The sequence below is a fragment of the Canis lupus genome, chromosome 12 (genome assembly GCF_048164855.1).
Source record: "Canis lupus baileyi chromosome 12, mCanLup2.hap1, whole genome shotgun sequence".
NCBI lineage: Eukaryota > Metazoa > Chordata > Mammalia > Carnivora > Canidae > Canis > Canis lupus.
The window spans coordinates 29,800,448-29,944,626 of NC_132849.1; the positions used below are offsets into that span (position 1 = coordinate 29,800,448).

A 144,179-nucleotide genomic window follows, 5' to 3' on the forward strand; every position below is an offset into this window, starting at 1 on the left:
GTCAACTGGTCAAGGCATGTTTAACTATTACAAAAGATTGGTAAACTGTTCTCAGACACTATACCATTGTGCATTCCCACTAGCAATGTATAAGAGTTTTAGTTTCTCAGAACGCCTATCAACATGCTTGGAACTGTCATCTGAAAAATGTTTTAGCTGTTTTAATAGGTGTGTAGTGCTACTCATCACAGTTTTATTTTTATTTTTTTAAAGATTTGTTTATTTATTCATGAGAGACACAGAGAGAAACAGAGAGGCAGAGACACAGGCAGAGGGAGAAGCAGGCTCCACCCAGGGAGCCTGACGTGGGACTCCATCCTGGGTCTCCAGGATCATGCCCTGGGCTGAAGGCAGACACTGAACTGCTGAGCCACCCAGGGATCCCTCATCACGGTTTTAATTTGCATGTCCCTAATGACTAATAACATTGCACATTATTTCATGTGCCTATCTTCTGTATATCTTCCTGGTAAAGTGTCTGTTTAAATATTTCCCAATTTTATATGGCTGTTTGTTTTCTAGTGTTGAGCTTTGAGAGTTCATTACATATTCTGCATATAGTTTTTGTTAGGTATGTGATTTTAAAATATTTTCCCCAGCCTTTGGCTTGCCTTTTATTTTTTTAATAGTATCTTTGGCAGAGAAAAGTTATGTAATCTTGATCAAGTTCAATTAATAATTGTGCTTTCGATATCATAATAAGAATTCTTTGCCTAACCCAAGTTCATGAAGGTTCTCTGTTATGTTTTCTTCTAAAAGTCTACAACTTTATGTTTTATATTTAGACCTATGATACATTTTGAATTAACTTTATATACAGTATGAGGTGAGGTTCGAGACTCATATTTTATTTATGGATGTCCAATGATCTAACACCATATGTTGAAGACTAATCTATGCCTGCTGAACTGTCATCCTTGTCAAAAATCAATTCACCAGAGGTACCTGGGTGGCTCAGTCAGTTAAGCATCTGCCTTCAGCTCAAGTCAGGATCTCTGGGTCCTGGGATGGAGCCCCCGCATTGGGCTCCCTGCTCAGTAGGGAGTCTACTTCTCCCCGCCCTCCATCACTGCTGTGCTTTCTCTTTGTCTCTCTCAAATAAATAAATAAATAAATAAATAAATAAATAAATAAATAAATAAATAAGTAAGTAAATAAGTAAATAAAATGTTTAAAAAAAAATCAATTCGGGGCACCCGGGTGGCTCAGTGGTTGAGTGTCTGCCTTAGGCTCAGGTCATGATCCTGGGATCCTGGGATCGAGTCCTGCATCAGGCTCCCTGCAGGGAGCCTGCTTCTCCCTCTGCCTATGTCTCTGCCTCTCTCTCTCTGTGTCTCTCATGAATAAATAAATAAAATCTTTTTAAAAAATCGACTCACCATATTTAGGTGGATCTATTTCTGGAATTTATCCTGCTCTATGTTAGTATCTTCTAAAAGTTGAAGCAGAGAAAGATCTTATGCCAATAGTACATATGAGGAAAAGGTTAACAGAAATCCTCTGTACAGGCAAAATTGACATTGGATTAACTATCTAGCCCCTTTCCCCTAGAAACTTCACAGAACTGGAATGTTTACACTCTATGTTAAAAATGAGCCCTGATTGGTAAAATGCCTCTGGAGTACAAGGACCCATGAATGGTGTATTAATGCCTGGTAGGAAGCCATGGCTCTGGGCCTCCCTGGGTATGGGGACTTGTAACTGGGATTTGTGGCCCTGGAAGCTCTGTCTGCAGGACTATGTGCAGAACTATGTGCAGGATGTCACAATACCTAGTTGGGACATGAGCTTGGCTCTCACTCCCACCTCTATTATCTCATTCTCTCACATTTAAGCACCCCTGTGGACTGCTCTGTGCCATCTATGAGACTACTGCTTAAGAAACATACCTGACTGCCATGTCAGAACACCATATCCCAACGTCTATTCTTGGTGAACCCAATGCCAAGCATGGACTATTACAGTCATTGAATATGATTGCCTAGTTAAACCTAAGACCAGCTGCTGGTTAGCATAACAGTAACCAACTAATTCTGCCTTGTACCACTTCATGTAATACATCTGTTTCACTGTTAAAATACCTATGGTCAAGAATAGATTTGTTTGAGGTCTGTGTGTAATTAGAAAAATAGTTATACTTCACCTCCTAGTAATGCCTAACCTAAACACCATCCTCTCCTCACTGTAATACATTTATACTTGCTTTTGTTCAGTGTCCCAGTAGATAAAAATAGTCAACATTACTTGCTTTCACCTGGGAAAATTAATGGTTCACTTGGACCCAGTAATTCACTAAAGCCTCATCATGGTTAAACCAATACTCTTAAGGGGGCCACCTGGGTGGCTCAGGTGGTTAAGCATCTGCCTTCAGCTTAGATCATGATCCCTGGGTCCTAAGATCCAGCCCCGTGTCAGTGTCAGGCTCCCTGCTTGGCTCTGCCCCTTCTCACCCTACCCTCCCACTCACTCACTCATGCTCTCTCTCTCAAGTCAATAAAAAAAATCTTAACACACACACACACACACACACACACACACACACACACACAAAACAACCCAAGACTCTAAGGATATGCTATTCCTATAGGTGACCACTCTGATTGTATATATAAATGACTTCCTCTGAGGTTCTCCTGAGGTAGATGATTCTAAGAGTTGCTATAAGTATTTGCTCACTACAGGAAGACATGTCAGCTAAAGAAAAGACAGTATTTAAGAGATTACAAAGACATGTCAGCTGAAGGAAAGACAGTCAGCTGAAGGAAAGACAGTATCTAAGGAGAGATTACAAATTATCAAAATTACCCAAAACCAACCACTAGAAGACAGTAAAAAAGAATTCTGAGATTAACTGGATATTACGCACAATGGGTACCAAATTTTTCTGAAATAGCAAGGACTTGACACCATTTGACTAAGCCAAACCTTTTAGAACCTCTTTCATGGAATGGAAAAAGTAGCAATGGAAAAGGCTTCCTATGGTCTAACAAGATCTGTCTACAATCTCCTAAACTGTATCTCCCAGACTGTCATAAAGCTTCCTTTTGTATGTACATGAAAGAAAAGGTTAGGTCACGATCTAAAGCTCTTATCACACACTACATATCAGAGATCTATCGCCTATGATTAACCCATCTTTTGACATAGTATTTAAGGTATATCCAATTGTCTTAGAGCAAATGCAGCTTTAGCTAAATTAGTAGACACATCTTCAGATCTTGTACGGGAACTTTTAAATCTGATGGTACCACATGCAGCACAGTTCTTACTTCTAACTGAGATCATCTATCATTTTTCTGCTACTTAACTATGAAATACTGTCACTTTTGCCTTCTCATATACTGTTCTTTGTTGTAATATTCTGAAAGTAGCAACTTTTTTCTGGAGGTATAAATAGTATTTTTGTAAATAGCCTCCTGATGATTATGATTCTGCCTATAAAATTTGCCCTACTTTGGGTGATCATCAACAACTGGAACCTCACTTTGACCAACATAATAAATGAGTCCAGCCCTTGGAGCTCAACAGTGGTTAGTTGTAGATAGAAGAATAACCTTGGAGTTTGCACTATTGCTAATGCCCCATATCTACCTAGATTTTGTTCCACAGGCAAGATAGAACAATCCATAACCAAACTTAAGGGGAGACGCAACCCGGCTACTCAACGTAGACTCAGGAAGTTAGTGGGATTTGTCTTCAAATCTGGGATATACTGGGTCATGATTTCTATGTGCCTTCCAGTCCCATCTTATAATATTCTTATTTATTCTTGTTTGTCTCATAGTCACTTAACATCTGTTGCCCGGAGTCACAAATGTACATCAATCAAAGTCAAAACAAAATGAAAACATGTTGATTGATACTCAATTGTTAATCAGACTTCTAGAAATGAAACTTCATCTTCAGGAAGGATCAGTGAGAGAACTCTGCCTAGTTCCTAGAGTATTTCCTGAAATTCTAATGAATGAAAGATTAAAAAGAGGGACTGAGGAAAAAAAATTTCTATCCCTCTACAAAAAATGATCTGCCCAAAACAATGAATAACTACTATAATTGGTTTTAAATGCATCCTGATTAATCCATGACAAATTCATATCAGTAATCACACTTCTTTTTTTAAAGATTTTATTTATTTATTCATGAGACACACACATACACACACACACACACACACACACACACACACAGAGGCAGAGACACAGGCAGAGGGAGAAGCAGGCTCCATGCAGGGAGCCCAACTTGGGACCCTATTCCGGGTCTCCAGGATCACGCCCTGGCCTGAAGGTGGCACCAAACCACTGAGCTACCCAGGCTACCTAGTAATCATGCTTCTTAAAACTAGCCAATTAGCAAGAGCCTCCTTTCAATGGGAAAATTTCTGTAAGTTAGCCAAACCTTAACAAATCACTTGCTTTCACAGTTAAGTTTTTTTTTTTTAAATCCTTAAACATTCCCACTTTTGAAAATCCACCAATCCCTGAACTCTTGTGTGTCCCAAGACCCTGTATAAGGCCAACAACATTCTGCACTGCTGTTAGAGATTATGCTTTACAAGTATAGTCCTGACTTGCTTACAAAGCAATAAATCCAAATATCTTTGTTTTATTTTATTTTATTTTTTTTCAAATATCTTTGTTTTAGAAAGTAACAAGTGCCCTCTTTCTTAATTATAATTGTAACTTTTTATTTGTCTGGATTTCGTGTTGTTGATGATATCTGTCAATTTAAGTTATGACTTGCAATTTTTATTATAAATAAGTGTTTATTTTTTATCTAAAAATAATTATTTCATTCAACAAGTGTAGATTGTGCACATATTATGAAGAAACAATGGTAAACAGAAACAAAAATGGTCCCCACCAATAGTCTACTATGGAAAGCCAGACATTTACCAAATAAACATACCCAAATACACAAAACATAGAACAATATTCACACCACCCGTGAAAGATTAACAGCTACAGGAACTGCCTTCCTGCTGTAAACAATTAAAAAGTGGATAAAAGACATCAAACAACCAACTTCTGACATGGTACAACAGAAAGAACAGGACTGAGAACCCTGAAAGAAAGGGAACATGAGATCAGTCCTATTCTTGCTCTATAGATCACCTGGAGAGAATTTTGAGGGTTTTTGAGGGCACAGTTAGGGGAGGGCAAAAGCAAACAGAGCTTGGCTGGAGTAGCTACTGGTGGAGCTACTGGTGGAGTAGTTTCCTGACCTATTTCCCTGCTTCCTCCCACAGCACCTTCCAGTCCATTCTCCAACAAGTCAGATTAATTTTTATTAATATGTAAAGAGAACCAAGTAATTCCCCTGCTTACAAAAATGGCTACCTACTTTACTCTAAATAAAATCCAAAGCCCTTGAGATGGTTTGCAAGGCCTATCTACTTTTCCTCCCTCTCCTCTACTCCTGCCACTGAGGTTCTCATGGAGCCAGCTTTTTGCAGTCTCACAACCTTCACAAATGCAAGAGAAGGCCTCTCCCTTCCATTCCTACTTCTGTGTCTCACTTTAGGTCCTAAACGCAAGGTCCATAGGAGGCCTTTCTTGATAACTCCCATCCTCTCAACCATAGTTAGGCTCCACTGTATTCCCTCAAACATGGTACACTGTACTTTTTCATCTAAGCACTCATCAGTGTTTGTAATACTATATTTATTTGTGTGAGGATTTGATTGTCATTCTCTCTCCTAGACAGGAGATCTTTGAGATTGGCTCAGCATGGAATACGTAGCTGTAAACATCGCAAACATAATACTCACTCAGAAAATACTTATTGGAACAATGAGTCAATTATAGATAACCACTTACCTCAGAATTAGGAGGAGACAGGTTGGTGTGTTATTAGGATTTTCCCATTTTTTTCTGAAAGAATTTTGGGAGGCCATTCTTCTGTGCATGTCTCCAGAACTACAGACTGGAGAGGCAGACTTGCAGAAGTACATTACAGCTTCTACCAAAGAGAAGGGTCAAGGCTCACCTTTCCCCATGGTATCACTTCCATTCTTGCCTATGTACCAGGGAGGAAATGATTCTTACTTGGAAGTCATACAACCAGGCACGTTTACTTTGCTTGCCTCTTAGAGTGTGTGCTGGTGGAGGCAGGTGAGTAAGTTCAGCACAACCACACAAGAATTTTTCTTCCCACTTCCAAAAACTCAGGGGAAGAGAACGGAAAACAAAGGGTCTGGCAGTTAAAAACTCCTGGGACACAGGGCTGTGAGCTTGTGGCTGAGGGGAACAGACCCAGCCAGAGTTCTGGGCCAGAATTCAAGGACCTAAGGGAATGAATGCTCCACGTTAATGACGGCAAAGCTTTACCTTTTCTGAAGGCTTTAGAGTATAAAATGACTGCTTTATTGCTTCAGGTCCTGAAGTTGCAGAGGAGAGTTCCATTTATACACTTTAAATGAATTCATAAGCAATAAGGTCTAATACTGTAAATGGCAAAATCTTCCCCTCAGCAAGTCCTTCAAATGGCAAACACAACAATGGCAGTTAATGTATCATTCAGAAGACGCTCATAATCAATTAACTCATTACACTTGACTATTCAGCCTGTTAATCCAAATTTAATCATCACCTCAAAGCTGGTTGACCATTATCAACTACAACTACTAAATGTCCCATTAAGATAATGCACTGTATGCAAAAGTACAGTCTCAAGCCAGGGACACACTGACTTTAAGAGGGATTTAAAATCTTACACCCCTGGGGCACCTGGGTGGCTCAGTTGGTAAGGTCTGCCTTCGGCTCAGGTCTTGATCCCAAGGTCCTGGATGGAGCTCCTGCATCTGACTCTCTGCTCAGTGGGGAGCCTGCTTCTCTCCTTCTCCCTCTGCCTGCTGCTCTGCCTGCTTGTGCGCTCTCTCTCTCTCTCTGTCAAATAATAAATAAATAAAATATTTAAAAAAGATTATACCTCTGCCCCCTTCCCAGAAGCAATGCTCTTCCCCCTGGCCAGAATTTCCTCCTGCTAAAAAAAAGGGCATTTCTATGGTCTCTGCAAGCTCTATTCACCGAAGCTTTTCCCATATTCAAGGCTTGATAGAGTGTACATGTGCACTGGTTTATTTTTAGCCCAAAGGCCTCTAAGGATGAGGTAAGAATTCCAAGCGAGTTTCAAATTTGCAATACCAATGACCCTAATGGACAAGTTCCGGCTGCCAGAACTAGATGTGAAATATCTTGTCGGGGCACCTGGATAACTCAGTCAGTTAAGTGTCTGACTCCTGATATCAACTCAGATCAATATCTCAGAGTCTGGGAACGAGTTCCAGATCGGGTTGCATGCTGGGTGTGGAGCCTACTTAAAAAATAGTAATGAATAAAATAAAACATAATAAAAATGTCTTAGAGCTACTGAATCATACTAAACTTTATTTTACAAATGAGAAAACTGAGATCCAGGGAAATTTCATTTCTTCTGATCATCCTACTTAGCTTTCAAGATTGAGTTCAGCCACATACCCATAAGACTTCCTTGACCACTCCTTGCTGTCATCAACCACAAATTTTACTGACTGTGTGTTATGTGCCAGTCTCAATTACAGGCACTTGGGATCCACCAGTATACAATTGAAACAAAAATCCCTGCCCTTGAGTCACTTACATTGTAGCAGGGGACAAGCAATCAACAATAAGTGTAATAAATACTATAAATCTTAGAGTAGGTGGAAGGCTATAAATACTGTGGAGGAGAATAGAGCAGGGAAAAGATCAGGAGTGCCAGAGAGTGGGGGTTGGTTCATTTGTGATTTTTAAATAGTCATGTAGGCCTTGTTGAGAAGGTGGCAGTTGACAAGAACCTAAAAGGGGCAAGGAAGTTAGTTATATGGGCACCTGGGAGAAGAGTATGCCAGGCAGGGGGACCCCACATGCAATTTTTTTTTAAGATTTATTTATTTATTTATTTGAGACAGAGAGAATCCTTAAGTAGACTCCAAGCTGAGCAGGGAGCCCGATGTGAGGCTTGATTCCAGGACCCTGAGATCATGACTTGAGTTGAAATCAAGAGCCAGACATCCAACCTCCTGAGCCACCCATGCACCCCAGCACATGCAAATGTTCTCAGGTAGCAGCAGGCCTGGTAAGCATAAGAAACAATGAGCACATGGCTGAGAGAGGTAAGGAATAGAGAGGAACACATCATGCAGAACTCTGCAGACCACTGCTGGGGCCATGGCCACTGCATGGTTTGAGCAGAAGAGTGAGATGATCCACAGAAGCCCAGAAACCTGAACGGTTTGCAGTGACTTAGGTAGGAGATGATGGCAGCTTGGAATCAGTGGTAGCAGTCAAGTGAGTAGAGGTGAGAAGTGCTTTAATTCTGGTCATATTTTGAAAATACAACCAAAAGATTTGGTTGATAGATTGGATGGACTATAAAAAAAGAGTGTTTCTGAGGCTTTTATTCTTCTTTTTTTAAGTTTAAGCTACAGACTCAACTAAATACTCCAATTCATCAGAATGTGTCATAATTGTTTTTCCGTCTTTCACTCTGCACCAAGCTGAGGGCAGATATATATTCACTTTTACATTCCCAATGCCTACTGCAGCATTTATTTTTATTTTTACTTTTTTAAATGTTTTATTTATTATTTATGATAGTCACACACACACAGAGAGAGAGAGAGAGAGAGAGAGAGAGAGGCAGAGACATAGGCAGAGGGAGAAGCAGGCTCCATGCACAGGATCGCGCCCTGGGCCAAAGGCAGGCGCTAAACCGCTGCGCCACCTAGGGATCCCCCCTACTGCAGCATTTAATAAATATTTGCCAAATAAATGAGCATAAAGCATAGCAGATGTGAATTCACACTGGACCCAAGACTGTCTTTATCATCTCTTTGCCAGGATGTGTTCTGCCTCAAGTATGAAAATCCATTTGCTTATATCAATAGAAAGATGAGGTCAGTCAGGCCCCAAATAAAAGAGTTCAGGCTCCATATGATGGTTTTCCTTTCCTGACTGTAGCAGTTTTCTATTGCTGTGTTAACAAATTACCACAAATGTAGTGACTTAAAACAATGCACATGTATAATATCAACTTTCTATGGGTTAGGAGTCCAGGCACATGGTCTTCTGTTAGGTTCTTACAAGACTACAATCAAAGCATCAGCCAGGTTGTGTGTGATCTTACTTGGAGGGTGAACTGAGGAAGATTCTTGTTTCCAAGTTTATTCAGGTTGGAGACAGTTAATTTCCTTGGGCTGTAGATCTGAAGGCTCCAGCTTTTTGCTAGCTATTGGCTGGAGGCATCCTGCTGTTTCTAGAGGCCAGCTGCAGTCCTTAACTACATGAGCTCCTTCAACATGTCCATTCACTTCATCAAGCCCACAAGGAGAGTCATCAGTCTGTTGAAAAGAAGTTATATAGCATAAAGGAGGGGCGCCTGAGTGGCTCAGGCGGTTAGGCATCTGCCTCAACTCAGGGCCTGCTCCCAGAGTCCTGGATCAAGCCCTGCATCCCAGCTCAACAGAGAGCCTGCTTCTCCCTTTCCCTCTGCCCCTCCTCTTGCTTGTGCTTGCTTTCTCTCTCTTTCTGTCAAATAAACAAAACTAAGATCTAAAAAAACAAAAACAAAAACAAAAACCATAAAGGAATTCCAGGAGGGACATCCCAGCACCTTTATTGGTTAGAAGCGGGTGGCAGGTGAAGCCCACACTTGATTAGGAGAAATTACACAAAATCATCAACATTGGGAAGTGGAAATCATTGGGGGCCACGTCAGGGTCTGTCCACCATAATGACTTCCATCACTAGAATTTTTCACCAACCCAACCATTCTGACCCAGTGTTAGGTCTGCCCTCTAGACTTCGCTGTCCACTATTGTATCCACAGGCCCCACATGTAACCAGTGTGATGAAGAAGTGAATTTTGAACTTCTTTTAAAACTTTAATGAATTTATACACCAACGTTGGTTTGCAATAAAACCCTGAAAAATATAAAAAATAAAACTGAATGAATTCAAATTTAAAACTGAAACTCGACTCAGCTATTGGAGAGATCTTTATGTGTCTTTGGAACAACCTGGGTATGTGAATCTAATTCTTCAACGGACTTTTATGAAATCTAGTTACCAATCTAGTATCTTCACGGAAAATTAGTGTTCACAGGGCGATATGCTGTCGTTATAAAAATCACCAGATTTCAAAGACTCGGTATTTTAAAAAAAAAAAAGAGAGAGAATTAAAAAAAAAAAATCTCATTTTTATATTGATTACGTGTTGAAATGATAACATCCCGTATCTACTGGGCTGAACAAGATATATCATGGAAAATACTTTTCCTGTTGTTTATTTTTAACTGGGTTACCAGTAAATGGAGAGTCACACACGCGGCTCGCATTCTCCCGCTGAGACAGCACGAAGAGGCGCGGAGCTCACACGGAGCTCGGAAAGGCGCACCATCAAAGCTGGCGAACAAGGCGAGACCAACGCCGAACGCTCATCACATCAGGCCCGCGGCTCCCGCCCAGCAGGTGAGCCGCCCCGAGCCCAGGGCTTGGAGCCGGCGCGCCGCGGGACGAGCTGCGCGCATGCGCGCCGCGCCCCGCTCCGCTCCGCCCGGGAACGCGGGGCGCCTTTTGACCCCGCCGCCGCGCCGTAGGTCGCGCTGCACGCCGCCGGCTGCCATGGCGGACGTGTCCGAGAGGACGCTGCAGCTGTCTGTGCTGGTGGCCTTCGCGTCCGGGGTGCTCGTGGGCTGGCAGGCGAACCGGCTGCGGAGGCGCTACCTGGACTGGAGGAAGCGGAGGCTGCAGGACAAGCTGGCGACGACTCAGAAGAAGCTGGACCTGGCCTGAGACCCCGCGCTGTCGGCCCCCGCGCGCCCGCCTCGCCTCGTCCACGCTGGGGCTCCGGCGGGGCTCGGGCGGGAGCCGGGCGAGCCTCACGCTCGCCGCCGGCAGCGCCTTGCTCGTTTGGGAGAGTCGGTGAGCAGTACTAACGGTGCGGGGACTAAGGGGAGACGTTGGGGGCGGGAGCGCCTGTGGATGCCGCATAGGAGGTAACTTTCCCCCCAAGACACCAGAAAGAGGAGGTTTTGTTTTCCCCAGGACTTGCACTGGTATCCCAGTTTAGTTCAGTGCGTGCCTTTAGCGGGAGTGTCTTACCACGTGCAGCACTGTTGCACCTTGACATTAAACTTCAAAAAGGAAAATAATGGAAAGAAGGAAAGCAAGTAAGGTGGAGGTATTCCTGCCACCCTCCACCCCCTTATCATTCTTTTTGATGATATCCCTGGTAGACAGTGTACATCTTCGCATTCATGTTCTGTGATCTCCAGTCTGAATTCTTTCGTTGTTGACAGCCTGGTTTCGGCGGCCTGGAAGTTAGGGACCTTGCATCTAGTGATAGCTTTTATCATCACAGCTGTGCAAATTTAATTATCTGTTCTTAGTGTAACTATGGATAATAGCTTATGGTTCATAGCTTAACTCCGCAATAGAATAATTTGAAGGTTTTTCTCTTTTCTGTTTCCAACAGTTTGTCGAAGATGGACATAGAGCACTGGACACCTCTAACTTCTTTTGCACTTTATGAATCAATTTTATTTTCAAAATAAAAAAAATTTTTAAACATCTTTGAATCTTTTATTAAAAGGAAAGGAGTATCTTGCCTACCAATAAGTTTACCGCATCAAAAGATCTGGATTCTCAAGACTGATCTATTAGTGTTTTTGAGCAGGTATCTTCTTTCTATGCCAGTTCCTTGGTACAACCGCAAAGCAGATGGCCTAGGGATCGTTATGAATCCTTCTGGCTGTTAGTGAACCTGTTAAGGAAAGCAAGGCGCTGTGTAAAAATAACTGGGTTAAGGTAAACTTAGTTAATATACAAAGCTGTATATGCCCCAAGCATAGAGTGACAACATACTCCAGTGATTACTGGCAAAAATTTCATTTATGTCATTGTAGAATATGTATTAAGGGAAAAACCCACTTGACTAGAACTTAGTGATAAATTCCAATTATTATCTAAAAATCAAGAGTAGGTGGCTAAGTCCTTGGTTATTTTTTATTTGCAAGAGGTGTTTTCTGTAACACTGTCCTTGCTCATTCTTATTAATTTTGTGTCTCAGCACATTTAGCAGCAGTTCCATATTAACATAAAATTCAGGAAAGTTGTTTCCACACAAAGTTTTTAAGTATTTTTTCCTTTTCAGTGGGGCCATTATGCTTCATTACTTCTAACTCCTGTTTTCATTCTGTGAATGCAGGAACTAAAGTGCTAGTTCTTAGAGCTCATCCCATCTGGACTGCAGTTTGCTTACCAACTATATGAGAAGATAAAGGCCATTAGGTGGGAACTCCCACCTAATGGCCTTCCTCTTAATGGCTTTGTTGAGGGAAGTGATTTTCAACAAGGCTGCACAATATATAATCATCGAGAGTTTTAAAAATACTGATCTCTGCATGCCACTGCTCACAGATTTTTTTTTAAGGATTTTATTTATTCATGAGACACAGAGAGAGAGAGGCAGAGATACAGGCAGAGGGAGGAGCAGGCTCCACGCAGGGAGCCTGACGTGGGATCGAGTCCCTGGGTCTCCAGGATCATGCCCTGGACTGAAGGCGGCGCTAAACCACTGAACCACCGGGGCTGCTCTGCTCACAGATTTTATGTAGTTTTGGATGTGCCTGGGCATTGGGATTTTTAAAGCTCTGCAGGTGACTGTATGCCCAGCAGAGGTTGAAAACCACTGGTTTTGAGGCTTTATCTCATTAGCTTTCCTTTCTCAGAAGAGAAGATGCACATTGTCTCTTCCAAGGCTGACTCCTCTGTGGCCTCAGTTTAATTCTGCATCTTACCCCTACCATATCCCCTCCCCACGAGGACCTTGCCTATTCTCTACTACACCATTTCTATCTAGCATCTACAGTCTCTCCCTGCTTTCCCTCTACAAATATGCACAGATCTTGACTAAAACCATCATTTGCTAATTAGAAAAAGTGGTCCACTATTACTTCCTTCTGTTATGCCCACTAACCTGCTGCAGTCTGCTCTCTGCATACCCCCCCCAGCCATTGTTATCTAATGGCCATTTCTGAATACTTAATTTTCACCTCCAGAGTATTTGATGCCAGTTTCTCCTCTGAAATTCTTCCCACACTTCCCTAATAATTTAAAACTTCCCTGTGTTTCCAGACTTTTATCACTGCTTCCTTTTCCAAGTTTCTTAAACTTCAATCTTTGGTCCTCTGCTCTGTCCTTCCCTTTTGATTACTCAGTCAAATCTTGAGATTTCTTCAGTGCAAAAAGTGGTTTTATTAAAGCATCGGGAGAGGACCTGTGGGCCAGAAGAGCTGCACTGGGGTTGTGAAAAGCGGAGGTTATATAATTTCAAGTTGGCAGGGATAGCCTAAGTCTAAGGAATTTTGGAAACAAGGTTTCCACAACCTTGAGGGGGTTAGCTCTTGTTAGGAAAAGATCATTTATTATTGTTTAGTAAAAACTCAGTCATGAGACCCTTCAGATGAGTGATCATGCTTACGGGATGATTGTCAACTTGTATCTTGGAGCAGGTAGAGATAACGGATGATTGTCAAGTTGTATCTTGGAGCAGGTAGAGATAACGGAAGTTTCCAAAGGAATTTTTCTATGTTAGAGTAGACTCAAAGGATCCTGGGGGTCAGGCTAAGATTGCTTTTTGCCCTCAGCAAAGTATTAACATCCAGGTAGCTGAGTTTCTAGAGGAAGGTCACTGCCTGTTTCAAGGACAAAGGGCTGTAGGTGGTAAGGAAATTTAGTTTTCTTTTTTGCCTTTGCCCCATCACTTTGATTCTCAAAATGACATCAAAGGTTAACAAGAAGTAACTGACTACTGTTAAGATGACTATGCTGAGCATTACAAATCAAAAGAAATGTAAATTAATAAAAAAGGCAGTTAGCTGAGGATAATCTCATGCCTTATAGCACACTGAATACTTCCATAGTATTTCTTAGCCTTAAATGTGCACATGAAACACTGGGGTAATATTAAAATACAGGTTCCGATTCTGTAGTTCTGTGGTGGGGTCTGAGGATATGGATTTCTAACAAGCTCTGGGTGATGCTCATGATGCTGATCTAAGACTCAAATGGAATAAATGGTTATAACCAGAATATGGAAAATGTATAAAATTAAAATTATCTTTCCACTTGAGGTGAAGAAGAGTAGTAAGCTTTTTTGCATCCTTCCTCGTTGTTCATATATATATATACACACGTAGGGGTTTTATTTTTACCAACATAGAATTATACTATATTTATGACCCTGCAATTTTTCATATAAATATGGAAATCCTTATAAGTCAGATATAGAATATTTTGTCTAATTTATAGATGTATATTTATAGATGTATATTTAAAATAAATAAGGATTTCATAAAATAGATTTTGCTTGCCTCTTATAACAAGTACTGATTTATTAATCCATTTAAAGATACAGCAGTCCTTTCTCATTTGTTGTTACAAACGTTTTTTAAAAAAATATTGAATACTTCATGAATTTGCATGGCCCCCTTGTGCAGGGACCATGCTAATCTTTATATCATTCCAATTTTAGCATATGTTAGCATATGTGCTGCACAAGTGAGCCCTGTTACAAATCTTTTAAAAAAATTTTTATTAGAGAAAGCGCACGCGTGTGCACACACAAGTGGAGGAGAGAGACAGAGGGAGAGGGAGAAACAGACTCCCTGCTGAGCAGAGACCCAGACATGACTCTGGGCTGTATCTTAGGACTCTGGGATCATGACTTGAGCTACCCAGGCGCCTCTATTACAAATTTTTTTTTAATGAAAATACCATCTGGTTAGTTAAGTGAATTTTTAAGTATCATGAGTCATAATGGACAAGTTAATTCAAAATAGACATGAACTACAAAACAGATAATACCAAGCATCGTCAAGGATATGAAGAACAAAAACCCATATAGGCAGAGTAAATTAGTACAACTTTGGGAAAATAGGCAATATCTACTAAAGCTGAACATAAGACATGCCCTGTAGCCTAGCATTGTGTACATGTTTGTACTAGGTATAGATGTAAGTAATAGCACTGTTTATAACAGCCCTATACTGGAAACTATCCACATGTCCAGCAACAGCGGAATGAATATCACACCCTGAAATACCAGAGAGCAATGACAACTGAACAAATTAGAACTACAACAACGATAGAGGTATGTCTTACAAACATGTTGAGTGAAAAAAGCCCAAGAAGCCAGTACATACTGCATGATTTCATTGTACAGTTTTAAAAGAAGCAAAACAAATTGTTGTTAGAAGTTAGGATAGTGTTTACTTTTGGCCTAAGGGGTGGGTAGGGATTAGGAGGGGAAGATTATTTAGGGTGCTGGTAATGTTCTGTATCCCAGTCTGGGTGATGTGACATGGTGTATTCAATGTGAACATTCAGTTAGGTGGACACTTGGTTGTCACGTTTCTCTATGTATATTTGGAAAAAACAGTATTCAAAATTAAGTAGCATAGTAGTTGGGCCTATAGAATCAACCTGTTTGTTTACTGAAGTGCATTCATTTATATTAGTGTAGTTCATCATTTGAAAAGTGAACTCCCATCACGATCATTTTTATTCGGTGTAGTGCAAAGTTTGGGAATTGGGACTTAAAGGATTCAGTACCATCTGGGAAAATGTTGTTATAATCTCCGGGAGAGGAGATATAAAATGGAGATCATAATTATTTGCTCACATACTTGTTGAACAAAATCACCATCCACAGAACTCAGGATGGACAACGTGACAATGTGCAAAACTAAAGTGAAATGGAACCAGCGGTACCCCAAATGGCAAAGAATTAAAAACTGTCCTTTCAGGGGCACCGGTGGCTCAGTGGTTGAGCATCTGCCTCTGGCTCAGGTCGTGATCCCGGGGTCCTGGTATCCAGTCCCGCATCAGGGTCCCTGCAGGGAGCCTGCTTCTCCCTATGCCCCCCTCTCTCTCTCTCTCTCTCTCTCTCTCTCTCTCTCTCTGTCTCTCATGAGTAAATAAATAAAATCTTTAAAAACACACACACCAGTCCTTTCAAGTGAGAATATGCGACAAAACCATGTATCCCAGGAAGGTCACATAGGAAAGCTATCCTTGCAGTTAACTTAAGAACTTAAGATGCTTAAATTGTACCTTAAGATGAGTTCAGCAACGCTGGCATCAGAAAATAGATGCCATAATACCGAGAACCCCGGCGGTGGTGGCGTGGGACTCCTGAAGTACTGTGGGACATGTAGTTTCCACGCCGTTGAGCCTTCTCTGCCACCTTCACCCCAATCCTGCGGGTTGACCAGTAAGGGAGGACTGATCGGAGAGCCCAGGGCCTGCGGGGTGGCTACTGCGACAGACGACGACCTCCACGTTCCTCTTCCATCCGTCCCCCCCGCCCCCTCACCGCCGGGCTGCGAGGCGGGCGCGCCGTGATTGCGTCACCGTCCCACGCCGCCGCCTGGTTTCCCTGGCGACGGTGAGCGCTGAGCGCGGAGGCGAGGGAGATGCTGGCTAGGCGGCAGAGCAATCGTCTGCAGGCCCTGCAGCGCCGCAGTCAGGAATTGAAGCTACAGGTATCGTCTGACTGCCCAGCCGGGGGCCTGGGCAGCACTAGGTGGCCTGGGTTCTGGCGGCGGGCGAGATCTGGGGTGCACCCTAATCCTGGGAGCCTACCCCAACCCACCCACGTACCTTCCCGAGTTACAGCGCTCCCTCCCCCACCCCAGCATCCCGGCACTAACCCCGATTCTAACCTTCCGGCTCCTAAGCCCATCCCTGGGGAAACTGAGCCTCCGGAAAATCGTGAGCATAGACTAAGCGCCCGCTCCCTCGCTTCTCAGTCTCCATCCTAGCAACTCCTTTAACCCACCTCACCTCCCAAATCTAAAACAATAACCTTTCCAACTTTTTTTTTTTTCTGCGCCTTTTGCCTTCTCCATGCCCCCTAACCTTTGAGCGGTCTTCCAGTGGAGGCTATTTTTGCTTCACATGAACTCAAACGAAAAAGGTATCAAAGAATAGTCCTAATACGTAAGAAAAATATTAGGATCCGATAAATTAGCCAAGGACATGAACCAAAGAAGTACAAAGAAGTCATAAACATGAGAAAAGTTAACTTAAAAAGTAATCAAGTAACTGCCCAGGAAATAAAATATCACAAACATTTAAAAAATCATAATACTCAGTCCTGGGGAGAGTGTGATGAAACACTTATATACACTGCTCCAGAGTATAACGTACAGCATTTCTGGAAAGCAGTTTGACAAGATGTAGCGAATTAGTCATGCTCCTAGGCTGGGTAATTACATTTCTAGGGATTTGCCATACATAATAGTAAAAAAAAAATTATTGGGACAGAATTTAATGTGTAAAAGTGTTCATCACTGTTACTTGGAAAAGGCTGGATATCACTTAAATGATCAATAATAAGGGAATGGATAAATAACTTATGTTGGGATATAATAGTATTAAAATTTTGTGAAAACAAATTTTCATGTATAGGGAAGATATTTTTGATAAAATGTCAAGTTAGAAAAGGAATATAAAACATAAAATTAAATAGACAATATTTCAGTAAAATTATTTTGTATCTAATATACATAGAAAAAAAGATTGAAGGAAACATCCCAGGATGGTAACTGTGTATGCTAGAATGCTGATGATTATTATGTTTCTCTTAATACTTTTTGATGTTTTCATGATTTTGAACACCAAATGTATATGACTTGAAAGAGGAGAAAAAGTAAATCGTAATTAATCGTAATTAATTTATTTTCCAAAATTCTTATTTCGCTTTGCTAATTGTACTTTTTTTTTGTTTGATCTATTACTAAATAAAATTATTTTCTAGTCTTTGATAGACAAGAAATTTATTGAGTGCTTATTTGTTCCTGTTTTGGACTCTGATTTAAAAACTACAACAGTTTGATGGATAAATATTTCATAAGTGACGTTTAGATTTTACGGTGGTGCAATAAAAAGAAAATACTCTTCTGTCAGAAATAAAACTTCTTGAGGTTTTGACTTCAATGAACTTTGTCTAGGTGCTTAATAAGGTTCTGATTCCGATTTTAAATTTAGTGGGATATTAGGAGAACCAGAAAAGTTTCAGAAGTAAACTGCAAAAAACTTACTAAAACAAAAATGAAACAAAACAATCAAAAAGATTAGTCGACCTGAAGAAGACTTGACCCAGGAGTCTTCTGATAGCCTAAGTATCTGGGAGGGACTCTTTGATAGTGTGACACTTGAAGAAAAAAAAAAAAGACTTCCAACTTGGTGTCCATGGACAAGTAATCAAGAACCCATTTGGGTCATACCTGTTATAACTGACTCTATCTCCAGCTGTCAATTTGTAACTAACACTCAGATGCAAAATAGAAAGAGAAGAAGCTAATGAATTTTAGTTTCTCTTCTTTCATCCACTTCTTTTTCACATCATCTTTAGAAAAGAACATATGAGTATGTTGTTATTACTTATGTAAATGTGTATTTACATATTTATTTTGGGGTACATTGGCAAAATTACAGGTAGTGTTTGGAAAATGCTAAGTCAAGGCATAAGATACAAGAATGAAGATAAACAAACTTGTGACATATTCATAGAATACTACTGAGCAGTATGAAGGAATAAACTAATGATTGTATACGGCAGTATCTCAAGAACATGCTATGTGAAAGGATGACACAAAAGAGTTCATCCTTTCTGGGGTATTGGTAATTTTCTGTATGTAGATAGGGGTTAGAGTTATATATGGGTGTATGCATTTGCCAAAATTTAGCAAATTATATTTAAGATATGTGCATTTCATTGTATGTAAATTTTACACTGACATTGAACTCTCATTAGTGATATCTGTGGTGCATCAATTATGAGGATTACAGTTTACTTCGAAATACATAAAAAATAAGGCAAATGGATGAATGGATGGATCAAAAAGGTGTAAGTAAAATATTAATGATAGAATCTAGGTAGTGGTTATATGGAAGTTCACTGTGAAATTTAATTCTTTATATACTTCGTTGTATGTTTAAAAGTGTTCGTTGTGAAATATTGGGAAAAGAGAATTAAAATTTTATTTCCTGAGGTTATATGGTACTTAACAATATATTCTAACAGTCTCTATTTATTGTAGGTTGGTAGCTTGCTTTCTGAGAGTCAATTGAAAGAAGCTCTAGATGCCAGTAAACGGAGAAATATTTACCAAAGGTAAATTACATACTGAATTATATAAGCTATCCAGATATAATACTTACATTTCAGTGGGCAGTATTTATAGCATAGAAATTGTCTGAGATGTTATTTCTTTCCTTTTTTATGGACAATTCCTAAAAAGAATAATAATGGAAATTAATACTAAGATAACAATGAACGAAATTTTCCAAAATTTATTTTAAAGTATTTCTTGCAATTATCTGTATTTCCCAGGTCTAAATAGTGAAATGATTAAATAGAGAATTACAAAAGTTAAAAAGCAGCAATTTACATTTATTCTCTACTCTGCATGTTCCAAGCAGTGTGGTCCACACTCTTAAAACCTCTTTCCTGATTAATTTTCACAATAACACCATGAGATACTTTTTAACATAGTTGAGAAAATTAAGGTTCCCACAGTGGTTTGTTAACATGTCTACCATGACTTTGCTAGAGGACATTAAAGTGGGCCGGCAATAAACATACTTGAAGACTGCTGAGAAATGTGAAATTCAGTCAAGGAAAAGAGAATTTCACTGCAGTCTCATTGGAATTGGAGGCATTGATCCATTTGAATCAAATGGAAAAATTACATCATGATATAACTTGGATCTAAAAAAAACTAAGCTAAACCTGAAGGTTATGGACTTGGCTTTTGTGACAGCAACTATAAAAACTGTTCAGTGTCAACATAGTGGCTGAGGCAGAATTATGGTAGATCTTTGTCCTACTGTAGCCTCAAATCCTGGGATCTGGTCAGAAAACTCTTATTAGCAGTTTTGCCTTACTTGGGATGGTGACCTTAACTCCCTTGACATAGGAAAACTATTCTTTCAGAGGGTGTGTTTTGTTCTGTTTTGACTTCTTTAATCCCTAGGAGAGATCAAAATTAAATCAAGTTTAAAATTACATGGACATGATGAACTAAATCGAATTAGTCTATTCATACTTTCATATTCAATTTAGGACATCATTAAGATAATCTGTATGCTTTGGGTATTTAAAACGAGACATAACATTCAAAGGAACATGAAATTCATTTTATTAGTTTAAATGATTCACTTGAACCATTTGAAAAAAATTTACTTACTTTAGGCATTCGAAGTGCTGAAAAGCAAAATAAAATTTAAATGAATTTTAAAATGTTGACGAGAACTTAATTAGCTGCATTTATTAGGATTGATTAAGAAATTCAGTTCACATTGAGATAATCAAATAAAAAAGAAAAAGTGAAGGTAATTATACTTACTTGACTAGATTTTAAAATAGAATAAGATTTATAGGCTAAATTTGAAGTCCCAGGGGAAACTAGGTTTTAAAATTTTATTTTAATAAATGATAATTATTTTTAAACCCACATAACCATAAATAGTCTTCTTCATGTATAAAAAGATTGCCATCATAGTCATTTAAAAATTCTCATGGACACTTGTATGTTTGAAAACATCAACCCCTATGTTTCATTAATTGGCTTGTTATACAGTAAAAATTATTTCTCTTAAACCTTTGAAGACATTGTCAGGTTTCTTTATAATCAGTAGTGTGAATAAGTTTGATGATTGTTCCTTTATAATTGACCTGTTTGGGGCTTGTCTCTTCAGTCTTGCTGTTTTGAAATTTCATCCTGCTAAATGCTCAGTGGGTCTTTCCAACTAGAAATTCTTGTCCCTCATGAGCTTCTGGGAAATTTCTTTTACCAAAAGATCTTTTTATTTATTTATTTTTTTACTTCTGTTTGTCTATTTCTTCCTGAAACACCTTTGCATCAGGTATTGAACATCCTAGACTCTTCTTTGTAGTCTCCTATCTCCCCATTAAAAGTTTTTGTTTCTCTGTCTTTTTGTTCACACCTGGGAGGTTCTCTTGTCTTCCATTCCTCTGGATTCCAATGATTTATTTATTTAATTTTAGTTAGTCTTAAATTTAACTTCACGTTGCTGGTTTTCTTTATTATATCTGGTGGTCTTTGGGTTATCCATTTTTATTTAAGAATGAGGGAGTAGTTTGATTATTCCAGACAGCAGTCCAGGATTCTTATGCAGTTGTAGGTATAGGTCTTTTTCCTAAATTATTACCCCCTGGGTGAGAATGAAGTTCTTTGTACGTGGGCAGGGTTTTTCGGGGGGGCCTAGAAACTAGCTGTTGGGCCGAGGAGTGCCCAATGCCAAAATAGAGTGGGCCTTAATCCTGGTGTATGGGGAACTTATTTGGCAACTGTAATTCTCCCAGGTCATTCATTAATTGTACTTTTTAGAGACAATCCTCTGGTAAGGTGGGAGAACAGAGGGAGGTAAGATAAGAGAAAGGGGATGCTAGCTGGCTCAGATTTTCTGTGAACAGACTTTTTAAAAAGGCAGACTTCTTATAAAAGGGCGTTAATTAAATCTAAACTTAATCAGTATCTTTACTCTCTCCCTAGATACTATCTATAAAGCTCTTAGGTTGCCTTAAGATTGATTGCTTTTATAGTTTAGATATTATGGATATCATTTAATTAATATAATATAATGTAACATAATATGTAAAGCAAATCCCAGCCATTGTGGACGTCTTCACCTGTAGAACTTCATAATACATTCATTCCCTTAGACACATTTTAATTACCCCTCCCTCCCCAGTCCTTCCTACCTGCTGACCCAAATCATGGTGTTCACTGCCTGGTGGATCTTGTCCCTTTTAGAGACTTCTTACTTTCTTTTTAGAAGAACACATTTCTACCTTTTTGCCATTCGGCAGAAATATTTTGAAATGTCTTTCTGACAGGTGGTCCCTCTTTCACTCTCCTACATTCAGGGTTTATTACCTTTTAAGATGTTTTAATCATTTTTTGTGGGGTCTCAGGAGGTGGTGAAGATGAGCACGTACTTGAGTTTTTATCCTGACCCAGAAATCTTAAAATATCTGAACAGTTTGAGGATTTTAGTAATGTTACAGATACAAAGGAGATCATTTTAATAAACAGTTTGTTTTATAGTTTTCTTCTCTGGCTCGTAAGTGAAATTTTCGAGTCTAAGTTTTAGTTAGGATTCTTTTGGTCTGCGTAACGGGGTACCTATTAAAATTAATGGCTCTACAGTCTCATTCCACAAAAAGTCTGGAAGTAGGCTCTCTCAGGGTGGATAAGTGGCTCGTGATGTCCTCAACGACCAGCCTTTGCTCTCATCATGCTCTGTCATCCTCATCTAGCCAGTGATGGCTTCCCTCACCTTTACAAAGTCCTCAGGTATCTGTATATAAAAGCAGAAAGGGTGAAGGATTCTTTAAGTGCTGCACCAGGGAGGATAAAATGGGAGGCAGTGCCCAACATATTTCTTTCATGTTTTGTTGGCCAGTGGTGGGCTGTACACCCACCCTACCTGCAGTAGATTCTGAGCACTTAAGTGTCAGTGTCAATGAGGGGCTGAGCCTGTCAGCATAGATGCAGATTGTGGAAGGGCTTTTGGGTAAGTAACTGGCAGGGTCAGCTATAGTTTGATATTTTCACTTCTTTTCAGTCTCTTTCACAAAGGACTTTTGTCTCCTTTTTTGCTACTTATTTCATTTCATTAGTTTCTCTAAGAAAAAAAATTAGCAAACAGCATAAAAAAATATTGACTCAGGTTATTTTTTGAGAAAACGTGAATTTTGATAACTGTCATTATTAGATATAGCCCATTTCCAGTCATTTTTATACTTCTTATTTGGGTCTAAGCCTTAAGCTATTATACCCATCTAGATAGGCCGAGCGAACTTAAAAGGGGAATGTGCTGTGGTGGGAAAAGACCAGATGCGGAGTCCTAAACTCTGTCTTTGCATGTTGCACCATTGACCAGTTGTGTCCTCTCCTTTGAATCTCACATCCTTCTACTGCAGCAAGAGTTGGTATGAGGCTCAAATGAGGTGGTGCTTGCGCAATGCCTAGAATTATGCATGATGCACAATGCACTTGGTCGTTATCATCCTTAGGGATATCTTCTAGACCAGGTCCTAGGTTTCTGGAATTTTAGAGCTGGAGAAGCATTTTGAAATCCAATGCTTTCCTTATTTTAGAGATAGGAAGCTGAAGCTCAGAGGCATGCCAGCTTTCTGAGTCTTGACTGTCCTACCTGAGTACTTTAGAGCATGTGAGGATCACCCAAGCTGGTGGGTGGAAAAGCAGTTACAGGTGAATTGTTTAACATCATTCATACAATAGCTAATTGCCTTGACAGCTTAAAGACTTATGTATGATTTTATAAGGTAACTTTCTAGTCTGACAATAGAACAATTAATACTTTTTCTTTCTTTTTGAAAATTTAGATGTATCCAATTAAAACAGGCAATAGATGAAAATAAAAATGCTCTTCAAAAATTAAACAAAGTAAGTATTACAGTTAATGATATTACAAAAAAAACTGGTTTTTATACAGTTGTTCTCATTAAGTGGGAATTCATTAGAGTGGATAAGTCCCTGGATTTGCTTTTATGGTGGTGAAGTCTAACTGTGATCAGTGCCAGTTTGCCCAACTGGCTTACTGAATATGTGCTTTAGAGCAGAAAATCTGGGGCTCTGAACGCTGAGAAAAGTTCAGCTTTGGTGAATTTACCCAGCATAGAGTACCCAGAAAATCCAAGAAGAAGCTATTTTTATTTTTGTATTGTATAAGTTTTATGTTTTATAGTTTGGAGTTGTTTTAATTTTAAATACTCTCTGGGGAGAGTACGTGATCTGGTCATGAGGGTAAGGTGTAGAGAAGCTTCTTGTATCACATGGCAGCTCTAATATCAGTGACTCTGCAGAAATAGGAGAAACTAGGATTAACTCTTGGAAATCCCTTCAGGATCTTCCCTTTTAGTATGAGCCTGAGCTTCAACTAGGTGTCCTGGTCCAGAAACTCACAGAACATTTAAAGTGGAAGGCATCTAAAAGTCATCTCCCTACCTGCATGTGAGTGTCTGTATTTCAGTGATACAAAACTCTTGAATTTAGAAGGCAGGCTGACCCTAAATTTGAAATCTAATTATCCTGTTTCTCGGGTGAGGAAACTTGAGTCTCCCAAAGGTGAAGCAGCTTTCTTAATGTCTCACTGCCAATAAGTGGCAGAACTTGGGATTGACGCCCATCTTTTTAACTCCAAAGCCTATCTTCTGTCTAGAACCTGTCTCTTACTCACTGTAGAGGGTCTGAAATAGCTAGCAAAGAAACTAAACAAAAAACCAACTAGTATAACTTTATTTTTAACTTTGGGTTACATTTCAATATAATAATCTACATTTCTTTTAATCTGATTTCTCTAAGGTAGGCCTACTCTCATGTTGACATTTACTTTGTCTTCTAGAACTTACCGGAGTATTATTTCCCTTCTAAAATAAATATAATAGGAAACCGAAATTAAATTTTTCAGTGAAATAAACTTATATTCTCTCATAGGCTGATGAAACTGCACCCATTGGGAACTATAATCAGAAAAAAGAGGAGGAGCACAGTCTTTTGGATAAGCTTACCCACCAACTGCAAGAACTTGCTGTGTCCATAAGTAGAGAAAATATAACTGAGTATGCTTCTTTCCTTCCTTTCTTTCTCTCAGATATTATGTCACCCACACGTTTAATGTTTGACTCAGAATAAAGACATAGTAAGAGTATAGATACAAAGAAATGGTGATAGCAAGTATAATCAGCTGACATTTTATAGTGTATAGTAGAAAGTCTTAGACTGTATAAAAAATGTAAAGATATAGAAGTCATTACCTCTGTCTTAGGCAATTTATTATCTAGTTGGAGAAACAAAAGAGAGGTCTGAAAAACTAAACAAGTGTTACAAAATAAGGATGCCTTTAATGTCAGTATTGATACATAAAAAGAAATTATTTGGATGGTCTATTTGCTTCCTTTTTCCCTAAATATTCTTTAAAAACTGGAGGCAAAAATATGCATTGTTTTTCTGTTGTGGTATATGTTATTAATAGCCTTTGCAAAGTGGAAAGAAAACTTGATGGTATAAATAAACTCAATTTCTGGAAAGCAAAAAGGAAAAAATTAACTCCTTAGATTCTTCAAGTACTGTTGCCATACTTTCACACTATAGCTTAGGGAACATGCTAAAGGATGTAGATCCAAGGATTCTAGAGTTCCCACTGATATCTAGTACAAAGTAGCTGGTTTTGGACTTAACTATCCTACCATAAAAACTATAAAATCAAAAACAAAACAAAAACTATAAAATCCATACAAAATATACAAAACAGCTGCTCGAAGTCATTGAACATCAGCCAAGCAGGGCTGATGTCCTTAATACAGGAAAACACAGGGACTAAGGTCTACATTCACCCAGACCCTATCTCTGGGGAAAATTTACAGGCTGTGGTACAGGAAGGTGGATCCTAAACAGGAAGCAGCAGTGTCACTGAGCTCAGGAGGCAGAAATCAAATTTTGGGGGTTCCTAAGGCCATTGGAACTTGTGGGGAGAAAGAAGTGTGTTGCTAAAGACAACTAGGAAAATATAAATAGATTGCTGGGCTACACAGAGCATGATTCCAGAAGCACTGGCAGGAAGTACCTGCTAAGAGACTGAGAGCTTAAAAGATTCTGGAAGTCAAGCAATCCTGGAGAAATACTGAAATTTGTACCTAGTTAGAGTAATGAGACCTTGGTGAATGATTCAGGCATTTAGTGGAGATCACAGAAGGCCTTAGTCATGCTGTCATTGTCATTGCTGTATTAGGAGTAATAAAAATACCATAATATTAAGAACTGTGGTCTTAAAGACTGAAGTAGATCTTGTCCAAGCCTAAAACCAGACCTTAACAGAAACATGATGATTTAATGGTGTAACAGAATAAGATTAAACACTCTGTAAAGGAAGATGACATAATCCAAAGTCTCTAAATGTCTCATCCACAGTATCCACTAATAAAAGAACTACTAGAAGTACAAAAGAATAATCAGTAATTAAGTAAGAAGGCAGTAAATAAAAGCAGACTTAGATTTGAACTAGAAAAAAAATAAGTAGCTGACAGGGACTTCTAAATAATGATTAATTTGTTAAAGTAGAAGAAAAGATGGAAAATTATACCATACACAAAGATAAATTCAAAATGGCTGAAAGAACCAAATGTGAGACAAGAATCCATCAAAATCCTAGAGGAGAACACAGGCAACAACCTTTTTGAACTTGGCCACAACTTCTTGCAGGATACATCTATGAAGGCAAGGGAAACAAAAGCAAAAATTAACTGTTGGGACTTAATCAGGATAAAAAGCTTCTGCACAGGAAAAAAAAAAAAAAGCAGTCAACAAAACTAAAAGACAAACGTACAGAATGGGAGAAGATACTTGCAAATGACATATCAGATAAAGGGCTAGTATCCAAGATCAATAAAGAACTTACTAAACTCAACACCCAAGAAACAAACAAGCCAATCATGAAATGGGCAGAAGACATGAACAGAAATTTCACCAAAGACGTACACATGGTCAACAAGCAAATGAGAAAATGTTCTGCATCACTTGCCATCAGGAAAATACAAATCAAAACCACAATGAGATACCACCTCACACCAATGAGAATGGTGAAAATTAACAAGACAGGAAACAACAAATGTTGGAGAAGATGTGGAGAAGGGGGAACGAACCCCCTTGCACTGTTGGTGGAAATGCAAACTGGCACAGCCACTCTGGAAAACTGTGTGGAGGTTCCTCAAAGAGTTAAAAATAGAGCTACCCTATGACCCGGCAATTGCACTACTAGGTATTTACCCTAAAGATACAGATGTATCTTTACATCTGTATGGCAGGACACCAGCACCCCAATGTTCTCGCAGCCATGTCCACAATAGCCAAACTATGGAAAGAGCCACAATGTCCTTCGACAAATGAGTGAATAAAGAAGATGTGGTATAAATATACAATGGGATATTACTTAACCATCAGAAAGGACGAATACCCACCATTTGCTTTGATGTAGATGGAACTGGAGGCTATTATACTGAGTGAAGTAAGTCAGTCGGAGAAGGACAATCATCATATGGTTTCACTCATATGGGGAATATAAGATATAGTGAAAGGGATTATAAGGGAAAGGAGGGGAACTGAGTGGGAAAAATTAGAGAGGGAAACAAACCACGAGAGACTCCTAACTCAGAAATGAACAAAGGGTTGTGGAAGGGGAGGTCGATGGGGGGTTGGGATAACTGGGTGATAACTGAGGAGGGCATTTGGTGGGATGAGCATTGGGTGTTATACTATATGTTGGCAAATCAAACTTAAATAAAAACAAATGAAAAAAATAAGAAACAAAACTTAAAAAAAGAAAAGAGGGATGAAATGGAAAAAAGTGGAATATTTTAAGAAACATCTAACATTGAACATTCTACAACTGTAAAATATCTGTTGAGATAATGACTGAGAAATTCCTCAATCTGATTCAATACTGATTCAAAGAGGTGGAAAATGTCTTGTAATAAAGAAAAAAAAATAATCAGTAGAAGCTCAGATGACCCAAATGTGAAAATTAGGAAACAAGAACAATTTGAAAACAATTGTTTTCAATTTCTTAAAGAATTTGTTGTAAAAGATGGATAGCTTGGATGGATAAGGAGGAATCAAGCAGAAAGATGGCAGCTAACAAAATTTATAGCTTTAAATGCATACCTTAGAAAAGAAGAAAAATTGAAAATCAGTTATTGAAGTTTCCAACTTAAGAAAACAAAAGAACAGGAGATTAAACCCAAGGTAAGTAGATAGGAGAAAATAACAGAAATAAGAGCAGAAAACACTAAATAATAAAAAGACTTACAGTAGATAATATCAACAAAACCAAAAGCTGGCTCTTTGGAAGAATTTATTAAATGGATAACTTCCTAGCAAGACTGATCAAGAAAAGAGAAAGGAAAACAGGAATAAAAACTAATCACTAGGGCAGCCCCCGTGGCTCAGCAGTTTAGCGCCGCCTTCAGCCCAGGGCCTGATCCTGGAGACCCCGGATGAAGTCCCACGTCAGGCTCCCTGCATGGAGCCTGTGTCTCTGCTCCACCCCACCCCCCCTCTGTGTGTGTGTCTTTCATGAATGAATAAATTTTTAAAAATCTTTAAAAAAAAAACTAATCACTAGTGGTCCTACAGAAATTAAAAGGATACTGTGACGATATTATGAACAACTTTATACCAATACATTTGAAAAACTAGATAAAGTAATTTCCTTGAGAAATAAAAGGTACCTGATACAAGGTGAACAGAAAACAGTCCTGCTAAAATGTCCTCTAAAGAAGTTGAATGTATAATTAAAAACCTTCCCACAGAATAAAACTGATAGAATTACTGCAAACATTTAAAAAAGAAATAATATTAGTATTACAAAATTTTTATATAGAAGGACATTTCCCAAATCACTTTAAGAGCTTTTGATACCTTTGATATCAAAACCTGACAAGAATATTATATAAGGAAAAAAAAGGGACCTTATGAACACATGAACAAACCCAATATAAAATATTAGCAAATAGAATCCAGTGTCATATCAAAATGACAATACAGCATGACTAAGTGGAATTTAATCCAGAATGCAAGGTTACTTTAACGGTCAAAAATTAATAAGTGAAATTCACTCTTTTAGCAGAATGAGAAGAATCATGAATAATTATGTCAAGTTCCCATTATCCTTGGCAACATTTTAGAATAGTTGACTCATTTCTGTTACATTTTTCTATTACATTTAAGATATAAAATATGTGCAAAAGATCTCCTAAAAAAGGAAAAGGGCACATTGAAAATCAATATGACATATTTTATGAATTTTTATTTTTATAGTGTAAAAATTTTGTGGAGCTACTGTTTATGTTTAGGTCATTGTGATATGAGTGTGTCCTACAACTATTTTTTTAAATAAAATTTTTGTTTATATGAGCAAGAGAGCAGGAGCAACAGGGGGTAGGCAGAGGGAGAGAGAGAAGCAGGCTACCCACTGAACGAGGCTCAGTGCTGGGCTCCACAATGGCTGGATCCCAAGACCCTGGGACCATGACCTGAGCTGAAGGTAATTGCTTAACTGACTGAGCCACCCAGGCATTCCTCTCCAGACCTAATTTGAAGCCTTTCCTGATCCCCACCCCATGCAGTATAGGTCAAGTGATCCTCTGTGTGTTTTTCTTAGTATCCTGTGTATACCTCTAATGTACCTACCAAACCATATTGTAATTATCCACTTTCTAGATTGTCTCACTGTAAGCTCCTTGGGGACAGGGAATTGTTTACGTGGTTTACCTTTGTATCCACTGTGTTTGACATGGACCTGACATACATCATTATCACCATCATAGCTGACTTCTATTAAAAAACTTGCGACTAGCAGGCACCGTTCTAAACCCCCTGCAAATTTGTAACTCATGTAATCTTCATGACAGTCCCGTGAGGCAGATTCTATTATTACCTTCACTTTACCAATGAGAAATGGAAAGCTTAAAAGAAGCCTATCCAAGGTCACTCAGCGAGGGGAAGACAGAGCCAGAATGGAAATTCAGAGCCTGTGCTCTAACCTCTGTGTTAAAGTGCTCAAGCAGCATTTGCTGAGTAGATGAATTCAAGATTTGAATACAGGTCCCATAGTCTCAGGTCCCTCAGCCTCAAGTCCCGTGCATGCTCTGTCTGTCATAGTTACTCCTTCACTGCTCAGTCCCTCAAGTCACATATTATTAGCTAGATGGTAGAAACCATGAGTTGTGCTTTCTCCTTATTTCCCTTATTTGCCCAGTTCCAAATATGGGCAGGGTCTTCTCTGTGTAGAAGTTATACTTGATTCTTATATGTTATTTCAAGTGATCCTTATCATAGAACTACTTTTCACAGAATCAGGGCACTTACTGAAAGAGAGGAAGATAACAAATCTGCTGACGAAGAGGAAGAAGCTGAAGAAGAAGATGAGGAGGAGGAGGAAGAAGAAGAGAGTGAAGAAGGTAGTGGGGAGGAAGAAGAAACAGAAGAGGAAGAGGAAGAGAAACAGGAAAATGAATCCCACCACCAGGCAACAAGTAAAGAATACATTGCCGTTGGAGATTTTACTGCTCAGCAAGCTGGGGATCTTACATTTAAGGTAGAAACAAAACTAAAACCTGACCTAAGGATGAGTTTGCATGCCTGACAAAATAAGAAAACCCTGCCTATTTCCTATATTGCACATGCCTGGTATTGTTTTTAAAGACTCAGTCTGTTTTAACAAAATAAGTAAAAATTATGATTTACAGGTACTAGTCATGTGATATTATGTTATCAAAGTTACCTGGTAGGAAAATGGTGAAATGCTATTCTGTTCTTGAAAATAGTTTCAGTGGTGATTATTCCTAATTTGGGGGTAAATTTTAATTTAAAATTTTTTTACTTTGTTTTGATTTAAGAAAAGGGAAATTCTCCTTATAATTGAAAAAAAACCTGATGGTTGGTGGATAGCCAAGAATGCTAAAGGAAACAAAGGTCTCATTCCCAGAACCTACGTGGAGGTTAGTCTTTATTGTTTATTCTTTCCTTTTTTTCTCTTTTCAAAACTTTTTTCCATTAAAATTTTTTTCAAAACTTGTCTTCATTTTTAATAAAATATTAAGTTGTGTTCTTTGATCATTTGGCTAGTGAATGACTTGAGATACAGAATTTACTAAAATTTTAGAGGGATAGGGCATGGGAAAAATCTTGTGTGTTAACAGTCCTGGAGACCTATGAAGTGCTGGGATATTTGTAGGTGAGACCTAGAATGTTTGACACAAAGTGCTTTGTGGATTGATACTGTTCATAAAAATCAATAAGTTTATTATTTGTTGTCAAACAAAGCCACAGTTAACTTTGTGTTAACTTCCACTAAAATATGATCCCTTACTAGAATGTACACATACTATATAAGTGTGTTTGAAGCCTATTTTTTAATATTTTATTATATAGCATGGTCATTGTCTTTGCCAATATATATTGATATCTGTCTGGATCAGTGCTATCCAATAGAAAAAGAATGCAAACTACAAATGTATTTACAATTTTCCCATAACCACTGAGATGTCTTCTTTTTCTGATACCACTTCTAACATTAATTGTATGATTTTTCTCTAACACCAAATATGTGTCATTTTTCTGCACCAGTTCTCTAAAACCAATCAGGTATCCAGCAGTTCAACTCAATTCTGACACTAACTCCTGGAGTTAGCATAGACCCCTCAAGCTAAAGGCTCACCCCACGAGCTGCCCTAATTCAGATGCCAGTCACAAGTCCCAGGGGCCACTTGTACTTCTGAGTGACCCCCTGTGAACTCAGTTCCCACATGCCTCCTCAGTTTTGGTAATTTGCTAGAGGGACCCACAGAACTCAGGAGAATGCCTTGCTTGTGTTTACCAGTTTATTAGAAAGGCTACAGCTCAGGAACAGCCAAATGGGAGATGTGGCTAGGGCAAGGTATTGCAAGATGGAAGACTCCTTCCATGCCCCCTCTGGGCACCCCCCTCCCAACACTGAACACAGCTCTTATACGTGGTCACCAAGCTGGAAGGCTCCCTATCCCCTGTCTTTTAGAGATTTTTATGGAGGTATTAGGTGTGATTGATTAAGTGATTGGCCATTGGTGATTGAATTCAGTTTCTTGCTCTTTTATGCTCACTGAAGGTGAGAAGGGTGATAGTGGTAGTGCCCTGAAAGTTCTAACCCTCTAATCACATTATTGGTTCCTTTGGCAACCTGCCTCCCCCCACTCCACTACCTCATTAGCATAAACTCAAGTCTGGTTGAAAGGGGCTTATTATGAATAATATATAAGACACTCCTGGGATGCCTGGGTGGCTCAGCAGTGAGCGTCTGCCTTCAGCTCAGAGCGTGATCCCCAGATCCTGATCAAGGCCCACATCAGGCTCCCTATATGGAACCTGCTTCTCCCTCTGCCTATGTCTGTGATTCTTTCTCTCTGTGTCTCTCATGAATAAATAAATAAAATACTAAAAAAAAAAAAAAAAAAAGACACTCCTATCACTCAGTAAATTCCAAAAGTTTTAGGAACTCTTGCCAAGAACTGGGAATAAAGATAATATATATAAATATAAATAAATATATATATATTTTTATTATACCACATGCATTTTTAAAAAAGGATAAAAACAGGACATTATTTTTAATAATCTATATTACTTATATCAAAATACTATCATTTCAATCTATTAATATTTTTAAAATTTTTCTTTTTTTTAACCAATTCTTCAAATTCCAGTGTGTACTCTACACCTAAATAGCACATCTCAGTTTGAACTAATCACACTTCAAGTAGCAATAAGCCACTCATGGCAAATGGCTGCCATATTGCACAGTTCAGGTTTAAATCATCCTTTTCAATGGTAGCATAGTAGTATTCCAGTTTTGTTTTGTTTTTTTGTATTCCAATTTCATGTAGATGGACATGTTGTTTCCAACCTATAAGAACTATAGATTATGTTGCATGGAGCTATAGTTAGCTTCTACTATGAGATACAAAAGGTCCCCCCAAATAGTGGCTTAAATAAGGTAGATGCATATTTCTCTTGTGCATAGAGTAAGTGTAGGGGGAGGCAGTGGTGAAGGCCGCATCTAATATTTTACTCTATACTAAAGTGGGAGTCAGATCTTCTAAGGGCTATCTCTCTCTCTCTCTCTCTTTTTTTTTTTTTTTTTTCCCAAGGGCTATCTCTTTAGTGTACGTTGGTTGCTAGATCTTCTAATGATTTCTAATGATTTCAAGAAGCAAAAGAAGGGGAATAAGATGTCTAAAGGCATGAGCTGCTACCTTTTTAAGATGGTTTTACACAAAGAACTTCTGGTGGTATCACCTTGATCAGAATTGAGTCTCCTGGTAACACCCAGCTGTAAGGAGGGTTTGGAAAATGTAGACTTTTAGCTGGCTCATTGCTAAAATCAGAAATTCTGTTAGAAAAGAAGTGGTCGAGGTTAAGTGGTAGACAACCAGCAACCTGTGTTGTGATCATTCCACACAGACATCTTTGTAGATTTGTCTGATTTATTCCCCTCAGATAAACTCCTAGGTGCTCGTTGCTGGTTCAAAAGATTTATACCTTTATATTTTGATTTAGTTTGCTATTTTGCCTTTCAGAGAAGTTATATTTATTTGTACTCCCACCCCCAGCATGTGAGAATACTTGTTTCCCCATACTATGTGCCAGAGATGGCTGCCACCAATCTTTTTGCCAGTGTGGTAGGCCAAAAGAGGCTCATTGTTGTTTTGATTTATATTCATTGTACTGCTAATAAGATTAAACATCATTTCATACACTTTAGGACCATTTCCACATCTTTATAAATTGCTTTTTTTTCAGTTTTTTGACCATTTTTAAAGAGTTTTTTTTAAATGTATTGATTTATAAGAGTATTATAATATTTTCAGAATAAAGGTATTAACTCTTAAAAATCAGTGACAGATATCTTCTTTGTTGACTTTTAGACATGGTTATTTTTTTATGTTGCTAAGTCTGTCAGTGTTTCCATTTATGATTTTTGGTTTGGGTATTACAATTGGAAAGGACTTCCCCATCTCAACATTATTTTCTTCTAACACTTATAGTTCTTTTATTTCTATCTTCTTTTTTATTCATTGGAATAAATTCCATCTGGAATTTATTTTGATTAAGCTTACTCTCTACCTCTATCGTTGTAATCTTTGCAAATAGTGAAGTTATCAACAATGTGTTGAAATCTTTTTCCCACTGATTTTTGATATACCCATTGTATACATTCCCATCTATAGTTGAGCCTTCCTGAAAGTATTTTTATTGGTTGATTTTTGCATTAAGTAAAAAGCATTTCATATTTCAATAATTTTCAGCCCTATAATAAAGAAGAAGGTCAAGACACAAGTGAAGAAGAAGACAGTGAAGAAGATGTAGAAGTGGGAGAGCAAACAGCAGGAGGGGAAGAAGTTAAACAAAGGTAAAAGGTGTGAGAGGATAGCACAGTGAGTTTAAGAAAACTCTTTATTTTTCCTATTGTAAATAATTCCAGAATTTCTTGAAACAGAGGCAACTTGGCAGTTTGAGAACAGTGCTTTTCATGTTACTGTTTGCTTAAAGATCAGTACTACTTTAATTTCATGATTATTTTTAGTGCATGATCTTATTCTATCTTGGTTTCATTTAGAGACTTCTAAGTTTTTATAACTTATTAACAATTAAGTACTCTGTTCTTTTATTAAGGACACTCCCAAAATGAGTAAATAGGCATGAGCTATCTGTGCACTCACCTTGCTGTTTTGCCCCCCAGAACTGATTCTCACTGGAGCGCTGTCCAAAAAGCTATCTCAGAGGTTGGTATCACCTGTTCTGTTAAAGATGTTATGTTTTGTTACCTAATAGTTCTGATAGAGTGCAGATTCAAAACAGGATAGAGACTTTGGAAGATAGCTTCGGAACTTAAACAGGGTACAGGGCATGGGAGGTACAGAGCATAAAATACATAGTTCTGGTTTAATAAGTCTATGCTCCAAGTAATATTTCTCCTTAGGCCTTTTTTTTTTAAGATTTTATTTTTATGTATTCATGAGAGACACAGAGAGAGAGAGGGAGGGAGGCAGAGACACAGGCAGAGGGAGAAGCAGACTCCATGCAGGGAGCCTGATGTGGGACTCGATCCCGGGTCTCCAGGATCACACCCTGGGCTGAAGGCGACTCTAAACCGCTGAGCCACCTGGGCTGCCCACTTTAGCCCTTTTCTATATGAATAGTAGATTTGTAGGGCTTACAACTATCTCTTATTGATTCTGCCTGAATTTTCTACCATTTGGGTAAAGACTGATGTTAAATTTCAGTTAATATGAAAAATTCCAAAAAGCTCAAAAAAGTAAGAAATTATCCATATTCCTATCATATAAAAAAGTTATATAACAATATGAAAATCCACTCTTTCCCTCCCAAAAATAATCACCGTTAATTGTTTAGTAAATACCCTTTCTGACTTTTTACCCTACTTACTGCTAACATGGACATGCTCGTATGTGTGTGTGTATGTACACACATACAAAAAAGTCATGAGTTCTTCAGTGTGTATCAGTTTATGATGTTAACTTAATGGTTACATGGCAGTGCATGTAGAGCGGGACAGGAGTAGGAACATTTTAATGAAAGATGTGCAGGAAGCTCCTGGTCTGGAGCACAGAGCTCTGCCCACTGGGCTCTGTAGGGGGCTTAGGTCCTTGGAAGAGCCTAGAATTCAGTGATGGATGGCATCCTTGGGAATTTGGGGTTAAATTGTGTATTTGCCCACTGAAGTCCATGCCCACTGAAGTTCATGTTTCCCTTTTTTGGGTTGTAGTTGCTATAGCAATAAGAGAAAATATTATGGAGATAGCATGAATGAAAACAAACAACTCCATTTTGTCCTTTACTATCTTCAGCAGATAAACACTGTTGATGTGTTAACCACAATGGGAGCTATTCCTGCAGGATTCAGGCCTTCCACACTCTTCCAGCTTCTGGAGGAAGGTAATAGTTTCTGTGAGCCACCACATACTTGTAGTTAAGCAGTCAGGTTTTATGTCTACTTTTATTGTTTTAGCCAAAACAAGTTGTTTAAAAAGATGTTGAATATCACATCTCTTTGGTACTCATCTATTTCTTCATCCTTCTTATGACAGTGGAGGAAGGACCCTGATCCTGTTAGATGCCAGTCTGTTTACCTGTGCTCTGGCTTCTAGCCCCTTTGCCTTTTTTTTTTTTTTAAGATTTATCTATTTATTTGACAGAGAGAGAGCACAAGCAGGTGGAGTGACAGGCAGAGGGAGAGGGAGAAGCAGGCTCCCCGCCTCGCTCGCAGGGCGCTTGATGCCAGTCTTGATCCCAGGACTCCAGGATCATGACCTGAGCTGAAGGCAGACGCTTATCGAACTAAGTCACCCAGGCGCCCCTGGACCCTCTGCTTTATTTAAAAAATATGACTTTTTAAATTATGAGCCTTTTCGTGTATCTTCAGCCCACCCCCACTTCCAAAGCCTCCCTTTCTCTCCTTTTCTTCACAGAAAGACTTCTGAAAAATTATTATCCATTTGCATTTCTGTTTTCTTATTCATTCTTGGATTTCTCCGTACTTAACAACATTTGTCATGAGCTTGTTACAGAGAAATGATGTTAGAGGAGGATCTCCTGTGTACCCTGAGTTGTTGAATCGTCTGTTGTAAGGGCTGCTTTGAGGTTCCTTTGCTGGGAAGGCTGAGAAGAGCCTTCCCAGCCTTCCCTGAATGCCCAGCTCCTTCTCATCCTTTGCATCCCAGAAGTTTCCATCTACCCAGAGATGCCTTCTTTGAGTAATGTAGTTTCCCCATACACCCTTCCATTTCAGCACCCTCTATGGATATAAGTTAGTTTATAATTATTTTATTCTCTCATCTACTTATTTTTTGAAATTATTTCCCCTACTCAACTGTAAACTAATGAGGGCAGGGGCTGTATTTCTCTGATTCACATGTGTATTTGCAGGTCCTAGCAGAGTACCTTGCACATAGTGGGAACTCAGAAAAGATTTCTCAAATGAATAAGTGATTTTATGATCAGCATTCTTCATAACTAAAGAATTGGGAAACAGTGTAACAATGGTTTTGTGTCAAGAAGTGAAATTAATAATTATGTATTTTTCTAAAAAGTGTTTACACATTTTCTGCATTTCATAATATTTGAATGGATCATCTTCATCACAGGGCACATTATTGGCTTAAAGTTTTTAAGATCTTTCTTAAAGCTGCTTTAAGATCAGCTCTATGTGCTTCTATCTTTCCTTTTTCTACTGTAGTTCTTATGGGTAAATAAATCTCCATTGGCATATATGTCTTAGAAAGCAAGTTCTTGGTAAGGAACTTGACATTTTGGATGCCTGTTTCCTAAATTTGTCGCATAATATCATACATTTTTGGCTTTGGATTTCATTCCTTTCTTTGTAAGAAAATAAAAGAAAAATTATTTTTTCAGGGAATCAGTTTCGAGCAAGTTACTTCTTACAACCAGAGCTCACTCCTTCACAACTAGCCTTCAGAGATCTAATGTGGGATGCTAAAACAGGCACTGTGAGTATGGTTGTTATCAGTAAAATTATACCTTTCCAGATTTTGTTATGGTTGTAAGGATACAAATAACTTGTAAATTGATTAATGTATTCTAGAAAATTAAAAAATTATTTCTGTATTTTAATTTTTAAACACTCAGTGATAGTTTCATTGCTAAGACAATGAAATGCTAAGACAATGAAACTGTTGCTTTCTTTTCCCATGTTACAAAGGAAGTAATACTAGGTATCTCTCATACTCATTCTTTGCATCTATAAAAAAGGAAATGATAATAATACTAACATAGAGTCATTGTGACAAATTACATCGTGTGTGGAGGGCTTAGAACAGTGTCTGGCACATAATAACTCAGTAAATGTTAGCTGATATCAATAGTAGTAGTAGTAACTTTTTTTTATTAAGTAGGAATGAGGAAGTTGGAAGTCTTTTATGATTATAGTTTTTTTTTAAAGGAGCTTAGAGTAAAAGATTCCTGGTATCCCGAGTACTTGAAGTAGGAAACACTCTTGATATTTAATTCTACTCTTCTCCTTTTAAGCAGATATGAACCACATTAGAGCACATCACTTCCCTTCCTGTTTACCTCCTGCCTTTTCTCCCTTTTTCTGTCACAGTCTCAAGGGAAGAATAAGAGGACCAGTGTGGTCAGGTATTGTGGGGAGAGGTGGTATAAAATTTTCCCCTCTCAACCTGAACATTCCCTGGGACCTTCTTACTGTGAAGTATCTTTTATTACAAGTCAGTAAAAATGTTGTATTTGGTCTGCTTAGTGTACTAGTACTTGAATAAATGGCATTCAATTTTATGAATTTGTACCCAGAGAACTAAATATTTAGCTCTCATTTCTTTTTTTTTTTTTTTTTTTAAGATTTTATTTATTTGAGAGACACAGAGAAAGTGGCAGAGACATAGGCAGAGGGAGAAGCAGGCTCCCTGAGAAGAGCCTAATGTGGACTCGATCCCAAGACCCTGAGATCATGACCTGAGCTAAAGGCAGATAGATGTTCAACCACTGAGCCACCCAGGTGCCCCTAGCTCTCATTTCTTAAATTAAAAATGTGACAAGCTGTTAGATATTGTCTTATTTTTTCAGTGATATAAAGTCTTTAGATGAAAAGGCTCATGACCATAAAGCATAATGTTAAGAGTTGAAGATATTTTTCAGGGATGCCTGCCTTCGGCCCAGGGTATGATCCTGGAGTCCTGGGTTTGAGTCCCACATCAGGCTTCCTGCATTGAGCCTGCTTCTCCTTTGTCTGTGTCTCTGCCTCTCTATCTGTGTCTCTCATGAATAAATTAATAAAATCTTTAAAAAAAAAGTTGAAGATATTTTTCGATAAGAAACCTGAGTGCCAATTTATTGTACTTTATATAGTTCAGAAACTATACTTGTGAATTAGAACTGAAAAACCCTATCCAATGGTCAATGCATTCTCTATCAAAGTATCTGTGAGAGGGATGCCTGAGTGGATCAGCAGTTGAGTGTCTGCTTTTGGCTTGGGGTGATCCTGGGTCCCCGGGATCAAGTCCCACATCAGGCTCCCTGCATGGAGACTGCTTCTCCCTCTGCTTGTGTCTCTACCTCTCTCTCTCTCTCTCTGTCTCTCACGAATGAATAGATAAAGTCTTTTTTTTTTTTTTAATTTACTTATGATAGTCACAGAGAGAGAGAGAGAGAGAGGGCAGAGACATAGGCAGAGGGAGAAGCAGACTCCATGCACCGGGAGCCTGACGTGGGATTCGATCCTGGGTCTCCAGGATCACGCCCTGGGCCAAAGCAGGCGCTGAACCGCTGCGCCACCCAGGGATCCCGAATGAATAGATAAAGTCTTAAAAGTGTATACATCTGTGTAAGAAGCCAAGGAGCAGTTTAGGTAAATGCTTAGAATTAAAACAAAGAGGATCCAGCTGGATAATAGTAATGCCAGGTGTCATTGGTTATTATGCTGTGGTGACCTTCTACACTTACCCACATTGTATAAGAATGAGCTGTAAGAATGAACCTGGAATGCGGGTTTCTATAGTTGAGTCATCCATTTTACCTGACTATACTGACTTTTTTCTTTATGATTTTTATGTATTTACCCCCAAAATGCAAATATTCCAAATATAAAGATTTGTGAAAAATTTATGTAAGGTTTTTATTTAAGTTGTGCAGACTATTGAAACTTTTTTGTGTACATTTCTATATAATTTTCATCCTTTTTTATTCTGTGTACATTTTAAGTATTTATAAAAGATGCTTTGAAAGTAAATTTGTCTATAAGCCATAAAATAAACCTTTTTTCTAACTAATTTCTCCCTTAGATTAGATCAAGACCAAGTCGTGTTTCATTCATTCTGACCCTCTGGAGCTGTAAAATGATTCCTCTTCCAGGAACGAGCATCCAGGTTCTCAGTAGACATGTACGCCTCTGTATATTTGATGGTAACAAGGTGAGCTTACTGAGGAGTAAATCAGTTCACATCAGTCTGGAGAAATATTTTGTTAAAGCCACATAGTAAACATGTACTGCATGGAGTATGTCTGTTTCTCTCTCTCTCTCTCTCTCTCAATTTCTCTCTCTCGTTGTATGTATGTGTATACTTATAAAATAATATGTGGTAGAATGCAAACCATAAGGGTTCTGATGACATAGGCTTAATTCCTGGCTCTTTCAGTTGCTAAGTGCATGATATTGGTAAATGTATCCCAATTAACTACTCTGAAGCCTTAGATTTCTCACTTACAAAAAAAGTACTGTTGCCTATCTTCTAGTATTATATATAGTTAAGGTTTTGAGTGTACAGAGTATTGCATACCTATATAACCTATACCCAAATCAAGATATAGAGCATTACCATCACCTTACAAAGTTTTTTTTTGTCCTTTTCCAATTTACTATTCCCTGACTCCTAAGAGGATATTTTTTACCCAATACCAAGCAAAGAATCTAAATGACGCTTAAAAAATTAATTGATTTGTTTGTGAGATACAGCTTAAATACAGTGCTTAGCTAGAAATTTGTAGTTTTAACTGCATAAACTAGACAAGAAAAAAGATTTAAAATCAGTGAGCTACCAACTCTAAGCTACCAACTCAAGAGACTGGAAAAGGAATAGCAACTTAAACCAGAAGGAAGTAGAATGGAGGAAATATTAGAGATAAGAGTGAAATTTAATGAAAAGAAAACTTAAATAAAACAAACCAAATTAAAAATGCCAAAAAAGAGTAGAATTTAATGAAATATAAAACTGATGAACAAGAGAGAAAATTTTAAAAGGCAAAAGTTTATTCTTTGGGAAGATTAGTAAAATTGAAAAATGCCTCATAACACTGATAAAGAAATTTTAAAAAGAAAGAAAAAGATAATGAACAATCAATATCTGTTGTGAAAATGGAGACCTCACCACAGATCTACAGACATTAAAAGGATGATAAAGAGATATCATAAATATCCTTATGCCAATAAATTTGACAACATAGATAGGTAAATTCCTTGAAACTGTCATTTACCAAAACTGACATAAGAAGAAATAGAAATGTTATAACCTCTGTTTAAAAAATTGAAAATGTAATTAAATATCTTCCAACAAAGAAAACTCTAGGCCCAGATGGTTTCACTGGTGGATTTCTCCAAGCATTTAAGCAAGAAATAACAACAATAGTACATAAACTCTTCCAAAGAACAGATAAAAAGAAAATGCTTCCCAACTCATTTTATAAGACCAGGAAAAACATGATACCAAAATATGACAAGACATCACAAGAAAGAAAAATTTTAAGACCAGTTTCCCTCATGAATATTGACACTAAAATTATAAACAAAATATTAGCAAATTGAATCTTGCAGTATATTAAAAAGAAAAACAACTCCTAATTGGAGTTTGTTCCAGGAATTCAATTGTATACACCTGTGTAACCAACACTGAATTAACACTTGAAAATAGATCATTGTAATTTGCTGTATTAACAGAACTAAAGTAGAAAAGTCATGTAATCATCTCAAGATATAGAAAAGGCATTTGACAAATTTCAACACCCATTCATGATTTTTTAAAAATTCTTAACAAGCTAGGAACAGAAGGGAACGTCCTCAAATTGGTGAAGGCAACAAGAGAAAACTAAAGCTGACATCATCACACTTTGTGGTGAAATTTTGAATGCTTTCCCCCTAAGATCAGTCACAAATCAAGGATGTCCAAGAAATAAAAAAAAAACTCAATTTTTTAAATTGACATGACTTGAACAGACACTTAAATATACGAAAAATTAAGAGACATAAAAAGATATATATAACATATAAGAAGTCCTCAGGGAAATGCAAGTTAAAACCACAGTGAGAGGGATCCAACCGTATGTTATATATAAGAAACCCACCTTAAGTATAATAAATATAGGCAGGTTAAAAGTAAAAGGATGAAAAAGGTAGACCATTCAAAATATAATAATATTCAGAACAAGAAGATTACCAAGAATTGGTACACCTGGGTGGCTCAGCGGTTGAGCATCTGACTTTGGCTCAGGGTATAATCCCTGAGTCCTGGGATTGAGTCCCACATTGGGCTTCCTACATGGGGTCTGCTTCTTCCTTTGCCTATGTCTCTGCCTTTCTCTCTCTCTCTCTCTCTCTCTGTCTCTGTCTCTTGTGAATAAATAAAATCTTTTTAAAAAAAGAGAGATGAAAGGAGAAACAGGCAAAGCCATAGTTATAGTTAAAAACCTTAACTTCTCTCTCAGTGATCTGTGGGACAAGCAGACAGAAAATTAGTAAGTATATAAGGGAATTAACACCATCTACAAACTGGATCTAATAGAAATTTGTGCAACAGTTCACCTAAAAATAATAAAATACTCATTCTTTCAAGTGTATATGGAACATTTATCAAGAGAGATTACCCTGAACAAATTAAAAGAATTGAAATGATACAATGAATGGTCTTTGATTGTGTGGAATTGAATTAGAAATCAGTCACAGAAAGATAACTGAAAAAATCCTTAAATACTTAGAAATTAATGGATTAAAAGACAGTTTCAAGGGAAATTAGAAAATAATTGGAACTGAACAAAAAATGAAAATGTGTCATATAATTTGTAGGATGTTAATAAAGGATAACTGAGAGGGAAATTTACAGCACTACGTACATTAGAAAAGAACTTTCAGATTGACAGTCTAAGCTCCCTCCTGAGAAGGTGATGCTTGGGTTGAGATTTGATAAATAGGCCTTAAGAGGGTGAAGGGAAACAGGAAGTGTAAACCTGGCCAAAGGAGCAAAACAGGCAAGGGGCTTAGAGGGAAAGGACTTGGGGAAGGCCAGTGTGGCCAAGTGAGAGAACAAGAGGGAGTGTAGGATGGAATGAAATAGGATACATGAGGAAGGAGTACAGTGTAAAACACTATATACACCATGATGTAAGGGAGTTTTGTCTTTATCCTAAAAACAGGGCAAGTCTTTGGAGGAAGTGATAATAGTTTAGATTTCTGCTTTAGGAATATCTCTGACTCTTCTTTGGAGATGAATTAGAAGGGGACTGACCAGAAGGGACATGAGTCGACCATTTAGAGGCTGTGACAGTGTGGTAGTCAAAGGGCAGCAAGCATCACCTCCAAAAAAAACAAAATCTGGAGCCATTTGTCCCAGATTGACCCTAGTTACACCAGCTTGGTGTAAGACACTGACCAAATTACTTGGCCTTGCTCTCTTTCCCCTTTCTTATCTGGCACACATCTCTTAGGGTCTGTGTGAGGATGAAATGAGTTAATATAATCAGTAAAACACTTAGAAAATAGTAAAACATGTTAAGTGTGGCTAGATGAGATATGAGGCTAAGAACTTAAACTAGGGAAGTGGAGATGGAGATGAGAACTATGGCCAAAGGGATATTTAGATTGTAAAAACCACAATTTAGTAATGCCTTGGAAATGGTGGGTGAGGAAGAGTGGGGTGTCAAACAGGACATCTATCTGGATGGATGGCAGTGACATTCAATGAGATAGGGAGCTTTGAGAGCTGATCAGATTTGGAGGAATTTGTGGGTTTAGCTTAGCTCGTGCTGGGTATACTTCTAGCTCCCAATGCCTTTCTTTCTTTCTGTACTTTGTTTCTGTAATCCTCCCTCATTTCTACATACCCTGCACAAAGCCACCACCATTAATAAGCCAGTAGGTGTCATCGGTGACCAAGAAAAGATGAATTGCCTTCTTTGCTCAGATCTGGTTTGATACTTTACCTCTCCCTATTCTCATATATGAGAACCTAAAGATTGGATTTTATTTAAATAACATATCGGAATAATAGAAGTGATTCATTTAAAAATAATAGAAGTGGGGACACCTGGGTAGCTCAAGTGGTTGAGTGTCTGCCTTTGACTCAGGTTGTGATCCTAGAGTTCCAGGATTGAGTCCCGCATCAGGCTCCTGCATGGAGCCTCCTTCTCCTCCCTTTGCCTATGTCTCTGCCTCTCTCTGTGTCTCTCATGAATAAATAAATAAAATAAAATAAAAATAAAAATAATAGAAGTGAACTTATATAACTAATTTATGTTGGATTTCCAGCTGACAAGTTTTAGAAGATACTTAATAGGTACACAAATACTCATTGCTATTTACCTAATAGTGCTTCCCTAATTACAAATAAAAAGCTTTATTGTTAAAACTCTGTATTACTGGGAACCACATCAAAACACAGTCTTATATTTACTTCAACAATCAAGCATAATTTATAAACCTCAAGAGAAAGTCTGTTGTATTTACTCTTACTTTTACTCTTTTAATTGTTCTTCCTTCCTGGTGTTCAAAGATTCTTTTTTAACATACCCTTTCTGTTTAAAGAATTCCCTTTAACCATTCTTCCTGTTGGCTACAAATTCTCTTAATTTTTCTTTATCCAAGGATGTCTGTTTCCCCTTCACTCCTGAAGCATATTTTCAATAGGTATGGAATTCTGGTTTGGCACTTTGTTTTTGTTTTTTTGTTTATAGCATTTGAGAAATATTGTTTCACTTCCTTCTGTGGTTTCTGATGAGAAATCCACTGTCACTACAATTAGTGGCCTCTTATTGGTTAATCTACGTGTTATTTCTTCACTGCTTTCAAAATATATGTGTTTAATTTTTGTACTTGGGCATGGAATCCTTGGGTTTATCCTGTTTGAGATTTGCTCAGCTTATTAAACTATAGATTTGTGTCCTATGCCAAATTTGGGGATATTTTAGGCATTATTCTCTTGAATACTTTTCTAGCTCCAGACTCTTTTCTGGGACTCTGATGACATGAACGTGAGATCTTTTGTTGTAATCCCACCAGTTCCTGAGGCCCTGATTATTTTTTTCCATCGATTTTATCTTAGTTGTTCAGAGTGCATAATTTCTATTTTCCTATCTTCAGGCTCACTGATTCTTTTCTCTCTTTCTTATTCAGCATCTGAGTCTGTCCAATGAGTTGTGTTTGTGCACATGTGTGTTTTTTATTATGATTATTGTATTTTTCAATTCTATGATTTCCACTAGGTTCTTCATTTTTATCTTCTATTTCTTTGTTGAGATTTCCTTATTTCTTTCTTGAGACTTTGTATTTCTTTCTGTATTTTAAATTTGTTTCAGACATGTCTGTAGTTGCTTACTAAAGTATTTTTAGAAGTCCACTTTAAAATGCTTGTCAGGCTGAGTGAAGTAAGTCAGTCGGAGAAGGACAAACATGATATGTTCTCATTCATGTGGGGAATATAAATAATAGTGAAAGGGAATATAAGGGAAGGGAGAAGAAATGTGTGGGAAATATCAGAAAGGGAGACAGAACGTAAAGACTGCTAACTCTGGGAAACGAACTAGGGGTGGTAGAAGGGGAGGAGGGCGGGGGGTGGGAGTGAATGGGTGACGGGCACTGGGGATTATTCGGTATGTTAGTAAATTGAACACCAATAAAAAATAAATTAAAAAAAAAGAAAAAATAAATAAAATGCTTGTCAGGTACCATTAAAAAATTAAAAAATAAAAATAAAAATAAATAAAATGCTCGTCAGGTAATTCCAACATTTGTGTCATCTCAGTGTTAGTGTCTGTTCATTGTCTTCTCATTCAATTTGAGATTTTCCTGATTTATAATATGATGAGTGGTTTTTTATTGTATCTTAGACATTTTGGGTGTTAAGAATTTCTGGATCTTATTTTAACTTCCATTTTAGCAGGCCTCTGACACCATCCTGTCAACGGAAGGTAGGTGCCACCTACATTGGGCTCCAGCCTACTTAAAAAAAAAGTAAAATAAAAAAATAAGATGAATCAAGGGATAGATAGATAGATAGATGATAGATGATAGATGTGATAAAGCAAGTATAGTAAAATGTTAATGGTAGAATCTAGGTGATGTGTATATGGGAGTTCACTGTATGTTTCTTTTAACTTGTCTGATATGTTTGACACATTTCAGAACTACCACCATTATATATTTCACCCTTTTAAAAAATACATCAAAAACCCTTAAGTACTCATTAAGAAATAATACACCAACTAATTACCCATCTGTTTTGCCAATAATAAAAGAAAATAGAGGGCAAGCCTAAATCTTACATTTCAAATCTTTCTTATATAATTAGACCATTATAATTTTTCAATTTGTTTACTTGTTTCCTTTTACATCTGTTTTATACTCCCATCTTCTTTTTATTGGAATTAGCAATATTAAAATATGAACTATTTCAAGTACAAAGCAATGTGCAAAGCATGACATAACAGACACCCATGGCCTTATCACCTAGTTCTATTGAAGCTCCCCAGTTTGTGATAGGTACTTTGACTTTTAAGATAAAAAATAATTGCTTTGCGCTCAAATTTTTTGTAACCTTAAGACTTCTCTTTCTCTCTTTTTAAATATTTTATTTATTTATTCATGAGAGACACACAGAGAGAGGCAGAGACACAGGCAGAGGGAGAAGCAGGCTCCCTGGGAGGAGCCCGATGCAGGACTTGATCCCAGGACCCTGAGATCATGACCTGAGCTCAAGGCAGACACTCAACCACTGAGCCACCCAGGTGCCCCAAGACTTCTCTTTAAAAATAGTCTACTGGGGGCCTGGGTGTGGCTCAGTTGGTTAAGCTCAGTCATGACCTGAGCTGAAGGCAGACGCTTAACTGACTGAGCCACTCAAGTACCCCCAAATTTTAAATTTAATTAAGTGATTTAAAGTTAAATTTAAATAGCTACATGTGTCTTAGTGGTTACTGTATTGGATAGTACAGTTCTGGAAGATTTCTCTGTTCACTTCTTTATATTATCATTAAATGTTGTTTCTCCATTTACCTTCCTTCTGCCTTATTATTTCCTGAAAATTAGCTAGTTTGGGTAGCTATAATGAATTGGAATATTTTTCCTCTTATATTTTCTAATTGGTTATGATTGATGCATAGAAAGCTATTGTCATCTGGAAGTTGGTCATGTATCCCTAAAATTTACTGAAATTGCTTATCATATCTAGTACCTTTAAAATATAGTGTTAAAAAAATAAAAATAAAAAAATAAAATATAGTGTTACTTTTTATAGAGTCTCAGACTTTTTATGTGTACATTTGTATTGCCTGCAAATAAAGACAGTTTTGTCTCTCCCATTTTTATTTCATATCCTTTTGCTATCTTACTGTTTTGGCCAGGGACTACCAGAGGGACTGCCTTGTAGTCTTCTTGATTTACATGTAAATACATCTGAAAATTCACCAATAGGATATTTGTTACAAGTTGTTGATAGGTACCCTTTCTTAGGTTAATTCTCTTCTGCTCCAGGTTTTCATATTTACAAGTGAATGTTGAATTTTAGCAAATCATTTTCTGCATCTATTGAGATGATCATTTGATTTTTTTCCTTTAATTTGTTAATGTAGTGTACCACAATAATAGATTTTCTGATATTGAGACATCCTGGGATAAACTCTTCTTGATTATAAACTTTTTATTTTGTTTAAAAAGAAAACCATTGCTGAATTAGGTTCACTAATATTTATTTGGGATTTTTGCATTAGTATTCATAAATAAAATAGGCTTATAACTTTCTTTGTGTTGTCCATATCTGGATTGAGTAAATAATATTAGATGAGCCTCATTTATTATAATACCCGTATATTTGGACTTACTTTTTTTATTGGTGTTGGTGTCTTTTCTGTTTATCATCTTTTTGCTTTTTTCTGTTTCTGTCATCTGTTGAAATATTGTTGTCTGTGTTCTGTTTTTTTCTACTTTTGGTTTGAAATCTATAGATTATATTTCCGTTATTTAAGTGGTTACTTTTCAATTTTTAACATACCTATTTAGCTATAAATTATTCTCATAAATCTAAAATTATCCTGTATTTGTCTTCCTCCTTAACACAGCAAAGATACTAACTAACATGTGGGATACCTGGGTAGCTCAGTGGTTAAGCATCTGCCTTCAGCTCAGGTCATGATCCCGGGGTCTTGGGATCGAGTCCCGCATTGGGCTCCCCAACAGGAAGCCTGTTTTTCCCTCTGCCTGTGTCTCTGCCTCTTTCTCTGTGTCTCTCATGGAGATTTTATTTAAAATAAAATCGTAAAAAAGATACTGGGCCACCTGGGTGGCTCAGCAGTTGAGCATCTGCCTTCGGCTCAGGGCCTGATCCCAGTATCCGGGATCAAGTCCCACATCGGGCTCCCTGTGAGGAGCCTGCTTCTCCCTCTGCCTGTATCTCTGTCTCTGTCTCTGTCTCTCTGTGTCTCTCATGAATAAATAAAATCTTTAAAAAACAAAAAATAATTTTTTAAGTTTTTATTTATTTTAGAGAGGGGGAGCAGGGGGAGGGGCAGAAAGAGATGGAGAGAAATCCCCAAGCAGACTACCACCACCACACACACACACACACACACACACACACACTAAACATGAAGCCCAGGCCTTGATTCCCTGAGATCATGACCTGAGCCCAAATCAAGAGTCGGATGCTTAGGCGACTGAGCCACCTAGGCACCCCTAGAAGTGGTGATGTTTTTAGAGAGCTCTCTACAGTATGATCTCATATAAGAAAATCTCATTTCAGGTTCTGAGCAACATTCATACAGTCAGAGCCACATGGCAATCTAAAAAGCCCAAAACATGGACCTTTTCTCCCCAGGTAAGGAATCTGCTAAGGTGAATGGAATGAAACATGAACATCTTTTACCTGTTAAGTGTTATGCAATTTAATTTCTGAAGCAAAGCTGTCTATGTGTATCTCTCAAATAACATATTTATGTTAAGCACAAGATATATGGGGCCGGATTTGAATCTTTAATGTTTAATCATATAATGATTTAATGTTCTTTGAGGACTTTGATAAAAATTACTTTTGTTTCTGACTCATCAGAGTTACAATTCTTATGAATCATCTTATTCAGTGGATTTTGGGGTTCAATTCTAGGAAATGCCCTCTGATGAAAATGAAAACAAAAAGATAAATTTAGGAAGTGTTTTTCACAAATGAAATCAACTGTGCTAATGAGAGCTGTGCTTTCTTCAGATGAAATCAAGGGTGACGCCCGGGGCTGGTACTTTATACCCAGGCACTGTCAAGCCTGGAACAAAAAAAGACTGGAATGAGGTTAGGTGGGTTCAAACCACTGAGTCCCTATGACATAGATGTTAGTGAACATGAAGATTTTATATCTTGATGTTCTTGTTATAATATTGTCTATATTTATTTTACTTTACTTTCTTCCTGCCTCATAAATTTCATTATTCTAGTATTCACTTCTCATAACTAATTCCTTTGGGGCACTGCCCCCTAAAAATCCTCCATTAACCTTTCTCTTACTGCATCTGAAGATCTTCAAGCAATAGGGGTTTGAGAAGAGGACACAGGGCATTGAGGAGACCCAGCCACCTAGCTTGTGTGCTGCATGTACCCATGCTTGGCTTTAGCACATCTGAGAGTCTAGTTTGATCTTTTAAATGCCCTACTGCTTGTATTTTGGCACAACATTTCACAGTTCTGATGTTGCATTTCTATGTACATGAAGCATTTAGGGTCGAACTTTCTAATTTTTCTGGATATGAAGACAAACTGGAAGAATAAATAAGAAATTATTCCTTTGTTGACTGAAATTAAGCATCTGCTAGGAGTGAAATTCTTCCTAGGCACTATGGGAACTTACATGTTGGTAGAGAAGAAACATAGACAGGTATAATAACAATAGCCTGTGTTTATGGAGCTCTGTCCATGTGCCAGGCATGGTGGTAGGTCCTCTCCTGGGCATTATCTAATTTAGTCCTTAGAATAGCCCTGTTGGTGTGGGGGTCCTGTTGATATCCACCGCCAGGGCAGAATGTAATGGTTGAGGAACTCCCAAGTACTGTGGAAGCACAGAGGAAGGTGAAATTAATTATGGCCCTTAAGCTCAGGGAAGGTTTTGTAGAAGAGAAACTAGACTTGGAGGGTTGGGGAGGATTTTATAGTCAAGGCAGAGGGGTGTGGTTATCCAGAGAAAGGAAAAGAAATGAGCAAAAGAGAAAGGAAAGGAAAATTTACAAGGCACGCCTCAGGAAAGTTGAGCAAATGTGTGTATAAAGTCTTCAATTTTAGCTCTATTTACAAAAAACAATGGTTAATATAAATACCTTGTTTTATATGCAAACTATTTTTATAAAACCTCTGAGGACCTAGGTACACTATTATTTTCACATTACTTTAACGGAAGAATAAGTGAAGGCAAAGGTATTTCCCTCAAAACAAAACTTAAATTTTTTAACTTGAAATCATTGGTGTAGATGGGTCCAATCCATCTGCTTTCTGTTTCCTTTAAAAGATTATTATTACAATGGAAAAGTATAAACTATGTACAGATGAGTAGAGCTGAAACCTCCCTCCCATTTGTATTAGTAACTTAGTTTTCTTTATTGTTTATTTATTTCAGGTTACTGGCATCTTGCCCTGCTTGCTTGATGGTGATTGTTTTATCAGATCCAATTCTTCATCCCCAGATCTTGGAATATTATTTGAACTTGGAATTTCTTATATTCGCAATGTATGTCAGTTGAAAGAGAAAACCTTCTAACGTATCAGTTAAGAGAAGTTTAAAAAAAAAGTCTGTATTTACAAGTAAAATAATTGAGGTTTTCATATATAATAGAATTTTAATCTCTTGAGGAATGGGAATGGTTCTAATTTATATATAGTGCTGCTTTGTCAATAGCATTTATAATAAAAGTATATTTGTTTATGTTTATAGCTTGAATGAACTCCAATGCATTTAAAGAATGAAGACTTGAAAAGGATGAGAGTTTGTAGAAAGTGATAAAAGATGTTTAGTGGCATTCCAGCAGTGTTTTAGCTCTGTCCTACAGGGTCAGGGTATACTTAAGCTTGTGCCTGATGGTTCTAATTAGGTGACTTGTCGAGTGATAATTTTTTATAAAGGGAGCTCCAGAAACTTGGATTAACTCATGTCATATAAACAATTAAACCAGTGGGTGTGGGTCTGTGTAGTAATTTATTTATTTTTATTTTATTCAGTCTTTTCTTTCAATTCCAGTATAATTAACATGCAGTGTTATATTAGTTTCAGGTGTACAATATAGTGATTCAGCAGTGCTGTACATTGCTGAGTGCTCGTCATGATAAATGTGCTCTTAGTCATCTTTACCTATTTGACGTGAGAGTAATTTAAATGTCCCTACAATCTAATAATATCTTGGTAGGTGTAGTATATATACTTGGCCTCAAGGTGACTCAGAGAACCAACTGCTGTTAATAGTATTACATCATCCTTTTTTTTTTTTTTAAAGATTTTATTTATTTATTCATGAGAGACACAGAGTGAGAGAAAGGCAGAGACACAGGCAGAGGGAGAAGCAGGCTCCATGCAGGGAGTCTGACGTGGGACTTGATCCTGGGTCTCCAGGATCACAACCTGGATGGAAGGCAGCGCTAAATCGCTGAGCCACCTGGGCTGCCACTTTCATTTCTTCAAGTCAGATGCATCCATTTGTGTTGTGGGACCGGAGAAGGAAGCAGAGCCCCAAGCAAGTCCCCAGGGCCTTTAGCAGTTGATGAGTAGAGGTAAAGTCTGACCCATGATTAAAAAATTAAAAATTATTTAATTCGTGCATTGCATCTCTCACTGAGACAAAGCTGCATAAATCGCATGTAGTACTTATGTGGTTTAGATCATTTCACAAAATATTTATATCATTGAAACAATAGCAACAGTTGTGACATCATCAGATTTAAGGGATTTTCAAAAGTAATTTAACAAGAAAGGATTTTCACTTTACATACTTCCTTAGCCATCTGGCATGCCAGGAAAATGGGACCGACTGTGTTTCACTTTATTTTCTTGTGAAGAATTTTTTAGTTCTAAAAGCGAATGCTAATTTTGTTCCCTTTAAAGGACCAGGTATGTGCTTTTAAATTTGGCTGATTCAGACATTAAGTTTTGTATGCCCATTTATTTCCTAGTCAACTGGTGAAAGAGGAGAATTAAGTTGTGGCTGGGTGTTTCTTAAACTTTTTGATGCCAGTGGAATTCCTATTCCAGCAAAGTAAGTTGTGTATATATTCCTTCCAAATGAATAATTTTGTAGAAATTCATTATTTAGAATCTGGATATCTCAGGTTTGCAGAGTGTGTATTCTGTTAGCATTTCAAAAACTTGGGGGAAGAGGGCTTTCAATGTTGATTTTAATGTTCTTTGAGGTGGTATATGAAAACAGCATGTACAGGGTCATCTTAGAGAGGAAGAAATGCCACATATAGAACAGTTATTTTTAAAAATGTTTCCTCAGGGGTGCCTGGATGGCTCAGTTAGTTGAGCATCCAATTCTTGGTTCCAGCTTAGATGGAGGCCTGCCTTGGGCTCTGTGCTCAGTGAGATTCTCTCTCTCCCTCTCCCTCTGCTCTTTCCCCACTCCTGTTCTCTCTCTCTCTCTCTCTGTCTCTGTTTCTTTCTCGGAAAGGAAAGGGAAGAGAAGGGAAGGGAAGGGAAGGGAAGGGAAGGGAAGGAAAGGAAAGGAAAAAGAAAGAAAGAAAAAGAGTTTACCTCTGCTGAGAATATTTTTCAGTAACTTTCTATGGTATTAGCACATTTCACAGTGCTAAAACGGAACCTGATTCTCTCCAAAGAGTCGGAAAGCTAAGTCCAGGATCCCCAGGTCCTCTGTGACTCTACTTTTCTCCTATAGGGGACACGCCAAAATCCTAATGGCAGTTACTGTAAATGAATTTAAAACTGAAGACCAAAAAGCAGATGGGTACCAAATATTTGCAATATAAACATCATAGTCAGATTATTATCCCTGATATAAAATGGGCTTTCAGAAATAAGAAAAAGACAATTCAGACTTTTAAATGGGTGCACACACAAAAATCTAAGTCTAAGATATAAACAAGAAATTAACTGAAGAGATACTGTTGGGCAGGCATCAGGATGGTGATTATGATCCAGGGTTTGGAATTCTACAATTCAGGACTCTAGTCCTGGCTCTGTCTGTGTAATTAAGCCAAGTTCCAGGTTCTTTGCCTATACAAGCCCCAATTTCCTCTATCTTAAAATGGGAGAATATAACAGTTCCTACCCCAAAGGGTTATTCTGAGGATTAATTCAGATAATGCTCCCTGGCATCTGTGACTTCTGCTTACACTCCAGGGGTGGGTATGGCTTCTCTACCACAGGGCAGAGGTCAAAGTCCGGACTCCACTTGTCCTCCTCTAACATCAGCCCAGTGATAGGGGAAGGGGCACACCCTCTGAGAATGTAATAGTCCAGGCTACTTGTGATTTAAATTTGTTTTGTTTTGTTTTTAAGAATGTCTAGGGTTTTCAGCTGTCCCTAGTGGGAGAGAAAAGGGGATCTTCTCCATCTTTCCAAAAGTAAAGTCATAGCTATTTTTCTAAATGAGGTAGAAGCCTATGTATTGATATAGAAACATTTCCAATGTATATTATTATATGGAAAAAAGCAAGTCGCAGGATAGTATGTGTACTGTGGCTCCACTTTTGTTCATAAAATTTGTATTTGTGTGCATATATGGGCAGGTTCATGTAAAATGTTCCCGGAGGTTGCCTCTGAGGAGCAGAACTAGGGAGTTAATGCAGCGGGATTAAAGAGGGCTTTTATCTTCTACTTTCTACATTTAGGCAATATGCAACTTTAAAAGAAAATGTGTCAGTTTTGAGATTTACTATGTATATATATATTTGTTTGCATTTGCAAAGAAGAAGGTAGGGCCTTTCCAGACTAGAAGGGATGGGATGGGGAGGGATGTTTTGTTTTTGTTTTTTGTTTTTTTTAAGATTTTATTTGAGAGAGAGAGAGAGAGAGAGAGCTCGTGCATGCGAGGGGGCAAAGGGGAGAGGCAGAGGGAAATGGAGAAGCAGACTCTTCCTCCTGAGCAAGGAGCCTGACTCAACTCAGAGCCCAGTCCTGGGACCCCAAGATCATGACCCAAGCTGAAGGCAGATACTTAACTGAGCCACCCAGGCTCCCTGTTTCATTTTTTACTTATCATTTCTACTCTGTATAAACATTTGAAAAATACATTTAAAAATACATCATTAATGTGTTCATTAATGTAAATCATTAAAGTCAAAACACTTTGATGGCGTCAATTAATTTTTCCATTTTAATGGGGAACAATGTATTTTCTACAGTTCAAAGTTAAGAAGGAAACTTTATTTACTGAGATAATATCTCACAGAAGAATCAACAACTTTCATTCTCATTTAGCAATGAGACAAATAAAATGTCTGGAAATGTATCTGTGCTAAAAAATATTTCACTCCTGATTTCAGTGTTTCAAAATGGAAACACATGGTTTTTCCTATTCTTTTGTAGAACATATGAACTATTCTTGAATGGTGGCACCCCTTATGAAAAAGGTGTTGAAGTGGACCCTTCGGTATCCAGAAGAGGTATGGCTCTTAGGCATTGCTTTCTCTCCTTTCCTTAAAAAGTAAACAGAAGGGATCCCTGGGTGGCGCAGCAGTTTGGCGCCTGCCTTTGGCCCAGGGCGCGATCCTGGAGGCCCGGGATCGAATCCCACATCGGGCTCCCGGTGCATGGAGCCTGCTTCTCCCTCTGCCTGTGTCTCTGCCTCTCTCTCTCTCTCTGTGACTGTCATAAATAAAAAAAATAAAAATAAAAAAATAAAAAAAAAAGTAAACAGAATAAGCACCAGCAAAGAGAGCTATATGCTAATAAGCATAACATTCTTCACTTGAATTCACATTTTTAAAAATAAGTCATTTGATAGTAAAATCCTAATCATTTTTACTAAGTGCTTATTTTCTTGGCAGCACACATGAGACTCTAATGTAGGAAATCAGAAAGCATGGGGTCTGTTCATTAATGCCTTCTTGAACACTGAACTGATACTTGTGACCGCCACAGAAATAATGAAATAGTCTAATTCCCAGGTTGCCTATTGCTAGACATTTCAAATTGTGAAATACACTCTGAGTTCCTTTACAAATATTGAGCATCTTTTAATATATTCATTGACCAGGCGCTGTGCTAGATAGATAATGGGGAAATGGAGAGTAAGACAGATATATTCCTTGACTCATGGATCCATGAGCTCAGCTCCTGACAGATGTAGAACACATAGCATGCTGCTGCCCTAGCAATGCCAGTACCACCTTCTTGGAACAGGAAAGGGTTTGGGACCTGGGAAGCAATTGGTTATACCTGGAGTCAGTCATGCTTTTTTTTTTTTTTTTTTTTTTTTTAGGCATGCTTTTTAAACTGCTTTTCCCTTAATAATCTGGCAGCAATGCTGTCAAAGCATCTGATTTAGCAGCAGCTCGAGGGGCCAGTCAGGTATGCTTAGGGGGGGTCGGTAGGCTTTAATGCCATGCTTTATTTTTTTCTCAGCTCATTTAGGGTATGTGAGGTACCCCTGCTTTTCATACAATTATTATTTTTAACCAAAATCTTTGTTGTATTATAGAGAGCAGTTTATTTTATTATATTCACTGTCTCAAGCATTTCAAGTTTTGACATTTATTTTTGATTTTTTTTAAAGCATATGGGAGTGTTTTCCATCAGATGATGACAATGAGAAGGCAGCCTCAACTCCTAGTAAAGCTGAGATCTTTGAACAGGAGATCAAGAGACTTGCTGAGGTTGGTACCTGATTAACTTGAGGCTCTTCAATGTTTGTAGACTATCCCTGCTTTTGGCTTCTTCTCCTACTTGGTCATCTTTTGTCGGGTTTTTCCTCATTAATTCATCTGCCAAGGATCAGCAGGAAAATGGAATGGTAGGAAAATTCAAATCAGCTTGTTCTTTTGTTTACTAGTTAGCTTGAGTAATACATTTGGTCAGAAATAGTAGAGAAACTTGGCTAAATCAGGCTTGCCATCCATGATCCTATTGTCCCAGAACTTTTTTTTTAATATTAGGTTAGTTGAGGTATAATTTACATGCAATAAAACTTACCTAGTTCTCTGGTTGACTTATTTTGCTTAGCATAATACCCTCTAGTTTCATTTTTTTTGATGGCTAAGTAGCATTCTGTATGTATATGGAATATGTATATATGTATCACATCTTTATCCATTCATCTGTCAATGGACGTCTGGACTCTTTACACAGTTTGACTATTGCAGATAGTGCTGCTATAAACATTAGGGTTCAGGTGCCCCTTCAAATCAGCATTTTTGTATCCTTTGTATAATACCCAGTAGTACAATTGCTGGGTCTTAGGGCAGTTCTATTTTTAACTTTTTGAGGAACCTCCATACTGTTTTCCAGAGTGGCTGCACTGTTTGCATTCCAACCAACAATAAAAAGGGTTCTCCTTTCTCTGCATCCTCGCCAACATCTGTCATTTCCTGACTTTTTAATTTTAGCCATTCTGACCAGAGGTGGTTTTGATTTGTATTTCCCTGATGCCAAGTGATGTTGAGCTTTTTTCCTGAAACTGTTGGCCATTTGTATTCCCAGCAGCTTTGCCTTTTCCAGAATGTTCTACAAATAGAGTCATATAGTATGTAGTCTACTGAGTCTGGCTACCTTCACCCAGCATACTACTGCATTTGAGAGTCATCCATGCCATTGCATGTAGTAGAAGTTTGTTCTTTTTTGTTCTAGATAGTATTCCATTTGTTGGATATATCTTTTTTTTTAAGATTTTATTTATTTATTCATAGAGATGCAGAGAGAGAGAGAGAGTAGCAGAGACACAGGCAGAGGGAGAAGCAGGCTCCATGTGGAGAGCCTGACGTGGGACTCGATCCAGGGTCTCCGGGATCATGCCCCGGGCTGCAGGCAGCGCTAAACCGCTGCGCCACTAGGGCTGCCCTGTTGGATATACCTTAATGTGTTTATCCATTCACTAACTGATGGACATCTGGGTTGTTTCTAAGTTGGGCAATTATGAATAAAGCCACTCTAAATATTTGCATATAAGTTTTTTATGGGTAGCTATGTGGCTTTATTTCTCAGAGGTATAAATACATAGGAGCAGGATTGCTGGGTAATCTGGTGTCTTTCTAATTTTATGAGAAACAGTTTTCTGAAATTGCTATAGCATTTTACACTCCCAGCAGCAATGTATGAAAGTTCCAGCTACTCATGTTCTTGGTATTACCTGTTTTTTTTTTCTATTTTGGCTATTTTAATAAGTGAGTAATGGTATCTCATGGTGACTTTAATTTGCATTTTCTTCAGGAAGCTTTTTAAAACTTATTATACTTTTCAGTTAATTTTCTTCTATTGATTTACAGAGCTCTTTTTAGATTTTTTTTATTCCAGTATAATTAACATACAGTGTTATATTTTCTCAGGTGTACAATACAGTAGTTTAACAATTTCATACATTACTCAGTGCTCATCACACTGAGTGTACTCTTAATCCCTTCACCTATTTCAAGGAACTTTTACTCTAGTGGGTTCCCAGATCTATCACCTTCTAACTCAGTAATCTCTTGGACAAGTCATTTAACTATCTTTCTTAAGATACCAAAGGACATATCAACCCCATGAAACTATAATGAGGTTTAATGAAAAGAAAGTATGTAAAACATCTAGATTATTTTTATAGTATATGGCACATAGTAAAACACAATAAGTATTAGCTATAATTATTTACTATTATTATCATATGTATACATAAACGCAAATATAATTCTAGGTCCATGGTGCTATGTCATAAAATTTGTTTAAGTGAAGATGTGCTATGTAGCTAGTGATATCAGGAGGATTTGAAATAGTCTTTGAAGGATTGGAGACATGTACACATGTGAAGATGGGAAGCTATAGAGAAAAAGAACCTAGCACAGAGAGCATATGGTGGACAAGAGAGTGGAAAGGAGGAGCAGTGCCTAGAAACAGAAAACTGATGAAGCTGACCTGTTCCACCACGACCTGCTTCTTGCTTGCTCATTACCAAAAAACAGAGTAATAGGATGAAAACTTGGCATAGCCTCCTAAAATGTTGCTTTTCTTGTTCTGGATCATGCCCTTAGTTTAAATACTCCTCATTCTTATATCTGATACTTAAGTGTGTTTTATAATTCTAGTATTAACAGTTAAATCTTTCAATAGCCATTAATGATGTGTTCATGGGTATTACTCATTCTCTTGACTCTCCCCCCCCCACCCTGCCCCCAGATGTTTATAGCACTTATAAATTCCCTTTTTCACCAATCTCTCCTTGGAAAATTGTTATTTTTCAAGATTAAAAAAAAAAAAAGAAGAAGAAGCACAGTAGCAGTCTTTGTAAAAGAAAAGCCATAATCCTGTTTGGCTTCATTCTTCTGCTTCTTCAGCCTCCCACTCCTCATCTCATTGGTAAGCCTCCAGGAGTCCCCAAGTACTCCCAAGTGTGTCTTTCAAGCACAACTCTTAATAGTGTTGCTTTGGCCCCAGATACTGGTTCCAAGATACTTTTTACAATCTAGAGATCAGATATGACTGGGTGGTGCAGAGGTCAGGTAGGCAGGCCCATGCTTCCAAAGCAGTGAGTGTTGTGTATACTGGTTCTCAAAGAAGGGTCCTGAGTCTTTGCCCTCCAGACCCCAGGAACTGAGGTGTGCTTGTTTGATCACAGCATATACGAGGCACCGGAAAAATGTTTGCTAAAGAACTTCAAAGTAGGAATCTGCCTTTTAGTGTAAAAGTGTACTTCAGACGTCTGCTCTGCCTCCTGCTGTCCCTAAAGTTCCCTCACCTTGTCTTGGGGTGTGCTCTTCTCTCCTCCCAGAGCCCAGGGGGGCACCTGTCTTGAATTGCCACTCCACTTTGCATGACCCAGAAGTGTGTATGCCTGGTAATGTCGAGTATGGACTGAGGCAACCCTCCAGTGCAGCCGAGGTTCAGGCTGGCTCTCACAGAGACCAGGCCATGGGCTCAGAGAATCCAGAGGCCCCGTGCCTCAATGCAGAGCCCATGGGCTGTGGTGCGAGGGCTGTGCTGTAGGTCCACCAGCATGGGCACTTTTGGGTATCTCTGCCCTGAGCCTGAACACCCTGGAGGGTAGAGACTGAGGCAGGACTGATCCATCTCAGCCCCCTCTCCTCCCCTGACTGCTTCCTTCAGAAGTACATCCCACCTCTCTCCCCACCCTCCCTTGCTTAAGAACTTCACCTTTGTTTGGCCAGAATTCTCTGCTTGAAGGAGAAAGGACAGAGGCTTTTAACATTATGCCAAGGGACATACAACAATGTGTACAGACCCAAGGATGGGAAGCCCAGTGAGAGTTTGCCTTCCCACCCATTTTACCCAGTGCCCGTGCTAGCTGGCTTCACACTGTCCTTTCACCAACCAGCAGTCTCACGTGTGTATGCCTTTGGATGTCTGAAGACCTGCAAAAATGCAAATTAATCCGTGTAGTGAAGACCTGCAAAAATGCAAATTAATCTGTGTAGACTTGTCTCCTTTTTTTTTTAAGATTTATTTATTTGAGACAGAGAAAATGAGTTGGAGGGGAGGGATAGAGGGAGAAAGAGAAGCAAATTACCTGGTGAGCAAGGAGCCCAATGAGGGGCTGGATCCTGGGACCATGACCTGAACCCAAGGCAGGTGCTTAACTGACTGAGCCACCCAGGAGCCCCAGTTTGTCTCCTTTACTAAAGAAACAGCACCAGAACCCTGCCCATGGGACTTCTTTTGTGGAGACAGTTGTAATCATAGTGACCCTCTTGGCATGAGGCAAATAAGGGAACACATAGAATCCTTCAGTTTCACCGAGACTTGCCTTTCTAATTTTGGAGCTATTTTTCAATGTTTTTTTTGTTTTTGTTTTTGTTTTTGTTTTTTTACCTTGATATGATTTGGCCGAAGGCATGCTCTTAAGCCCCTGAAAGGCTCTGAATTTTGACGACTCTCAGTGTATTAGTTCAGCACAGATACCAAGAAATACTGATCTGTAGAAGTAGGCTGTGTGTATGTGTATAAATTTGCTATAAACTTGTTTATTTGTCTTTGCTTTTTTGATGTATCCTAGCTTGCTTTTTCTCTTTCACTTCCATTGTATTATTTCTAAAAATAAATGAGGTAATAGTGTTACTAGCCTGGGGCCCATGATTACATGATTCTGTTCATTGCACTTCTGCCATCAGAGTTTGCTGGTGTATCTGTGAGATCAGAAAGATGTATATTTTTACTTCTTCAGCATAGCCTATCTCAGTAGCTCAGAGCTTTCTGGTCTTCTTGAGTTTGGGAAAATCAGAAGATTTCCCTAAAGAAAACTAATAAAGTGCAGCTGTACTGCCTCATGTTATGGGGAAGTGCCAGAAGGAAAGGAGTGCCTACACTGTGGGAGGAACGAAGGCCTCTACCACAGGCTGGCAGTGATGCCAGCCAGATAGAGCAGGCGGGTCCTTGAGAGGTGAGGAAAAAATGAAAGGAAGGTTACACCCCTTCCTCTAGCAAAATCAATGGCTGTTCTTCAGCATGAGACATGGTTTGGGCATGCAGCTGAAACACTGCCCAAATGAGCCATAGACCAGAGGACAGGATGTGGAACAAGCCTTAGGAATTGCAGCTGAACACCAAGAAGGTATGTGGCAGCATCAAGGCAGCTTACATGGTCCTCTGCAACCAGTCTTTGAAATCCAGATCAGACACAAGACTAGCATTGTAGCCAGATTAGAAAACAATAATTTCTAACTTTGTGTACCAAATGCCATATATGAATGGAAGAGAACCTGTCTTGCATTTTTGGATATTTCTAGAAATGCAGGAGTTGATTAGGAAGTGGTCAAGGATACTTACTAAATTCCATGAACCTACCCCTGGGGTATCCATTGCTCCTCCACCACCATAGACATTACATTCATTCTATTTACTTCCAACAGGCTGGAAACCTGAACTCTACCTCTGTGACTAATGTTCCCTTCTAAAATACTTCTTCTAGAAATTAAAGGATTAATTTACAAAAGTTAAAGTCTCTCGAGCCCCCCTGGGTGGCTCAGTGGTTTAGCGCTGCCTTCAGTCCAGGGTGTAATCCTGGAGACCCGGGATCGGGATCGAGTCCCTCATCGGGCTCCCTGCATGGAGCCTGCTTCTCCCTCTGCCTATGTCTCTGCCTCTCTCTGTCTCTCTCTGTGTCTCTCATGAATAAGTAAATAAAATCTTAAAAAAAAAAAAGTCTCTTTTTAAACTTTTGGTGGTTTTTCTTAGCCCAAAGATATTTGCCTCCTTGATAAAGGACATTGTTTGCAAGGTTTTCAAGATTTCCTATGTTTAGAAAATGTATATTTAAAATGATTCAAGAGCTCTCTCCTTGCGGATCCTGCGCCAGAGGAGATGCGCGCAGCTAACCCGGTCTCCTTCGCGCGACCCTTACAGCTGCTGGTCCCGGGGCACAATGGCAACTCTTAAGGAAAAACTGATTGCACCAGTTGCAGAAGAAGAGGCTGCAATCCCAAACAATAAGATCACTGTAGTGGGGTGTTGGACAAGTTGGTATGGCATGTGCCATTAGCATTCTGGGAAAGTCTCTGGCTGATGAACTTGCCCTTGTGGATGTTTTAGAAGATAAACTCAAAGGAGAAATGATCTACAGCATGGGAGCTTATTTCTACAGACACCTAAAATTGTGGCAGATAAAGATTACTCTGTGACTGCCAATTCTAAGATTGTGGTGGTGACTGCAGGAGTCCTCCAGCAGGAGGGAGAGAGCCACCTCAATCTGATGCAAAGGAATGTTAATGTCTTCAAATTCATTATTCCTCAGATAGTCAAGTACAGTCCTGATTGTATCATAATTGTGGTTTCCAACCCAGTGGATATTCTTACATATGTTACCTGGAAACTAAGTAGACTACCCAAGTACCGTGTGATTGGAAGTGGGTGTAATCTGGATTCTGCTAGATTTCGCTATCTTATGGCTGAAAAACTTGGCATTCATCCCAGCAGCTGCCATGGATAGATTTTGGGAGAACATGGCGACTCAAGTGTGGCTGTGTGGAGTGGAGTGAATGTGGCAGGTGTTTCTCTTCAGGAACTGAATCCAGAAATGGGAACAGACAACGACAGTGAAAATTGGAAGGAAGTGCGTAAGATGGTGGTTGAAAGTCATCAAGCTAAAAGGGTATACCAACTGGGCTATTGGATTAAGTGTGGCTGATCTCATTGAATCCACGTTGAAAAATCTCTCCAGGATTCATCCAGTGTCAACAATGGTGAAGGGCATGTATGGTATTGAGAACGAAGTCTTCCTGAGTCTTCCGTGTATTCTGAACACTCGGGGCTTAACCAGTGTGATCAATCAGAAGCTGAAGGATGATGAGGTTGCCCAGCGCAAGAAAAGTGCAGATAACTTGTGGGATATCCAGAAAGACCTAAAAGATCTGTGACTTCTGGCTTCTAGGCTGTAGAAATTTAAAACCATGATGTGATTAACTGTGAGCCTTTAGTTTTTCATCCATATACATGGATCACAGTTTGCTTTTATCTTCCTAAATATGTGAATCTGGGCTCACAGAATCAAAGCCCATGCTTGGTTTAATGCTTGCAATATGAGCCTTGAACAAATAAAATCAACTACCGTAAAAAAATAAAAATAAAAAATAAAATGATTCAAGACATTTCCTTGAGTATCTTTTAACATTAGCTCTTATGCTCAATATATCCCAGTAGGCAGTAGGCACTTAGTGTGTGTCATGTGAGGATTTTAAAGCACCCACTTGTCATGTTTCAGATTATTATTTTTGAAATAATATTGAAATTTTATTTCTTTTTTTTTTTAATTTTTATTTATTTATGATGGTCACAGAGAGAGAGAGAGAGGCAGAGACACAGGCAGAGGGAGAAGCAGGCTCCATGCACCAGGAGCCCGACATGGGACTCGATCCCAGGTCTCCAGGATCGCGCCCTGGGCCAAAGGCAGGCGCCAAACCACTGCGCCACCCAGGGATCCCTGAAATTTTACTTCTATTTTTATAAATATTTTCTCTTTGATGCTATTGTATATGAAATTGGTTTTAATTTCTTTTCAAACTGTTCATTGTTAATGTATAGAAACATGACTAATTTTTAAAAAATATTTTATTTATTTATTCATAAGAGACACACAGAGAGAGAGGGGTAGAGACACAGGCAGAGGGAAAAGCAGGCTCCTCGCAAGGAGCCCAATATGGGACTCGATCCCGAGACACCAGGATCAAGCTCTGGGCCAAAGGCAGGCGCTCAACCGCTGAGCCACCCAGGTGTCTCTGTGACTAATTTTTGTATGCTGATTTTATATACTACAACTTTGTTGAATTAGTCTATTTAAACTGTTTTTTTGTGGAAGCTTTAGGGTTTTCTACATATAAGACCATGTTGTCTGTGAACAGAGATAATTTTTCTTGTCTTTTCCAATTTGGATGCCTTTTGTTCCTTTCTCTTGCTTGGAGCTCTGGCTAGGACTTCTAGTACTATGTTGAACACAAATGGTGAAAACAGGCATCCTTGTCTTGTTTCTGATCTTAGAGAAAAAGGTTGTGGTCTTTCACCATTGAATATGATATTAGCTGTGGGATTTTCATATATGGTCTTTTTCATGTGGAAGTAGTTTTCTTCTATTCCTAGTAGTATTTCTTCTATTTCTGTTGAGTGTTTTTATTATGAAAAAGTATTGAATTTTGTCAAATTCTTTTTTTTTTTAAGATTTTATTTATTTATTCATAAGAGACAGGGAGAGAGGCAGAAAAGGATATACCAACTGGGCTATGGGAGCCCGATGTGGGACTTGATTCCAGGACTCTGGGATCACACCCTGAGCCAAAGGCAGACACTCAACCTGCTGAGCAATGCATGAATCCCTCAAATTCTTTTTCAGCATCAGTTGAGAAGATCCTATGGGGTTTTTTCCTTCATTCTGTTAATGCAGTATATCACATGGATTTTTCTAATGTTGAACCATCCTTGCATTCCAGGAATAAATCCCACTTGTTCATAGTGTATAAACCTTTTAATGTGCTGTGGAATTCTGTTTGACAGTTTCTGTTGAGGATTTTTGCATCAATATTCATCAGGGATATTGATCTGTAGTTTTGTGTGTCTTTGGCTTCAATAACAAGATAATGCTGGTCTTAGAGAATGATTGTGGAAGTAATCCTTCCTTTTCAATTTTATGGAAGAGTTTGAAAAGGATAGATATTAATTTTTTAGATATTTGATAGAATTTACCAGTGAAGCCATCTGGTCCTGGTGTTTTATTCATTGGAAAGTCTTTGATTATTGATTCAATCTCCTTACTAGTTATGTCTATTCAGATTTTCTATTTATTCCTGATTCAGCCTTGGTAGGTTGTGTGTTTCTAGGAATTTGTCCATTTCATCTAGATTATCCAACCTGTGGATATACAATTATTCATAGTTCTGTCTGCAATCCTTTTTGTATTTTTGTAAAATCAGTAGCAGCATCTCTCTTCATTTCTGATTTTATAACTTGAATCTTTTCTCTTTTCTCTTAGTCCTCTAGCTAACAGTATTGATTTTGTTGATCTTTGCAAAGAACCAACTCTTGCTTTCATTGATTTTATATGTTGTTTTCTGTTATTTTGCTCATCCCTGCTCTACTCTTTATTATTTCTTTCCTTTTGCTATATTTAGGTTCATTTGTTTTTTTTTCTTTCCTAGTTCCTTAAGATTCAAAGTTAGGTGGTTGATTTGAGATCTTTCTTCTTTATTAATGTAAGCATTTATAGCTATAAACTATTCCTTAGCAGTGCTTTCACTGTATTCCATGAGTTTTGGTATGTTATGCTTTCATTTTACTTGTCTCCAGATATTTTCTAATTTTCCTTATGAGTTCCTCTTTGAGCCATTGATTGCTTAAGAGTGTGGTGTTTAATCTCTACATATTTGTGAATTTTCTATTTTTTCTTCTGTTGATTTCTAATTTCATTCACTTGTGATCAAAAAATATACTTTGTATGACTTTAGTCTTTTAAGTTATTAAGACTGGTGTTGTAGCCTAATATATGATCTATCCTGAAGAATATCCCATGCACACTTGAGAAAAATGTGTATTCTGCTATTAACTGAGTGAAGTGTTCTGTATATTTCTTTAGTTACAGTTAGTCTACAGTCTTCTATTACCTTATTTATTTTTTGTCTGGTTGTTCTTTATTAAAAGTGGTGTATTAGATTCTCCTACTATGATTGTAGATCTGTGTATTTCTCTCTTCAGTTTTGTTGATGTTTGCTTCATATACTTAGTATCTCTAATATTTGTTGTGTATGTTATAATCTTTATATCTTCTTGGTGCATTGACCCTTTTATCATTATATAATATCTTTCTTTGTCTTTTTAACACTTTTTTTAACTTAAAGTCTGTTTTGTCTGCTATTAAGATAGCCACCCCTGCTCTCTTTTGTTTACTATTTGCATGGAGTATCTTTGTCCTTTCATTTTCAACCCATGAGTGTCCATAGATCTAAAGTGAGTCTCTTGTAGATAGAATATAGTTAGATCCTATTTTTTCTGCTCATTCTGTATCTTTTGACTGGGAAGTTTAATCCTTTTATTTTTAAGGTAATCACTGATAGGGAATGTTTAGTACTGCCATTTTGTGATTTGTTTTCTGTACATCTTCTGGGGGACTTTTCTATGCCTCATTTCCTCCCTTAATGCCTGCCTTTTATTTTATTTTATTTTATTTTATTTTATTTTTGTTTGATTAATTTTTTTGTAGTGGCACATTTTGATTCCTTTTTCATTTCCTTTCATTTGATTTTTTTTTAATTTTTTTGTTTGATTAATTTTTTTGTAGTGGCACATTTTGATTCCTTTTTCATTTCCTTTCATTTGATTTTTTTTTAATTTTTTTGTTTGATTAATTTTTTTGTAGTGGCACATTTTGATTCCTTTTTCATTTCCTTTGTGTATATTCTATAGGTTTTTTTCTTTGTGGTTATCATGGGGATTCCATATAACATCTTAAAGTTATAGGAACCTATTTTAAACTGATACAAACTTACCATCAATATTGAAATTTTTTTTTTGTTTTTTGAGCCCTTACTATAGACCAGACATTACATTAAGTACTTCACACTTACCTCAATTTAATCCTTTTAGTAAGTTTCTGAAACAGAGGTATTACTCTCTGCATTCTAAAATGAGGAAACCAAAACAAAAGGACAATAATTAACCCTAAGCCACATAGCTAGGAAGAAGCAAAGTCAGAATTCAGTCCAGGTCTGCCACACCCCTCCCACATTCCACCAGGCACCAAGGAACAGTCTGAACTCCTCGTGTGTCCTTTTTCATTCATCGCATCAGGAGGAGTGGCTACAAGGCTTTGTCAAAACTGGTAGCTGACTAATCCCCTTCTTCCCCAAACATGTAATTGGTGACTTTCCTTCTTTACTTAACATATAACATGGGTGAATGCCCTAAAATGGAAACACAAGAATGGCAAAACAGAGTTCAGATTTGAAAGTGTACACATAGAAATAGTAGTTTTCTGAGGCTTACTGTAGGCAACTTATAGTGGGAATTTTCTTTAAAACTGTTAAAACTTTTTTCCAATAATGAAGCAAAACTTGGAACTGTTCATTAAAGTAGTAAGTATATATTTAAAAAAACACTGTAGGTGAGATTGTAGGGAATTGTTTAATGAATACATATTTTTCTTCTTTAACAGTTTACTGCCAGAAACATTAATTGGAAGTATGTGTACCATTCATTTGTTGATATTTTATCGCCAAATTCTTGGAGATGTACTCCTGAAAGACAGGACGAGCATGCAAAGTGCTGGTAAGAGTCTTTGCAATTTCCTTATATATAGTAATGCATCATGCTTTGAGTAAATGTAACCTACGCCAGCCTTTATCTTCTGCTTCTGAAGGTAACATTTGGAATAAAATATTTATTTTTTGGAATAAAATATTTAGAATAGCATCAGTGTCAATAAATTACCTTGAGGGACGCCTGGGTGGCTCAGCAGTTGAGCGTCTGCCTTTGACTCAGGTTGTGGTCCTGGAGTCCCAGGATTGAGTCCCACATGAGCCTGCTTCTCCCTCTACCTATGACTCTGCCTCTTTCTCTATGTCTCTCATGAATAAATAAATAAAATATTTTAAAGTAAATAAATAAACTACCTCGTTGCACAGTATTGTACCCCATCGTACACCTGTATATATCCTGTGTGAGCTCAGTATATATTCAGTTCTTTACAATATGCATATTTTTACATTACAAATTATGGAGATTCGAGATCCTAAAACTCAGATATAATCATATTTCCCCTCGGTGTCTTGAATAATATGTTTATACCGCATGTTTGGTATGTACATCATCTTTTTGGGAAGAGACCAAAATCACCCAAAATAACTGATTCTTAATGTGTGAAGTTAAATGTCAACAGATTAGTTAAAATTAAATACAGATAAAAGGTACTCCAGTGTTCTATTTTTATTCTTGTAACTTCTTTGTAAGCTTGAAACTTTTTCCAAGTAAATTGTTAAAAAGTAATTTTAAAAAATCAATGAGTTATCACACATGATTAAACTTGCAAAGAGATATACATATGTTATAAGAATTGCCTTTAGGGGTGCCTGGGTAGCTTAATAGGTTAAGCATCCAACTCTTGCATTCAGGTCAGGTCATGATCTCAGGGTCCTAAGATTGAGCCCCATGTTGGGCTCTGTGCTCAGCATGGAGTCTGCTTGTCCTTTTCCCTCTGCTTTTCCCTTCTCCCCTACCCTCTGTAATAAATAACTAAAATCTTAAAAAAAAAATTACCTCTAAAAATAGTTTAATTTTAATGAATAGTCTTTGAATTCAGTAAATTAGAAAGCAGATATGTATAGAGTGCTTCCTATATGCCAAGCATGTAGTAGGCGGTTGTAACAGATACATCCTCACCCTGGTGGCGTGACAGACTTCAAACACAAGATTATATAAATAATCCTTTTCAACCTTATAAAATAAGTATTTTAAAGGAAGAAAGCCAACATGAACATACACTAGGAAGACCTGAGGGAAGTCTCTAGGCAAGTAATATTTAAGATAAGACCTGAGAGAGGAGTTTAAGATATGGAGGAAGAGCCTATCTGAGCAGAGTGGCCAGTGTATCTGAAGACCCAAGGCAAAACAACCCAAGTATGTTGGAGGGATTACAGTTGAAAGCAGGCCAGTGTGGCTGAAACAGAGTGAGTAGGACCAAGAGCCCTATGATGGCTTAGCAATTGTGGACAAGTAGAGTTCATGGTTAGACAGGAGTCCTTTCCCAGGACTTAAGAGAGAGAAATGGAACTCTACAACAGGGAGGTACCACCATTTCTCAAGGAACAATTATAACTCCAAGGGAAGGACACTTTGAACTTCTTCATCATCGCTTGCCTTTGAATTTATTTTAGTAACTCGAAAGAAACTTCATGAATGATAAGACTTATTAGAGGGTTATTAGCTTTCCTGTTGGGAAGGAGGTTACTCAGAACCAATTTCATCATTTGAATCTGACCATCAGAATAACCCTGATAAGACCTAGAGGAACGATTTTTCTCTACTGAGGATGCAAGGTAGCAAAATATATTGCCCATGTCATTTTAAGAGTGTCCTTTCTGGTGTGCTTCTTTGCAAAGGTGTTTCATTTGCCATTATTTATTGTGAAATATCAGTATTCTCCTATACAGTATTTAGGACTATGGCTAGAATCCTCAACTCCTGATTCCTTTCATTTTCATCCACCACCATCCATTAACCCCAAACACCAGTTCCGGAGTCCTTTCTGACTCCAGGACTGGAGTCAGTTCCTGAGCAGCTTGCACCGTGTCTCCTGTCCCCCAGCACTTACTAGTTCCAGCTCAGCAGGAATTCTAGTATACTTGATATTCAGTGTTATATTAGTTTCAGGTGTACATATAGTGATTCAACAATTTTATACATTACTCAGTCCTCTTCACGATAAGTGTACTTTTCATCCCCTTCATCTATTTCACCCATCCCCCACGCACCTCTCTCTGATAAGTATCAATTTGTTCTCTATGGTTAAGAGTCTGTTTCTCATTTTGTCTCTTTTTCTTTGTTTGTTTTGTTTCTTAAATTCCACATATGATTGAAATCATATGTGATTTGTCTTTCTCTGAATTATTTTGCTTAGCATTTTACCTTCTAGATCCATCCATGTTATTGCAGATGGCAAGATTTCCTTCTTTTTATGGCTGAATAATAGTCCTCTGTGTATGTGTGTGTGTGTATCTCTTTATCTGTTCATCAGTCTGTGGATACTGGGCTGCTTCCATAATTTGGCTATTGTGAATGATGCTGCAATAAATATGGAGGCACATACATCTTTTCAGATTCTTTGGGTAAATACCCAGTAGGGGAATTGCTGGATCATATGATAATTCCATTTTTAATTTTTTGAAGAACCTCCATGCTGTTTTCCACAGTGTCTGTGTCAATTTGAATTCCCACCAACAGTGCATGGGGGTTCCATTTTCTCCACATCCTTGCCAGTACTTATTTCTTGTGCTTTTTATTTTAGCCATTGTGACAGGTATGAGGTGTTATCTCATTGTGGTTTGTGTTTCTTTTTTATTAGAGAGAGAGAGAGTGCAGGGGCAGGGAGGGGCGGAGGGAGGAGAGAGAATCTTAAGCAGACTTTACACTCAGCTCAGAGCCCAATGCAGGGATCAATCTCATGATCCTGAGATCATGATCTAGGCTGAAATCAAGAGTTGGATACTTAACCAACTGAGCCACTCAGGTGCTCCTGTCATTGTAGTTTTGATTTGTATTTCCCTGATGATTAGTTATATTGAGCATCTTTTCATGTGTCTGTTGACACATGTATGTCTTCTTTGGAGAAATGTCTGTTTATGTCTTTTGCCCATTTTTTAATTGGAGTATTTGGTTTTTTGGTGTTGAGTTGTACTTCTCTAGTTACTTTTACCATACTTCAGTTATGTCATAAGGAGGAAAGAGAGGTTGGAAAACAGCAAAGAAAGGAGAACAAAATTTTCTAGTTTTATTCTGTTCAGAGCCACTTTACTTTCACCCTAAAAGCTCTGTCTACTTGGTACAAGACTCATTTCATAACTCCCTGGAGTATGAGTTTAGGGGTGGATGGAGATTGAGCAGACAGTTTTGAGCCCTCCTAGAAGTTAAAATGTATAGAATGTATTATCAACAAATCATGTAGCATAATAATTTTTGTCTGAATGAATGTTTTTATGTCTGTTGCAGTCAAATACATTGGATGAAGTTTATATAAAATCCTTTTTGTTCTTTTGTATTTCAGATTTAATTAGTAACCCAGTGTTGGCCACCTTCCCCAAGCTCTTGGAGCAGCCTGACATGATGGATGCACTCAGGGTGGGTAGCACACATCATGATAGAAACCTATGGGTTCTGAAAACAATTGAACATACCATGTTAGTGAGTTCTGACACCTGCTCTACCGTTGGTTTGATTGTTTTTCCAATTTGGACAGTGTCTCCCAACCCCTGTACATTGTCTAGTTAACTTGCTCTCATCCTTTCTTCCTTAGTATGAATACTATTTCCCAGGGCTGCTTCCCCTGACCCAATAAGCAGATGGAGTACCTGCTATGTACGCTATTGCAATCTCTTTCCTATTCTTTATTCCTTGACTTAAGATGGCCACTGATTGTATCCTAAGCAAAAATCCAAAATGGTTTGTTAGATAAATAGACTGACCTTTCAGAGGAGAATCAGGGTACATATATCATTTTTTAAAAATTTTATTTATTTATTCATGAGAGACACAGAGAAAGAGTGAGAGAAAGACAGAGAGAGAGAGAGAGGCAGAGACACAGGCAGAGGGAGAAGCAGGCTCCATGCAGGGATCCCGATGCAGGACTCAATCCTGTGACTCCAGGATCATGCCCTGGGCCGAAGGCAGGTGCTAAACCACTGAGCCACCCAGGTGTCCCTATCAGTTTTGTTTTAATTCAACATATACTGTCTGCTTATATGAAATTGCAACTGGGTATTAGTTTGAACCCTATAAAATCTCTAATTTTTAGCCATTTTGTGACTTTCAAAAATGTCAGTTTCATAAAGTTTAGCTTAATATATCAGTCAACAAATATTACGAGTCCATTATGGCTTCAAGGCAGTACCCTGATAACATGGTAAGTGCCACTGGGGATGTATAATCCAGGACCTTGAATATTTAAAGAGGGCAGCAAATGAGGATAAGTGTTTTTCACAAGAGGTTCTTGGTGAGAAAGACCTAATAAAAAGTTGGGGCCAAATCAAATTTTGATGTGCTGAGATGAAAGGGAGGACATTACAGGTAGAAGGATCACCATGAACCGATGTTTTGAAGCAGAAAGGAATAGCGAGTAATAGAAGAGCAAAGGATCCACTTTGGCGTGTAGAATGTCATATGCAGATGGGCAGAGTTGATCTGATTTTCACATTGCCAGTGAAGAGTATATGGTAGGTAGTGGGTAAATCTGTACAGGGTTCTGCTTTAGGAAAGCTCCTGACACACAGGTAGAAAAGTACATGTGCAGAAGGAAGGTGAGCTATGCTAGGAGGTGATTCCTATCTATAAGGATAGAGGTCCAGTGGGCCTGACAGAAATGGAAGGAGGAAGTAATCACCTACAAAGATTTTTATTAGACTTGAAAGCTGATTTCATGTAATGGTTTGGCCAGGTCTGGGGTGTCAACAGTAACAATGAAGTTTTCTGCAAAAAAGACTTAATGGAATATGATTATCCATAATTTCAGAAAAGTTCATATGGCACTCACATTAGATAATGCAGAATTTTTCTTTTTTCCCCTATAAAGTCACTAGTATCATGTTTATTCATTATACAGAACACAGGTCCATTGATTCATTCGACAAATAGTTTACGAGACCTCACTGTGGCTAAGGCACTGTGTAGGGCACTGGCATATTTCTCTAGGTGTGTAGCAGTCATAGAGTCTGGGCATTGGAGTTAGGACAGAACCTTAGGGCTAACCTAGTTTAAATTCCACATTTACTGATGAGCAGATAGCCCAGAGAAGTGCACTGCAGGTCTGCTCTGGGTATGTCTAGATATGCCACAGGCTCAAGAAAAGGCATGTAAAAAAAAAAAAAAAAAAAAAGAAAGAAAAGAAAAGGCATGTAGATAAAGTTGATCATATACATTATTAAAGTGAAAAAAAATTTGAGTTGTAGTTAAGTGTATTTAAATATATATATTTACATTTATATATCTGCCTGTAAAAATAACTGGAAGAATATACTCTAGAAAGATAATACATAGGATTACCTCTGGATCATGAGTTATTTTGTTTACCTGTATTCTCTTAACTTTTCCAAAATTAATTATTTGTACAATAAATAATAAAAATAAAAAAGAGTGCTTTATTTGTACTCTTGAGCCTTCTTTCATGGCATACCGTGTTACTTAGGTTAAGCCAGCCTGGGCAGTGGTAGCTAATACAGGTTGATTTCTCCCTCATGGCGCCTACCCAGCATGGATCAATGTAAGACTCTGCTCCATAGTCACCCAAGGACGCAGGCTGGTGGAGGTTCCACTTTCTTACAGCATCATCTGGAACAAGTGGCTTCCTCTGTTGCCAGCTGCATCTGCAGGAAAAGAGAGAATAGAGGATTGTCCTTGGGCTTTCCACTGCCTTTGCCCTAAAGTGGCATAAGCCATTTCTACTCACGTTTCAATGACCAGAACCAGTCACATGGCCCCACTTAACTTCAAGGGAGCTGGGAGATGGAGTCTTCTGTTTGCTCCAGAAGGAAGAAAGAAACGGATCTTAGTGTATAGTAGTGAACCCCCCCCCCCCGACACACACACACACACACACACACACACACACACACACACACACACTGTTCGCCACTGAGTCACCTATAGTAATAGGTGAGACACCTTACTGCTTGCTGGTAGCTCAGTGAAAAATGAAGTGGGACCTTGACACAACTAAGAAACAATAGACAAATTTTACTCAATGTTAAGTCTAACGTTGCTAACTGATAGTTATGTGAAGCCAGGTACCTTTTAAAGTTTATATCATGAAGTATGTGAGCCTCCTAGCATCAACTTAGCTAAGTTTAGTTTGTTGGTAGTGTTTTAATAATAATAGCACCTGACCTGTTTAGTAAAGCACCCTGCCTCTCTAAGGGTCCTCTTCAAACTCTCCAGGACCCACAGGTACAGCAGTCAATAGGGTAGTGGACCACAGTCTCATCAGGTAGTTCTTTCATGGTAATAACTGACCATTCATCGAAACAGATTATGGTAAATATGACCGTCCAAGACATGGCTCATTAGAGGAACAGCCTGTAGTCTCTCAATAGGAAACTTCTCCTTCATTTCATGGAGAATCTTGTTCTTGGTGCCATATGTCATATTCACCCCCAGGCCTCCCGACTGAGACAAGAGCTGATGCTTTCATGGAATCCATGAAATCAGGCACAACAGGAGAATACCCACAACTGGGCACCAAATGGAGGCCTAGAGGAAGCAACTGGGAGAATGGGCACATCCCTCCTTGCTCATAGTTTGCTCAGAACTGATGCTGAAAAAGTCTTCAGTTCGTATTTCTGTGGGATTAATTGGACTTTGGGAGGTTTTTTTTATTTCTTTAAAGAAGCTTGTGTGAAGCTTTGTGGACAGATGGGGATATTTACTTGCAAAGCTATACTTCCTTTTATCTCCCTCTGACCCCTGTCATCATCATGGCAGACAGAATTGCAAAGAAGTATGGTATTTGGTAGAGTTCTCTATGTTCATTATCATCTGACTTTAAAACCTTAATGGTATTTTACTGTTCAGGTGCAATGTTTATGCATTTTGCAAGGATGTGTTACTGTTTCACTGATTCTGTTCTTAAATTAGTTTCGACTTCTAAGAATCATGATGCTTCTAAGGCAACTTTCATGGCCCATTTGGTCTGGTTCTGGGTTGTTAGCACTTGGTACCTATAGATTCACTTATATATGTAGGGCCTGTACAGGTTTTTTAGCCCTATCCATACGTTAAATTACCATGAAGTCACAGAAGTGTGGCAAAGGCTTGTGAATACTAGGATTAATATAACATATTGATTTGCTTTTTAGAGTTCCTGGGCTGAGAAAGAAAGCACATTAAAAAGATCAGAGAAGGTAATGCAGTTTTCCACACTGAACTGAATGTTTGCAGAGCTCATGGCTTGCTTACACATGCTAATAATGCCTCTGTCTTAGCCAAAGTAGCCATAGTCCTAGTCTCTCTTAACCAGTTAAACTGTGTCATCGTGGTTGCAAAGACATGTTCCAAAAAGGGTATGGTTGAGTGATTTCCAATGTGAAAAGAAATAATTGATCAAAATAATCGTTTCAGATCACTGAATGTTATTTGAGGAGAAGTTTCTAAACAAAGTCTCCAGTTGGCTATCAAATTTCTCTTACTTTAAAAAAAGGTTCCTCTAGCTCTCAAAGTCCATATCATTTAAGGAGAAGGAAAAAGAAAATTGGCCTAACCAGTCTAATACATTGAAAAAATGCATGGCTCATGCTTACATTACCATGGACGCTTGGAGATTACCAAACAGCTTGTATTAATCAGTGAGTAATGGCTTCACTGCTCTAATCCAAGGTTGACAAACTTCTCGTGTGAAGAGCCACATAGAAAATTTTTTTGGATTTGTAGGCAGTAAGGTCTCTAGTACAATACTCCACTCTGCCAGTGTAGTCCAAAAGCAGCTGCAGACTTCTGTAAACTCTGAGCATGGCTGAATTTTTGTAAAACTTTATTTATAAAAATAGGTAGTAGGCCACATTTGACTCATGGTCCATGGTTTTTGGATTTCAAGTCTAAAGTGTTAATTAACTACAAGGAACATAGGAGAACAAACCAAAACTCCTAAAAATTTTAAGAAACATAAACTGTATTATAAATAATATATGTGTATATACAAACACGCAGACACAGACACTATATGTTGTAAAAGTGTGTTGTAACCTTATTTGAGCTTCCATTTGACCAGTACTGTTTACACTTGACCTTTGCTAAAACTGGCAGGTGTACTGCTTTTCTAGGACAGCAGTGAACAACGTGCTGGGTCTCAGGCCTGTAGAAATTGCCCCCCCCCCCCCCACATGGTTGCTTGGACGGGTGGTATCTATGTGTAGATCTGCTGTGTATAAATATCTCTACCTTCAGACTGCTGTGCTCCCCAGCCTGTCAGTGTCAGGGGTTGACTGGTTGTGTCCATACTGCAGTACCCTTGTTGTCTGGAGAGGGTCTGCACACTTTTACTCCTAGGATCTCCTCTGGATTTCATGCCACCCTTCTCCTATAATAACTTGACATTGTCTCTGATAGGCTGTAATCTAATTAAGTGGATACAGCTGACTTCATATTGTGTTTTAGTTATGTTTACCTGGAACCACACCCTTGTCACCAGAATTAGATTTCAGCACCCCAATGTCCTTGATGGAATGTGTGAGATGCCCTCAGGGAAGCTCAGGAGACATGCTAGTCTTGAGTCTCTCCCAGACTCTCAAGGAGAACAGCTCTTCTCTCCTCCAAGGTGACTCTTGCTTGCATCCACTTCAGAGAATTCTGTTTCCTGACTGAGTAGCTGGTTCAGAGTCAGTTACTTGCCAGACATTAATGACACCCTCCATCCCTCCCCTTAGATAAACTTTAGTTTACAGAGTTAATAGAATTTAACACTTAAAAGCTAATGATGTCGTTTATTTCACACTCATTTGTGTTGGTGGTGTTTTCCCAGAGAGACAAAGAGTTCCTGAAGGCCATGTTTCTCCTGGTTTACCACGACTGTGTGGTCCCTCTTCTGCATTCCACACTCCTGCCCCCATTCAGGTGGGCAGAAGAAGAGACAGAGGCTGCCCGGTGGAAAGTAATTGCTGACTTCCTTAAGCAAAACCAAGAAAATGGGGGTGCCCTCCAAGCTCTGCTGTCACCAGATGGAGTCCATGAACCTTTTGACATTTCAGAGCAGACCTATGACTTGTTGGGTGAAATAAGAAAGAATGTAGCCTGAAGTGGTGGTCTTTGACCCTCAAGCTTCCCACTGAATCTGATGGACCCTCCTTGATGACCTGAATAAAATGACAGAACCAAAGTAACTGTCACATTATCATTTAGGCTTTATTCTTTTTTGTACAGACTACATTCTATAAGAAATACCTACTTGATAATTTGAATATGTGTTAATACAATAAAATACATTTGATAAGGAATAGTGTTATTGAAATTTAGGGAAATTTTTTTTTCAAAACCAACTAACTTATATTTAAGTTGACTATCCATAGATTCATATAAAAGCAAGATTTTTATCAAAGCTAAATTTGCAATTATTCAGGCAAGTGAAAATACAAATAAACTATTGGGATGACATCAAAATAAAAAGCTTCTACACATTGGAGGAAACAAACTAAAAGGCAGCCTATTGAATGGGAGACAATATTTGCAAATGACATAAAGGGTTAATATCCAAAACATATAAAGAATTGATATAACTCAATACCCAAAAAACAAATAATCCAGTTCAAAAGTGAGCAGAAGACATGAATAGACATTTCTCCAAAGAAGATATACAGATGGTCAACAGACACATGAAAAGATGCTCAGCATCACTCATCATCAGGGAAAGGCAAATCAAAATGCAATGAGATATCACCTTATATCCATCAGAATGGCTACAATCAAAAACACAAGAAACAAGTGTTGGTGAGGATGTGGAGAAAGGGGAACCCTTGTGGACTATTGGTAGGAGTGCAAACTGGTATAGCCACTGTGGAAAACAGTATGGAGTTTCCTCAAAAAATTAAAAATAGAACTACCCTATAATTCAGTAATTTCACTACTGGGTATTTAACCCCAAAATACAAAAACTAATCCAAAGGGATATTTATACCTCTGTTTATAGCAACATTATTCACAATAGCTAAACTATGGAAGCAGCCCAAGTGTCCATCAATAGATGAGTGGATAAAGAAGATGTGGTATATATACAATGGAATATTTTTCAGCCATTGAAAAAATGAAATCTTGCCATTTGCAACAACATGGGTGGAACTAGAGAGTATCATGCTGAGGGAAATTGAGAAAGACAAATACTATGTGATCCCACTCATGTGTGGAATTTAAGAAGGCAAACGAGCAAAGGGAAAAAGACAAACCAAGAAACAGACTCTAGACTAAAGAAGAAAGTAATGGTTCCCAGGGAGAAAATAAGGTTAAGGTTAGGGATAGGGGAAATAGGGAATGGAAATTAAAGAGTGCACTTATCATGATGAAAAAAAAATAAAATGATTAAGAAAAAGAAAGTGAAAATACAATGCACAGAATGGGAGAAAATAATTGCAAACTATGTCTATTAAGAGCATAGTATCTACAGTGGAATATTACTCAGCCATTAGAAATGACAAATACGGGAATCCCTGGGTGGCTCAACAGTTCAGCGCCTGCCTTTGGCACAGGGCGTGATCCTGGAGTCCCGGGATCGAGTCCCACATCAGGCTCCTGGCATGCAGCCTGCTTCTCCCTCTGCCCCCCTGCCCCATGTCTATCACAAATATATAAATAAAATCTTTAAAAAAAAAAGAAATGACAAATACCCACCATTTGCTTCGACGTGGATGGAACTGGAGGGTATTATGCTGAGAGAAATAAGTCAATCGGAGAAGGACAAACATTATATGGTCTCATTCATTTGGGGACTATAAAAAATAGTGAAAGGGAATAAAAGGAAAAGGAGAAAAAATAAGTGGGAAATATCAGAAAGGGAGACAGAACATGAAGACTCCTAACTGGGAAACGAACTAGGGGAGGTGGGCGGGGGGTGGGGGTGACTGGGTGACGGGCACTGAGGTGGACACTGATGGGATGAGCACTGGGTGTTATTCTATATGTTGGCAAATTGAACACCAATAAAAAATTTATTTAAAAAATAGCTTAGAAAAAAAAATAGCCTAGTATCTAGCATATATAAATGATCATTGCTAATAAAATTTGTGTTGTGAAAGGAAGGGGAAATCGGAGAAAACTGTCCTATTAATCATTTGATTCAATCTAGTATTTGAATGTACTTTATCTTAATTAGATATAAAAGTAGGATCTAGTTTTGCTTTTTCAAGTCCATATGTGTTCAGGGGGCACCTGGGTCGCTCAGTTGGTTGAGCATCTGATTCTTAGTTTGGGCTCCGGTCCTGATCTCATGGGTTGTGGAATCAAGCCCCATGTCAGGCTCCATGCTTAACAGGGAATCTGCTTGAAGATTCTCTCCCTCAGCCCTTCCCCTGCTCTTACATGCCACACACTCGCTCTCTTCCTCTCTCTCTCTCTCTCTCTCAAATTAAATAAATCTCAAGTCCATATAAATGCTCTTTTAAAATAAACAAAAACCTTTCAGGCTTTGAGGAATGAGTTAACCCACCCCTATATCAAAGAACAAACGTTTTGTTGCATTTCAAATAAACTTGTGACTGCTGGCGAATTGTCCCAAGCTTTCACTGTTAGTAGTAGTACAGCTGCCATTTATGAAGTGCCTACTGTGTGTATTCTCAGTTAACTAGGCTAATCCCCACAACTACTATGGGAAATAGATACTGGTTTGTTCCTGTAGCTACTAAAGAAACAGGCCAAGCAGGATAAGCACTTTGTCCAAAGTCAAAGCCAGTAAGTAGCACAGCTAATATGGGAAGTAAAGCTACCACATAAAATGTTCTGCAACGTAAGATATTCCTCTCATCAGGACAAACGTTGAGGACTTGCATGTGCAAATAAAACATGAAAGGGCCGTTTGAAGAAACACATGACCAATTAGAGTTTAATCTAAATAGCCAGAGAACCAATTGAGGTACTTTTCCTGGCCACATGCTGCCTTAGAAGAGGCATTTACTTTTAGAGATCCATCTATCATGAAACTGCTCAGCTTCATCTGAGCTTGCACTAAGCCCTTAATCTAAAGGCTACCTGGGCCTTCATCTCACAAAGTAACATGGTGTGACAGGGCTCCCAGCCTCAAATCTGACGAGGGAACTTGGCCTTGAAAAAGACATCTGCTGTATCTCCAAGAGCTGTTTTCTGGAGAATCTCTGTCTCCCCTCTGTGCCATGTGGGCAGCTGGATGTCCAGACACCATTCTTATGGCCGTCATGATGCAGCTGCCCCATCTCTTTCCCAGGTGCTGCCTCCCCTTTCTCAGGGGCCATGGCCCTCCTTAGCTCCTGCTCCAAGGGAAAGGGGTTCCTGCCTTTCCAAATGGAGGTGGTGAGAGTGTAACCAGGACTTTTCCCCGTTCTGTCATAAGCTGCCTCATCTTGGGTCCCTGTAGTCTTGTTGGAAGATACCATGAAACCATGTCACTTGCCATTGTGAAGGTCATGTTTTGGTAGAATTTTTTTTTTTAAGATCTTATTTATTTGAGAAGGAGAGAGAGTAAGCACAAAAACGAGGGAGAGCACAAGCAGGGAGAGAGGCAGAGGAAGAAGGGGAAGCAGGCTCCCCACTGAGCAGGGAGCCCAATGTGGGACTCTCGATCCCAGGCCATGATCCCAGGGCCTGACACTGGGACAGTGAAGGCAGACACTTAACCGGCTGAGTCACCCAGGCGCACCTCTATGGAATCTTTAATTCCCTATCCTACCTTTTTATTTAGTTAATCACTTAGCTTAGTATTAAACCAGAGGTTGGGCATTTTGAATGAAAGAAAATATTGCTGGCGAATTCCTTTCAGCCAATGTGCACATGAAGAGAGCAAGCTTTCTTTAGAATGTGTTTTCAGACTATCTTCTGTGGTCATTTGAAATGTGTCATGATTAACAAGTGGGAGCAACTTCATCGTCTCTGACACATGAGGAAAATATGGGAACATGAGAGAAAACAGTTTCAGAAATGATCAGGCCAAAAAGTGAGGCACTGAGGCACTTAGTCTAAGTGTAGGCAACAGTTCCTCAGGGGTGAGCATGTCTCTGCCATTGAGAGACTCCACATTCTCTCTTCAGTCAATGGAATCTTTAAAAAAAAAAAAAAAAAACACTGAAACCTCCCTGGCTTTTTAAATGTCACTTTCTAGCTTCCAAAACAGGAAGAGGTTGTCAGGCAGCCAAAAACATCCTGGAAATGAGTCCTAGGGTCTGTTTCAGGGAGCGTGACTTGGCAACACTGAATTAATTGTGAGAGGCTTGGTGGGGGAGCAGCAACAGGGGGATTAGCAGACCTTTGCCCAGTGACCCGTATGTGCTGTGAGGCCACGGGGACTCCCCACATCAGAACCACTGTGGGGGGCAGGGCAAGGAGGGGCTTTAAAACTGGAAACTACATGGCCCTCTCTTCCCCAACATCCCAGCCTCTTATGAATGATTGAGGGTCATATCCATCAGATCTGCTGGAGGCGAAAAATGTTGTGATTCCCTTGTCTGCATGTGTGGGCTGGATGGTGATGAGACAGGGCCTGGAATAGAGTGGGTATGATCTCAGTCTTGAGTGGTTTTTACGGTGTGAGGTATGAAGCCAGACAAACTCACAAGGATCCATTTGAAATACACCACACACAAACAGAGCAGGTTTAACTTGCCAACCCAGTAGCATCTGGGAAACCCATCAGTAAAGGGAACTGGAAGTGTCCTCTACCAGCTGAGGGCTTTGTCAGTTTGCAGCATTATAGGATATCCTTTGCCGTGAACTGGCCCCGTTTCCTCTTGAGTGAAGCATTCCAAGTTGGGAGGTTCTCTTGGGGTGTGGAGGTGATCAGAGCTAGCTGTCACCTAGCTGCTTTCTGTCTGTTTCCTCAAAGCAGAGAATCACAGCCCGCACCTTACTCACTTAAAGCACTGTGCATCAGAGGTTTACAATTGTCCGTTCCTTTATTCATTCAGCAGGTACTCACTGAGCACCTACTATGCTCCAGGCACAGCATTCAGCTTTGAGGATGCGGCGGGGAACAGCCCTGACCCGATCCCTGTCCTACCTCACGATGCATGAGGTAGACAGTAATCACAAGCAGGAACCACAAAGGAAGGGCACAGACCCGTAGCAGAGCCTATCATTGTGTCTTTTTGTTGTTGCTGTTCAACCTGCATTCTGACACTCCTGGAGCCTGGAGTGTTAATAGAACTGCCACAGGCCCAAGTATGTGGTCAGTGTAGCTATTTTTCCTGATCTTCATCTTTTCTGCCCCAATTCCACCGTCTGACCCTTGGGGAGCAACTGGATTTTGATCAGTGTTTGGACATATACCTCACTATCTATCTGAACCCCCACAGTTTGCTCTGAATTGAGGAACATGGGACACCTGGGTGGCTCAGTGGTTAAGTGTCTGGCTTCCTTTGGGGAACCTGCTTCTCCCTCTGCCTATCTCTGCCTCTCTCTCCATGTGTCTCTCATGAACAAATAAATTTTTAAAAACCTAAAAAAAAAAAATGAAACTCAGGAACACATGGGTTTGACAACCTAGTTACTTCTCCACATCCCAACTTGCTGTCTGAACTCCTGATACTTCAACGTAGTAGTCACATAGATTTGAGTAGGGAAGGTGGGTGGAGCCTAAGTGAGTGACAAGTGATGGGCTGTGCTGGCTCAGGGAAACGGAGGCCTAGGGCTTTATGACTCTCCAATGACACATTAGGTGAGGGCACGCAGCTCTGTGGGCAGCAATATAAAGTGAAAATCATTAATGGAATACAGCTCAAATTCAGGACTTTGATAGTGTGTCTATTGCTTAGTCTATTTCTCATGCTATGGATGGAGATAGCCTGGACCTTAACCTGCTCACTTGTGTCTGACTTCGCCGGCAAAAGATTAACTTCGCAGAACTTTGTCCTTTCCAAGAGGCCATATTGGGGGATAGCAGAAAAAGGCTCCCAGCTTCCTGAGCTCTCTTCCAGGTAGGTATCTCTGAATGACCCAGACATTATTCCATTGAGTCTTTCCTCGAAGCCACCCCTTTGACCCTGGCATGTTCTGTGCCACCCAGATCTCACAGATACAGGGAACCAGACTCTATTCTGCCTCAGAGACCGCAGGAACCACAACCTCCTCCCCAGTATGGGCCTACCCGTGTGTGCTTCTATCTCCCTGATTTGAAAGTCAACATGACCTTTATTTGTAGAGATAGTAGCTGCAGTCCAGCTGTGTCTGAATCAAGAGGCTAGAGTTAGTGGGATATGCATATCCCTGCAGCATAAAGGGGGAGAGCTGTGCTCTTTTTCTGCAGTGGAAAGTTGTTAAGCCAGCTGATAATTTTGCTGCCCAGCATCCATATACTTCTCTCCTGGTAGCTTTATTCCTCCTCCGCTTCTAGAGGAGCCCTCTTTACACATGCACGCATGTACACACACACATGCACATACCCTTTTATTCCAGCTCCAAGGATGGGCTATGATAGGCCCAAGCAGATCAGCTGGCTCACAGTGAGGGGACTGGGAATGGACCAACAAAGAACAAATCAATCCCAGGACATTTACTCACCAGAGCATTTTCATTCCCTGCCTGGTGTAGTGGGACAGATGAGACTTGAAGCCACTGTGTGCTGCAGGGACATTGCCACCAGGAAAAGAGAGCCTAGAGCTGTGTGTACGTGGGGGTAGCACTAGTGGGGTTAAGAATGAGGTCAACTGCAGTGACAGCAACAAGTGGAGCTGACACACAGAAGGGATCTAGACCCATGATTGCATTAAGTCATTGGACCCAGCCTCACCTGAAGGCAGCATTCCCTCTGAACTTCTCACTTGCCTAAAGTAATATATTCCCGCCATTGTTCAAGTCATAACAGGTTCTCCTAACCCTTGCAATGGGAAGAGTCCCAGTGACTACAAGCCTAGAGGCCAGCTTTCTCCTGGCCTGTTTCTTATTTGTCAGGCAACCAAGATACATCTCTTCTGAAAAATATATGAAGCCGCTTATTGGTGAGCAGAGAGGTTGAGGAAGAGGAGTCAAGATAAGCAGTTGTCTCCAAAGTCATTATGACAAAAAGTGTAGATTTAGTCATTGGAAAACATTTAGTGAGCACTGACTGTGTTCTGAGTGGTGTTCAATAGGAACAGAACTACCACTAAGCCAACAGGTAGGGGCGGGGAGAGTGGGGAGGCAAGCAATATGCAAATATGAATCAATAAACAAGAAAAATACTAGATCAGGATAAGTGCAATTCAGAGAATCAGAACAGGCTGATATAGTTCTGGTTCTGAGCAAATAGAGACTAGTGATAAATCACCCATTTTCTTTCCTCTGGTATCTCCAGACCTGGCTCAGAGACACGGTGCAACCAAAACTGTGCCCAGGATACAGATGAAAAAACATCTGCAAAAGGAGTCCCCTATTTCTGGTCTACGGAAAGGGAGGGAGAGCCCCTTCAGGTCAGAGAGAGTAGACAAACCCTGTTTACATCAGTCTTTCCTGCCCCAGCCTCCAGCTATCTATTGACGGTAGTGGTGAAACGCAGTGGCAGCTGGACAGGTAACAGAACTCTGAGAGAGGGGAATCTTTCTCTCTGACCACAGAAACTGGGGTCCCAAGAGCATTGAGGAGAATCTCTAATGCTTTCCCCAACCCCCGTCTGTGTGTCTGGGTCTCTATCCCTCTGTCTCTCAGGGTGTGTGTGTGTGTGTATGTGTGTGTGTGTGTGTGTGTGTGTGTGTGTGTGTGTGTGTTTTGGCACAGCAGAGGAGGGAAACTAAAACCCTGGCTTTTCAGCCAGAAGACCAAAGTGAGAGAGGGAGAGAGCAGGATCTCCTGGGAATTGGAAAGTGTTGGGGAATTCATGGAGAGGAGAGAGCTAGAGAAAGTGATTCATTATAGTGTATGAATGCCTGAGCTCACCCTACACAGCATACCGCTAGGGGTTTAGAACTGCACCAGGGCCCCAGACCGGTCCCAAGTCCCTGACAAGCACACACACACAGAGCAGATTGGAGTCACACTGCAAAACCTTAAAAATTGAACTGACAGGGATCCCTGGGTGGCGCAGCGGTTTGGCGCCTGCCTTTGGCCCAGGGCGCGATCCTGGAGACCCGGGATCGAATCCCACGTCGGGCTCCTGGTGCATGGAGCCTGCTTCTCCCTCTGCCTGTGTCTCTGCCTCTCTCTCTCTCTCTATGTGACTATCATAAATAAATAAAATAAATAAATAAATCTTTAAAAAAAAAAATTGAACTGACATTGGTCAGTGGTTACAGCCCAGAGATAGCAGCAACTTGCAGCTGGAACCTAACCAGGCATTTGCCTGATAAGCCAAAAAAAAAAAAAAAAAAAAATCAACATTTTTTAGGGTTTAAACAAGACCCAGAAACTCACGACAATATGCAAAATGTCCAGATATAATCGAAAATTACATGACATTTGAAGACCCAGGAAAATCTCCACATCTCTCAAGGAAAAAGACAAAAGAACAATCAAGAGACAACTCTGAGATGACACAAGAGTTAAAATTAAGGCATTAAAGCAGCTATGACAATTATGCTCCAAGAAATACAGGCAAATCTTGAACAGAAAGTCTCATCAGAGAAATAGACAATACAAAAAGAACTGAATTCAAGTTTCAGGAATAAAGAATATAATAATCACACTGCAAACATTGCATAGGCTCAATTTTTTTCCTCTTAAGTTCTTTGAAATATGTATGGTAGTTGAAAGCAAAGGTCATAACATTGTCTGGTGGGATTTGAGTTTATGCTTATACAATCCCCACAATAACTATGATTGGAAAACAATAGAGTGAAGGGAACTACATGGTTTGCTTCTCCTTCTGCTCCTCCCGCTCATGCTCTCTCTCTCTCTTCTTGCAAATAAATAAAATATTTTTTTAAAGGTGTATACACAGCTATCTAGTGACCGTAGATGCTGGATTCATAGATGCTTAAAAAGATATGTTCTAGAATGTTTATAGTATTGTTCTTAATTATAACCCGGATTGAAAGAATTCAAATGTCCAGAAACAATAGATTGATAAAGTGTAGCATATTCATACAGTGGAACACCATGCAGCAGTGAGTGAACTACAGCAACACACAGTGTCATGGATGAGTTTCACAGACCTCATGTTGAGTAAAAGAAACCAGACACAAAGGAATCTATTCAAAAACAGGCAAAACCAGCCTAGGGGTTAGGACATCATGAGAGCAGATATTAGGGAGGAGAACAGGAGAAATGCCTGGGAGTCTGGCAACATTCTATGACCGGGGTGGAAGTTTCATGGTCTGTATGTTTTGTGCACTTTTTCTGGAAGTATATTATGCATCAATAAAAACAATTTTGGAACTACTTTTAAAAACCAGAATGGAAATATTAACAGGGGAGGTGCTCTTGTTATGGAAAGGAAAGAGGTCCAGAAGAGAAGTGATTTCAGGATTAGAATTAGATAAAAAAATAAAAAATAACAGAATTAGATAAGCAAATACTTATTAAGCATCTGCCATATGCCAGAACTTTCCTAAATGCTTTTGTATGCATTATCCCATTTAACCCACCACCAAAAACAAAGGAGAGCATGAACACAATGATAATAGAAATCAGCAGTATTGAGTATTGTTGCATGATTTTTAAGAATAACTCCCAATTCTCCATCCAGGAGTTGGAAACCAGCAGGCCCTTTGCAGAAGAGTCTGAAAGGTCCCTCTTCTGGGCCTGGCATTCCCCACGGCCTCACACCAGACTTCTGACCTCCTCTTCAAGTGCATTTATATCCAAAGCCCCAGAAATGCCTTGAGTGGACTTTGTAATTTTTTGTTTACTTAAAGAATATTTTCTTGCACAAAACTTAAATCTGTTGTATAGGAGAGAAAGCATGGCAAAGGCATCCTTTTGTTCATTTTTCTTTGAGATTCTCTGTGAAAAGTAAAGACATTTCCTAATACATTCTCAGTACAACTTTTTTTAAATAAAACTTTTTATATAGAATGTTTAACCGTTGTATTAGTAAGAAGTGTCTTCGGACATAAGGTAAAAGAATGAAACCGATCCAAAAAGAAAGAAGGAGAAAAAAAAAAAAAAAAAACGGCAGGGAGAAGAAGACACTGCCAAAGAGTAATTACTTCAAGAGCTTCCTCACATGGTCCACGGCAAGACAGATGCTGTGGGGGCATCTAGCTGGTAACGTGATCTGATTATCTGAAGCCTTCGATTAAGATATAACCAGTCCTGATGCATCAGGGATACTGGCTCCTTCTGAAACACATTTCAGCAGGACTGCTGTGGAGTGTTTTGTGGCACCTCCTCTGGGAATACAATACAAACTCAGATCATTTCAGGAATGTGTGTGTGGTTTTTTTTCTATTTCTTCTCCATTGAAGCTGTTCTTATAGTTCTCAGCTTCTGTCCCTTCTGGGATTTCACTACCTGTGGTGCATTATGAATCCTATAGCTTTCTTATTAATGTCTACATAGAGTGTGCTATACTTTGTCACATATAATACATCACTTGGTTAAATGTAAAATGTTTAAATCTGCCAAAGTTTTTGTTTTTGTTTTGTTACATCTTCATTTCTTGTTTGTTTTCTTTTCTCTGTCTTTCTTTTTTTTTTTTTTTGAAAGATTTTATCTTTTTTTTTTAAGATTTTATTTTTTATTCATGAGAGACACAGAGAGAGAGGCAGAGACATAGGCAGAGGGAGAAGCAAGTTCCTTGCAGGGAGCCTGATGTGGGTCTCCATCCTGGAACTCTGGGATCACACCCTGAGCCGAAGGCAGATGCTCAACCACTGAGCCACCCAGGTGTCCCTGTTTGTTTTCTTTTTTAAAGAGAGGGGAGAAGCACCAGAGATAAGGAGAGAGAGAATCCCAAGCAGGCTCCACGCTCAGCGCAGAGCCTGATTCGAAGCTTCATCTCATGACCCTGAGATCATGACCTGAGCCGAAATCAAGAGTCCATCACTCAACTGATTGAGCCACCCAGGAGCCCCCATCTTCATTTCTTAATTACACTAATTACCTCAGGAGGTGGAAGTGGCTCAGGCCCTGTTAACCTCTAAGGGGTTCCAGGTCCTATTATTACCTGTAGATGAGCAGTGAGCCTAAGGACCGTGTTTTCCTTCTTGCTTTCCCTAAGCTGCTCCCATGATGCCATGTTGTCAGTGGTCAAGTCAAAGTATCCTACAGGCCATAAGAGTGTCACAGGGCTCATTTACAACCTTCAGGAGAGGTGCAAGAGGTGAGATTCCTGAGGCAATGCCTGCTTAGCTTGAGTTCCTCTTGCAAACGAGGTGGGGCCAGATGGCAGGTAGAATTAGGGCCTTGCTTTCTCCCTTGGTCTCCACAGGCCTGGGAGAAGGGAGTAATCAGGATGGCTTGAGGTTTACTCAGGATGCTTTGCACCTCCTTGCAATGCTTTGCTTTGGGCTCTATTTGTCCCAACCACCCCCCTCCACTGGCTATCCGCAGACCAGGCAAAGGCCCAGCTGGCTGTTCCCCTGAGCTGTGCCCAGGAGAGCAGGCCCTGGAATGCACTACCCTAGCTAATGAACAGACACTGCAAACAGACACACTCTTGTGGAGGACGCTAATCACCCCAGCACACAAATCTAACCTTCCTCATCCCCTCCTCACCAGGGATCAGCTCCCTGACTGGCCTGCCAGGGGCTGAGGTTGAGGCCACGGAGGGCAAGGAGAAAGGACCCCGATGCCAAGCATCCCGAGCAGACGCTGAGGTTCCAGGCCTTTCTGCAGATGGTCAACTCTAAGACAGAGAAGAAAAAGACTCAAGTCTCCAGGACCTGGTTGAGAGTGAGAGGAGTTGCTTGGCCACTGGGTTACAGCCCCCCTGATCCACTGGCGAGTGGGCGGGAGGCAGGAAGGAAGAGCCTGGCCCCAAGCCCGCCTCCTGGCCACACTGGGGGCCGTGGCAAGGAAGGAGGAAGGCTCATACTTGGGGCAGCACCCAGCCAGCTGAACCCTTCTCAGGTGCCTGCCGGGGCAGACTTCTAGAGAGGGAGAACCCCTCCATGTGCTGTGTGAACAGAGAAGAGAGGAGGGTGGTGGAGCGGATGCAGGGAGAGAAGGAAATGGCAGTTTCCTGGGGACAGGAGCCAGAAGTGAGGACAGCTAGTTGGGGATGGAAGGTGGCCCCCATGAGTGGAGAAGGGGGGACCCAGGCAGCAGGGGCGGACGGACATAAGACCCAGCATCGTCAGTGACCAGCTCTGTGGCCTTAACCTACCAGATCCTCAGTCTCCCCGCTTGGGAACGAGATGATAGAGCCCTGAGCACGGCTGTGGGGAGCCCCAGACTTGCCTGCAGATTGCTTGGCTCATAGTAGGTCCTCAGTAAACAGTGCTGGTCATAGCAAGTGGCCTCCGCCTACACTCGGGCCACAAGGTTGAGGGGTGGTGGCTGTAGCGAGCACCCCTTGGAGTACTATGCTCCGGATTCAAAATCCCTGAGGAGGAGAAGTCTGGGAAGAGACTCCCGCCCTCCTTGCCTCGGTGCCCCCAGCGAGCCCAGGCCCATCTGATGCAAATCCGAATCCGCATTCGCATTTCACCAAGGAGTCTTTTGGCTGGAGGGAGTGGAAGGACCTGCTCGGCTGGAACGGTTTTTTTTTTTTTTTTTCCCTCCCAGGCGACGTCCGATGGGTGTGTCGGGCAGGAGGTGATATTTGACGGAACCGGCGCGGTCGAGCTGCAGCGGAGCCAAGGGCAACAGGCAGCGGGCGAGAGATGGCCTCCCCGGACCTGCCGCCCCCCACCAGCCATGCCCCGCCCGAAGTGCCCCTGGGGGTCATGCTGTTCCTCACCATCCCCTACGCCTTCTTCTTGCCCGAGCTGGTGAGTGCTGCGTGGGCTGCCTGCAGAAGGGGAGGGCCCCGGAGAAGCGCACTCCCTGGGGACAAGGGCTCCCTGGGGACAGGGGCACGGCCGAGCTGCTCTGGGCCCGGCTCCCCCACTGCTCAGACTCAGCCCCACGGTCCCTAATCCCTCCCTGTGCTCCTCCCAATTCCTGCAGTATGGTGGGTTTCCCAAACAAACCCAGGGTGACAGCCAGGCCACCTGGTGATCGGAGGGTCAGTGACGGATGGGGGGGATGCTGCTAAAATATGCCAGGTCCTGGGGAAGATGCTGGAAATCGACTTTGATATGGTTTCTTTTCTCCAACCACTTGCTCATTTCTGCTTTTCTCAAGTTCCAAACAGGACAGTGGTGGGGGGCAGCTCTGTCTTTCCTTCTGAGAGGAGGTCTTCCAAGATTTTCTTAGCTGTCTGTCACATTCGCTGACTTTGAACTTTGACTTGTAGACTCTGTGCAAGAGGTAGCTTGTGACAACATCTGCCATAAAACAGTTGTGTGAGCCGCCCTGGTTGTGCACTGGAACCTGTCACCGCATAGTCTGAGATGCCCTGCAGCTGATTTGTGGCCGTAATCCCTGCCAGCGGGGGGTTGGCGGGTGGCTCCCACAGGTTGCAGTCTGCAGAGCTCTGCACACAGTGTCCATCTGAGCCAGCTGTCACTATCCTCTTTCTATTCAGGGGGACACTGAAGTCTGGTGAGCAATTCAGGGCAAAGGAGTTAGCTTTGTTTTGGAACACCCCCTGAAGTATCTAGCTTGTGGGTGACACTCTTACCAGCCCTGAATTTGGCAGTGCTGACCCCGGGCCTGGGAGGGGAAGGTGGAAAGTGGTCCCAGTTTTCAGGTGGACCTGACTAGCCCTCTCATCATCTGCTGGAAGGCTGGGCCTGATCCAGCGACCCTGTGGCAAAGTGGTTAAAGTGTGCCCATTGATGGCACCAAGAAAGGGAAGCCAGGCAGGGTGGACCCAACATTCGGGCGGCTCCAGATGAAACCCCACCCAAGAGCCAGGTTTCTGCCAGACCCGCCACCCCAGGGGGAGCATAAGCCAGGCGGATGACAGCTTAGTGCTCTTGCAAGTGCTCTGTGCCTGGCCCTGGGTGTGTCCCTCCCCTCAGAACAACCACATGAACTGCCAGGATTGTGGTCCACTCCACTACTTTGTATGGAGTGCATGCTTTATGCCAATTGTGCAAAGCCCCCGCTACAGGCTCTGCCTTCCCAGGTTCCCTGCCCGCTGGAGAGAGACTCCCAAGGACTTCTCCACAGTCAGACTCTGCTTGAGGTGGTGACTGCCCTGGGCTGTGGCATCAGCAAGGAGAGACCTGACCTTGTCAAGTCAGGGAGGGATTCAGACCTACCACTGAGGCAGCAGTTTTGGTGCTGGACCTCAAAGGATAGGGTGTCTCTCCAGACTGGCGGCCAGTGCCAGCCTGGAAAGGAAAGGCTCTGGAATCCAGGAGAGCCCAGCAGGCAGCAGGCTGAAGGGAAGGGGCTTACAGAACTAGGAAACCCCCAGGAGGAATGTCGTTGTGATAGGGGCCACCTCATGCACCCACTGCCTGAGGCTGGGCTCCTGTATGCTTCTGCTGGTCTCTGGAGCATTAAGTATCTCAAGGGGTAGGGTATGTCATTGGCTCGACTGTATTCACTTATTTTTCTTTTGAAGTACTTGTTGATCTATAACAAAGCCGTGTGAATAGTACAGAGAGTTCCCGTATACTCTACTCAGCTTCCCTTAAAGTCTGCAGCTTACCGCATACAGCTATCAAAATCAGGAAATTAGCATCGATATTTTCATTGGTCAATGGTTCTAATAAACCTCACTCAAATTGTGCTGATGTGTCCACTCACGTCATTTTTCTGGTCCAGGTTCCAGTCAAGGATTCTGCATTGCCTTTGGTTGTCTTATCTCCTTTGTCTCCTTCAGTCTGTGTCTTAACATTTTTGAAGAAAATGTGGTTTTGTAGATGTCCTTTCATTTGGCCTTGTCTGATGTTTCCTTATTTACAACCTTAGTTTTTTTTTAAAGGTTTCTTTAAAAAAAGAAATTTCTTTCATTTGTTTTTATTGAAGTTCGATTTGCCAACATATAGTATATATTTGTTTTGAGAGAGAGAACATGAGTGGGAGGGGCAGCAGGAGAAAGAGAGAGAGAATCTCAAGCCGACTCCAAGCTGAGTGAGGAGCCTGACATGGGGCTCGATCTCACGACTCCGAGATCAAGACAGGAGCTGAAATCAAGAGTTGGGCACTTAACCAACTGCACCACCCAGGTGCCCCTACAAGTTTAGTTTTAATTCACAAGTGATCCTTATTCATTGTGGAATAGTTAGAAAATACGGAGATAAATATAACACATTTATATGCATATATTCATATATATCTATGTATATGTATATGTATGTATCTAATGGGGTTATTCTGTACGTGCATTTTGTACTGGCTTTTCCTTAAAAGCATGTTCCTAGCACAGACTATAGAATCAAGTGTGCCTGCCTCATATCTAGGGCCAGGGACCAGGGATGGGAGGTGAACCAGAGAGGAGAGAGAATAGCAAGTTGGTTGGTTGATTCTGATCCCATTGAGTAGAAGATATGCTGGGCTGGAGAAGAGGGTGAGAATCAGCCCAAGAGACACCCCTGTGCCCCCGACCACCTGGACATGCTGCACCATGCTGCACTTGGGCACCGAGCACCAGGAGGGCTGACCACGGAGCACCAGGCCTTGGGGGCCCAGCAGACTCTCAGTCTGGGGACCTGAGGCATCATAGACATCTGTATGTTTGTCTAAGGACATGAGTCCAGAGAGTGGATGAAACCAGGAGCTCAGGGCAGCAGAAAGGGGCAGTTAGCAAGTGGAATCCATACCTGGATTCAGATACAGTCGGTGACGGGGGTGGCCCAGGGTGGACATGGGTGGTGTCTGCAGGCACACTTCCCTCCGGCCGCTATTTACCAAGCACCCACTGTGAGGTCTGGAGAGCAGGGCCTATGCCAAGGGCCTTTCCATGGGAGTGAGGGACAAAACTATAAGAAGAGCAGCACTCCAATGAGGCCCTGAGCTCTTAACTCTGGCTCCCCTGAAGCCCTCCTGCCACCCCTGCTGCTAGCAGCAAGCAGTCTCAGGCTCTTTTGCTGTAAAGACAGTGACAAACTAGGGTGACAAGAGGATCAGCATATTCGCCCCCCGCCCCAGCTCTGCCCCCGGAGCCTGCTCATACAGGCTCCACCTAAGTTGCTTTATTTCAGGCTTTTTAACATTAAAATGCACATTTTAAACATTTATTTTACGGTAATTAGAGATTCATAGGCAGTTTCAAATATAGTTCAGAGAGGTCTCTCACAGCCTTCCCCCAGCTTCCCCCAGGTAGTTGCATCTTTTGTATTGCTAGTCCCATCAAAACCAAGTAACTGATATTGGTAAAGTATGTCCATACTTCTGTGTCATCTTCTCGTGTAGATTCATGTCACCCCCACAGTTAGAAAACTGCCACCGCAAACGTCTTCCTCCTGCTTCCTTTTTACAGTCACCCGACCCCGACCTGGTCTTCCTTCTTCCCCTCTAGAACCCCTGGAAGCCACCAATTACATCTCTATAATTTTGTTACTTATATTTTGTTAACTTTTCAAGAAAGTTATACAAATAAGGGCGCTGAGGTGGCTCAGTCGGTTAAGTGTCCAACTCTTGATTTTGGCTCAGGGTCATGATCTTAGAGTAGTGAGATCCAGCACTATGTTGGGCTCCATTCTCAATTCAGAGTCTGCTGGAAATTCTCTCCTTCACCCTCCATCCCTCCCCCCACTCATGCTCACGAGCTCTCTCTCTCTAAAATAAATAAATCTTTTTTAAAAAAGTTATATGAATAAATGGAGTCATAGAGTATGTGGCCTTTTGAGATTGGCCTCCTCCACATTGCATAACGCCCTTAAGGTCCACCCCAGTTGTGTATGCATCAATAGTTCCTTCCTTTGATTGCTGCATAGTAGTCCGTGGCATGGATGTACCATAGTCTATTTAACCATTGATCCATTGAGACATATTTTAGTCATGTGCAGTTTTCAGCTATTCTACATAAAGCTCTATGAACGTTCACGTACAGGCTTTAGTGCAGGTGTTCTTTTCACCCTTCGGGGATAATGCCCGAGTGTGATTGTTGGGTTGTATAATAAGTGTGTGCTCACTTTTTATCAAGAAACTGACAAACTGTTTTCCACAGTGCTTGTACATTCCTACCAGCAACTGAGGAGACTTTCTGAGATTTTAACATTAAAATTCGTGTTTTGTTAGGCTTACTGTTGAGTTCAGATTTCTCACTTGAAAATGATACTGATTTCAAAATGTAATCCCTGAGTGTGAAACAGTGCATTTTAAGGTGAGAACAGACATGGTGTATTCCCTCTGCCTTTCATTCTTAGAGTGTGAGAACCCGCTGGTGCCAGAGTTTGGTGGGGCTGGGGGCCAGGTGACTGGCTCAGCTCTTCAGAGCACAGTGTGCAGGTGGCTGGGGAGGTGGGGAGAGTGATTGCCGTGGGTGGTGGGGGGAGATCATTGCCTGTGTGGTGTGAGTTGATTCATCAACTTTTTTACAAGATGATGGGGATGCCGAGAGCCAACCCAGGTGACTGTGATCTGGGGAGTGCTCTATGAAGCAGAGTCCAAGAAGTCTTTTGACTTTAATCTCTTCACTAGTTAACTTTATTGATTCAATGTTTAATTAAAAAGAAACAGCTAAGATTTCTAGTCAGCCAGGTAAAAGGTAAAATAATTCAGGCACTCTGGTGTTTGATGTTTCAGCCTCTTACCTCGCTTGCATGGTGGTCAGAGGGAAATACTCTGATGCCCCTAGAAGCTCATTCCAGAATCTTAGCTGAGGAAGCTCACCTTTATATCCTCAGTTTCACCTATTTTCAGCCTGCTTCTTCTTCTACTCTATTTGTATGTAAAAGCCAGTCTGAGGGGTGCCTGGGTGGCTCAGTCAGTTAAGTATCTGACTCTTGATTTCAGTTCAGCTCATGATCTCAGGATCCCGGGATCAAGTCGCCGCTTAGCAGAGAGTCTGCTTGGGATTCTCGCCCTCTGTCCCTTCCCACCCTCTAAAAAAACAGCCTAGCTTGTCCCTACCTTCACCCCCCACCTCACCACCATGTGCCCCCCCCACTCTCCTCCTGCAGAATGAGGGAGTTAATGATCTCCATGCCTGGGGGGGCGACTGATGCCCACTATAATGCCCCAGAATGCCCCCCCCAAAGGGAGAACAAGGGACAGGGAAGGAAGATTGAAGTGTGGGGCCGCAGAAGAGCAATGGAAGAGACATTGTGGAAAGTCATCCATGTTAACCTCCCTATGTTGCCTGGACCCACTTTGGCCTCCCTGCACCAGTCCCATCTTTATTCTTAGGGGCACCCAGTGTGGTTCACTGGGTGAAATAGGTTCAGGAAAATAGAATTGGTCAGTACACGGTCAAGAGCCTGGCTGTGCTACTAAATCGCTGTGAGAGCTTGGGCAGATTACTTAACCACTCTGAGCCTCAACAGTGGAGAGAATAACAGTAAAGATCTCATAAGATGGCTCTGGGGGCTCAGTAAGGACATTCACAGGATACAACAGTGCATCACAACTGTTCTAGAAATGTGAGCCCATGTATTTTATTGTTGGTCATCTGGACTCTTAATAGAAAGTGTGGGTCTCCTGTGAGCAACTTCCAACTGTGAACCAACAGATATTCACTGAGATGCTGCTACAGCTCAAGCCATATGCTCTGCCCTCAGGGGGTACAAGAATGAGACAGTTTTAATAAGGAGGGTAAGATAAGTCAGGAGCCCAGTCTTGAAGGAGTGGCGCATGAACACATGGAGAACACCCCACGATAGGAAAGAGTGAAAAGCCAGAGTGCACAGCCCCAATTGCCAAAGACTCCGGGGGCTAGGTACTTGTCAGGCTAAGCTCACTCAAGGCGGGGTCTTGGCATTCTTCAAGGGTTTGGACTGAGGGATTAGATGTGTGCTTGTTCAGACGAGCACTTCCTATGACCAGGAGGTTAACAAGTATATAAAATCCTGCTGTAAGGAGAGAGGAGATGGCCACCCTTTAATCCTATGTGTTCACTCAACACATACTTCTTGAGCACCCACTCTGTGCCAAGAATGGGGATATAAAGACGAAGAAGGCAGACATCACCCCTGCCTTCTGGAGTGTGACGCCTGATGGGGCAGAGGGAGACCAGCCTAGGAGATGGGTGAATGGAGCTGTGCTGTGCTGTCAGGGTGTGGGAGGAAACAAATAATCAGATAATAAAAACATTCTTATCTATCCAAAGTCTAAAGAGAATTGTGGCTTGGGATCCCTGGGTGGCGCAGCGGTTTGGCGCCTGCCTTTGGCCCAGGGCGCGATCCTGGAGACCCGGGATCGAATCCCACATCGGGCTCCCGGTGCATGGAGCCTGCTTCTCCCTCTGCCTGTGTCTCTGCCTCTCTCTCTCTCACTGTGTGCCTATCATAAATAAATAAAAAAAAATAAAAAAAATGTTAAAAAAAAAAAAAAAAAGAGAATTGTGGCTTGCAGGGTTCCAGCCCATATCACAGCGTGGACCGTAGAAGGGTGAGCTAAAGCTGAGAGACCCTTGGAACTAACTGGCACACTCACCCTCTGCCCAAGTCTGGACTTCTGGTCCTATCCTTCCCTGACCATCTGGCCAAACCATGTGCAGCTTTCTCTGAACCAGTGGCCTCTCTCAGTTCCGACAAGAGAGGCACCAAGCTGCTGCTGGAAGGTCAGCCCACCGGGAGGATTTCATGTAACTAGCAGGTGCTCTGAAGGAAATAACCCCGTTCCTCCCCAGGTAGCAGGGGAGGAGCCTGGCAGCATTCTGACCTTCTGGAATGTGGGGAGCCCCAGATAAGAAGTCTCACCAATAAGTGCCTCACCTGCTGCCAGCGCCCTTCCAGGAGTTTTTGCCTAGAGAACTTTCCCCTGGGGCAAGGCAGATCCATGGGAGGCAGGAGAAGTTTCTGGAGTGTTGTCCAGATTGGTAAGTGGCAGGAAGCAGGCGGCTCACATAGGGAGGGGTGGGGGAGCCCCACCTGAGTTCCCTGGCCTTTACCCCTCTCATCTCTCCCAGCCCTCCCCTCCTTGTGTCCTCCCATCCCTGCTAGCCAGCCCTGCCCCATGTTATCACTTAATCAGATCTTTCCCACCTCAGCCAGAATAGATGTCTGTGCGCCTGATCCTGTTGCAATAGAGCCAGCCTGTACCCAGGTTCCACAGCTTCTTGAGGCACAGGTCCCCCCTCCCGCCTCCAGCTATACCTAGAACGTCCCAGATGGGTCAGAGAGTGGGGCCAGACATCATAGGTTTGGGACCCCAGAATCTTCTGACCTATGTCAAAGTAGCCTGCCTTGGCTCTTCCCTTGGAGGGATTCTCTGAGCTTTGCTTTTCTGCTCACAGCCCAGCCCCACCTCCATGCCCGTCTGCACCCTGTCTCTGCCCAAGTGATGCTGGATGGGTGTGGGAGGGGTGGTGTGACTATTTGAACATTGTCCTCTCTGACAGCACATTTTTGGTTTTAGGGTTTCATTTATTCATGAGAGACACAGAGAGAGAGGCAGAGACACAGGCAGAGGGAGAAGAAGACTCCCTGCAGGGAGCCTGATGTAGTACTTGATTCCGGGATCATGCCCTGAGCTGAAGGCAGACGCTCAACTGCTGAGCCACCCAGGCGTCCCTGACAGCACATTTTTGTATAGGTTTTCCTATGTGCTGGCGGAGAAGGCCTCGGGGTGGGAAAACCTCCCAGGGAATCCTCTCTGCTCTCTGGGGGAAGGTGCTGCTGATCTGGAGAATTTCTAGAGTCTATGAGGTAATGGAGCAGGAAGTGGGTGGGGATGAAACAAATGGGTGTTTGTCCCTATTCTGTCCTGGCTTCTGGTGGAAATGCCGGTCCACGGTTGGGCCACAGTGTGCAGGCCCAAAGGTGTCAGCTCGTGCCACCTGCATGGGAATCAGGCCCAGGCATATGAGACTGAGCAGCTGGGGAGTGGAGGGTCCAGCCACCTGCCTCCTGCCTCCTTTTCAAGTCAGCAGTGTATACAGAACACCTGCTTTGTGCCAGGCTCTGTGCCCTACACTGGGGACATGAAAACCATAGGGCAGAGTCCTGCATCTGGGAGCTCGGGGCCTGGGGAGGAGGCAGTGGAGAGACAAAACTATGAAGGAGGTCACCGAGTGGTACACTGGGGACTTGGCAGTCAGGAATGGCTTCCTGGAGGAGGTGACTCTGGTCTGGGTCCTGCCCTTGGTCACAAAATGTCTGTGGATTCTTGAGGGAAAGAGGAGGTGGGGAACCTCCCCTGAGCCTGGCTCCTAGGCTCACCTGGGGATTTTCTGGGAACGTGTGAAGCGACATGATGTTAAAATCCACAGTGAAAGCCAAAGAGAAAGAGACCAGGGTAGGAGGGAGCCTGTCCACCAGGCCACTGTGGGGACAGGAGAGTGGGATGCATTTGTCTGCTTTTACATCTTTTCTCTACTTTCTAATTTATCTCAGGGGCACAAGTTTCAAAAAAAAAAAAAAAGGTAAAAAATAATAATAAAATAAAAAAATAAGTAGAAAAATTTCTGCCTTAAAAAGTCTTTGTTTTTTATTTGGTTGGTTTTCTCGGTAAGAGACAAGAAGGGAAAGCTCTTTAGACTTTGGATGGATAAGACTGTTTTTATTATCCTCTTTTCTATAAACCTGCACTGCTCAGTCAGTAAAAAAAGCCGGGTCAGTGGGGGTGCCCAGGTCTGAATGGGCGGGCGCGGTCCTGCGGGAGGAAGCCAGGGGGGCGAGGAAGGCAAGGGAGGCCCAGCTGACTCACCGCCCCTCCCGGGCTGTGGCATCCTGCCCCTCCCGAGCACACACCCCAAGGTAGGCACAGATTTTCCCTGGCCTGCGGCCAGCCCGGTCCTGGGAGCACTTATGGGCACCAAGGGCTCCTTATAGGACTCGTTCTGCCGGGCCGGGCGCGGCGGTGGAGGGAGCCCTGGCCAGCACCATTGTTCCTGGGGCCGAGCGGATACGGATACGGCACGGACGGCGCGGGCCCTCACCGGAGGCCAGGGGCCTGGGCCACCATTTCCTGCTAACCTTAAAGCCACAGAGAAAACTCTCACCCTGAATCAGGATGTGGTGACTCAGTGTTTGGAAGTGTCCTAGGTTAAATGACGGCGCGTAGGACTTCCATACAATGCTGGTTGTGTGCGAGGACGGGCTTCCAGGCCGGGCCTGGCACCCTCCCGTGGGTAACCTTGGGTAAAGCACTTGGCCTCTCAGAACCGGTTTCCTCCCCTGTAAGAAGGAGCTAAGTAAGGATTCTTGTTCAGAAGCTTCACAGGCTGCCAGGCGCCAGACGCAGGCATGGGAGCTGCCCTGTGGGCTGGAGTCAGCACCCATGTGGGCGCTGGGTCTCCGAGGTGGCCACACGAAGGGCCACAGCTGGGGCACCTGGCTCCCTGAGCGCCCTAGAGAAGGCCAGCACCCCCCAGCGGCATGGGCCCTGGCCCGTCCACACTGAGTTCCACTCACTGCAAGTATGGGATGCTCCAGGAGCCCCCCACCTGTCCCATCAGCAGCATTTCTGTGCCCTTCTTCACCCAGGCTCACGCTGCCCGCTGCCCACGCAGGCCCCAGTGTGGCCCCCAGATCCCACAGGCATGTTGTGGTCTACCACTGGGAGTGTTTCTGCCCCAAGGGACAGCCCTGTGGAGGAAGGGACAGGGACAGGGGTGCACACCAGCACAGGAAGAGGCCCCTGGCTGGAGGAAGGCAGGCATTCTAGAGCAAAGGTCTCCACACACCAACTGTGACCCACAGAAAAGAGAAATTTTCCTGGCAACCTGGTACACGTGTGTGTGTGTGTGTGTGTGTGAGAGAGAGAGAGAGAGAGAGAGATGAAACAACAGATTCAGGACACTGTTTCTGTTTCCCATGGGCAATGTACTCCGGTTTGCTAATCTAGTCTACTTAATCTTTTAATACTGTTGGTGGCAAACTAAATAGATTTCACCACCCACGAACGAATCTCAACCCACACTGGGAAGCCCCAGGGCTAGGGGCACTGACGGAGGCTCAGGGAGACTGGCCCAGAGTGGAGAGGGCGAGGCAGGCTGTGGCCTGAGTGTGGTCTGAGGGGCACTGGAAACTGGCAGGGTATTCTAAGAGGGATTGAGGTCCCAGGTCCCAGGCACCCCAGGTGGTCCTCAGCAGTGCTGTGACAAGGGCTGTCGTGGGCTCAGACTGGCTTGAAAGGAAAGAAAGTAGACTATGGCCACATGCTGGGAAGTCCACAGCCCATCAACTGTACCTCTGTGTTGATTCTTTGGCAGCATTGCTGTGTCCCCAGGGCCTTGGCTTTTTCTCTCCACCTCTCTCCTCTTCCATTTCATAGCTCCAGGCCTAATACCAGGCACAGCAATGGCCAGAGCAAGAACAGGGACTGTCTCATCTGGGTCTCCTTAGGCATAAGGGACCCCTTCCTAGGGGTCCCCTAAAAGCTTCCCCCTGAAAGGGCTGGACACGGTCACACAACTGTCCCAGCCAGGGCATGCAATGAGCCTATTGAATGTCGGAAAGTCACCAACTACATCCCCTTCCTGCCGATACCTCCTACCAATAAGCCCATTTGGGGAATTTAAGGAAACAATTTGAATGGAGACAACCATCTCTGCAGCATTATTTATTGGGGCATTATCTATGACAGGGAAAGCTGGAGAGAGCCAACAAACTTGCACAAGGGCCTAAAGGGGTAAATGACATTTACTGACTTGATGGAATGTAATTGTGGCTTTGAAAGTACAGTCAATCCTTGGAGTGCCTGGGTGGCTCAGTTGGTTAAGCATCTGACTCTTGGTTTCAGGTCGTGATCTTGGGGTTCTGGGATCAAGCCCTGTGTCGGGCTCCCTGCTCAGTGAGAAGGCTGCTTCTCCCTCTCCTTCTCCCTCTGTTCCTAACTCTGCTTGTGCTCTCTCCTTCTCTCAAATAAATAAATAAAATCTTTTTAAAAAATGAAAGAAGGTAAAATCAATCGTTGGAGCACCTGGGTAGCTTAGTTGGCTAAGTGCCAACTCTTGACTTCAGCTCAGGTTATGATCTTGAGCTGCTGGGATCAAACCCCTGGTCAGGCTCTGCACTCAGCAGGAAGTCTGCTTGAGATTCTCTCTCCCTCTCTTTCTGCCCTCCTATTTGTGCTCTCTATCTGTCTAAAAAAATAAAAAAGTACAGTCAATCCTCATTACTCACAGATTCTCTATTTGCAAATTTACCTATTCACTAAAATTTATTTGCAACCTGCAAATCAATACAGCGCTTTCATGGTCATTCATTAGCATGTGCAGAACAGCAAAAAGTTTGAGCTGTCGACGTGCATGTTCCCACCTGAAGCTAAACAAGATGATAATCTCCCTTCTTGTTTCAGCTCTCACACTGTAAACAAGTGTCCTTTTCAAAGTCTGTTTGGTGCCATGTCTTTCATATTTTTTGTGCTTTTTGTTGGTGATTTTGCTATTTAAAATCACCCCTAAATTAGTGCTAAAGTACAATCTAGTGTTTAAGCGCAAGAAGGCCGTGATTTGCTTTTCATAGACAATACCTGTTCAGTAAGTTTATAGTGCTATTGGCCAGGAGTTAAGCATTAGTGGATCAACAGTATATATTGCATAAGATGTCTTTAAACAGAAATGCATCTAAAATAAAGGTATATGTTGATCAGTTGATGAAAATATGGTGACCAGAGGTTTGCAGGAACCTAACTCCTATTTCCCCTGGGAGCAATGGTTCAGTGTTCACTGATTCAGTGTTCAGGCCAACTTCATAGAACTATCTTGAGTAACAAGAATCAATTTTATTGTGAAGTTGTGTAGCAAAATATAAAATATAAAAAGTAAGAATACAAAATGTATGTGCATCATGATCTACAATTTTATGGAAAATATATATGCATAAGTACCAAGCTTAGGAGGGAAGGTAACATAACAAAAAAATTCCTTTACTATTATGACTATTTTGATAATTAACTTAGAATCTTCGAGTTGAAAAACAGTAACAGCTCTACTTCCTGCTGTGCGATTTTAGTTTGAGTTATTAAAATCACTATGGAGTTGAGGCGTTTTAAATTAACAACATCAAACTCTCAAAGGACACCTGCTCCAGTCACAGTGGCACAATTATGGGAATGTATCTGTTTGAAGGAGGATTTTGCACCAGAATTATGGGGTCCAAAGCACAGTCCTAGGATGGGTTTTGTCTTATTTTTCCCTCTTCAAAGATAAGCATCAAACAGATAGTTGTACATTCATGTTCATGGTAGCACTTATGCATAACAGCCAAAAAGTGTAAGCAGCAGCCCAAGTGTCCATCAAGGGATGAATGGATAAGCAAAATATATACAGTATATTCACATAATGGAATATTATTCAGTTTTTAAAAAGAAAGGAAAGTCTGACACAGGTCACAACATAGATGAACCTTGGATATTATGTTCGGTGAAATGAGCCAGCCTCAAAAAAGACAAATCTTATATGGTTCCACTCACATAATGTACTTAGAATAATCAAATTCATAGAGACAAAATATTGGGACAGTGGGGCACCTAAGAGGCTGTCAGTTAAGCATCTGACTCTTGTTATCAGCTCAGGTCTTGATCTCAGGGTTGTAAGATCAAGCTCTGCTTTGGGCTCCACACCGGGTATGGAGCCTACTTTTAAAAATATAAATAAGTAAGTAAGTAAGTAAATAAATAAATAAATAAATAAATAAATAGACAGGGACTAGGGGAAGGGGAGACATGGCGAATTAGTGTGCAATGGGTACAGAGTTTTCAGTTTTGCAAGATGAAAAGTGAACGATGGTGATGGCTGCACAACACTATGAATGCACTTAATGCCACTGAGCTGTACACTTAAAAATGATTAAGGTGGTAAATTTTGTTCTGTGTGTTTTATACAATTTTCTAAAAGAGGGGTACATGAGGGATGCCTGGGTGGCTCAGCAGTTGAGCATCTGCCTTCAGCTCAGGGCATGATCCTGGAGTCCTGGGATCGAGTCCCACATCGGGCTCCCTGCATGGAGCCTGCTCCTCCCTCTGTTTGTGTCTCTGCCTGTCTCTCTCTCTCTCTGTGTGTGTCTCTCATGAATAAATGGATAAAATCTTTTTAAAAATTAATTAATTAATTAATTAATTAAAATAAAAGAGAGCTATACGATGACTTAGAGACCCTGGACTTAAACCTCATAGGCCCAAGGGTGTCTGAATGTGAGGAACTATGGATTACTTCATCTTCAGGGGGTCTTCAGGGAGACTTGATTCCCGCCAGAACATCGCTTGGCATCGCTGACCTCCTGGGTCTCACTGTCTTGATTTGGGCCTCTCCCTTCCAGCCTGAAGTTTCTGAGGCTTTGTGTAGAGCCTGCATTCCCCCAAGTTCCATAAAAAGGAGAAGGCGGCAGTGCTGGTGGTGAGCCCCACCATGCTGAGATACTACCCAGCTATGCAGAAAAACCTGCCACGGGGGTATCGCCCTGTGCTCCTCCCTCGCTCTCAGCCCCTGACTGCCCCTCCCTAGCCCACACCTTCTTGCCACAGCCCAGAGACTGAGCCATGCGGATCTGAGTCTGAGCATCCATTTGACTCTCTAACCTTTCATATGGGGTTATCCCTAGGGCAGTGCCTTTTTTCAGAACCTCTAGGTGCATGACACTCACCTGCCCTACACACCTGAGGCCTCAGCTCCCAGCTGCGCTATCCAGGTGAACAGACTCATGTTCCCAAGAGAATAGGTGATTTTCCTGTCTCTCCCACTCAAAATCTTGACCTTTGAAGTCCGCCTCCATCATCCAGGATAGCATGTTCTTTCTTTCTTTGTAAATGTAAATAATGGTTTTTTTCTAATTGGTTTAAACATTCAGAACCCTGTCAAGCGGTTCTCCTGGGAATCCGTGGCATGATTGGTTTATTGGGTCTCATTCCAGAAATTTTCTGTGCATCTGTAAACAAATGCACATACACATGCACATACATTTTTTCCTTTTTCTACATAAATCACAGTGCAGGGGCAGCCCCGGTGGCTTAGCAGTTTAGTACCACCTTCAGCCCAGGGCCTGATCCTGGAGACCCTGGATCGAGTCCCACATCGGGCTCCCTGCGTGGAGCCTGCTTCTCCCTCTGCCTGTGTCTCTGCCTCTCTCTCTCTCTCTGTGTGGATCTAATGAATAAATAAATAAAATCTTTAAAGAAAAAATAAATCACAGTGCACTGGGCATGCAAGTCTGTGCCTTATATTGGCCCTAGAGCTTATTCCCTTTGGTATACAACAATTTGTTCATTCTTTTTGAAGACTGCTGAGTGTTCCACTGTGCAGACATAATTTCTTTGACTGGTCCTTTCTGAACGAACTTTTAGGATGTATCTTATCTTTTCTGGAAACAACAAGGCTCCACTAAACAGCCTTGTACATCCATCATTTTGTTCCTGTGCATTATTTATAGGACAGAGTCCAAAAAAGTGAAATTGTTGGATCAAACAATATGTGCATTTAATGCTATGACTGATATTGTCAAAATAATACAGCAATCTATGGCACTGTTACTTAAACTGGAGATGGCACTGGATTTCACCCTGGAGCTGTAGGTGGGCTTTGACGGTCTGTGAGTCCCCAGGTCTGTAGATAAAAATTGTGCGTGTACATAGGTACATCTTTCTAGGGTGGCCAAAACTTTCATCAACTCCTAAGAGGGATCTGTGCCCCCTAAATGTTCTCTCACTCACCTGGTTGATTGGTCTACCAGCTCTCCCAGAAGTGAACTTCTCCTCCCTCAGGAAGACAGGCCTGGGACATTCCTTCCTCTGGGTCTTTCTGGGGGAACTTCTCTCTTGTCTTCTGCACCACTCTGAATGGTTATGGCTAACATGGCTAACATGGTTACCCCAGACTCACTGTGTGCCAGGAAGGCTTAGCTAGTTCTCACCAGAACCAAATGAAAGAGGCAATCGCAACCTCCTCTGTTTGATGGACAGGGGCTTGGAGGTACAGATGAGTCAAATAACCTGCCCAGCAGGCAAAGCTGGAATTGGAACCCAGGAGGAACAATGCTGCATCCCCAGCCACATAAATGGGTGGGTAAGATGGGAAACAGAGAGACAGGTTCCAGGGGTTCTCAGTTCTAACTGCACCATCTGGGGAATGTGTAACAATGCAGCCTCTCTCACTGGCTTGGTCAGAACCTCTGGGGGAGGATCCAGACACTGGGGATTTCTCAAAGACCCCAGGAGTAACAGGACTCAGAGCACAGATATCCATGTATTTTAGAAATCTCCTTACCCCTACACCATATATTTTGTTGATTCTTTTCCTTCTTAAGCAGTTTTCAAAATAATAAGCATTGGTGATATAATGAGCATGGCTGCCTTCCAAAATAATAAACATCCTTACCCAAAAGTGATCCCAAAAAGGGCTTAAAGTATCATTTTAAACTCATGGACTAAAAAAATAAATAAAAATAAATAAATAAAAAAAAATAAACTCATGGACTTCAACCTAGTTGATATATTTCAATCCACAGGTGTTATCCTTATTTTTTTTTAATTTTTATTTATTTATGATAGTCACAGAGAGAGAGAGAGAGAGAGAGAGAGGCAGAGGGAGAAGCAGGCTCCATGCACCGGGAGCCCGACATGGGATTCGATCCCGGGTCTCCAGGATCGCGCCCTGGGCCAAAGGCAGGCGCCAAACTGCTGCGCCACCCTGGGATCCCGGTGTTATCCTTATTTGAAGCTCAAATTGTCTCATCTTTGGTCAGCAAGAGCTTTCTGAAACCTCCTGACCTAACCCCAGATGCCGTTGAAAGTTTTCTCACTCCTGATCTGATAAGATGCTCAGGCCCTACTTCTCCTCCCCAGCCCTGGAATCAACATTTCTCCCAGGGTGCAATCTCGGTGCTGCTACTCTCTTATTATATTCTAGTGCTTTAACCAGCTGTCTACATGTGAAGGACCTATTCTCCATGTTCCAGGGAAGAATAAGTGTCCAAACTTACTGTTAAGCTCCAACCTACCTTAAGAGATCCCTTCAAATTTTGGCTCAGCCTTTAGAGAATGTATAGATGACTAATCTGTGTTTGTTCATGAGAAACAGATTCTGAACAAAGTTGTACTTGGAATACACTTGATCACAATATATTACTATAATAACATATCCTTCCACTTTGAGGGCCAGCCCCAAACATCTAAAAATATCTCCTGCTCTTGGGAAATACAAACTGAAGGTTAAAATAAGAGAGCAGTTTAACCTGCCAAGAAAATATGGAAAGCTAAATATAAGTTAAAAAAGAAAGTAAAGACAACTACTTGAAACTGCCTAACCTATAAGGAATCCAACCTAGACTGTTTGGGGCAGAAATGAGCTAACAAATACTAAGTTTAAATTCACCTGGAGTTTGTCCTTGGCCCTGGTCCCTTCTTCTGTCCAGAAGGTAGAGGGTGTGGAAATAAAAAATAACATTCCTCTGCGTCACATTGATTATGCAACACTAAAGCCATTTCAGAAGATTCTAAGCAATTTGAGTAGCTACCCAAATGCTCAGAGGCCCCTGCCCTCAGAGGTGAACTCTGTTGTGAGAAGAAATCCAGAGCTGTCCTACTCCACGTTCCATGTGACCTCAGGCTCAGGCCTCTCCAATATGGCACCACATCACAGTGTGGTGAGAATTTAATGCTGACACATAAATAATGTGCATTTGGCAATGTCTGCCCAGGGGCAGTCTCTGATGGCAGGAGGGGAGGCAGGAGCAGACCTCTCTGCAGGCACTGACAGGCACAGTGGTGCTGAGGCACCCTGACACACCCCCAGGTCTAGCAGAGGTGAACTGGCAATAATCAGTGGCAGGAATCAAATGTCAGCTCTCTGGTCTCAGAAAGCTCAAGGGAGTTAGAATTGCCACAGAGACTAAATGAGGCCATCTGAGTGGATACATTTCATAAACTGAGGTGGTAGTCGTGTCATCATTGATTCACTCTAAAGAATGTTCTTTGATTCCATCCCCACCCATTTTGTTTTAGGCCCTATGCTAGGCACCATGAATATAGCAGAGAACAGCACAGAGCATTCTCTGCCCTCAGAGGTCTAATGTGAGTCTAGGATTTTACAAATTCCGGTGCAGTCACTAAATCCCAAAATAATTCCCACTACTAGCTAGCATTGTTTGGGTGTTGACAGTATGCAAGCATTTCTATGCATGTCCCAAGTGTTGATGAGGAGGATGCTTGGCAGGTGCCCAAAAGCACCAGCAGCCCCTGTCACTGAGATTAACATGCAAGAGCCCAGTTCAGGGGGGACAATGGCTTCTGTCCCTCAACAACCCCTCTTTGGGATAAGCTAGCCAACTCACTCACAGGCAGCCCCAGACCCAACCCAAGATTTCCAAAATTCATGGGGACACTGATTATTAAGATCTGGGGAAATGTGAGGACACCTGAGTCCTCAGTTTGTTAAGCATCCAACTTTAATTTCAGCTCAGGTCATGATCTCAGGGTTGTGAGATTGAGCCCCGTGTTGAGCTCCACACTGAGCATGGAACCTACTTAAGGTTCTCTGTCTCTCTCTCACTCTCCCTCTGCCCCTGCCACCTGGTCCCAGCTCATGCTCTCTCTCTCTCAAAAAAAAAAAAAAAAAGTCTGAGGAAATGTACTCCCAGAGCTGGTGCTTTAAGTGAAGGCCAAGCTTCGAGAGGTGTCTGGAGGTGTTGTCCAGTCCAGCAAGAGCTTTATGGTCACCCTCTTAGTCTACTTTGGCTTCTCACCTCCTGTTCCTTTTCTTAAGAGCCCATGAAATCTCTATAATTTCAAAAGTACTCTTCTTCTCCAGAATAATAGCAGTGGAAGCCTCATAAAGGATGGTTGACATATTTATGTCTATGTATTGTTTATTTGTAAGACGAGAACTGCCAGTCTCATAAAGCCAGGGATATGTTATGAAAATCAGAACTGACAGTTGCATATCTTTCAGCTAAACTAGACAGATGTTACATGAAGTTGTTTAGTCTGGAAGTTCTCTAATTGCATCATTCAGAAATGACCTACTCTCACGTCATTGACAACCAAAATTTACCAAACATAGGAAGAAAAAAGTGAGCAGGAATGAAAGTTAACAGAATCCACAAGCTGCACAATCAAGCACCAAGACTGAGAAAATGGAATTATCAGATATTGAATATGAAATTAATACCATGCAAATTTAATACAAAGACACCCATACTTCAACACATTGTATAACTATTGCCCAAATTGCAAAGCACCAAAGGCAGAAAGAAGACTCCCAAAGACTCCAAAGACAGATTCCTACAGAAGACCAGCAGTGCAACAGACAGCTCTCCTCTCAGCAGCAACAATAGCAGCTGGAATATAATGGAATAATATAGGAAGATGTAGAACACAGTGGGAAAATAGAAGTGCTGAAAGGAAATAATTATCAGGGGAAAAATAACATTTTCTGACAAATCAAACTGGCTACTACCAACTGCCCTTTCCTAAAGAAACTAGTAATGATTGTACTGCAGGAAGGAAGAAAGTGATCCCAGAAGAAGTATCTGAAATACAAGAATATCTTCATGACTCAAAGTAGGGAAAGGTTTCTTAAACTTGATCAAAAATCACAGTCTGTAAAGGAAGAGATAAACATATTCAGTTACACTGAAATTAAGAACTCATTTCATCAAAAGGCATCATAAAATGTGTGAGAAACATACTGGGGAAATATATTTGCAATGTTATAATATTCAGTGAGATCCACACTATTAGAATTACTCTGAATCAAAAAGAAAAAGACAAGAAATTTGTAACCAATAATTTTTTTAATTTTACAGAGGATGAAATATGTGAAAGTAAGCTCATTGTTATCTATAATCATAAAAAAATTAAAATCTAATGAGATATATAGAAATTCCCAAGGAATATACCAAAGGACAAAAGAAAAAAAAAACTCTTCTTGCACTAATGAGTTTACCAAGTGCAGGATACCATGTTAGCACACAAAACAATAGATCATGTTTCTATCTACTGGCATTGAACAATTGGGAAATGACATTTGTAAAAAGCAATACTATTTACAATAGCTCCCAAAATAAAATAGTTAGGCATAAATATAGGATGTGTGTGTAGTATCTGTATGCTAAAAATTACAAAATATTGGTAAAAGAAGTCAAAGAACTTTTCAATAATTGGAAAAGCATACCATGTTCATGGATTGGAAAACTCAGAAAGATGTCAGTTCTCCCCCAAACTGATCTATAGATCTAACACAAAATCCCAACAGATAGATATTCTACATATTGACAGTCTGCAGCTAAAATCTGTGTGGAAGGCAACAGAATTAGGGAAGAGGATGAGCTATCTCCTGAGAATGGGCAGAAATATGAGCCATCTGCATTGACAACTCTTTTGATTACCGTAGCTTTTTTTTACCGTAGTTTTAAAATCTGGTAGTGTGGGCAGCCCAGGTAGCTCAGCGGTTTAGTGCCACCTTCAGCCCAGGGCCTGATCCTGGAGACCGGGGATTGAGTCCCATGTTGGGCTCCCTGTGTGGAGCCTGCTTCTCCCTCTGCCTGTGTCTCTGCCTCTCTCTCTCTCTCTCATGAATAAATAAATAAAATCTTTAAATAAATAAATAAATAAATAAATAAATAAATAAATAAATAAATAAATAAGTAAAATCTGGTAGTGTGATTCCTCCACACCACAAACCTGGGAGCCATCCTTGGCTCTCTCTCTCCATCACTACAAATCTCCAGTGGTGGTCTATTAATCCAACACATTCTCTCTTTTTTTATTCAAAATGATTTTATTGCTTTATAAAAGAAAAAATTACCAATGATGCCATGTAAGAAACAGAACATTATGACTATCTTTGGAGGTCTCAGTACACTCATTCCCAATCCCATCACTCTCTCCCTCAGAAGGGCCATTCTCGGAAAGTCCTGAGGAGAAGAGTTTCTGAGGGTATTGAGGAGTAGCAATGAGTTCTAATTTTGTATCTGTTGGATTTGAGGAGCTTGAGGGAGCAAATCCAGGACTGGGGTGGGGCAAATGAGGTGCTCGAGGTGCAAGATTTAATAAGGCACTCACTCTCAGGGTTCTACAAGCACAAGGTTGGCCCTTGCAATGGCACATCTGAATAGAGACATACAGTGAGCAACTGTATATATGGGACTGAAGGTCAGCCTATATGGCACTTAGAAGCATAGATTAAAAAGAAGAAAAGAAGGGATCCCTAGGTGGCGCAGCGGTTTGGCGCCTGCCTTTGGCCTAGGGCGTGATTCTGGAGACCCAGGATCGAATCCCACATCGGGCTCCCGGTGCATGGAGCCTGCTTCTCCCTCTGCCTGTGTCTCTGCCTCTCTCTCTCTCTCTCTCTCTGTGACTATCATAAATAAATAAAAATTTAAAAAAAGAAGAAGAAAAGAAGAAGAAGAAGCATAGATTTAACAGGAGTGAGGAGAGAGAAAACCAAGGAGGCTCATGAGGACATCCTAAGGAGATCCCAGAAAGTAGAGGAGTAGAGAAAGTCTGAGACAAATCAACAGCAAAACCACTTGGTGCTCTCATGTTGACCCTCTCCCTCAGGCCTCTAACTGATCATGCTATCTGGTGGACATTTAGTTCTTTCCCTGGGCTGACCAACATGGGTATAAATCCAGCACAAAAGCAAACAAAGGCAGAGCCCAGAGAGAACTGGGAAAAGTTTTGGTTTCTCCACCAAGGGGATAATAAAAGGCTGGACAGAGCAAAGAAGTGATTAAACTGGAATGGTATTGCCCAACTGGTATCTGACCACAAGAGTGTCAGATACTATCACCCAGGGGCCCAAACCAAATGCCCACAGGGCCAGGCAGGCACTGTGAGTGGGTAAAGGGAGCAGAGGAAAGGAAATACTATTCCATAGTGAGAGTGAGCAACAGAAAACATGCCACACAATGGGTGGGGCGGGGGGTGGGCGGTAAAGAAGAGGTGGTCCACTGAGAACTCTATGTCCTTTTTAAAGAAATGGTCACATCTCATTTCAACCTACTCTGGCCTGGGAGTGTGCTCACTAGTACTATGGATTTCTCAAGAAATGTCTGCAATCTGAATTTTTCACATGAAATATCCTATTTTAAATACTGGCAACTTATTCAGAAATGTTTTTAAAAATTTTGTATGCCAACATGATTTGTGCCAAGAAGACATAATCCATAGGCCAAATTACCCAAGTCCTTCTATCAGTGACCTCTGTGTTAACCACTTGAATTTTCTAAAAAAAAAAAAAAATCCACTCTTCCCCAAGGCCAGTCTTCCTTCTCTATTTCCCTCTTGGTTCACACCTAACTTCACCTGAAGAGCTTTTAACTAGACAGAGGAGAAGAGATGCCCTGCAAAGGAAAGTATACCCTCCACAAGCAAATGATGGCTCTTCTTTTGTTTTTTTTCTTACAGATATTTGGGTGCTGGGTCTGGATCCTGGTAGCTGCCACCCACGTAGCGAACCCATTACTGCAAGGATGGGTGCTGTATGTCTCACTCACCTCATTTCTCATCTCCCTGATGTTCCTGTTGTCTTACTTGTTTGGATTTTATAAAAGATACCAGTCCTGGCGAGTCCTGGTAAGAACCAGAGGGAGTGACCCAGGCCCCTGGGCACCTCCTAATGTCCATCCTGGGCCTTCTGGGCTGGGAGGGAGAACAAGAGACCAGGCACCAGAGGCCTTTTCAGGACTGGGCCACTCTGGAACCAAGACTTTTTACTTTAATGTGTTTACTATTAAGCCATAATGAAAACATTCCTCTGCCACAGTAAATTTTTCATTGTATTCCCTCCCATTGTCTTCCATTTTAGGAATATACATATCCTATATCAAGCACATCCTGACTCATTTCCCTTTAAATTTTATTTATGGTTAAACTGTTGGAGCAGCATTAAAGGAAATGATAGTGGGTGGAGGGAAATCACCCCAATCCCACTGTGATTCCTATATTCCTTGCAAATCTTGTGTAAAAATGTACATATAATCACACTGAACCATTAATTTTGGATGTCAATTCTTTCATTAATATTGTCATTAAATTGTTTTCATGTCACATCATCTTGATAATCATTTAAAATTTTTCTGTTATTAAACAATTTGGAATATACACAAAAGTAAGGAACATCATCCTGTGAACCCTTAAGTAACCATAACCCAGATTCCTGCACTAGTAAGATATCACCACACTTGCTGTACTTAGCCTTTTTTTCCTAAAGGAATTTTTTTTTAAGATTTTATTTATTTATTCATGATAGTCACACAGAGAGAGAGACAGAGACACAGGCAGAGGGAGAAGCAGGCTCCATGCAGGGAGCCCGACATGGGATTTGATCCCGGGTCTCCAGGATCGCACCCTGGGCCAAAGGCAGGCGCCAAACCGCTGCGCCACCCAGGGATCCCTCCTAAAGGAATTTAAAGCAAACCCAAAACATCATATCATTCCATTCTACACACTTCAGGATGCCTCCAAAAGATATGCACGCTTTCTTACATTATCATGCTTATCTGAAGTTATTATCAATAATTCCTACGTATCATCTAAGACCCAGGCCATATTCAGCTTTACCCAGTTACACCTGAAATGTCTTTTTACAGTTGGCCTGTTTGATAGGGATCTTCATAGGCACCATGTGCTACACGTGGTAGTTATGGTTCTTGGGTATCTTTAATCTATAGGATGGCTCTCCCTGCCAGTGACCTTCTCCTTGAAGAAGGAGAGTCAGCTGTCCTATAGAAGATCTGACATTTTGGGTTTGTCTGTTGGCTTCTTCCTGGTGTGATGTGACTTGCTCCTCCAAGTCCCTGAATTGAAGATAGGTTAACCTTTCTGGCAACAACGTTTCGTTAAGTGTTTCCAGTCACATCACACACGGTGACTGGTGGTGGCCCCTCTTCCAGTGTGACAGGCTTGCCCCCATCAACTTTTTCCCAAACGCTTTTTTTCATCTCTTAATGAGTTTGCCTGAACTGCATATCTCATTAGGGGTTGCAAAATGCCAATTTGCCTATGATGACATTCCTTCCAGAATTGGTTACCACTTTTTTAAAGATTTTACTTATTTATGAGAGACACAGAGAGAGGCACAGAGACACAGGCAGATGGAGACGTAGGCAGAGACAGTCTCCTGCAGGAAGCCTGATGCGGACCTTGATCCCAGGACCCCAGGAACATGCCCTGAGCCAAAGGCAGACACTCAACCACTGAGCCACCCAGGCATCCCATTGCAGGTCTGTATAATGCTAATGGTTACGAGCATAGGCTCAGAGTTAATCTGGCCTGGGTTCAAATCCTGACTCAGCTATTTGTTCACTAACCTTAACTTTGAGCCTCTGTTTCCTTTTCATTTGAGCTTTCCATTTCAGGTGTAACTGGGTAAATCTGAATATGGCCTGGGTCTTAGATGGTACCGAGGAATTATTGTTAATAACTTCATGTAAGCATGATAATGTAAGAAAGTGTGCATATTTTTTGGAGGGATACTGAAGGGTATATAGAATGGAATAGTACTGATGATAAGTAGTGCCTTGTCACAGTTGACAAGGTTACATGAGCTACCTGAGAAAAGGCTTAACATGGAATAAGCACTCAGCCAAATGTTGGCTCATATTGATATCATTGTTGGCGTTTATTAATCCATCATTGTTCAACGTATCGATAGTTCCTCAGAAACACTGCAGAAAAAAAAGCAGGAGTCTGGGGAGCAGGCTTATCTCTTTTGCTCACTCCTCCCAGCTGTCTAGTCAGAGAGGCAAGTGTCACCTGCTGAAGTACCCACCTGACACTGGCTGTGCCCCCCCTCTGCCTTTGCAGGACAGCCTGTACCACGGCACCACTGGCATCCTGTACATGAGTGCCGCTGTCTTGCAAGCACACGCCACCATCGTGTCTGAGACCCAGGACCTGAAGAACTACTTCATAAACACTGCGGCCTCGGTGAGTGCTGCACAGAACACCGAGCCCCTGGGGAGCGCGTCGCAGGAGGCTCAGCTCTGCCTCCTGCAGGCCGGGCGACCCTGAGCCTCAGGCTGAAGAGGCCTTGAGGGACAGGAGGTGTGTGTGCGGTGTATGTGTGTGTGTCTATGTGTCTGTGTGTGTGTGTCGCTATGTATGTCTGTATGTCTGTGTCTATGTCTCTGTGTCTGTGTGTGCGTGTGTGTGTGTGCACGTGTAAACAGCCGGGCACAAGCTCAAAGGGTACCAAGCACAGGTCCAGGTGTCATCTCTCATCTCCTGCTTTTCCCGCCTCAGCCTTGCTCACTTGTGGACCCAGTATATCGCCTTCACGAATTGGAGCGCATCTCTCTCTCCTATTGAAAATTCTTCCATGGCCCCCACTGCTTTGGACAGGAACCCGAATTCCTCAGCATGCCCAAACTGTTCCAGTGTCCTTTTATTTCAGTGACAGAAGTCCACAGGGCTGTTGGCTGATGGAATCCAGAGCCAGGTGGTCCAGCCAGTCGTAGGGAGAGCAGGACCCCCAAGACCTTAGGTCCAGTAGGACCAGAGACTCAGCCAGCCTGCCTGCCTTCCTAGGCACCCCCTCACTTCTCCCTCGGTGGAAGGGCGCCTTCAGTTGGCAGCTTGCTCACAGCCAGCAGCTTCCTCTTCTGTAGTGGTCTAACCTCCCTTATTCCCACTTTGTAAACTTCTCAGAAAGGATCTAACACCCAGACTGGGTATAAACCCAACAGCGACCAGTCACTGTGCCCGGAAAGGTCAAGGCCTGTGTCAGCGTGGGAGTTCCTGCAAGGATCAGGTGGCAGCAGGAACGGTTGCGGGGTGAGGTGCCATTCCCCATTGTAAGAATGGGGTGCCAGTCAGGCACTAGGATGGCCACAAGGTATTCCAGCTGCCTTTCCCTCCTCCTCCAACTTTTTAAAAAGATTTTATCTATTTATTCATGAGAGACACACAGAGAGAGACAGAGACACAGGCAGAGGGAGACTCGATCCCAGGACCCCAAGATCACGACCTGAGCCAAAGGCAGATGCTCAACCACTGAGCCACCCAGGTGCCCCCCTCCTCCAACTATTTTAACTCCCCTAAAATCCCGACTCCAGCAATACCCACACGCCGCCCTCCCACGGTCTGGCCTGGCACCCTCTGGCCTCTCTCCTGCTGCTCAGATGCTCCAGCCAGGCTGACCTCCATGCTGCTGCCTGAACACACGACACCTGCTCTCACCTCCTCCTGGCAGGGACACCATTTCTCCAGGAGGCAAACCCCTCACCTCCTTCTATTCACTTCTCACAGACTACCTTCTCGGGGAGGCCTTGCCCTTCCCCCTTCCGAGCAGGCCCTGTACTCTCTCTGGCTTATCTTCTCCTGGGCATTCATCCCCATTAAACCTGCTACTCTACTGGTTTATTTTGCTTATTTTCTGCTTCTGCCACTAGAATGTAAGCACTGTGAGAATAGGAATTTTTGAATGTTTTGTTCACTGATACAGCACCTGTTGTTTTGGAAATATAGCAGGTGTTTGAAAGATATTCGTTGAATGAATGAATGAACAAGAAGAGGGTGTAAGCGGACAGTGGGGCAAAGCAAGGCTGGAATGGTCATCCGGGCCTGGAAGGCCTGTTAAGGGCAATGGCCTCTACCCTGAGAAGCAGGGACTCCTCACACAGTTTCAACTACATGATGGGAGCAACAAGATCACAGCTTCTTCTTGGGACAGATTAGAGGGGAAGATTAGCAGAAGTGGGCAAGTCAAGGCCACGAGAAGTCTTGGCGAGGGCGAGGGATGACAGCGATGGAGACGAGGAAGGAGAGGGCATACCAGGAGATGGCCAGGCAGTACACGCAGATGGGTTTGGGGGTGGCTTTGGACACGGCAGTGGGGGAGGGAGGCATCAGGCTGGTTTCCGTCAGGCAGCGGGATGAGATGAGGGTCATGGCACCCCCTGAGCTCGTGAGGCTAGGGAGGAAAGCTCAGGAGTCCCGCCTGGACCACGGAGAGCTGGAGGGGCCTCCAAGCATTCACAAGGAGCTGACCGAGCAGGCGCTCAGCGCAGAGTGCTGGGCTACCGATGGACGTGGGGGAGTGGTCGGCGTCCAGAAGCGCTGGGACAAGGGGACAGTGAGAGACACAGGGCCCAGGCGGGGATGGAGCAAGCCTGCTGCTCGCAGACTCGTGTGCCCAGGAGAGTCGGAGCCTCAGGCCCCCGGGGACAGCGAGTGTCGAGGAGGGTGTAGTGGCCGGGCCAGCGGTGGCCGCCGCGCCGGCATGGGGCAGGCAGGGGAGGCAGGCTCAGGACAGGTGGCCCTTCCAGGCTGCGAGCGCTGGGGGCCCCCGGGATGGAGGGGCGGCCTGCGGCCCCGGCCGTGCTAACACAGGAGCCTCCCGTCTTCCTCCAGTTCTTCGCCTTCATCACCGCCCTGCTCTACATCCTCCACGCCTTCAGCATCTACTACCATTGACGCGCAGGGAGCCCGGCTGCAGGGAGACGTGCCCCCTCGACACCTGGATTATCGGCTCCCGAAAGTAGCTTTCAACATTTGCCATCTGGATGACAAACAGAAGATCAAGGACATGGATGGGAAGGACAGACCAGCCGCTCAGACTGAGGGATGAGATCGCACTCCGGCCTATCTGCTTGGACATTTTCATTCATTATGGCGAATATAAAAAAGCTGGGGAGGGGGCTTGTTTGCTTGTTTGTTGGTTTGGTTTGGTCTTTGCCTGGAAAAGTAATGTCTCCCCAACAGGGAACCTCACTCTGTTGGAAAACTAATGATCTGAAGCCCTTGCCACCTTTGAGAATCCCAGATCTGCCATTGCCGCGCCCAGTTTGGGGATTCTCACTCAGCCGTGAGGTTCCCTACGGCAGGTCGAAGGGAACATGCGGTCTTGTTCTTTGAAAATCAAAATGGTGCTGTCAATGCCTTCAGATCTGAAGAGACCCACAGACCTGGTTCCTGGTGCCTGGTTCTGCCTTTGCTTTGGAGCAGTGGTCCAAACCGTCTCTCCCTCTCCCTGGGGGAGCTGACAGGGACCAGCCACACTGCCCCCCCATCCCATACCCCCTTCCCTTTCCTCCCCAGTTTTGGGATCCAAAGAAAATTTTCATAAAAGCAACTTTGAGGGTAGATTTGTGGGAAAAATAAGTGACTGACTCTACAAAATTGTGATGCAGTAAGACCTGAGGGAGGGAGAAGGGGAGAGAGGGAGATGCGGCCTGCTTCTCCACTTCTCCGGAAGTCAGGCCTGTCAGAAAACTGCAGGGCTACAGGACACCTGCACCAGGCCTCCAGAAGCCCTACTCCTAAGGACCAGAAGCCACCTTTTTGCTCAGAAATGACCATCAAGGAAGGAGGCAGGACGTTCCATGCAAGGATTCTTCTGTGGCCTTCTGTCCTGACATGTGGGACATCTCAGGAGGCTGGAAAGGACCCCCTGCCCCCCGTCCCATGTTCTGTGGTCTTCCACCTGCACCCACTCTCCCTGCACTCCCTTGAGTGGTGCCAGCTGGGTGGGGCCCAGGGCCTCATGCGGTGAACGGTTCACACATCTGGATGTGCAAAGGCATTTGTGATTTGGGGCCATTCTCAAAGAAAAGGCTGGCATTCTGCACACAGAAGCATAAAATCGAGGTGTTTGATTTCAAAGTAAATGTTTTTCAAAAGAAAGCTGTGCTCTCTGGCATCTCTTCATTGGTGCAGGGGCACCAGCCCCCAGCCGTTGTCTATATCCTGAGTCTCCTGACCCCAGGCAAGGAGGGCCCAGCATGTGTCTGCTATGGTTTTGAAATGAAATAAATTATTACGTGAAAGGGACTAGTCTTAGCCAATTCTAGGGCTTACAGTTTTGTACCAATGTTTTTCTGCTCCTGGGGGTGTAGGGGGCGGGTACAGAAAGCCACCAAAGAGAAAACTCTGGCTCATTTTTGTTGACCACTCACTTTCCAACCATCTTGAAAAGCCACCATTTATCCCTCATTTTATTGCCTGGGATGATTACTGTTCAATATTTACCAAGTAGCCAAATCCAAATAAAAGTTGTTTGTAGGTAAAAAGCATTGAGTTGGTCACTTTCATGATGTTAGCAGCCAGAACTGGTCACCATTCCACACATCCTGAGAGCAGTTTCACCAGGAGCCCCCCAGGGAGAGGGTTTCAGGGCCCAGCCCACCAGCCTTGCTCCTGGGGCAGCCGCAAGGATGGTCAAGTTTGTCTCCAGGGCTTGGGGCTTGTGTCATGTCCATTTCAGGAGGGACAGTTTGAATGCAAGTTCCAGAAAACAAACTCCAATTTAGGCAAAGCTGGGGGTGGGGTACACTAGCTGGGCTGGGGAGGAGAAGATGCCCCCATAGACACATCGGACCCCTTGTCCAGACCTCTGACTCATTCCCACTCTTCTTGATGGAGTGCTGTCCTTCTGTTTTGCCCACTGTAAGGTGCCCCACGATGACCCTAGGTGGACTTGGCCTTGAGCCCCAGCTCCCCTAAGTTCACCAGCAGTGGCCATACTGCCCAGCCTGCCAGCACCTTCCAGCCCTGAGGGGCAGCTCTCCAGCTCTCCTGTCTGTGTATGGCTCTCCCCAGGCTCAGAGACCTTCCAGTCCCTCATCACTGGGTATTGCAGGACCCGGGGTCCCAGAGCCAGGCACTGCCTCCAGGAACACTCAGCCAGTCCTCCAGCCGCGGATCAAATTCGGTCCTTCCTTATCCCCAAATCCTTCACTGTTGTCAAAATCAAGTCCAAACCCATCAGGAAGTGGCTGCCCAGGCCCTAAATGCGGGTGTGACCCTTATCCCGTGTCCAACTGCCCCCCTGCTCTGGCCTAGCCTGGCAGTCCTAGCTTGTCAGGGCAGTTGCTGTGGCCAGCTGAGTCCCACTGCTGCTTCCATGCGTGTGTGGGACATTCTGTTCCTTCCTCCTGGGAACATGAAGGCCCCGTCCTTCTTGTCTACGTGAAAAACTCTGGTTAATCTTGCAGGTCATCTTTCTCATCCCCTGGAGTTAATCACTGCCTCCTTGGGTGGCAGGGCTGCACCAGGGCTGTGTGCTGCTGTCCCACTGGGTTGCCCCATGTGCTGTGGGTTCTCCCCAACTAGACTAGGAGATTTTCAAGGACAGGAGTTTGGTTCTTGGATATTTTACCATCATTGCTCTTCCCTACCCTCCCTGGTCGCCCCCACTAGCCTCAGCTCTGCCCCAGCACTGTGCTCAAGGAGGATGTGCAAAGGCCATAGCCAGTCTGCAGGGACCCAAGGCGGAGCTAACTTCTGAGCCCTCCCAGTCTTCGCTTCTACCCCATAATCTGATGCCTGACACCCTGAGCAGAAGGCTGTTCTCTGCTCCATCCTTTACACCCGGATTTCCATGGGTTTCCAGTTCAGCTGCTTCCATCCTAGAACCCTAGAACCTCATCCACAGTGAGAAGAGCCCAGCCACCACCACCAGGGCAGGGCCAGCTCTGGAAGCCCGTAGGGCCCCGCTGTAAGCAGCACCATGTATTATCAGAGCTACTTGGTTGGCCACTTTGCCTTCAGTCCACTCCTGGTTCTGAGTCCAGCACACAGTAGGGCTAATGGAAAGGTATAAAGGAGCCTCTATCAGGGAGCTCTTCTGAGGCAGCTACTCAAACTTGGCCTTCAGGACTGTGGATTTGGGGGCCAGGAGGTCAGCTGTGGCCTTGAGTGTGACAGGGCGGGGTCCCCTTTATTCTCAGCATGAAGAATGCTGGCTCCAGGGTTTGGGGGAGGTGGAGGCAGAGGAGCAGTAACTCTTTGTGGGCGCCTCCTTCCTCGTGCCTTTGTTTCCTTATACCAGCACTCATTCTTACCTCAAGGAAGAAGGCAGTGCAGTGGGCAATTGTCTCAAGGTCAACCCTACCAAGTTACCTGCCCGGGACCCTGAATTGGGAGATGGTGGAGGGCAGGGAGGAGAGTCCAGAGGATGCTGCTTCCATATCTTTCTGTGAACTCAAGCAAGGCATGCTGCTGCTTCACAACGTGTTCTTTCCATAAACTGGGATGCACAGGGGTCCCCACACCATAATATCTAGGCGCAGTAGGTCAAGACAGAGATGCATTAGTGTGAGGTCACGCCGCAGTGAAGTTAGTTCCAGGGCCAACGAGGTTAAGGTGTGATCATACCAAGGTGTGGTACTTTCAAGGTGCATTTACATCAGGTCATCTAAGGGGCACGTGGGGTAAGGTGCAGCCATGAGGCCCAGGTGAGAGCGGCGTCAGCAATAGGTTTGGAAGCCCATGAAGCGTAATCATTACTGACTGGTTGAATCGAAACTGGCAGGAACCCAGGAGGCACCCCTGAGGTCAAGTCCTTTCATTCCACAACGATATAAAACAACCTCACTGCCATTAAGGTGATGGAAATATTTCTCTTTTCAGAATTAAGACTCCTTTTAAGGGATTATCACTCAGGAGCCCAGTTGAGGTGGGAAACAGGTTGGAGTTTCCCAAGTGCAGTTACCCAAGTGCCCCACTGGGTGGCGTGTGGGCTCCACTGGGAGGGGTCCTGGTGATAGCAGGTGGTCAGAGGTGGCAGGTGGCACCACCCAGGTGGGATCTTTGGGGATCTCACCCAGGAAGGCTTCTTCTGTTCAGAGGGTGATGCAAGGGGCCCCTGCCTCAGAGCTTTGCCCCGGCCTCACACCCAGGGACAGACTGTGTCTTTGCAGTTTGCATGTTGAATCAGAGCTGAAGGAAGGAGGATGGGTATTGCACAGAGACCCCCTCTGTCCCTCCACTGTCACTGTGGCCAGGGGATGGCTGGGCCTAAGCTGTGAGAAAAGGTCTACTCTGCCCAGAAGGAGGAAGGAGGGGCTTCTGTCTAATGCCCTCCTAGCCATCACCAGCCCCCTCCGCCCCTTTTTGGGAATGCCCAGAGCTTTCTGAGTCCCTTGGTAGTGAGCCTGCGCCAGACAGGGACACATGCTGGGCTGGAGCTGAGCTCCCATGGCTGCTGCCAGGGGCAGCTGTGGGGAGAGGGGACGATGTCAGTCATAGGGTTACAGGAGAAGAATTGCAATGTCCTCACTGGTTAAAAAACATCATGTTCCTTTAATTAGCTTCTGTCTATTTGGTATATGCCCAGGTTTCCAGAAGCTGCCAGTGGCACCCCTGGCCTGACCCAGTTTCCCGGCCTCCCCTCGCAGTTTTCATGGACAGACGCATTTGCGGAAGTGGTTTGGGGCCTGGACCTTGCTATCTGATCCTCCCCATCTCTGAAATTCTGCAGCTAAATCCAAGGAGGGGCCACCCCAGCATGCATTTACTCCCACAATCTCAGGCCCGTAACGTCTCTCTGCCTTGGTCTACTTCTCTGTGTACTGAGGGGCATGCAAAGATGCCCTCGAAGGCCATCTGGAGCCACTATCTTGTCCTAGACAGAGGGACAGGAAGGGTGTAAGGAAGAATTGAAGAGGGAGACCCCAAGCCACTTTTGTGTAGTGAGAGGGGAGGTCATGTGGCCCAAGTCAAACCCGGGGATCCCGCCAAGCCAGGCTCGTTTGGTATAAATTTAGGAGACACAATGGTGGGAGAAGCTGGGATCTCCTGGCAAGGGCAAAGCCCTGCCAGGGCACATGTCTTCTGGGAGCAGCCATGAAGTCTGCTTTCTGCAAAAATTCAGGTTTAGTTCTGTTATGTGCATTTTTGCTGTACATCTCCTGCATACCGGGCCCTGGACCAAGCTCTCCTGCTCTTAATAACTTAGGAGTGGGGTGTGGCAGGGGCCAGAGGGCTCATGTCCTACAGTGACAGGACACTGCTCCAACTGGAAATAGAAGAGAGGAATTTATAAAGGGTCTCATAGAAAATGAGACCTCCAGGAAGTTACCAGAATGACCAGTGATCAACAACACTCTAGACCCTTCCCTGGCCTAGAGTCACCTGGTTGGATGCGACCAAGTGGGGAGGGTGATTGGGATAGGGAACAGTATAAGGAAGGGTCCCCAGGCTCAGAGCAGCCTTGCTTCAGCAGCCAACAGCAGCCAGGTTGGCTGGTAATAACTCCCACACTTTCCAGAAAAGAGCCAGATAAAGCAGGGTATGGATGGCACCAGCAGTGGGAGGGCTGGTGGGGGGGGGGCAGTGCTTTGTAAAGCAGTGGGCTTCCACCAGGAAGCAGCTGGCTCCCCTCAGACCTACAGTGCAGTCACAATTCTTAACAGACCTGTGTTCTCAGTGCTGAGTTAGGCCAGAGTATTCTACAGCTCTGGATCCAAACACTTGTGTGGCTGAAACCAGCCAGACTCCTGAGATCTCTGACTGGTGCAGTTTAAATGAAACATTTGCCTTTTATTTCACAAGTAGATGTGAAATGATACTCTAAAACTAAATTCACACTAAAGTGTAAATGGTTACTACTGGCCATTCCTTTCTTTGCAAATGTTTATTGAGAACCAGTTGGCCAGCAGTCAGAGGCTTCCATCTGGGCCATCCACTCTCTTTCTGGCCCTTCTGTTGTGAGAATGAAGTAAGGTGGCGTGGGTCAGTGGCCTGGCACATAGTACACCCTCCTTACATCGTATTTCCCGATATTTTCCCATCATGGAACACACAGAAAATAATACAATCTATTGCACATTGGGACAAACTGGGAAGACTACATAGGGCTTAGTGAAAACATTCATTACATTATCTTTATATAGACATTTAATTGTAATAAAAATAATTTAAAAGTGTTAGGGGAGGTATTAATGTGGAATTGGTATGAAACATCAAAATAGAGTCTTTTCAAAAGAACTCATGCTTACATTTATGACACACTTTTTGGTGTAAGTTTGAGTGGGCTACCATCAATTCCTGATCAAGATTTTTAGGTGATTCTTCAGCTGAATGAGCGGAATTATCTTCAAGGTCTGCAGGTGACCGCCCTTTCCAGAGGGCACCCAAATGCCTATCTCAGAAGGACTGCATGTGAGTTCAGAAATACTTAGTTATTAGGATCTGGGTGCCAAGAAGAACTCTTATATCTGGAATTTTATGCAAGTAATGTATGAGAGATTTGGGACTCTCAGATGCTTGTGTGTAACTTCATACCTGCTTTAGATGTGTGGCTTTGGGCAGAAATCTAAGTTTGTAAACAGCATTAGGACATTTAAGGGAATGTAAAATTCATAATATTTCAAATTCAATATTTGAAATTAAAAGGCTCACAATGACTTTATAAGACCATGGAAGTGCTTAAAAAGGAAAACACATATATTAAACTTATGAAGATAGTTTAAAGTACCAGAAGGTATTAACTAGGTATTAACTACATTTCCTCAACTAAATTTTCAACTGAAGCTGGATATTAATGAAAAGCCCATGATTGCTGTCTGTACACTAGCACCAGATAATCCAAAAATAAAATTAAGGAAACAATTCCATATACTATAGTATCAAAAAGAATAAAATACTTAGGATTAAACTCCATTTAAAAAGTATCAGGGCAGCCCCGGTGACGCAGCGGTTTAGCGCCCCCTGCAGCCAGGGGTGTGATCCTGGAGACCCCAGATAGAGTCCCACGTAGGGCTTCCTGCAAGGAGCCTGCTTCTCCCTCTCCCTCTGCCTGTGTCTCTGCCTCTCTCTCTCTGAATAAATAAATAAATAAATAAATAAATAAATAAATCTATCTATCTTTAAAAAAAAGATTTTAAAAAGTAAAAATAAAAAGTATCAAGTTTGTACACTGAAAATGACAAAACATTGTTGAGACAAAATTTTTAAAAATCTGAGTAAGTAAAAGACATCTCGTGTTTAATAGGTCAGAAGATTTAATATTCTTAAGATGACAATATTCTCCCAATTAACCAAGAGGTTCCACGTAATGCCAAATGTCAAAACTCCAATGGCAGTTTTTGCAAAAATTGACAAGCTGACACCAAAATTCATATGGAAATGCAAAGGACTCAGAATAAAAAACAATTTTGAAAAATAAAAACAAAGCTGGAGGACTCACATTTCCCTATATCAAAACTTAATACAAGCCACAGTAATCAATATAGTCAGGTACTGGCAAAGGTTACACATACAGATGAAAGGAATGGAATTGAAAATGCAGAATTAAACCTGCATGTTTATGGTCAATTGATTTTTGACAAGAGTGCCAAGACAATTCAATGGGGGAAAATGGTCTTTTTGACAAATGATGCTGGGACAACTAGATATCCACATGCAAAAAATGGAGCCCTACTTCATTCCAGATATGGAAATTAACTCCAAGTGGATCAAAAGCCTAAATATGGGAAAACACAGGAGTTAATGTTCATGACTTTAGATTAGGCAATGGTTTCTTCAATGTGGCACCAAAAGCACAAGGGGAAATAAAGAAGAAATTAGACTTGATGAAAATTTTAACGTTTATGCTTCAAAGGACACTTTATTAAGAGAGTACAATGACAACTCACAGAATGGGAGAAAAATATGTCCAAATCAGGTATCTTATAAAGTATCTAGACTATATAAAGAACTCTGACAACTCAACAATTTTTTTTTAAAGATTTTATTTATTTATTTGAGACAGAGAGAGAACATGAGCAGTGGGAAGTGGCAGAGGGAGAAAGAGATGCAGGCTCCTGACTCCATCCCAGGACCCAGAGATCTTGACCTGAGCTGGAGGCAGATATTTAACTGACTGAGCCACCAGGCGCCCCGCAACTCAACAATTTTTAAAATTCCCATTAAAAGGCAGCCCGGGGGCAACCCTGGTGGCCCAGCAGTTTAGCGCCGCCTGCAGCCCAGGGTGTGATCCTGGGGACCTGGGATGCAGTCCCATGTCAGGCTCCCTGCATGGAGCCTGCTTCTCCCTCTGCCTGTGTCTCTGCCTCTGTGTGTGTGTGTGTCTCTCATGAATAAATAAATAAAATCTTTTTTTTTTTTTTTTTTTTTTAAAAAAGGGCAGCCCGGGTGGCTCAGGAGTTTAGTGCCGCCTTTGGCCCAGAGCCTGATCCTGGAGACCCGGGATGGAGTCCCACATCGGGGTCCCTGCATGGAGCCTGCTTCTCCCTCTGCCTGTGTCTCTGCCTCTGTGTGTGTGTGTCTCTCTCATGAATAAATAAATAAAATCTTTTTTTTTTTTTTTTTTTTTTTTTTTTAAAAAGGGCAGCCCGGGTGGCTCAGGAGTTTAGTGCCGCCTTTGGCCCAGGGCCTGATCCTGGAGACCCGGGATGGAGTCCCACATCGGGCTCCCGGTGCATGGAGCCTGCTTCTCCCTCTGCCTGTGTCTCTGCCTCTCTCTTTCTCTCTCTCTCTCTCTCTCTCTCTGTCTTTCATGAATAAATAAATAAAATCTTTAAAAAAATAAAAAATAAAAAAAATAAAATTCCCATTAAAAAGTGGACAAAAGATCTGAATGAAAAAGGTAAGAGTGGTCAAGAAGCATGTGCAAAGTTCTTAAAATCTGTTTGCCAGGCAGGAAGAGCATATTAAATTCACATGCCCATCACAATGGCTAAAATGTAAAATAATGACAACACCAAAAGCAGGTGAGGATGTAAAAACAAGGGATCTCTCATACATTCCTGATGGAATATAAGTCAGATGGTACAGCACTCTGTAAAACTAAATATGCAGCCACCCTATAACTGCATTCCTGGGTACTTATCCCAGAGAAAGGAGGACTTATATTTACACAAAAACTTATACACAAATGTTCTCAGCAGGTTTATTTGTAATAGTCCCAAACTGGAAACAATCCAGATGGCCTCCAACAGAAGACTGGTTAACAAACTGCGGCACATCCATAGCATTGGGTAGTACTCAGTAATGAAAAGGAATGAATTCTTGATACAAACACTTGGATGAATCTCCAGAGAAATATGCTGGACTAAAAAAAAAATCCCCAAATATTATACACTACATGATTCCATTGAAATAATACTCTTGAAATGACAAAAATAGAACAGATGAGTGGTTCCAGGGGTTAAGGAGGGGGTGAGGTAGGAGGGAAGTGGATGTGGTTACGAAAGGACACATCAGGGACACTTCTGTATCTTGACTGTGACGATGGATAGAGAGATCTACCTGTAGTAAAACTGTATAGAACTAAAGACACAGCCACACACTCATAACTCACACACACACTAATTTGTACAAGTAACACTGAGGACATCTGAACAAGACCAGTAGACTACCAACATTAACATCTGGGTTATGATATTGTACGATGGTTTTGCAAGATGTTATTACTAAGGAAAACTGGACAAAGGGCACACATGCTCTCTCCGTATTTTTTCTTACAACTGCATGCTAATCTATGATGATCTAAAATTAGAAGTTTTTGGTTTTGTTTTGAAGTGCTTTGGATCAGGAGGCAGGAGACCTGGGATCTGGCTGTGGTGGCTCCTACAAGTCACTTGTGTGACCCTGGGCAGGATGCTTCTCTTTATTCCACTTCACTTTGTCTCCTTATCTGGAAAATGAAGGTTTATATGTCCCAAAGGCGTTGTTCAGGGTGGACAGTCAAGTCATAGCTGGGGTGTCGCCGTGGCCTGAGAGCACAGATGAGAGGCTGTACAGAACAGACTGGCCTCCGGGGGTATGCCCTGTCCCCGCAGGGGCTGGGGGGTGGTCTCAGGGCCCGGCAAGGCACAGGATGTGAGGTGCTGGAGACAAGGAGTCACTTGCTGCTGTAGGCCCAGGACCAAGCTAGCCTAGGGCCAGCTGTTCATGTGATGACTGCATGCCAGCTCCCGGTGGGAGGCAGAGAACCCGGCCTGGTGGCAGAGCCAACCAGGAGCCACAGAGTGACAAGAGGGCTGCTGCGGCCGCATAGCAACCCAGGCCGATGTTGTCAACATGCTTGGCTAACTTGGCTAACATAATGGCCAGAGTCCAGTTTGGAAAACAGAAACCATATCAGGTATTTTTCACAGAGAGAGGATTTAATTCAGGAACGTGTGACAAATGGTTTGAAGGACTGAAGGAGTAGAAAGGGAGATGAGAGGCAGCCCACAGATTAGTAACCGCCGGAAGTCGGCACAGCCCTGAGGGCCAGGGGAGCACAGGAGGAGAGGTGGTGACCCTGTCCCCTAGGAGGGCATCAAGATTGACCCCTCTGCAGAGGGTGGCGGCCAAGGGGAAGCCATCAGAAGCCCCTGGACCCCACAGCTAGCTGGGGCAGCCAGAACAACTTCCCTAAGCAGAGGGCAAGAACAATGGCTTCTCCCACCCACCCACGGAACAGTGTCCTGCCAGAGCCTACCAGTGGCCAAACATCACAAAACACAAGCAGCCGGGAGCCTGGGAGGTGATGCAAAGCAGAACAGAGAAAGGCCGGAGAGTTGCTGTTTAAGAAGCTTTCATCTCCAAATACACAGCATCCTGTTTACACATGCGTGTGTGCAAAGATACCACACACACGCACCTGCCATTTACTTCACTCTAGAAGTATATGTTCTCTAGACTACTCATATCCTTACCCTATTTGACTCCCAGAAGTCATTGCTTTTCTCCAAAAAAAAAAAAAAAAAAAAAAAATCTCAGTTAGAGGGGCACCTGGTGACTCAGTGGGTCAAGCATCTGTCTTGGGCTCAGGTCATGATCCCAGGGTCCTGGGATTGAGTCCAGCATTGGGCTCTGTGCTCAGCGAGGAACCTGCTTCTCCCTCTGCCCTCTACCCTCCCCACTCATGTTCTCGCATGGTCTGCTCTCTCTCTCTCTCAAATAAATAAACAAATCTTTGAAAAAAATTCTCATTTAGAAATAATAAATTGTAGGCATTTAAAAAATATTTTGGAGAATTCCAAGATACAAAAAGTGAAATCAAATATCACCTGGAATGCTCCTCCCCAGGGGCTGCCAACGTTAATATTTTGCTGCAGACGTGCCCTTCCTGGCAGTATTTTGTAAATGCAACAGGGTGACAATGGGGTCTTGGCATCTCCACTGACAGCAGCGGCTGCCAGGAATCCCCAGGACAGGGAGTCCAGCCCACGGGACTCACAGAAAGGGATGCTCTGCTGGTTCCCCGGCCGCTGTGATGATAGAGGGGAAGGGAGGAGGGTGCTCGGAAACCAAACAAAGGGGACACCTAGAGAGCAGCCACAGAACTTGGCTGGGTCCCCTGGAGTGTGGCGGGGGTGGGAGCCAGGTGATCTGTGCCTGGAAAATCTCAGAGCAGGAGATGTGGCAGGAGAGGGAGCGAGGGGCGCTGGGGCAGTCAGGGGCCCGGGGTCTCCAAGGGCCCAGGGAGGACCAGAGGGGCACGGCGACCTCCCGGGGGGTCCAGGGAGGGTGGACAGACGGCAGTGCAGCCGAGGTGCGGGTGGCCCGCAAACCGGGAGCCGCCGCTGGGCAGCCACAGGGGGAGCCCCCTGCACGAATGTGCACTGCACACGGGCGGGGGGGGGGGGGGGGGGTGCCAGGTGCCCAGGGCGGATCCTGCCTGCGTCTTCCAGGCCCTGCTCGCTAGTCCTGGGCCGCGGGAAAGGCGTAAGGGCCGGGGCAGAGACAACGGCTGTCAGACGGAGGAACAGATGAAACGAGGAAGAGGGAACATCTCTGCTTTCCCTAGCGTGCCCAGCCCTTCCAGCAGAGGAACAAAGCAATCCCCGAGCAGCTACACTTTCTTTTTTTTTTTTTTTTTTTTTAAGATTTTATTTATTTATTCATGGGAGACACAGAGAGAGAGAGGCAGAGACACAGGCAGAGGGAGAAGCAGGCTCCATGCAGGGAGCCTGATGCGGGACTCGATCCCGGGTCTCCAGGATCACGCCCTGGGCTGAAGGCCGCGCTAAACCACTGAGCCATCCAGGGATCCCCCACACTTTATTTCCTTTTTTGAGAGAGAGAGTGTGTGAGAGCGAGCCTGAGCAGGGGTAGGGGAGGGAGCAGCAGACTCCTCACTGAGCAGGGAGCCTGACACAGGACCCAGCCAAGGACCCCGGGATCATGACCTGAGTTAAAGGATGCTTAACAGACTGAGCCACCCAGGTGCCCTTCAGCCACATTTTAATTTCCCTCTGTCCCTTTGACTCACTCTTTGGGGCTAGTTCTTACCTGGTTGAAAACCCAGCAGGTTGTCAGGTAATTTCTTAGGTGATAAAGCCTGGATCCAACCCACCCCATCCCACCATCACTGCTTCCCCTGCCTCCCACATGCTGCAGCCTGGCAGGGGTGGGGGGTGCAGGGGGGGTGCTTCTCCCCTCTTCTTCATGCCCCTGCTTGCTACCATAGTTTCTGACCCTGCTGGGGTGAATGAAGAAAGCAAATGGAATGGGCAGTGGGAAGGACTTCAGGAGATGGGTTCTGGGGTGTGATCTGGCTCTGGAAGAAGTGGGAAGCTGCTTCTTTCTCTGAAAGATGTTTTCCTGATTTCTGTGGAGATTGCCCAGCCCCGCTCCCTGCCCTTCAGGTGCTTTGCCATGCACCTCTGGCTTGCAGACCCTGAATGAGGAGGATGTGGCTTGGTCCACTTTGGCTGCTTTCTGAAGTGCCAGCCTCCCTCCTCTCCCCAGTCCCTGTGTGTGGTCCTCTTCCCGCAGGAGCTAAAACCACTTCAGCCCCTTCCCTTGCTGCCTAGCCCCTGTCTGGTCCACGGCAAACTTTTCTGGCATCCTCTGCCATGGCCCACTTGGGCTCCAACACGAAAGCAGGCTGCCAGCCGTACTCTCTGGATTTTTCAAGCTTGAATCTGAGACCAGTCTGTATGTCCCTCATACTTCAGGGTCACAGCTTAAACTCTTCAAATAGGCTCCTTAAAGCCCTCAACGTGATACCAGCTGCCCATCTGTGCCCTAACATCCTCCACATCCTCAGATGGTCATGTGGAGAACCAGGCTTCTCAACTTCTTTTCTTTTTTTTAGATTTTATTTATTTATTCGAGAGAGAGAGAGAGAGAGGCAGAAACACAGGCAGAGGGAGAAGCAGGCTCCATGCAGGGAGCCCGATGTGGGACTCGATCCCGGGACCCCAGTATCACACCCTGAGCCAAAGGCAGACGCTCAACTGCTGAGTCACCCAGACGTCCCGTCTTCTCAACTTCTAATAGGCTGCACATGGCGCCTCATTCTATGCTCTAGGGTCCAGCCTCTCCTGTGAAATGCAGCATCTACTGTCTCTGGAGCCTACAATGACATTTCCAGGTTAATATTTGCTGCATGCATGTGAAGCTAAGTGGCTTCATACTGGATACACCCCTTGAACATCTTTCCATGTTACTATAGGTTCACATTGTGGTTTCCACGTGGCAGATCCCAGAATACCTGCAAGACAGGTGTGATGAAACCCCCTCTAGCTTGGCTCCAGGCCCTCTTACTGTGACACCTTGATGGAGAAGCAGCCTCCCCAGGCTGGCATACGTCCTGGCTGCTTTGCTGCTTTCACACCCTGGGGCCTGACCACAGGCTGCCGACCACTCAGGCCTGATGGTCACCTCCATCAGCACCTTTGCTTCCACCCCCACTCTGCTCTGCTGACCTGGCTCCTCCCTGTCTATGTAACCACAGCCCAGGAAGATTTAGAATGAAGTACAGAACTATTTGAGAATTAATCAAATGTATAATGATTTTTTATATAAATTTGTACATATTTCATGTTCTAGGTGTCTTGTCAAGTTTAAGAGAATTTGGCCTAGTAAAGGTTAAAATGTGTCATCAATTGAGGTCTGTGATTTTAAGTCAAAACATCCTAAACTTACCAATATTAAAATATTTGAGAGAACCTGGGGCTCCTGGCTGGTTCGGTCAGTGGAGCATGAGACTCTGGATCTCAGGGTGGTACATTCGAGTCCCATGTTGGGTGTGGAAATCACTTAAAAATAAAATCTTAAAAAAATATATTTCAGAGAACTTAAAATCCACAGTATTTCTAAATTTAATTTTTTAGGTTTGTGAGACTTATTTAAATATTTAGGAAGATTTTAATATACATCAAATAATTGAAATATATAAAAGGAAAATAGAAACTATTATATTTATAGATACAATTGTAAAGCCTTAACAGTATTAAATTACCAAGAAGTAAAGGCACCCTTAAAATGATTGCTAAATATGAAAGATAAAACATGTAAAATCTAAAAATTTGTTGGCTAACATTAAATGCTTAAGTAAACACTAGATTTTTGTGAGTTTAATAAATTGGATATTAAACCTGTAAAGCAGAGTAACCTTGCACCACAAACCTTCGTTACAGATTGTAAAAGATGCCAGAGAGGAGCCTTCCCTCAGGGGCTGGTCAGAGGGAGCCAGGGTGACCCCAAAGCCATGATCAAAACAGGGAAAGTCTAATCAAGAGAAGAACTGATTTCTCCCTCAGAGTCACAATTTTTGTCCATTGCTCTTAATCTGCATCATGAAGGCTGTCATTTCAAAATCCATCATGTATCCTGCTATTTAATAAACCTACTCTTCAGTTATTTGTAAGGTATGATGGCCTAGAGCAGGAGTGGGGGAGAATTTGCCACGAAGCTGAGAGGTCTCAGCTTCCAGGCCCTTCTGTGGCCCTGGGAGGGAGCCCCGGCAATAAGCAAAGCTATGTGTTGTGGACATTTTGCAAACTGCAAGTGTATAAATAATAATCTTAAATTTGCATTATGGAGACACAGAGACAACTTTGCCAGTTTGTGACAGATTATAGCTCTGTGGTTAAGACAGGGACACTGGGGATATCTGGGTGGCTCAGTAGTTGAGCATCTGCCTCCAGCTCAGGTCATGATCCCAGGGTCCTGAGATCGAGTCCCTGGAATCGAGTCCTGCACCAGGCTCCCCATAGGGAGCCTGCTTCTCCCTCTGCCTGTGTCTCTGTGTGCCTTTCATGAATAAATAAATAAAATCTTTTAGAAAGAAAGAAAGTAAGTTGGATTGGGGGGAGACAAGGATGATGGGGCCCAACATAACCAGGTGCAGATCCCAGGTCTGCCACTTTCTAGCTATGGTGTCATCCTCCTGTGCCTCTGATTCTTATCCTGATAGTGGGCATCCCAGCACTGCTGCCCCGACAGACCTAATGAGGGCTAACCCTCAACAAGCTTTAGCATAGAGGTTCCTGCACAGACCACATGGTAGCCCTTTCATGTTGTTGCTGCTTTACAGCAAAGTCAAAGGGTAGAGGTCCTCTCCTTGCATCTTAACCTGCTCTGGCTGTTAAACATTGTAGTCAGGGTGCCTTAACCAGCAGGCATGTATCGCTCACAGTTCTGGAGTTTGGGAAGTCTAAGAATAAGGTGATGGCAGCTTCAATCCTTGGAGGGGGCTCTTCCCAGCTATACACGGCTGCCTTCTCTGATCCTACATGGCAGAGAGAGAGAGAGGGAGCTCTGGTCTCTCATTTCTTCTCAGAAGGATACAAAGCCCATCATGGGGCCGCACTCCATGACCTCAGCTAAACCTCACTACTCCCAAAGTCCCCACTGCAGTGGGGTTAGGAGTTCAACATACAAATTTTGCAAGCCCCGGTGGCACAGCGGTTTGGCGCTGCCTGCAGCCTGGGGTGTAATCCTGGAGACCCGGGATCGAGTCCCATATCGGGCTCACTGTGTGGAGCCTGCTTCTCTCTCTGCCTGTCTCTGCCTCTCTCTCTGTGTGTCTATGAATAAGTAAATAAAATCTTAAAAAAAAAATTGGGGGAAAACACAATCTGTCGATAACACCTTGGCAGCTGGAGGCTTCACCGAGGGTGAACATGGGTTGAGGGTACGTGGCAAGGGGTGAGAGCTTGGTGGAGCAAAGGCAGGAAGAAGAGAAAGCAGAAGCACTGCCCCTGAAGACAGACAATGAGGCCTTCTTCCATCAGAAAATAGTCCTCTTTGACTCCAGACTCCAGCATTTGGCTCCTACCATGGGCAAAATAATGTTGCAAATGAGTGTCTCCAGTCTGTGCCCTGAGGCTCCTGCAGGCTGGAAGCTTCATGGAGGAGCTTGCAAGAGGAGCAGGGCTGGGGAGTGGAGAGGAGGCCAGGGGAATGCAGGCTGTGGGGCTTATAGAAAGCGGGAGGAATGCGAAGGCTCTCCGGATCATGGATCATAGCGAGTACCTGAGGCTCTCCTTGATTAGTCATTCGTGTGGGATGTGCACAAGGCAGCGAAGACTTGTCCAGGCCCTCAGCGTCCCCAAGGGGAGGTACCGCTAGCGTGCCTACTTCACAGGTGAGGGGACTGAGGCTTAGCAGAGTGAAATGACTTTCCACAGCTTCCGGGCCACAGAAGTGAACTTGAACTCTTGCTCTGTGACCTGGCATCCAGCAGCCTCACAGTGTCCACTGAGGGCCAGCTCCTTAGCCCCCACTTAGTCCCTGCCCCACAGCCACAGTACACACTCTCCACTCCAGGAGGCCAGCAGCTAGATGGGGCCTTCTCAGGAGCCCTGCATCTGGTGCTGCTGGAGTCTGCAGAGCTGCAGGGATGGGGACCCAGCCCTCCCCAGAGTTGGTCAGTCCTGCCGTGGATTCCCTGGGCTCCAGGCCTACCCATCCGGTGCAGATGGAGTATTAAAGGCACCCAGTGACCAGCGGCCCAAGCCAGCGTGGGCCGGTGATGGCCAGTTCTGCACCAGCCGTAGAGTGATGGAAGCCCAGATTACATTCCAGGATCTGTGGCCAGACCATAAACCCTGGAGGGTGTGGGCAGCCCCACCCCTATGTGTACACAGTTGCTCCAGCTCTCAGCATAGCAGGGAGCCGGGAAGCCAAAGGCCTCCTCCCAGCCCTTGCACAGGGGGAAACGAGATGATGGAGTCATCTGTGATTTGCCCGAAGGCCTTGAGCCTGACTGCATAATGGCGTCATCAGCTCTGCCTTCTCTTTTTCTTCTGCTAGATGGAATTTTAAAAGAGGCAATCCACCAGGAGGCAGGTCATGCAGTGATCAAGGGTGCTGTGTGTCAGACACCAGACACATCCGTCTCAATTCATATGAGCTATACCACTCCCACTTTACAGATGGGGAGACTGAGGCTCAGGATCCAGGTAACAGCCCAGCCTGCCTTTGTCCCATGCTGGCCACTGTGACCACTGCCCAAGGCTTTGGATACCCAGGATGGTGGCCAGGGGGTGAGGGGAGGGGAGGTGGAGAGCAGGCTCTGCATTCCGGGTCAGACATGGACCTAAACAAGGCTCCACCTACTTCCCTAGTGTGTGGGTATAGGGAGTCACTGGCTTCTCTGAATATCACTTTCTTTGTTTATTGGATGGTTGTAAAGATCAGTGATCATGGGTAGAAAACCCTTGTATCCTTAATATGTACTCAATAAAGATCCACTTCCACTTTCTAATTCTCAGGAGAAGAGGTGGGAGATTGCTCTAGATACCAACTTCTTGTACCAACACCCTGTCTAGAAGTCATAGACTGCAAGGGAGTGCCCCCAAACAACAACCATTGCACATGTGAGTTTTCTCTGGCCCTAGCACAGGTTCCCAGGGCCTCATCCTTTCAAAAACTCTCCTACTTCCTGCATACAGTGCCCCCTTGTGACCCAGGGGTCAGGTCATTGGTATTCAGGGCTTAGACCTTGGGTCTTCAGGGCATTAGTGACAACAGAGAAGACATACTCCTCTTCTGCAGTTTCCTCTTGTCTGGTTAAGTGTGGGTTACCAAGTCTGAGCTCCCCCACTGCTAGGATGGCCTGTGACCCACCTTAGTACTGCTGACCTCCAACCCCTGTCAGACAGGGGACATCCTTCCTAGAGGACCACATCCGGGATCTTCAGGGCTGGGTAGTCACCCAGTGGACTTCTTCCTCCTAGTACTCTCCAGTGAGACATGGGTTTGTTGGATTTTTTTATGTAAATGGCATAACAGACATACACCAAAAGGGAACCCATAACTGCTCTAAGTTCCTTGGTGTTGTAGAGTCAGGGCCCCTGAAATGCATGGAATCATGCATGCAATATGAACACTGAACTGGGCTGCTTCTGAGTGCAAGGAACAGTATCCTGAACCCAAAATGGCTTAAATCGTAAGGAATTTAGCGCCATAGCTCACATAATAAAAAGACTGGAGCCATGCACCTCAGGGTTGTTTAATTTTGTAGCTCCACCACAGCTGGTTCCTAGGTCAGCCTCCCTGTTGTTTCCATGGCTTTTCCCTCATTATCTCAGGGAGGCTGCCTTAGTTCCAAGCATCATATCTTCAATAATAAGTTACAAAAACATAAAAAAGTCACATCAGAGAAACATCCTGCTGTGGTGAAAGGGGTAAAACTGAGGCCTAACATCATGTGCCACCCTGGCATCTGGTGACACTAGGAGGTACATCAATGGCCTTAACTGCTCGCTGCCCAATCTGACCCCCTAGATAAGGCCTCCTAGCCAAACAATCGTCCCAAGGAAGACCCAGCTCCAGCTCACCACCAAGGATCAGGTGTCAGTTCCAACACGATGAACAGAGGGACTCAAACTCTCTCCACCGCAGAAGACCTCTCCCACTAGGGCATAAGCTCCATGAAGAGGGGATTTTGTTCTGTCCAGTACAGACTTCCCTGGCCCCAAAATAGTGTCTGGGAAAGAGTAGGGGCTCAGTAGATCTTAGAAAAATAAATATACGAACTGATCTGAACAAATGAATTTTATAATTGACTGTGGCACATGCCCAGGCCTGAACTAATAACTAGGAATAGCTTTACCATAATTGTCCCAAACCAGAGTTTCCCATCTAGTACATTTCAGTGAGCAGGTCCCAGGGGTGCTGAGATATTCCTCCCTCAGCCCTGGAAGAGGCCCCAACCACTCACACCAGTTGTGATACAGTTTTTTGAGTTTATAATTTTTTTTTAATGCTATCTTGAGCCAGTTTTAAGGCTCTGGCTAGAGGCTGGTTAGCTGCCTTCCTAAGCAGCTAAGTCCCCTCCACTTCCTTTCTGGGGCTTTCCCACTCTGAACCCTATAGACCAGCCCTAATCCCTGGGGCTACATCCCAGACAACTGGACACAGCCCCTCATCTGTCCTTCTCAGATCCCTGAGAAATTATTCAAATTACCCGATCCATAGGGAACCTGAGAAACCCAGGTTCTTGCACTGCATGGGCCACATAAAGCTGCCCCCCACCGCTCCAGCTGCCAGCTACCTTGGGCCAGACTGCAAGCCCCCAGTGTGGCCCTGCCTGGCAGCCGGTTCTTGTTTGAAGCTATAAGTAACAGAGTTGGCCTTTCATCTCTCTGAGTGCCTTTGTGCTGTGTCCACCATCAAAAGAACCTTTAAATCTTAGGAAACAATTGGTGCTGTGAGCAGGATGGCCTGGCCGTGGCCGAGACTGCGGGCCCTCGGATGGTTTGTCAGGACACTACTCGCAGTTGATTCTCTGGATCCAGACCACGGCGAGGGGTTGGGACAGAACTCCAGCTCAGGTGTGAGCCTTGGTGTGCGGCACTGCGTCTGCCAGTGGCTGCCCCTGTCTCCTTACCCGGACTTCCTCCGCACGGGAATATTGCAGTGAACGGCGCTGAGGAACCCAACTCTGGGCACTGCCTCCCAGCTCAGGCAATAGGTCACTTGGGCCACAGCTTGCTCTTCCGGATTGGGTGTTGCAGTGATTTCTGGAACAGCCAGAGTGTTGTGGAGACCCCTTTAGGAGCTCATCACTTCTTCAGTGTCAATTTTCTTTACTAATATTTAGGGTAGAGGGGCATCTGGGTGGCTCAGTCAGTTAAGTGTCTGCCTTTGGCTCAGGTCATGATCTCAGGGTCCTGGGATCGAGCCCTGTGTGGGGCTCCCTGCTCAGTGGGGAGTAAGCTTCTCCCTCTTCCTCTGCTTCTCCTCTACCCTGGCCTGCTCGCTCATGTGCTCTCTCATGCTCGCTCTCCCTCTCTCTCTCTCTCTCAAATATACAAATAAAATCTTAAAAAGTATATTTAGGATAGAACCCTGGTTTGTCTGTGTGCTTCGGGCGACCACTATGAAGAAAGATATTGGCTGGACTCCTAACAAAATGAAAGAAAAATGAAAATCAGGTACCGGGTCTCACTGACAATTTGTTTTGGGGTAGAGGGTTGCCGGCTACCTGTCTTTGTTGAGGCTGCACACCTCACAGTCACCTGCACACTTCCTGACCCAGACCTTCAGGGGCACTGTGGTCACACTCTCTCCCTACCCCCAACACCTGCTGAAGTTACCGATTGCTTAAGTCATGCAAGTCTGTTAGCCAGTGTGCTGGGCCCGAGGTGCCCCTGCCTATTAATGTGCAGAGGGACTCCTATTTTGGGCATGGGGGTTAACTGCACTGTCCCAAGGAGAGACTGCCACTGGCTCTCCTAAGTGCAAATCTTGATGATCTCTAGTCTCCCCTCCTTGTCCTGTAACCTCCTAGAAGGTCAAAAGAGCAGTTATCAGAGGCTAAAACCAAAAACCATACATTAGACTGTTAAAAGCCTTCCTGCAGCCCTCCGCCAAAAAAAAAAAAAAAAAAGAAAAGAAAAAAGAAATGAAAAGAAACCTGAGTCTAGCCTGGATCCAAGGGAGGAGTATATATATAATGTATAATATAATATATATTATATTAATATTTATATGATTAATTTATACATTTATATATGACTAAGTCGAAACAAAGATCTGTAACCTGACTCTATTGTAAATCCAAAATTTACTTTAAAAATTATGCAACTCCTCTTGGGAACTGTGAGCAGCAAACTGTCTTTTCAATGGCAGTCTGAAAACCTGAAAACCGACCTGTTGGCCTTGCTGTACCTGAATAATAATAAAATCTATATTTTAAAACACTGCGAGGGGATCCCTGAGTGGCTCAGCAGCTTAGCGCCTGCCTTCGGCCCAGGACGTGATCCTGGAGACCAAGGATCAAGTCCCACGTTGGGCTCCCTGCGTGGAGCCTGCTTCTCCCTCTGCCTATGTCTCTGCCTCTCTGTCTCTGTGTCTCTCATGAATAAATAAATTAAATCTTTAAAAAATAAAAAATAAATAAAATAAAAATAAAACACTGCAAAAGGGCAGCCCTGGTGGCTCAGCGGTTTAGGGCCGCCTTCAGCCCAGGGTGTGGTCCTGGAGTCCCAGGATGAGTCCCACGTCAGGCTCCCTGCATGGAATGGAGCCTGCTTCTCCCTCTGCCTGTGTCTCTGTCTCTGTCTCTCTCTCTCATGAATAAATAAATAAAATCTTTTAAAAATAAATAAATAAAACACTGCAAAAGGACAAAGAGCACCTTTCCTGGAAAACTCATGGGGCATCACAGCGGCTCTGCCGCCAAGCACAGTTCATAAACAAGATCTTTTTTTTTTTTTTTAACATTTTAAATTTTTAAAATTTTTATATGATAGTCAGAGAGAGAGAGAGAGAGAGAGAGGCAGAGACATAGGCAGAGGGAGAAGCAGGTTCCATGCACTGGGAGCCCGACGTGGGATTCGATCCCAGGTCTCCAGGATCGCGCCCTGGGCCAAAGGCAGGTGCTAAACCGCTGCGCCACCCAGAGATCCCCATAAACAAGATCTTAACGAGTCCACCTTGGTCTGGCTGTGACATTACATGGACGACATCCTCCTGGATGTCCACCCGGGAATTCTGTTTCCACATACTCATTGAGGACATGTAAGTCTAATTTCTTTTAGCTCTTTTTGGTTCTTCAGATAACATATATTCCTCATTTACAGGTTCTAACTGAATCTCACTGATGTAGCTACTTGCAACCAGTTCTCCTTATTTGGGGCTTTCACCAACAAAGCCTCCAAAAGCTGTCCAGATGAAAATCAACAGACACTCCTGTGAGTGCCCTCAGAAATTCCTTCACTATAGATGTTTAGCAACCTCCTCTTACGTCTCCTGAGCTCTCTGCGTGGCATATGCTGTCCAGAAGTTGTCCATGGGCTTCTGATGCAAAAAAACTGCTATTAGCTCCATGCTCTGTACCATCAGTTGCTATTAGTAGGTGCTTCTCTAGTTGGAGGTGTAAATAACAAATAATTCTGCTTGTCATCTCTCCAAGAGTGAGTGTATTATGTTCACCACCAAAATAATCTTTAAATTTTCTAAGAGACCAGTACACCAAACACTTTCTGATTCAGGAAAGGTTGGGAAGCACTGGGCCTGAGAGGGTACCATGGAGCTGATGGGGGCCAAGGACCTGCCCCAACTCAGTGTCTTGAACAAGGAAGAAGGCAAGGTGAGGATGGGTGTGAGTAGGCTGCTGCCAAGGTCAACCATAAAGGACAAACTTTGCCCCCAGTCCATAGCCATCCCCTACAAGCCCTGTGTCAGAAGCACCATGCACTTGCCATGATAGCCAGGAAGGACAGATCACTCACTCATTCATTCACAGACTCAGTTACTCACTTGTTCATCAAATAGTTCTGCTTTACACCCTAAGGATAGGAAAATGACTAAGATTGTTCTTTCCTTGAAAAGTTCCCACGCCCTTTCCATGGGATAATAAATACTTACAGTAGGAGGGATGGTGGGGAAATAAAGTGTATGAGAGGTCTGGAAAGCAGCTGCCCTAGGGAGTGCAGGAGGGAGAGGTAGTGGGTGCCACACAGCCAGTACCTGGGGTCGAGATGCATTATGTGGAAGAGAGGGTAGAAGGCAAATGCACTGAAACAGAGAAGGTCACCCTGCAAAGGACCTGTAGGCATCACATCAGACATCTAAGGCAAAATGAGTGCATATTGAGGGAATCTGATTGGTCCTCCAGGGAGAGGAAATGTGAACTGTGCATTGATAAAGAAAATGAAGTTGTTGATTGGAGAATTAAGAATGTTGGGCAGCATTACATAAGTAGTGCAGATCACGAACCAGAGCTTAGATAGTTCATAACACAGTGCTTCCTGACCCAGCCCACAGACCTGCCGGTCCCCATCCCAGGACGCAGGCAGCGCTGGCCCCAAGTGCTCTGTATCAGGTGCTAACTGCAGATTAATTCTCATCCACAGAAACGAAAACCAGCAATGCTAGATAAGTTAGACTGACATCCTGCTTCTCAAAGGACCTCACTATATTACCTTACAAGATTCATTTATTTGTTCGACAACTATTTTGGGGGACTTTCTCTGGGTCAACATTATTCCAGGCTCAGAGAATGAGGCAGGCACTCCAGAGGGCAAATATTCATTTAAAAAGTACTTTTTGGACAATTTTCTATTTAAAAAAGTGCCATGAGAAATGATTAGGGAGGATGCCTGGGTCACTCAGTTGGTTAAGTGTCTGCCTTCAGCTCGGGTTGTAATCTCAGGGTCCTGAAATCAAGTCCTAGATGAGACTCCCTGCTTGTTGGGGAACCTGCTTCTGCCCTCCTGCTTTTTTGTGCTCGTGCTCTGTCTTTGTCAAATAAATAAATCAAAAATCCTTGAAAAAAAAGAAAGAAGAAATGATCAGGGAGACATAATAAATTATGTGCGGAGGAAGGGGCTTCTGGGGTGGGAGGATCTTGTCAGAGAAGGTCTCTGTAAGAGGACATCATGTGACTGAGCCCTCTAGGTGGAGAGAACATAAAGGCCCTGACATAGGGAACACCATGCTTCCTCTGTTTGAGGAGTAGAGAGAAGGGGTGGTGAGACTCTGAACTGCTCAAACAAGTGAGATGAGGTTGGGGTGGGCAAGGGCTTGCAGGGCAGTGCTTCGCAAGAGATGGCTGTTAGTACAGTCTTGATGGGCCCTGAGCGTAGCTCAAGAAAGTTCCCCCAGACCATCAAAGAGGCTGCAGAGTGGTCCTGGCAAGAGAGGCCTCCAGCTTGGACCAAAGTGGTGGGGGAGAGGGGGAGGAATGGCAGATGTGTGAAACCTTCTGAGGAGTCCACGGGCTTTGGTGTGAAGCTGATGAGAGGGAAATCAAGCTGTCTGTTGGGTGTCCATGGTTCCCAGGCTCAGGCAGGAGAGGTATCTTCTGGCTTCACTGTCACCTCTGCTTTCTAGGACTCCCTCCGCCCTCCTTTCCCATCATTCTTTTCCTTAATGTCTTGCGCATCCTGCCCTGCACAGAACCACATGTCCCAATCCTGCTGTTCAAGAACCTGACTTTCTTCTCCATGCTATCAACTCTGTCTATCAGGCCATGGCTGATGAAAACAAACCCAAGTCATTCTTTTCCTCTACTGGATGCCTTGGTAGACAGAACTCAAGACCAGGAGGCAAGAATACAGCTTCTCTTCTGGTCCCAACTTGTGGGCTTTTGAGCCAACGGTTGCAAGGTTTTTGGTTACCAGTCACCTAGCTTGTTTCCTGCTTTCCAGTGCAAGAAGAACTTGGTGACCATAACAAATATACCCTGACACAGAAACAAAGCAATCAACAAAAGAAAGCAGTAAAATTGCTCTAAGGCTATAGCAATTAATGCGAATGTAGTAGCAGTTAAAACGCATGAGAAACTCAGGACAACACTTGCACTATGGTGACCTTTCCAAAAATTGTAAAAATAGTAACCACTCACATGGTACTCGAATTGGAAAAAAAAGAAGTAAAACTATCTCTATTTGTAGACTACATGATCTTATATGTAGAAAACTCCAAAGATTTCACCACCAAAAAAAAGCTGTTAGAACTAATAAATGAATTCAGAAAAGTAGGGGGACCCCAAGTCAACAAACAAAAATCAGTTGCATTTCTAAACACTAACATTTGAACACTCTGAAAGGAAATTGCAAAAGGATTTCCATTTACTATAGCACCAAGAAGAATAAAATGGTTAGGAATTAATTTAACCGTGGAGGTGAAAGACTTGTACAATGAAAACTATAAAACATTGCTGAAAGAAATGAAAGAAGACATATATTTATGTCGTACGATGGAAATGCATCATATGTATAAATTGGAAGATTTGATGTTGTTAAAATATCAGTACTACCCAGAGTCATCCATAGATTCTATGCAATTCCTATAAAAATCCCAATAATGTTTTTTGCAGATACAGAAACACTTATCCTAAAATTCATACAGAATCTCAAGGATCCCCAAGTAGCCAAGATACTCTTGAAAAAGAACAAAACTGGAGACTTACACTCCTTGATCTCAAATCTTATTACAAAGCTACACTAATCAAAGTCATGTGATATTGGCAAAGATCAGCCAATGGAATAGAACAGAGAGCCGAGAATTAAACCCCTGCTTTATGGTCCAATGATTTTTGACAAGGGTCCCAAGACTATTCAATGAGTGGGTTTCCTACATGGAGCCTGCTTCTCCCTCTGCCTATGTCCCTGCCTCTCTCTCTGTGTGTCTCTCATGAATAAATAAATAAAATCTTAAAAAAAAAAAAAAAAAGACCATTCAATGAGGAAAAGACAGTCTTTTCAACAAATGGTGCTGGGAGAACTGGAGATCTACATGCCAAAGAATGAAAGTGGAGGCTTACCTAACACCATATATAAAAATTAACTCACAATTGATCACAGATCTAACTGTAAGAACTAAAACTCTTGGAAGAAAACATAGGACAAAGCCTCATGACCTTGGATTTGGCAATGATTTCTTGGATAGAATACCAAAGGTACAGGCAATAAAAGAAAAAAATGGTAAGTTGGACTTTGTGAAAAATTTTAAATTGTGTGCCTTGAGAGGCCCTATCCACAGAGTAAAAAGACAACCCACAAAATGAGACAGAGTTTTTGCACATCATATATTTGATAAGAGATTGACACTCAGAATATATACAATTCCTAAAACTCAACAATGCTCAGCAAACTCAGCAAGCAACCCAATTCAAACATATGCAAAGGACTTGAACAGGCATTTCTCCAAAGATGTATAAATGGTCAATAAACACATGAAAAGATGCTCAATGTCACCACTCATTAGGAAAATGCAAATCAAAACTACCATGAGATACAATGCTACCTCACACCTATCAGGATGACTACTATTTAAAAATAAACCCAGGGGCAGCCCTGGTGGTGCAGCAGTTTAGCGCCGCCTGCAGCCCAGGGCGTGATCCTGGAGACCCTGGATTGAGTCCCACGTCAGACTCCTGCATGGAGTCTGCTTCTCCCTCTGCCTGTGTCTCTGCCTCTCTCTCTCTCTGTCTCTCTGAATAAATAAATAAAATCTTTAAAAAAATAAAATAAAAAATAAAAATAAACCCAGAAAATAACAACTATTGGCAAGGATGTGGAGAAATTGGAAGTCTCATACACCTTAGGTGAGAATGTAAAATAGTTCATCCACTATGGAAAATAGTATGGTGTGTTCCTCAAATAATTAAAGTTAAAACTACACCAACTCCACTTCTGGGTATACACCTAAAAGAATTAGAAGCAGGGTCTCAAAAACATATTTGTGTATCCACGTTCATAGCAGCAATATTCACAACAGCTAAAACATGGAAGCAACCCAAGTGTCCATCAAAGGATAAATATAGAAACAAAATGAGGTAGATGTACACAATGGAATATTATTCAACCTTAAAAAGGAAGGAAATCTGACACATGCAATGACATGGACGAACCTTAAGCGCATTATGCTAAGTGAAGATTTTTTAAAATTATTTATTTATTTATTCATGAGAGACACAGAGAGAGAAAAAGAGAGGCAGAGACACAGGCAGAGGGAGAAGCAGGCTCCATGCAGGGAGCCTGACATGGGACTCGATCCCGGGGACTCCAGGATCATGCCCTGGCTGATGGTGGCACTAAACCACTGAGCCACCCGGGCTGCCCATCATTATGCTAAGTGAAATAAGCTAGTCACAAAAAGACAAATACTGCATGATTCCACTTATATGAGGTAGAGTAGTCAAAATCATACAAATAGGAAGTAGCCTGGTGGACACCAGGGGACAGAGAAAGGAGGGATGGGCAGTTGGTGCTAAATGGGTATAGAGTTTCAGTTTTACAAGATGAGAAGAATTCTGGGGATGGATGATGACTGCACAGGGATGTGAGTGTATTTATTACCACTGACCTGTATGCTTAAAAATGGTTAAGATGGTAACCTTTATATTAAGTGTATATTACCACGATTAAAAAAAATTTACATAGAATTGTTGGGCAATTATAATTTACATAAAATAGTAAGCACAGGAAAACACTTGCAAAAAGGAGCTGGTTATTGTTCATATAAGTAGCAACACACACTTCCAAGCTGTATCACCTGAAAATGTAAACCTATTTTATAACTACAAGAGATCTCCAGGAGCACCTGGGTGGCTCAGTCAGTTAAGCATCTGACTCTTGATTTCAGGTCAGGTCATGATCTCAGGATCGTGAGATTGAGCCCCATGTTGGGCTCTGTGCTGATCAAGGAGCCTGCTTGAGATTCTCTCTCTCTCCCTCTTCCTCTGCCCCTCCCCCACTAAAAAGAGAGAGAGATCTCCAGAGAAGGAAAGAGGATTTGTGACTGAGCAGTCCTAGACTGGCAGGAGAGGCACTTGGAAGCTGGGTGGGGCCTCCAGAGGTGGTAATGAAGGGGATGCAAAGGACAGGGAAGGTGTGAGTAGGATGGGGTAGAGATGGGCTGGGGGCAGGAGCAGGTGAGTGTAACCATGCTGGCCCTCCACCTCCCAGGGCAAGAACTCAAAAGTTAGCCAGGCACAATTATAAGGTGAATAAGAGGACCCTGCCCCTCTGAGCAGATGGTACTAGAGTGGCGGGTGAGAGGTTTTCATGGAAGCAAAGTGGAGCCTTCTGAGTTGGGCAGCTGCTCAGGATCCCAGTGAACTAGGCCTGACCCTAGGCAGAGCCTGAGGGGCTGCTAGACAGGCCCGCATCCACCGCCACAAACCCAAGAGGGCAAACCACACAAAGCAGGCTGGCTAGGTGGCTAAAACCAGGTGAGGCAGAAGAGGATGCATCCCACTGGCACCCCAGTGTCACCTGGTCCATGTTAAGGCATGGTGCCAGCTGATGGCACAATTGGATTAATGAGGGTGAACCACAAAAGAAAGCAGATTCACCACGGGCTAGGTTTGTCTTGGGCTGAGAGATGTTATTTGGTGATGAAAATTCTGGGAACTTTTCTAATCTGTTGTTATTTCTGGACATTGCCAGATGACGAGGACCCTTTAAGAACTCAAAGTTGGGCAGCAGTGACACTCACACACTGTCATCTCCTGGTTTCATTCTCAACTGCTGACAATGGGATTGGCTCTCTTCTGAGTTACAGGAACTCACGGTTGGTGGCTCCCGCAGTGACTAGAACAGAAACTTCTACTTACTGAAAGAATAAGGAACAGAAACAGCCTGGGGCTCTGGAGGTGACTACCAAATGAGGCAGTGAGGCAGGTGTGTGAACCAGAGCCAGAATGTTCTCTAATGGAATCTGCAGCCAAGTCTAGGAGAAAATGTCTTAAGAGTGAAGGTACATGGAAGGCACACACATTCGTGATGAATCCCAGGGGGATTTTGTGAGCATGGCTTAATGGAGCTTATGTCTCAAAGTTTACTTCATGGCAGGCACGTTATCTCACGTGGTCCACAAATAACCCCATTAGAGAGGGATTGCTATTGCCATTTTACAGACAAGGAAACCAAGGCACAGAAATCAAGTAACCCGTCTGAAGTTGTACAATGAGCAAATAGCAGAACGGGGACTTTTAACTCAAGGCTCAGGTTCACCATGATCGGAGAGCTCTCCAAGGTCTCAGTCTACGCTGTGTATTCAGCGTGGGACCATTGGCAATGTTGTAATAAAATTAGAGGCACAGCTCTCTGACCCTGGCAGTGGCCATCTCTGTGGGAGGCAATATGCAGAAGAGAAAGCCAGTGGCCAAGGTTCAGAAGGTCAGATGTCTGAATGCTCAGTTTTTTCTTGTGGGAAGGAAACCCCAAGGCAAGAGGGCTGAAAAAACCAAATGACCTGAGGCAGGCCAAGCAAGCAAAGAACATGGGGTGTTAATCAGCCGGGGGGCCTCCGGAGGCCTCCAGGGCCCAGGAGGTATGCCTCCCTGTCCTCGGCTCAGATGTGCAACCATCTCTGTCCAGCCACATCTCTAACCTGTTGCAGGTTGGGGCCATTTGAGTAGAAAGAGAAG

At 42.4% G+C, this 144,179-nt stretch overlaps 3 protein-coding genes, 1 non-coding gene and 1 pseudogene across 8 annotated transcripts; 4 read left to right on the plus strand and 1 right to left on the minus strand.

The window, feature by feature from the left end:
• Positions 1-10,597: 10,597 nt before the first annotated feature.
• MTLN (mitoregulin) lies at positions 10,598-11,590 on the plus strand. 2 transcript variants are annotated; one of them, XM_072770281.1, is made up of 2 exons: positions 10,598-10,956; positions 11,494-11,590. In XM_072770281.1, exon 1 carries the CDS (start codon positions 10,641-10,643, stop codon positions 10,809-10,811), a length of 171 nt encoding a protein of 56 aa, XP_072626382.1. In that variant the 5' UTR covers positions 10,598-10,640; the 3' UTR covers positions 10,812-10,956; positions 11,494-11,590. The 2 variants fall into 2 exon arrangements, with proteins under 2 accessions (XP_072626382.1, XP_072626381.1); XM_072770280.1 differs by having other exon boundaries at positions 10,598-10,940.
• Positions 11,591-14,473: 2,883 nt separating this feature from the next.
• LOC140602063 (U6 spliceosomal RNA) lies at positions 14,474-14,577 on the minus strand. Its single transcript, XR_012005101.1, has one exon. It is a non-coding gene; the product is annotated as a U6 spliceosomal RNA (small nuclear RNA).
• Positions 14,578-16,407: 1,830 nt separating this feature from the next.
• Positions 16,408-75,665, plus strand: NPHP1 (nephrocystin 1). 3 transcript variants are annotated; one of them, XM_072770275.1, is made up of 20 exons: positions 16,408-16,564; positions 19,127-19,200; positions 23,464-23,524; positions 24,575-24,699; positions 29,987-30,230; positions 30,532-30,633; positions 33,976-34,079; positions 34,410-34,452; positions 35,539-35,626; positions 37,103-37,197; positions 39,505-39,633; positions 48,217-48,291; positions 50,069-50,179; positions 51,613-51,695; positions 53,987-54,063; positions 55,176-55,275; positions 66,234-66,346; positions 69,837-69,910; positions 73,636-73,680; positions 75,294-75,665. In XM_072770275.1, exons 1-20 carry the CDS (start codon positions 16,496-16,498, stop codon positions 75,564-75,566), a joined length of 2,085 nt encoding a protein of 694 aa, XP_072626376.1. In that variant the 5' UTR covers positions 16,408-16,495; the 3' UTR covers positions 75,567-75,665. The 3 variants fall into 3 exon arrangements, with proteins under 3 accessions (XP_072626376.1, XP_072626377.1, XP_072626378.1); XM_072770276.1 differs by having other exon boundaries at positions 35,542-35,626; XM_072770277.1 differs by lacking the exon at positions 30,532-30,633.
• LOC140600685 (L-lactate dehydrogenase B chain-like) lies at positions 60,947-62,182 on the plus strand (annotated as a pseudogene).
• An 11,560-nt stretch (positions 75,666-87,225) lies between the features above and the next one.
• On the plus strand, positions 87,226-116,409 carry MALL (mal, T cell differentiation protein like). Of its 2 annotated transcripts, none has more exons than XM_072770283.1 (5): positions 87,226-87,244; positions 88,079-88,284; positions 109,802-109,969; positions 112,202-112,324; positions 114,749-116,409. In XM_072770283.1, exons 2-5 carry the CDS (start codon positions 88,177-88,179, stop codon positions 114,809-114,811), a joined length of 462 nt encoding a protein of 153 aa, XP_072626384.1. In that variant the 5' UTR covers positions 87,226-87,244; positions 88,079-88,176; the 3' UTR covers positions 114,812-116,409. The 2 variants fall into 2 exon arrangements, with proteins under 2 accessions (XP_072626384.1, XP_072626383.1); XM_072770282.1 differs by lacking the exon at positions 87,226-87,244 and adding an exon at positions 87,272-87,421.
• Positions 116,410-144,179: the final 27,770 nt, after the last annotated feature.

What these genes read in the sequence shown, in the direction of transcription:
- MTLN (XM_072770281.1), top strand. Translation starts at nt 10,641, where the DNA reads ATGGCGGACGTGTCCGAGAGGACGCTGCAGCTGTCTGTGCTGGTGGCC.
- NPHP1 (XM_072770275.1), top strand. Translation starts at nt 16,496, where the DNA reads ATGCTGGCTAGGCGGCAGAGCAATCGTCTGCAGGCCCTGCAGCGCCGC. An exon ending in TCCAAAAAGCTATCTCAGAG is followed by an intron (nt 34,453 to 35,538) that starts GTTGGTATCACC and finishes TACTATCTTCAG; the next exon opens with CAGATAAACACTGTTGATGT. An exon ending in ACATGATGGATGCACTCAGG is followed by an intron (nt 69,911 to 73,635) that starts GTGGGTAGCACA and finishes TTTGCTTTTTAG; the next exon opens with AGTTCCTGGGCTGAGAAAGA.
- MALL (XM_072770283.1), top strand. Translation starts at nt 88,177, where the DNA reads ATGGCCTCCCCGGACCTGCCGCCCCCCACCAGCCATGCCCCGCCCGAA. An exon ending in CCTTCTTCTTGCCCGAGCTG is followed by an intron (nt 88,285 to 109,801) that starts GTGAGTGCTGCG and finishes TTTTTCTTACAG; the next exon opens with ATATTTGGGTGCTGGGTCTG. An exon ending in ACCAGTCCTGGCGAGTCCTG is followed by an intron (nt 109,970 to 112,201) that starts GTAAGAACCAGA and finishes CTGCCTTTGCAG; the next exon opens with GACAGCCTGTACCACGGCAC.